This window comes from Heloderma suspectum, chromosome 3 (assembly GCF_057233095.1).
Source record: "Heloderma suspectum isolate Gila_16-S chromosome 3, 16-S_ref, whole genome shotgun sequence".
NCBI lineage: Eukaryota > Metazoa > Chordata > Lepidosauria > Squamata > Helodermatidae > Heloderma > Heloderma suspectum.
Genome location: NC_139460.1, coordinates 39,440,972 through 39,564,822, shown reverse-complemented (window position 1 = coordinate 39,564,822; position 123,851 = coordinate 39,440,972). Strand labels below are relative to the sequence as shown.

The 123,851-nt window shown below is 41.2% G+C and overlaps 1 protein-coding gene across 8 annotated transcripts; it reads right to left on the bottom strand.

The window, feature by feature from the left end:
- Positions 1 to 7,808: 7,808 nt before the first annotated feature.
- On the bottom strand, positions 7,809 to 122,119 carry PDS5B (PDS5 cohesin associated factor B). Of its 8 annotated transcripts, none has more exons than XM_084843002.1 (35): positions 122,031 to 122,119; positions 103,768 to 103,891; positions 100,009 to 100,212; positions 85,028 to 85,114; positions 84,657 to 84,754; positions 82,826 to 82,952; positions 76,327 to 76,407; positions 73,828 to 73,968; positions 72,671 to 72,786; positions 64,708 to 64,802; positions 60,930 to 61,075; positions 58,696 to 58,847; positions 57,241 to 57,354; positions 56,215 to 56,296; positions 47,134 to 47,182; positions 44,901 to 45,040; positions 44,705 to 44,820; positions 43,730 to 43,835; positions 37,896 to 38,056; positions 36,305 to 36,428; positions 35,868 to 36,026; positions 31,423 to 31,491; positions 26,109 to 26,245; positions 25,267 to 25,390; positions 24,883 to 25,087; positions 24,022 to 24,136; positions 23,663 to 23,795; positions 23,284 to 23,403; positions 22,779 to 22,841; positions 17,229 to 17,374; positions 14,416 to 14,518; positions 13,384 to 13,838; positions 13,192 to 13,293; positions 12,287 to 12,425; positions 7,809 to 10,350 (listed from the first exon to the last, which is right to left on the bottom strand). In XM_084843002.1, exons 2-35 carry the CDS (start codon positions 103,873 to 103,875, stop codon positions 10,315 to 10,317), a joined length of 4,353 nt encoding a protein of 1,450 aa, XP_084699128.1. In that variant the 5' UTR covers positions 103,876 to 103,891; positions 122,031 to 122,119; the 3' UTR covers positions 7,809 to 10,314. The 8 variants fall into 8 exon arrangements, with proteins under 8 accessions (XP_084699128.1, XP_084699134.1, XP_084699133.1 ...); XM_084843008.1 differs by having other exon boundaries at positions 12,287 to 12,422; XM_084843007.1 differs by having other exon boundaries at positions 14,416 to 14,515.
- Positions 122,120 to 123,851: the final 1,732 nt, after the last annotated feature.

Below are 123,851 nucleotides of genomic sequence, written 5' to 3'. Positions count from 1 at the left end.
GCAGCTTATGGAACAAGAAAGTTTTGGAGCAAGGTCATCTTTACTGAGGCCAACCAGGGTAGATTTAGTTTTCCCCACCTTTTAGTCAAGTTTAATCTGGGACCAGACTAGGCCAAAGTTAAGATCCTTTAGTTTGGATATGCTCTTGTGGGTCACACCCAAGTATTTCAACAATTTGTAGCTTAGAGCAAAGCCTGTTAGGGCCCTGATTGGTTGCTGAATTCCTGGAAAGATATTAAAGCAAAGTAGTTCCAAAGGAGGGAGCAATCCTGTGTCCCCTAGACGGTATCTGGGAGACGTAGGATATTTTGGATTCCTGGATCCAAGGCCGGAGACAGCGCTCCAACCTCAGAGCCAGGAAACTGATCTCCCTACCCCCTCCTAACTGGTGTGGAGAGAACGGTGCCAGCTGCTTCTACAAGTTCGCAAAGGTGAGCTCGTAGAGGAGTGAAAGGGGTGTGTCATTGAACAGGGAAGAGACTGGGGGGAGGGGATTCGAAGTAACCCCAGCCTCCTTCCCTCCCCCTCTCCAAAGCCTCTACTAGATGGGCGAAAACGACCGTCTAGCTAAAATGCAGAGGAGGCACAATGCACCTCCTGCTCTGCATTGGATACACGTTAGCCTCCTAGTTCAGAGGCTTATGAGTACCCAGGGCGGATCTGATAAGACTGTGCCTTTACTATAATTTTGAATCCTGCCACCTCCCCATACTCTTGTAGGTTTTTTTCTGGACCAATGGAATTGATATAAGGAGAACAGTAAAGAACAGGACAATATCGTCTGCAAACAGATTGAGAAGGTGGCGAGAACTATCCATGCCCATCCCCTTTTTTGAGGGATTGGCTCTTAAGCCTTTGCCAAGGGCTCTAAGGGGATGGCAAATAAAAGTGGAGAGAGGGAACACCCTTGTTTAGTCCCTCAATGAAGTTTTATGGGCAGCGCATCTAGCGCATTGAACCTAATAGTTGCATTAGATGATTGATGTAACACCCATATGGCATTCATAAACCCATCCCCCATTTGCATTTTGCTGAGCAAACCTATTAAGAAAGGCCATTCTAAGCTATCAAAGGCATCGGAGCTGTCAGGACTGCAACCTGTCTCTTGAGTGTTTGCTCAGATGGATGACATTAAGAAACCGTTGGATTGGGTCAGCCTGGCATGAAGCCTGCTTCGTCAGGATTGATATATTGGGTCATGAAGCCATGTATTCTAGATGCTGCTGGGTGCTACAGAATCCAGCCCTGCCCAGCCACCTGCATCGATTCTGATCCGCATATGGCCAGCTCCGCCGCTTCCAGTCCGCAAGCACCCCTTGCTGCTTGCGGAACCATGATTTAGCAGTTCTGGAGGCAAGCCCCCAAACAAGCAGAAATGCTCATTTCTGGAAGGGAGCGAAGGGGCACCAACCTGCCCCTTCCAGAAACGAGTGCTTCTGTTCATTTGGGGGCTTGCCTCTTGAAGTGTTAAATCACAGTTCCATAAGCAGTAGGGGCCACTTGCGGACTGGAAGTGGCTGAGCTGGCCACACATGGACTGGAAGTGGCCAGCTCTGCCAGGGGCTGGGCAGCATTGGATTCTGCCCAAAGTGAGGCACCAGCTCTTGTTTAAATTTGTTATAGAAGTCACCAGTGAAGCCATCTGGGTCCTGAGATGTTATTTTTGAGTCTTGGTATTGCTTGCAGCATTTCCTCCTCAGTCATGCCTTGATTTAATCTATTATGTTGTTCTTCATTTAGTGGCTGAGCCCCCCTTTGTCTAGATATTTTTCAATTTTTTTCCTTCTGTGTATTCTCTGATGTATCAAGTTTTGTAAAATGTAGCAAAATTTTCACAAATCTCTTTGCTGGAATGCACTATGCATCCCTTCTCACTCTGAAGTGCTATGATTTTGTTCCTATTCTTTTCTTTAGGGCATTTGCTAGAAGTTTTGAAGTTTTATTCCCAAATATATATATATATATATATGGAAAGGCAGGAGCTGGGTAACAATCTTACCTACTTCTAATGCCTCCAGCTCTTTCCCATTTCTTAGACGATCCCTGTACACACTAGCTAAGCCCTTTTTAATGAAGCTGTTGTAATTTAGCTACCTCTGCTTCCAATGCCTTATGCTTGGCTTCTTTAGTTCTCTTAAGGGCTGCTGTCTGGCTTATACAGGACCCATGAATTACTGCCTTCATGGCATCGTAGATCGTGGCTTGCGTTAAGATCACCAGGCCTATTCAGTTGGACGTATTGTATATCCTCCTGCACGTTGTCAGTAGCATCTTCCTTCATTAAAATGAGTGGGTTAAGTCTCCATGCGTATGTGGTAGGCCATTGCCCATAGATATTAAGTGTGGTTATGACAGGGCTGTGGTCAGAGACTCTTGAGCTCCCAACCACTAAATCTGTTACGGAGCCACATAGGGCCCTGGAAGGTAGGATATAGTCAATACATGTGTGGGCACAGTGTCGTGGAAAGAAGCATGTATAGTCCCTTTCTCTGTGGTTGCGATCTCTCCAGGAGTCCAGCAATTCATAATCCTGTATTAGATTATCTAAATTCCACTTTGGTGTATTCAGTTGTTTTGTTTCCACACCTGTCCAAATTTGTCCTGATGCAGTTGAAGTCTCTATCCATTATTACCTCACCAACCTTAAAAGGCTCAAGGCATTAAAGGGTAGCCTCCAGGAACGGACGCTGATCTGAGTTCAGAGCATAAATTGTTCCAATTGTGAAAGTGCGGTCACCATAGTTCCCCTTCATAAACAAAGATCTACCCCCTCCCCCAGTCCCTTAGTTCACCTTTGCGCTGAAAGGCCAGCATGTTTGACAGTATGATTGCGACCCCTCTGGACTTAGATGTACCTGGGGCCACAAATTGTTGCTCAAACCACTGATGAGGCAGTAATCTGCCCCCTAATTTTGTTTTGTGACTTTCTTGTTGGAGAGTTATTTCAGGTTTTTCTTTCTGAATGAAATTTGAGACTTGTAGTTTTCCAGGTTGCCCAGCCACTTTTACATTTAGGGTTAGTATTTTAAGCTCCCCCATGGTATACAGCCACTGTAAGGTTTACAAGTCCCACTACCTGGGCTGTCATTGAAAAATGTATCCACATTGTTATACAGCTCAGAACAGTAGACAAAGAACAAAAACAAAAGACAACATGAAGACACCCTGCCAGCATAAGGAAGGGATTCCAGCTAGGTTTCCTCCCACAGCAACTCAAGAGAATTGTCTGCCTGTGGTTGGCATAAAATGAAGCAGTGATGGAACACATAACTAGGTCTCACCAAACTGCTAATATTTAAAAGTGTTACTCTGAGATTTTAAATAGCTGTCACTTTTATAAAGCTGATACACATTTGCACTGATAATACCTCTGTATGTGCATCAGTCTATATAAACTTACCACCACATGTAACTTAGCACATGTAAACATTACTTGAAATCTGTATGTCAGATGGTAGTCTCAGTCCGTACTCACAATCTCACATTCATCTCACCCACTGTTTTCAGCAGTGGTAGGTTGTCAAGGGTCCTCTTGGTGTGATCTCTGTTAGTATCTATCTCTTCCGATTGACTGAGCCTGCCTGAACATAGACATCTTCCACCAGGTAAAAGTCTCCTTTTCCAGATTCCTGGGGTATGTGGTTGTTGAGTGGCTTTCTTGCTTAGTGTTTCAGACTGAGTTGTCTGCTAGGCAGCTCTCTCCTTCTTCCTCATCATCCAAGATGCCCTCATCTGGGGGCCCCTCTAACTGGTAGTGACAAAAACATGGCTTTCGCCTTGCGAATGGTACCAGCCAAGTATGTGGTGCCCTCCCAGCTGACCATTTGGTGAAAGGGGAAGCCCCAGTGATATCTGAGTTTAGCATCCCTGAGTTTAGTTGTAAAGGGTCAGAAAAATCACCCATTCAAAAGGTCTCCACACTCAGGTCTTGAAAAATCGTAACAGCTTTGCTTTTGGATGTGAAAGGTCCAGACTTGCAGAGTGCCTGCATCAGCATCTCTTTGACTGTGAAGCATGCAAAGCAAACTGCAACTTTTCTAGGCTTACAGCCCTCATGAGACATTGGGCCTACTGTGCAACGGGCCCTTTCTATTTCTGCTGCTGAAAATTGTAGGGTTGAGATGATGTCAGACAGCCAGTGCACCAGAGATTCTGCCATATTATTCCCCTCCTCCAACTCTTAAGATTCCACAAATACAAATATTCTGGCGTCTGCTTCTGTTCTCCAAATCCTCAAGTTTCTGACATGTATCTTGGGTGGCCTGCCTGTCTTTGTAATTTGCTCTCATGCTGTATCCCCACTCAGTGTACTTCATCTGCTGTTGCAATATTAGGGAGCTGAGCAATAACATTATAAATATTCCCCTCAAGTGGCTGAAGGGTGGATGCCCACTCCTGTGCCATGTCTGCCCTGTGTTTCTAAAGAATTTCTATAATCTCCATCACTAAATCCACTGCCATCATTTCCCCTCTGTGCTGCTTATCAGAACCAGTGGCCATTTTGTCTCCTTCTTCACAGTTCAAGGCCTCTAAAGGAGTCATGGGATTACAGGACCCAAAGCAGGTTTTAAAGTCAAGTTCTTTAGCTAGGTGACAGCTAAGACATTCCCAATCCCCACCCCCCAGGGGGTTAAAGCTTATGTGGATCGGATCGTTGCTGCCTGTTTTAGCACAGAGCGGCAAGAAGCAAACAGGCTAGGCAGCCATTACCCCACATGCCTCCTGGTGTCCCCCAGTAACTTTGGACCCTTAACTTAATGGTCTTACAGGGGCAACATGGAAATATGTATTGCTTTCCTTACTTCAAAATATGATTAAGTTAGTCCTGCTGTGCTTGGGGGCCCCATCATGCTCATTCTGCTAAGTGTGGCTCCGGACCTCTGTCCTACAATCCTGCCCTGATGGCACCATTGTTCATGGTCCGAAACACTATACCTCTAAATATCATCCTGGGAACAAGGGAAAACAGTTAATAGTGAGGGCCTCCATCACCTTCATGCCCACCTTATAAACATGTGGCTAGCACTGGGCTATATGGCCATGGGCCTGACTGAGCAGGACTCATTTTAGGTTTTTCAGCCACTGATGCACTCAAACAAAAACTGAATAAATAGGCCAAGAACTGAAACCAAAAGTACAAGAGGGAAATGCTGATGATTTACTGCAGCCCAGAGGGAAACCTGCTCTGTGGGGACAGAACAAAAACCACACACTACCATGGCAACCACATAAGGGCAAACGAACAATTTGCAAATTAAAAATTGCTGACAATATTTTAGGCTACAATCCTATATCCACTTACCTAGGAGTAAGCCTCAATGAAATCAATGGGGCTTACATCTAAGTAGATATGCATAGGATTGAGTTCTTAGTGACCCGGTTTGCATGTAATAAGAAGCCACCATGGGTGAATTTCCCCACAGGGCTTGTCACTGTGGCCCTGGCCACCATTTTGAATATTCAAGCCGCAGTGGTGTGTGTGTGTGTGTGTGTGTCTGCACACGCACGCGTGTGCACCATGGCCCGTCGTTACATGTGAACCTAGTGAGGGTGGGTTGCTGGGGTGGTTAAAATTAGGCTGTGCAGGGACCCCCCACTTTGCTCTGGACCTTCTGAAACAGCCCCACTTCACTTTGGACCGATTCAGACCCAACCCGCTTCACTTTGGATCCAAAGCGGAATTCGGATATCTGAATCATTCAGATTTGACGGTTTCCCATTGATTTGCATTGGAAAATAGAAACAGCCATACCCTTTTCAGTTTTCATGATAAATATATGAAATTGGGGGATCTGTCAGCCTCGAGGGAGCAGATTCCACCTGCCAAATTTCAGACAGTTTGGCCCAGTAGTTTTCATGCTAGGCGCAGGTGAAATTTGATTTTTTTCAACAAAAACTCTCAAAGCAAAGACCTGTAACTTTTCACTGTTTCCACAGAAGTGCATGCACTTTGGAGACTCTCAGCCCCAATGGAGGGGATTCCAACTGCCAAATTTCAGACAGTTTGGTCCAGTAGTTCTTGTGCTAGGCACAGATAAAATGTGCTGTTCTCAGAAACGCAAACCAAAGGTCATAAAGGGATAATCAGAGAAGTTAGATGTTTAAGCGGTGATTAGCCAATGAATGAATCATAGAATCATAGAGTTGGAAGGGGCCGACAAAACCATCGATTCCAACCCCCTGCTCAATGCAGGAAGCCTGATTCCCAGGGCTGACCCTGCTTAGCTTCTGAGATCAGACAAGATCAGGCACATCCCTTATTAGGAGGAGGTCACTATCCCTAATCTCCACTGTAGTTTTCTTTGAAGTGCAAATAATCCCTTTGAAGTGCAAATAATGTTTCTCACCAATTAGTATTTAAACCATTGCCAGGATACAATGCTCTATCCTGTCATACTAGATATTATTTCTGTTAACGTCTAATATCAGTGATCAGACATGTGTGGCTACCGGTCAAATCACATATGAAGTATTCATAAATACATTAATTCCAACCTGAAAAAAGCATTTCAATACGTCGATCCTAAATTCTAAGCAGTTTATATGCCAATACAAAAAAATACTTGAAGCCAACAAAAATAAGCAATATTGAATGTACACATTTAGATTATAAGAGCACAGACCCACTGCAGAATGAAAAATGATTTCCCATAATTCTGAAAACTGTAAATCTGGCAAACATGACTTCTTGATGCTTTTTTGAAACAAACCTGCTTCTACAAAGGTGCATTTTTATAAGGTCAGCTCTTTATTTATGATTTTCTCAGGATGGGGAAAAATCAGTAGGGAGCAAACGAGATGCTGGAGAATTGCTTAAGTACTAGACTGAACTGGGAAGGCAAGGTATTGAGAATATGGTTAATTTCCAACCACTAAACATTGAGACAAATTGTGGACATTGTTAGGAAAATACCATCAACTCAGTATATATATAGCCAGTTTCTGGTTCAAGCAATTCCAGGGTTTACTATGGATTTTGGCCATAGTAAAGGGGTGTCTGTGTGTGAGAGACAGAGCTAGACATCTTTAACAGATTCAAAGTTAATGCCAAGCACCATTTTAAAAAAAATTCTGTTGTTCAAGTAGAGAACAAGCTTGAACACCGATTAAACGATTTCCTAATAACTGCTGTTGTATAGCTGCACTGCATTCTTCCAATGCATGGAGCTTTTCACAGACACTAAATAAGACAGAGGAAATCAACATGCTTCTTTTTAGCAGAGGAGAAAAGTTAATCATCCTAGTGTCTTCAAACTGGACATAAATTGTTACAGTTTAACTCTAGTATCTTCCAGGGCCCCAAGATAACTCAAAATGGAAAGCAAGCAAGAGACACTGAGCCCAGAGCTATGAACTTCATAAGGTAAATTCAAACAAACTACTGATCAAGTAACAAACACACATTTTGATAAACCAGGATTAACTTCCCTACTGGATAACTGCTCAGAAGCCCCCATTTAAAGGTGGCAGCATTTCTATTAATAACAAACACTCATAGAAGAACATGTACGTTATTTTTTTCCCTTCTCTGCCATGGATTAAGATTTAGAATATCAGCATTTCTACCATATATGTATCTTTGGAAACTGACCCAAATAAATATATGAGAAAAACAACCAACATTTAGAAGTTAAGTCACTCAAAGGGTTATAGCCAATTTTAAAATAAAATTTCACATTGTAGGTTTCCTGTTGCACTGCAGCAAGAAAATGATATATAAAGTGGATTAGTATGAATGAGTGCAGACTCCAGTAAGACAACTTACTCTGATCTCATAATAATTTCATTCTTGATCTTTTAACAGGGAGTTCAATTTGACTGTTTAATGTTATACAGTACATACTATAAACTGAACATAATTGAAGAGCACGCTAACTGAATGTTACCGTATGTTCTCTTTATACATTATTTTACTGCAGCTACTGTACGCAGATCTCAAAAGTGTTAGTACATAAGATATTCATTACACCTGTATGAGGAGAATAAAACCTAAAAAGGATAAACATCATCCATCTGCACCTGTTTTCCCAATTAAACATTATAATTCAAGAAATAAACATTTAAACTTCCAAACTATAGATTAAATTTAAACATTAACATTTTATGATTAATTGATGTGCAGCAATATTAAGGGAAATATGATCAGACTATACTCATGCAAATACATTTTCAACACTCTGCAAGCAGTTTGAATATCTGTTTCAATACTTTGTATAAAATTGTCTTAGATATATAATCCATACATGTTGTCAGTGCAATTTGTCAGTGAAGAAAATGTGATACTAACTTTCTATTTTTCTTTTCTAGGATATAAAAACTCACATTTGCACTGCTAAACTTGTGAACCATTGAGGTTACTTTGTGCTAGGGAAGTTTCTAGGTGACATCATCTAAGCCACCTTTGGCTAATGTTTTTAGACAGCTGTTACCCAAGGCTATGGGCATAAAAATATAGGGCAGCTGAAGAACAATAATTATAGCTAAAAGAGCTATTAGAAAAAACACTTAAAGCAGAACAGCTTGATCAACACAAACTGTTTGGCTTTGTCTATTGCTGCTGCTGATTAAAAAAACCAATACAAACTATATAATAAAAAAAGCTTAGAAAAAAGTTGAATTTCCTCTGAAAAATATACTTGCAAACATGTTCTGAAACTACCATAATGTCTCACCCTTTCCCCTGTATATATTCCCTTGGAATTATAACTTAAAAAGATGCCTTCATTAACTTATGACAATGTTCCATTATTCCATGAGATAAAATATTAATAATTTAAATTTTAATTCTCTCACATTTACTGCTAGCGAAGCAGGAGGAAAACAGCATGTTAAACTATAAAGTGTGCCTGGCTAAGCATAAATAGTAACCTATACATTTTGGTTCAAAGACAGTTTGCAAAACTGCCTACAGGACAATGCCTTAAGTAGTTCCTCCTAGGTTTTGTAATTTAACCCAAGGAAAAAAGTTCAACCACTTAAAGGTAGGTCATAAAGTTATGCTCCATACATATTTTGAATACCCTGACTGAAATATTCTGCAGCTGATCATTCAAATAAAAACACATTCTTCCTAAGTCCCACCTCCCACTGCCCATACCCACACACACAACAATTAAAAAAAAAAGGTTAACAAAAAAGAAAATACAATAAACTCTTGGTAGAAGGGTCTTCTCATGAGGCAATGTAGCATATCCTACAGCCAGATAAGACTTTAAAAATTACATCGCAATTTCATTACATTTTTTTCATAAACATGCAACTCACTGTGAAATACAAAACACTTGGCTCTGAAGAAAGAACAGCTTTATAAAGACAGACTGCATCAATAAAATTTTCTTTCCGATTAACTTTACATGGTAATAAAACCTGCATTTTCACTAAACCTCAGGTATCAGGTTTCATATTATAATGTAATAATTTGCTCTTTTTGAACATAATGTTTAGGAGGGAATATAAACATTGACATACTAGACTATTAAAAATTCAGTTACAGAATTTTATTGATACAGCAGATTAACAAAAGCTAATAAGGAAAATAAGAGGATAGGCTCTCATTACATTATTTAATAACACATAAAAATTAAAATATTAAATCCTTTTTAAATGCTCAATGCCACAAGAGGTCCAGGACTCTGGTTATCAATACTGAGGTGCGTAAAATTTATCTTCTTTCACCAATCTGCATCTGGCTGTATTATTTTATCCCACATCATTCAAAAGCAATTTGGCATCTCCAAAGACAAATGGGTGCCAAAAGTAAACACTGGATTAGATACATTAAGAAAGAGAGACCATGTCTTTTCTTTTACTTTCTAACAAATAGTGTCAGAAGTGTCACTATTTTGTCAAGCTGATTTTTTCACAGTTAAATGCCAAGAAAAAAAAAATACAGACACTGACAGATATTGCTTGATATCCATTCTAACTTTTTTTTTCCTTTTTTGAAATCAACAAATCTAACAAACAGTTCTGGTACTGTCAGATTTAAAGCCGCGGTAAAAGCTATACAAGCACTTAAGAAGTTGGAAACATTTAAAAAAGGATTATTTACAGGCGTTTTTTTAAAGTTCATGTGTCTATATAGCCAGCGCACATTACACTTCACAAAAAAACACAGTTAATGATATTAACATGTGTGTGGCTTATGTTTGTGACCTAGGAACTCCAAATGTGGGGGCAGGAAATAAAGATTGGTCTAACTTTCTTCAGCAACCCCATTGTGAGCACCAACAGCTTTCTTCAGCCTGAAACTTTTATGTATAGTAAGAGCATTCTTCAAAGACTTCACTTAAAAAGGCTGGTAATATGTCTAGTTCATCGCCTTTCCCTTTTGGACGTCCTCCGGCTTACCTGAGAAAAACACCAAATTAAGAGTTATATGATCCAGGTAAGGGGAACAACACATGTAAACAGCCTTCTCTACACTTATCACCTGGCTCCATCAGGACCTAAAGCCATATATTAGATGCACGTCAAAATGCACTTGAGAGTGTACATTCTGAGGGTTGACGGCATCTACCTGCCTTGCTTTCAACATAATTTGCATTCACATTCTGGCTAATTCAATAAGCGTTAATACTTTTAAAATGTGTGACTAGAAACAGAGGGGGGATCTTCATGACAACAGAATGAGAAGCACATTGAAGTATTACCCAGATTTTTATGTAATCTAAGATAAGCCAAGTGTACCGTATCTTTAAAATCCAGTTTTCAGGGGTCACACAGTGCTTGAAAGGAACGTACTTCCAGGTAGGGGTGGGGGAGTAGAACTGAATGTCATCAACTGGCAGGAACTGCTCAACCAATGGGAGATGCTTGTTTCCCACCCCTGTCCAGGATCCCCCTGCTACTACATTATTATGAATGGAAAGCAACTAATTTTCCCCATATGTGCAGATTTCCCCGAAGAAGCCAAAATCCCCGGAGTGCAGCATCTGAAAGCTCCCCCTGAGAGCTTTCCCCCACTCCAATTTCACCCCATTCCAGGAATCTACTGTGGAGTTATTGCTCCCACCCCATTTTTCCCTATGTGTGCATTTTCTGCCTATTGCTTCCAAGCCCCCTTCTCCCTTTCTCTTTTTACCTGCTTGCAATGAAAAGCTCCCATAAACCCAAAAGATTACTGTGAGAAAGCAGAGAAGGGACTTTACATAACAATGCAAAAATGACTTTATATCAGAGAACCTACAGAACATCAAACAAGCACAACATCCACAATAGCTTTTTAAGAGAGCAAGGGAGAAGGGAAAGAGAGCTTTAGGATGAGTTACTAAAGGTAGATTTTAACCATTTCACTGCAGGGGAGAGAGATTTATTTCTTACATCTGAGTAAACATGCACAGAAGGGGCAATATGTTGAAGATTAAAAGCAGGCTAGCTAAGGTGAATTAGTGTCCCCCCTCCTGCAGTAATGTGAGGGGTCGCTGCTGCGCTTCTGGAGATTTTCTCAATGGGAGAAACTACTTCCACTGGGGAAACAGAAGGGAAAGGGCCGTCCCACCTCCTTGATCACGTCACTGCCAGGTCACAGAGGCACACCCAGGATTTAAGGGGGGACACATGGCACACTGTGGTAAAACTACCAGGGAGCTGCTTTCAGTAAAAGAAGTTGGAGTAAAAGGAGTTTCAGAAAATGCAGCACTTCAAGAGAGAAACGGCTGGTTGGCAGCAGACTGGTGACGTCATCTGTTGCAAAGGAACTCAAACAGCTCTAACTTCGCACTAAATTGCTCGTGAAGACAGCCCCAAAGTGGGATAAATAGAAGTATTATTTACAGGAATACATTCTGTTACCTGAAAAGTCTAAGGGAACAATGCATAAAACCTTGTCTTATTAATTTCAAAGGAGTTTAATGAAGCTGCAATCCTATACACGCTTACCTGGGAGTAAACCTCATTGAACTCAATGGGACTTACTTCTGAATAGACATTTAAAGGCTGGGACTGGATGTAATCCAGAAGATGATGAGCATATTAACGCTTACAAGCAATTTGTCACATAAGCAATAAAGGTGCCTAACTGGATAAAGAACCAGTTCTCACATTAAGCACAAGAAACTCATGTTCCCCTTTTACTCACTTCTGCTACAATGTGAAGAAATGGAACTGGCTGATCTACCTCAAAATGAAATCCATTAGTCTCACTTCCCACAGTAGGTGCAAGGAAAGAAGAAATGAGAGTTCTTTTTCACTGTTTCCTTATAAAGTGTGAGATGGCTCTTTGTTCAAACTTTAAGATATGGAAGGCACAAATATCTGGGTCTGTAATACATAAAAATTTACTCACTCTGACTGTGGAAACTTCCTCTTCTTCCATTGTTTCTTCTTGGGGAATATCCTGAGCAGGAGAACTACCCTGAAATACATCCATCTCTTCATTTGATTCATTTTCTTTACTGGCTGTTTGCTTTGCCCGTCCAGCTCTTCTAAAATGGAAAACCACAAGTGTTTACTATACACATGTAATTGAAGCAAATCATTGGTTAATTAATTAATTAACCCACAATTTGCCACAGCACATGCTGGACACGTACCACCACCATTTTGCATATTCAGTCTCTGATCAGGCCTATCAGAGATTGCTATGGGACAGCCAAACCCAGACACCGAGGGCTGGTTTGCATGATCACCACAGCTTAAACAATCTGCTGTGGCTTGTTTAAGTCACGGTGATCATGTGGACCAGGTCTATAGGTTAACTGTGGGTTCAACAACCTACAGTTAACCTACAATTAGTTGTTAGGTTAATACGGTTGTTTAACCCACAATTAACCGATAGTGTTCAGGTTTGGACATCATGTAGCAACCTCCGATTGGTCCAATCAGAGGTTGAATATGCAACATGGCAGCGGAACATGCCTGGCACATGCCACAACAAATCGTGGGATAATTAACTCATGATTTGCTGCTGTTACATGTGAACAAGCCCATTAAGTTTAAAGCAAGGAGGATGAAATGAAGGGGGGAGGGAAAGAACCTAAGCAGTATTGAATTCTTATATTCCATGAGCCTTACATACCACTTTATTTATTTATTTAAAGTATTTTAACTGTATACCATAGTTGTTCAAAGGTATGTACTAGATAGAAATAATTGTACTGCCCTGCAGTTTATACTTTTGGTTGGATTTTCTGAGGTATGCATTTAAACTATATTTATGCTTCTTATGTTAAGATTCAGATCACATCTCACCCTTTTTTCTGCTGTGAGGGTGGTGTTTTTGGTGGTCTCCCTCGTCTTTTCTGTGGCGTAGACTGGTTGGATTCAGCTGTACTTATTTCAGATGATTCAGACCTGTTTGGAAAGCATATTCTAATTTCATGGCAAATTTAAGATGAATACAAGTTGAAAATTAGACAGCAGTTTACAAAACAAGGTACATACCTCTGTTGTGTTTTTCTTGGTGTCTTGTACTGCCGACCTTTTGGCTTCTGCTCTATGTTTTCCATTTGCCTTTCTTCCTCCTCCTCCTCCTCTTCTTCTTCCTCCTCCTCCTCTACAGGTTTAACGGATGTAGCTTTTTTTCTACCTCTTTTAGAAATCTTTACTGCTGGTTCTTCTTTCTGGGTGCCCCCGGTAGCTGCCTTGGGAGGTCGCCCTCTTCTTCCCTTCTTTGGTGGACTGTTTTGTTCATCTTCACTTTCTAGGACATCTTCCTTTAGTCTCTTTTCATCTGGCCACTGAGGTTCTTCAGGCTCTGAAATAGCTGTTCTCTTTCTCCCTCGCTGGCCACTTCTGACTTTTGGTTCTTGTCCCAATTTACTCAGATCATCCATGCCCAACTTCTCTTCTGGATCTGTAATAATTTTTTTCCTACCTCTGGGCTTTTCCAGCTCTGACTAAGGAAGAAAGAACAGATTACCCCTCCCATCACAAATATATCAAGATCCTATTTACATGAAAGCGATTTGCTATTAAGGAAGTCATCTCCCAAATGGGTTGGAAGTACTTTTTTTTTTACCTTAATAATTGTGTTTTTATTCTCTCTGTGGTTAAGTTATATACTGCCTGACCAGGTTATATACTGATTGACCAAAAGACTAGAATAAAAAATTTGGAGGAAATGGATATTTTAAGGTCAAGTGCAGGACTTTCCTTGCTATGTTGCTCACTTGTGGAAATATAAAGTGACCGTGCAATTCAATATTACAAGAATGACTTGCGTAATTCTGTCATGGCAATGACAAAGCCCTCTAAGACATTCATTTCAGTAGATATACAAAGAAAACACACAAGTCAATGTGAATGTCTACACCATCCTATTGCTAATTTTAAGTAGATGTAAGCTAAATTTTCCAGAAGATCACTGTGACTTGGGGTAAGTAATTAGCCACATCTATGACTTCTTGCTAGAAAATCTTTTCTGTTTATTAAGATTAACTGGAAAAAAATGCAATGCAATTAATTCATGCTTACAATTTCAGAGTCATCTCTTTTGTCATTCTTCTTTCCTGGCAAAGGTGAAGCCATTGTATAGTCTTCATTTTCACTGTGGTCCATTTCAGTACTGTCAAGTCTACTACAACATAAATATTCAGGATCATTAGAAATACAATTAATCCTGCTGTTTCTAAACTGAAAATTGACAACAGCTTCAGGGTAAGACTCAAAGCAACAAAATTAAGTGTTAAACATCCATTTTTTTAAAGTAATGTTTTTATTAGCCTCCTACATAATTTCTGCCTATTACTAAACACTAGTAAAATGGCCATCATTACAGCAGGTAGGCCTGCATAACACACAGAAACAGGCTGTACTACTACACGTCCCTGTTGGCAAAAACTGGGCCACCAAGTGACAGGGGGGTAGGGAGGGCTGCCTTCACTGCAATGTTGTCCTGAAGTACATTCTCCCCACTAGAGTAAATGGCAGCCATTCACTTTTATGAGAAAAGCTAAAGAAAAGTACATTTGTCTGGGACATCTCATATGAGGATAGGCTAAACCCAGGCCAGACGATTTCAGTGTCTGGGGTGAGGAATAAGATGCCCTCTCTTAACTATGTGCCAAATAGCCGCCTATCTATTTTGTCCCAAAGGACCCTGTACACAACTATTTCTACCCAGAATGGAAGTAGTTACATTAGGCTCCTGAACTGTTCTCACTGTTTCTTTCAAGAATCACAGGGGAACAGAGCAGTAGACTATCACTGAGTCTTCCAATAGTAAATTAACATTAAAGTATTATTCAAATGCAAACCACATAGCATGACTGAGCTTGCATGAAGACAACACTGCCTAATCTCCTACCCTTGGTTAGGAATTCATAAGCAGCCTGGGAGCTCAAAGGTATTTCTCCATTTCTTTCACACAAATTAACCCTTCTCTTTTTGGAGATAACCATGGTTAGTGTCCTGTCACCACTGGTGGTTACTAACCAGGTTAGCTCCAAAACTAATGGTTAATAGCAGGTTTAAAACCTATGTTCGGAACTAACCATGCTTAGCAAAAATTTTAGACATGGTGCATTGGTTAGCTCTAAAAAAGAAATGAAGCTTATGAAAGAGAAGGGGGAGTGCAAGTTTATCTCCTAAGTAAGGTTAACAGGTAAGGGGGTGTTACATCCACATCAGGCCAGAGAAACAGAATTTGTAAACTGGCTATTATATATCCATTTCTTTTTCCTTGTATATAGCAAACTTTTGTTAAGCACATTACTATCATAAAGGCAAATTAGACTGAAAAATAGCAGCTTGCTCAACGCCACTCATTAGTTTATGGTGAACCAGGGATTTGAGGGGCTAGGCATCTTATGCCTGTTCCTTCTTCTGATTCTTCCTCCAACCAGATGGCTGCCTTATCAGCTTGACCTTGAGTCTAGCGGTACTGCAGCTAAATGCTGGGTTGGTCCAAACCAAAATAACTTTAATCCATGATTTAATTGTGGATGATAGGGCTGACCCGGTGTGTACTACTAAGACCTAGATGGGGTTTTCCCCCCATCCAGGTCTCAGAAATATACAGTAGTTTGTCTCTCCCAGCTGTACTCTCCTGGGTACTTGGTACAACAGACTGGATGATCAGAGAAGTGGTGGGTGGTCTGTGGTCTATTGGAAATCTATCTCCCTCTGTAGGCACCCTGTTTAATCAAGTGCCAATCTTGAGTGTTTGTACCTTGTATTGTGTACTCGGGACAGAATAGGGATTCTCCTGGTGTACCATCCACCCTGCTGCCCCAGTCTCCCTGCCTAAACTGACGAAGGTGGATTTGGTGTTGAGGACACCTAGGATGATGGTTCTGAGGATCTCAACTTCAATTCTGAGGTTGCCAGATCTGGGGCAGCTCAGAATTCATGGCCACTATGATAACCATAGGGCTGTCCCAACATGTAATCGGCCCAACACAAATAGGAGGACACATGCTAGATTTGTTTTTCTCAACTGGTTAGGAAGATGGTGATCTGAAAGTGGGGGACTTAACTTCTATCCCCTTGGAAGTTAGATCACTTCCGGTTGAGGTTTAGACTTTCTGCGGCCTTTCCCCTCTGCAAGAAGAAGAGGGGGGCATATTAAAATGGTCTGTCCACAGAAGCTAATGAAGTCTACAGGGTTCTGGGGGACTTTCCTGCTGGCATGGCTGGTGCTCCCATTGAAGCCCTGGTCACTGCTGCTGGCTTTTACTTTGGTTTTATATTGTAGTTTTAAACTTTCAAATATTATGTCTTATAATGCTGCTGCATTTTATTGCTTTAACTGTTGTGAACTGTCCAGAGAACTCCAGCTATTAGGTGTTATAATATGAAAAACTTAATATTTAAATAAAAATATTAAAAATAATGTATTATAAACATCATATGATTCTGCAACTTGCTAAGCTGATGTGCATTATTTTTTACACAAACCTGGTGAGCCAAGCTGTATCAGTAACATCATCACTGATTTAGTTATTTAACAGATGCACCAGCCGAAGATCATAGCAGAAAACAAATACACAATATAAAAGCAACAACATGCTAAAATAAATGGAGTAGAGCCAAACACCATAATCAGATTACATCAGAAAGGCAGACATTTAAACCAACTATAGCTATTTCAGGTACCATTACTTACAGCTCTTTTTGCCAGTTTAGCTGTACATTTTGCTGCATCAAATGCAAAGGAAGACGCTGCTCTGGAAGTAACACTAGTATAGCATTAATCTGGAATAATACCAATATGAGGAGGTAATGTTTTATGTAGAGTTTATCTAGTAACTGTTGAACATGACTAATTGTTTTGTTGCATTACCTACCTCCCTTTGATTCTTCCAGGTGAGCTTGGATTTGAATTACTGCTGGCATTGCTCACAGTTTCCATTCGTGAAGATTTGGATTGAGACTGCTTGCCTGCTGATGACAGAGGCTTATTAACTGCTCCAAGAACATTGGCTGCTTTGGGCTGTTAAAAAAAAAGTCCTCCATTGTATATTTAGGATTATGAATACCAGTCTCTCAAGTAACAAACCTAGCTTTAAATGTGCAGTTTCTAAATTCTTTAATCCCAGATTCCTTTGTTCAACACACACAGCCTGAAAAAAATTAGTTTCAAGACACAGTTGAATGTTAGACAAATGATGCATGCACACAGGCACACACTGTGGTACAAGATGTTGGATGTTCTTGATTTTCTCAACCTCAACAGGAGTCAAATCCAATGAACACAGCCACTCTCAACATTCATTCTTCTATTTAAAAGTTTAATTTACGTTCAGATTTTTGGATATTTACAATTACCAACATATAAAACCTATAAATGTAATGGAATATAACTAATGCTTGGTCCCCCAGGGATCAGAAATTACTGATTTACATAAATACAGCTGTGGAACATATATGCAGCAGCAACTTACTTGGCCAACTACAAAGGACCCAATTAGCATGCAGACTTGATGAAGACAGTTGTCAGTATTTTTCTTGTTAGCCAGAAGGCATGCATCAAAATGAAATCTGCACTTTGGACTTGAGCAAAAGACTCTCATAGCATGCAGAACACTGAGCATATCTCATCCTGAGGCTCAATTAAAACATGAGGCGTGGGCGAAACACCCAGTTAAGTAATCCAAATACTTCAGCTCATTTAAGTATACTTATCATGCACACCGGCCCATATACATGCAGCATTAGCACACCGGTCATCAGCCCAGGAAGACTTGGTTGGACTCAAATCAAGCACTATGCATTGTATTCATTTGTCCAGGTGTCATTCCCCCAACTTGTTAAGTTGGGGAAGGCAAGTTCAAATGTTTGCTCGGATCAGTGAGCAAGCCAGGCCTGAAAGCTTTTTGCAGGGATCAGGAAGTACCATATAACCTACTACGTCCTATTGTTGTTATGAGGCTGTCTTGGTGGTTTGGCTAATTTCCTAGGAGTTAGCTCCATATTGGGTAACCACAGCTGGCTGACATTGCACAGGCTGAATTCCTGTCCAGTATTTCTCACATTCCAGGTCTAAGACCTGCTGCAGCCTCAAACTCTTACCATTGGATCCTCAAAGAACCTGTGACAAGGACGTCTGACAACTACCAAAGCTCTAATAATCAGGACATAGAGCCGCCAAGGCTGGTGAGTGCTGTCCTCAGTGTATCCCGAAAATCGATCAGTTCCACAAAACTCTGGTACTGGATAAACGTCCACCATACCAATGAGGGCATAAGGAAGGTAAGGATTTGTGTATCATAACAGTCTTTTGGCAAGCATCTTACGGCAGTGGTAGGGAATGTGCAGCCCTCCAGATGTAGTTCAACTCCCATCATACCCAGCCAGCATTGCCAAAGATTAAGACTGATAGGTTTGAATTACCTCCTCTTCTAGAGGGTTACTGGTTTCCGACCCATTCATATAGGATGGTCTCATAACTACCATGAAAGCCAAGACACCCTCTGCCATCCTTTATGTATTATGACACAACCTTCTAAAACAAGATGTCCTTGTGTTATTCTTACAAAGATCAACTTAGTATGTTTAGCTAGTCAACCCACTGTGCATATGACTGGTCAATAAATTATCAAAATCCCTGGTCTATCCCAAGGGTAGACAATCTGATGCCCTCCAGATATTTTGGACTCCAACTCCCATGAGGCCCAGTCAGCATGCCCAATGGTTAGGGTTTGTGGGAACTGTAGTCCAAAACGTCTGGAGGGCATCAGATTACATAGCTTTGGTCTAACCTCCTTCTAACATGAATGTGCATTTAACGTAGGACAGATTGGATTGAAGATGTTTTCTGTAGACTTAGGTGACCTTACAGTGGGTTTATAATAAAACTAGGATTGATCCAGAACATTCTGATGCACAATGAAGTGGAAGCAATAATGGGGGAGGGATAAATATCCCTTCAAGTTAAGAGGAAATAAATGAAGATGGAGACGATCTCTCTGAGGGTGAGATACAGAGATAATGCTGCAGACACAGCTTCTGAATAGGATTCATTACAGAGCACAGTTACATTTTCTTAGGCACATCATTTGTTTAATCTCTGTGCCATTCTGATTTAAAATATTTAGAATTTGCAAACCTTGATAGGAGATGGTCAACCTGTTCTGATCCCTAAAAATCCCTAAAGGATCAGGAATGCAGTTTGGGGTTGCTGACTGAACCTGCTTCATTGGTGGAGGTCCTAGCACCTTCCATCAGCAAAGACAGAGATGGCCAGGCAACAGTCATCCAAGCCTGTTAACTTCCAGACTTGGTCACTGCAATGCATTTTATGCAGATCACCCTTTGGGTGATCATTAGTTCAGAACAGAGCAGTTAAGTTGCTAACTAGGCTTAGCGAACACATTTTGTCAGTTTTGGACCAGCTTCACTGGCTGCCGATCTGCATCCAAGCACAATTCAAATTGTACCTAGATAACTGAAGGACCATCTTTTCTCACATGCATAACTGAAGGGCCATCTTTTCTCATATGAATTCAGTTTTTTGTTGGGTGCCTGTCTCTAGATATTGTCCACCTTCTTGTTGAAACTCAGTATGCTCTAGAGAAAAAGTGATTTGTTCACCCCTGCTCTAAAGGATTAATGTCTTACTTAGGAAAGTGAAACTAAAAGTAACGTAATGATTTTTTGGTAGTAGTAGCTAGGCCTTCTCTTCCAGTCAGTTATATCAGCAGAAAATTATGCTGTTTCAAATTATGCATATTTGATTTTTTTAAAAAGAGAAAGACAGACAATCTCCAGAGTCCTGATTTCAGAGAAGCAGTTCTAAAACATTTTGGTGCTGAAACCAGAGAAGAACATACTATATAGCCTAAGGTCAGGAAAAGAATAGCTGAGGCTCTGAAAAGAAAAACATAAGTGGGATATGATTGGAAGATTGACAACTAAACTGCAAAGCTGTTACAAAAAAAGAGAATGTGAATTCAATAAACCTTATGCAGATATATCTCTGTTCGAGAGAGATGTTTGAGTCAGTTCAAAGCAAAGGAAGAGATTCTAGATAAGGCACTGAAATTATAACCAAGGTTTCATACAACACACTAACCCACACTCAGTGATTGAGTGTGCATTGTTGTTGAACCATGGGTTAACGTGTTGCTTAAACACAGTGCATTTCCCACAGGGTAGCTTGTTAACTGTGCAGTGTGGCTGCATCCAACAACAAACCATGGGTTCTCAAGGTGGCTAGTTCGCAAAAAATAAGCCATACTGCATGGTTAACAAGACACCCTGCAGAAAATTCACTGCATTCTGACAACACGATAACCCACAGTTCAACAGCAATCCACACTCAACCACTGAGTGTGGGTTAGCATGTTGTGTGAACCCAGTCAATGAAAGAGGTGGAGGCAGTGCAGAATTACGACTGTATCATCACATGGAAGAATTGTGAAGAACCTTTAATTTCACAACAGTTGCAAGTCTTCTTGGAATTAGAATCCACTAGCATAATAAGAGAAACAGAGGGCAAAGCAAGGGGTGAGGAAGCGATGCTATACTCATTTGAAACATCACTGAAATATAAGGAAGGGAGATACAAAGTGAGACTACCATGGAAACCATCCTGATCTGACACACGAGATAACTTCCTAAGAGCCAAGAAAAGTGTTAGTCAACTAGTTGGGAAGTTTAGAATGGATACTCTGCATGATGTCAGTAATGACCCTATATGTGAAAGGGAAAAGGTAATCTACTACCTTCCTCATTATGCAATCGTCAGAGAGGATAAGGTAACAACAAAGTTGACAGTAGTGTTTGATAGTTCATCCCATGATAAGGGCTGTCCTTCAATCAATGATTGCTTATTGACCAGACAAAATCTGAACATAGACTTGTTTAGGATCCTTATCACATTCTGTCAATACACAGTGGTCTTCCCAGTAGACATTGCAAAAGCATTCCTTAAGATACCGACAGCGGAAGAAGATCAAAATGCTGTAAGAATTTTGTAAGGAACCACCGAACTTTAACCAGGAACGAGAATTAAGAATCTCAATAATGACTACAGTACTATTCTCCCAGCACTTTTTTGCTTGCAGTCACTATAAAGTCATAATCTAAAACAGTACAGAATGCTAGATGAATACTGATGATTTTGTATCAGGAACTGACAGTGAGGATGAAGCTTGGTTTCTGCAATGGATACTCATAAGCCTCCGAGTTCAGAGGCTTACATGTACCCAGGGTGTATCCGATAGGACTGTGTCCTAAGTTAAGTATTTTATTATGAGTTAACTGCTTGGACATAGCATTTTGTGCACAACATCCAAACTCCAGTGGGCAAGTGTAAAATTCTATTGACCACTGATAAAATTTTGGATGCTGAAAGATATTGGGTGGGAAGAAGGCAATTAGAAGCCTTCCCATTAGAAGTGAAACAACCGATGTCTCGGATCTCTATAAAGAGAGTCAAACATTAGCTGAGCAGAATGCCTTCCTGAACAACCATGGGCTTATGTGTGTAGGGGTAAGACTACAAAGGGCTTAGTCTGAACCAGCAACATCCATGATACTACCACCAGTGTAGTTCACCGAACAACAGATACAGTGCCAACATGAAAAACCAATACATACTGGGTTATGTGATACCCAGAGGGGTTCTGGATTATAAGAGGATGGTAAAAGCAGTAATTCAGAAATGTGTAATATGCAAATGGCATCAAGCACAATCAGGAAGAGAAGTAGTTGCCCCCTTACTTAAAGACTGATGATAAGTTATTGATGGTGGCGGGAGGCTAAAAACTCTTCCACCCCCCAGCGACCCCAATCAGGATGGCGGTTCTGGGGCTGATATTAGCAGCACCAGAATAGCAATCTTTTGCAAACAGCAATCTGCTGAGCTGGGATACAGGGGAAACTGGGTGGGGTTCCCCAGGACACATGGTGACAGAAAGTTGTATATGGGCCAAAGATTGCCCACACCTGCTCTAAAGAGCTAGGTGAGTGGTGACTGACAAGGACCTTTTCAGTTGTGGCACCACATATTTGAAATGCTTTCCCCATGGAAATTTCTCTGGTGCCAACTCTTGCGCCCCTGCAGTGCTAGGCAAGTCATACTGCCCTTGTCCCCACCCTGGATTTTTAAACACCAGCTCCTCTTCTCTGGATGTGTTTTATCTCTTTTCACCTTGCTATTGCTCTTGATTTGCTGTCTTAATTTTTTGTAATTATAGATTGTGATCATGTATTTTACTAAATGGCAGGGTATTATTTTTTTTAAATAAAATAACTAGGTACAGTGGTCTCCTATTCTACAATCCCATCCTCATTTGTAGTTTAAAAAGTGTGGCAACAGCAATATTTTATTACAGTTAATTAAAATGCATTTGTGTAGTGCAAGTGCTATATAAATCTTTACAAAAGCCCACCTTTCCTGGAGTGAAAAATGATTTCATTTCTGGAGGAAGATAGTTTTTGGTATTACTGAAATTCTGCAAGAAAAAGAAGAAACAACGCCAATTAGAAGGAATGTTTGAGTAGTAGTTTTGGCAGTATGTTTTTAAAACCTAGACCAGAAAAAATATTTTACAATATCCAACAGATTTTTTATGGGCTGTTAAGATTAGGGTAGCACACATATTTAATGAAAGCGATGGATTGCCCTGTGGCACCTTAAATAATACAAGTTCTTTGTCAGATAAGCTTTTGGGGACTACCGGTTATTGTAAGTTAAGGGTTTATTTTATGCCATGCAGAATTGTCAGCCTTTAAGATACTACACGCTTGGTTTTGCTATGACAGTACATAGCTACCCTTTTGAATTTGTTACAAATGTAATGGGTATTTAAAAAAATGTTAGTACCGAAAGTTGCTGCCTTCAGTTCCAACACAATTTAAATGACAAAAACATACAGTTCAGAGGCCAAACTTTACCTTGTCAGGTTGAGTGAAATATCGAGCTGGAAGTACAGGGTCTTTGGGGGATTCCAAACTATATGTTGTGCTCTTTGACATGATGATGTTCATTGCTATATCACACACTGTGTAAAGTTTCTGAAAAAAGGGGAGTGATTCCATGACATCTCAACAGCTCAGCCAATCCTGCCAGTCTTCACAAACACCTTAATGCATTATAATTTAATTAATGTTTCCTATCCTGAACTATTGGAATAGGGCAGGCACTGTGCAGGAGCCCAGAAGTCATACTTGATCTGATTACACATACATCTACCTTGACTGAGCCTAATGCCTGGGATGGAGACACATTAGGTTTATAACGTTTGCGCTGTCCAAATATTTTAATTCAACTTACTTCATTCATTTTGGGGTCTTCAGGTCCTTGAGCATCTTTTGTTTGTTTAATGTTTTCTACCATTTTTCTGATAAATGCATGACTATTATTTTCATTTTTAGCCATCAGTATTTCCAGTATGAACCAAAGACACCTAAAAGAAACATTCCTTATTAAACATATAGCTGTTAGAAAACTTGACAAAATCCTCTGAACAAGCACATTACTTCATAATTCACAGTAGTTAAAAATAATTAACTGGTTTCCCTATTGAGCAGACCAGAAATGGTGTCTTATAAAAACAACTGACTCAGTAGGATTAAATATTTAATACCAATTACAAATTGTACAACATATTTGATCTTTTTAGAATGTCTTACTCCTTAATGTCTTTCAGTTGTTCAATATCTTGGACTTTGACATAATCAGGATCATGCGCCAGAAGATGGATAGTATATGGAACAACATACTCTGGTAGAAGTGACAAAAGTTTCTCTGAAAGTATAAAATTAAGAAAAATAAAAATAGTAACATTTGGATTACTGTTACTATAATAGTAACATTTGGATGTACAATCATAATACTAATCAAAGAGCAGTCAATTTATGCATGAAATGTGCATTAGAATATAAGGTATTTTCAAGCATATGAAGACAGGTCCACACAGGCATATGTGCACCTATTTTTGAAATTACAAGAAACATGATTCTGGTGGATAAATTCAATCACTTCCATACCTCAAACAGAATATACTTCACTTCGCATATTACAGTACGAACACAGTGGCTAACAGACTGAGCTATGGATGAGGAAGACCTTGCCTCTGCCATGAACTCAGTAGGTGGCCTCAGACAAGTACTAAAACCTATTTTCACTATTGCGGCTCAGACCAGGAACAAGTCAGGAAATTCAAAGAACTGTGCCTCTGAGTATGAGTGGAGTGCATGCCCTCATCACTATGTAAATAGAGCCAGGTACCACATATCTGGGATTAGGAGGAATAGGCTCCAGCCAGACCTGACTAGAAACAAATTGTGAGCCAATGCAATCAATACAATATTGGTCAAAAAACCAGACTTGCATCAGTAAACTCAGTACTATGTTTTGCACTACCAAAGCTTCTAGAAACTTCTCAATATACAGCATTTTACAGTAATCTAATCTAGAAATCCAGGGCATGTGTAACTGTGGCAATTACAATACACTTTACATGCTTCTGCTTGTTCTCTTTGATTTCTTACCACTAACAGCTGCATGCTGCTTCAGATATTCCCTCCTCACATTTATGTTTTTCACTAGACATTGTCTTGCATGAGCTCTTCTCTCTTTTACTGGGTCTTTTGCACATAGTGCACAAATGGCCATGTACTCCAGTGGTAACCGTAGCCTTGATAGGCCTTTATGAAGTTTCTGGGCAAATGCTTGTCTAACCTGGTAACACTCATCCTGAAAGGAAGAAAAAACATTTTATACAGCCATGATTTAATACCTGCTCAAGAAAATGTAAAGCCAAATATAATTCACTACACATAATACACTGTTGATTATGTCAAGTTTCATGTTATATATAATTAACATACAGAGATAGTAAATGAACAGTGATGCCCCCCCTTCTGTTTCCTTACGTTAATGGCCAATGCACACAGCTGATACTGTTCTAATGTGATGATTTCATGATAACAGGGTTCCTGTGCCAGCTTCACAACAGCACTAGCGGCAGCTAGCCTCAGACGAGACATATCAGGTTTGCTGAAAAATAAACAGAAGAATATGGGATAATTAGTGTAAAATATTAGACTATTATGGAAGGAATGTCATACTTGGGTTGCACTTGTTTTTTCATCACTCCCACTGCACTTACCTAAAGGTAGGGATGCCAACCTGTCCAGATCAAATAATACCACTGAAAGTCGCTGTGTTGGGAAAATTGTATCTCAGCTTATTAAGCCAAGATAAGCATGAGTTTTTCCTTATGCATGCAAACCCATTACTCCTCCTTTGCCATGATTAAACCACAGAATCTTTAATTAACCATACTTTCCGTTGCATCAGAAAGCTTCAAAACAAGCCAAGTTATTAAGCCAACTTCAAACTGTAGTTTAATATCCGGGCTTGTGCCAGAGCTGGTAACTATAGTTTTGTGAAGGATAAATAACAAGAAATGCCTTAAGAAAAGAAGGAGTAAAAAATAGTATGGCATCTACCATACTACCATACATTTCCAGGGCTTGGCAACCACAACCACATGTGCAACTAAACGGATGGATCACTTGTCAATTTGATGTCAATCATCTCTCTGGAGAAGAATCTAGCCCCCTCCACCACTCACCCACCACATATGGGCAGCAACACACAAGCAGGTTCTATTTTGCATGTATTACTGGATCAGAACTATAACATGCTTTCACTCTGCATCAACTTTTAAGAAATTGCTCAAAGTGTTGTTTTAAAGCCATTATTTATATACCTAATTTTCCCCTGTTCAGTCAGGTCTCCATCGCTGTGTAATATTGTTGTTAACAACCTCAGGGTAGAGGTTCCTGATTTACTATGGTTATTCTTCATTCCTAGCAACCATCGAACCATCATCTTGATGGCCTGAATCTGAAATGTTAACAAATAATAAATGAAAATTAAATGAAACATGATCAATACAAACAACAAAGAGTCTTGTTGCACCTTAAAGACTAACAATTTTATTTATTCTGACGTAAGTTTTTGAGGACACTATCTATTTCATCAGTTGTATGAAGTATCAGTCTCAAATTGGCCAATCTGCAACACAGGTGGGAAGTGGGGTAGTTAACAGTTGTCATTCACAAAACTGCTGAAGGTAGCAGAAAATAGGGGAGGCAACAGCCTACCCTCCAGATGTTTTGGACTTCAACTCCCATCAGCCACAGTCAGTAAGGCCAATGATCAGGAATGCTGGGTTTTGTACCCCAAAACATCGGGAGGCCACCAAGTTGGGGAAGACTGCCATAGAGGAAAGGTGCCTACTTCTTGCCTTGGTGCCATTTCTAAGGCAGCAGGCCTTGTTGCCATCCTTGAAAGCACACCCCATATTTGAAATGGCCCACCAAAACTGACTGTGTGGCAGTGTCCTGTTCGTTACCACGACCACATGTCCAGTTAAACAGATGGGTTACTTGTCATTTTGATCATGTCAGTCACCTCTGGGAAGAGAAGGTGTATGACTGTGAAATAATCAGTGTCTTCCTCTTCCAGCCATAAGCAAACAGCCACCCACCGGGGGGGGGGGGGGGCAGATTGCCATTGTATCAAACATTATACAGAAGGCAACAGGCCTTGAAGACAAGTTAAATGGGTCATAGAGAATGACTGATAGGACTAAGGGGAAAGCACAGTCTGATAAAGTAGTAAAGATGGGATCTGTACTTAAAGTTACTGGAGCATCATGATTGCTGCTTCCCCAGAGTACAGCTCTACATTAAGGTTACCTCTGAAGACAGGATAGAAATATGAAGCAGACCAATGTTGTTGTTAAACCCCATTTTATCAGTGTTCTTCCCTGGAGTGGAGATACTGGCAATGTGTAATATTACTACATCATCTTCTCTTTCCACATCATATACTTAGGTTCTGGTGCATAACCACGTAAGCCAAATTTCGCAACAAGAAGAACTGGATGCTATGACTAGTATAAATTATGCCAATATGTGCTTATTTCCTTACTTTGCATCATTATTCCACTTCTCCTAGCCACAAGGTGGAACGCATAGCTATGCAGGGCACTGAAGCCCTTCTCACTAAGCACTAGAAATACTGCTCACACCCCACTCTTATTTTCAGAGATTTTACCAAGCATTGCCCACACTTTACCAGGTCTGTCACCCTTAGGAATAGAAGCTTCTGACTTCAGACAGTCAAGATTCTGAGGTTGCTCTTCTAACCTAATACCAACTTCTCTGCTTATGGAGAGCAAGCATGAAGCACATACAGCCTTATAAATGCCAACACTACGGTATACATAACCTTAACATTGGGACAAAACAGTGATGCTTATGAACTGTGCTCCAAGGAGTCCTAAAAGAGCACTATATGAATTTAACTCAGAGGATACAGAGGAATTAGTTACTATAATGAGGCTGATACTTAAGAAGAACAAGAAAAACTACCAGGTAGCCAAGCTGACATGCTTAATTGTCAAGAGGGGAAGGCTGTTGCCTTCAAATCCTACTATGGATTTTCCAAACGCATTTGGCTGGCCACTGTTGGAAACAGGATGCTGTACTAGATGGATCATTGGTCATCAGGTGGGGGTGTGCCCTGGAGAGACCACCACAGCCAAATTCTAAGGTCTTGAGGTCCAAATCTGTAAAGAGATTCCCCACCCCTGATCTAGACTGATAGGACAATAATCAATGGAAGACAAATATACATTCCTGAAAGTGACTCATTAGACGGGCACCTATTTTGTTGTTAGAAATACTACTAAGATGTTAGCATATGTATTTAAGAGATGTAAGAGATTTTAGTTTTCACAACATAAGAGCTTCTTACATAAGCATTCTATAGCAAACACAACATTAGAGCTACTGCAGGTTGAGAAACTGTTTATGCAAGAAAGCCTTTTATCTACAGGGTTAGTGAAGGATGTACACCCCCCCCACCCCCACCCCGGCCAAGAAAAGATTGGCTTGTTCATAGCCATACTTATCCCAGAGGATCCTCCCAACCAACTCTTTTCATGGGTGCACTAACCCTGTAGATCAGGTGTGCACAACATGTGGCCCATGGGCTGAGCACAGCCCCTGCTTGCCTGCACTGCTGCTCCCACACTGCTGAAATATGGTGGTGGCAGTAGCAGCAAAGAAAATTCACAGTTTGGGCTGCTACGGAAACTCAAAAGTGCCAAATTTATCTTGTTTTCAGTTGGAAATGGCCCCCGGACAACACAAAATTGGCCACCCCGCTGTAGATTAATGCACAGCAACAAAATAAATGCCCTCCTAGTGGGCCATTTTCAGGAACATGCACGTACAGTCAACGATTTTTCTTTTTGGGTTACAGGAAAGCTGAACACACCCAATGTCAGGTTTTTGCTTCAAGAGGAATATTCTGGATACTTTCAACTCAAAAGTTTCTCTATTGGGTAGTGTAGATAAGTAATAAATAAATAATAGTTTGTCACTCATCATGTCAGATAAAGATAAACAGATAGTGGCCACATTCAGACGTAACGATAACCCATGGTGGCTTAATAAGCTACTCACAGTAGCTTATTGTTTAAAGAGTCCACGATGGCCCGCCACAAGACCGGGCTAAAAAACAACTGTGAGCAGCTTATTAAGATACTGTGTGTAATTTGACTCACACCCCACCCCTGTTCTGCTGCAGTCCTCCTGTCTGAGCAGTGGCGCTGTTTCACCTCTGTGCGACCACTCACCAAGCAGCGAAAATCCCAAGTGCAGCAAAAAGGGGGTGGTGGCTATAAATCCTTGGGGGACTGCAGGATTGGGACCAAGCTTGACACACAGCCTTCCCTACTCAGGAGGCACCCGATCCACTATCAAAACCCTGCACCATTACTCAGAAGGGAGACAAACCTCAGCGCAACAAAAAGGAGTGGCACAAATAAACCCTTGCCCATTCCCCCCCATCCCCAATAGCCATTGCTGAAATACAGAGTTCTTCAAGGTCTATAGATCATTAAAGTGATAAAGCAAAAAGGCGCATTTTCGCCCCAGAGTCATTACTGGAATATAGTCTGGGCTGAGGACTATAGATCGCTAAAGCACTTTAGACCGCCAGATGACACAAAAACCCACAGTGGGTTAAATAAACCCTACTGCAGACTGTGGGTTATCTGCATGGGTTATTTTGAGCAAAAATTCCTGACAGACAACATAATAACCCACAATGGGTTAAATAAACCATCATGGGTTAACCCATTGCGGGTTATCATGTCATCCAAACTCAGTCAGTATCTTTTGCAAGCTGCTTCAGCCATTTCATAGAATTTGGAAGTTTAAGATACTTGAAGCATTTAGTTTTGAAATGTTAGCCAGTAATTGGTTTAAAAATGTTCTATGTTGTCCCAAACACTTGACGTAATGGTGTGTGTGTTTTTATACACAACATAATGGTTTTAACATGGTGGCTATCGTTCTATTTTAACAGTTACTTTTCAAATGTTTTAAGTATTTTAAACAATACTGTATGCAATTGTATTAATATGTCTCTAGCTGACTTATTTTTAATTATTTGTAGCATGTTCAGGAGGAAGGATTTAGTATTCAGGCAGAATTGTAATAAAATCTAGCAGCTGGCATTTTTTAGCAGGGCCAGCCCTACTGTAACGCAGACTGATGCACCCTTCCACGAGGGCCTGTCGATGCCGCACCACCACCTTTGGTGGATGCCACAGCGTGAGAATGGGTGGCGGGGCTCTCTGAGCAGCCATGTGCCCTCCCATCACATACCCCTGCTTCCCCTTACTGCAACCATGGCTGGGCCCTGTGAGGGATCAGCTGAAATCTCAAGAGACCTGCCCCAAACTCTCTCAAGAGCAAGATCTTGTGAGTGTTTGAGCAAGCTCTCTTGGGACATGTCTGGCCTTTCGCGAGAGCCCAACTGCCAGGAAGGGGCATGAGGCAGAGGTGGGAAGGGCATGTGTTCTCAGTTCAGGCACCAAGATAAGTTGGGCCAGCGCTGTTTTTGAGAACAACCTTCTCCTTTTGTATTCTATCTATATATGACAGTCAGAGAATGGACATACTCCATATGTCAACCTGTCAATCATAAACTAGTGAGCAAGAAGTTCAGAAAAATAAGTTGAGAGGGTTTATCACATGTTGTACTCAATGATATCAAGATATGTCATATCTCTATCATCCAGCACAGAGCATTTGTGTACATCACCAGATAGTTAGTCACTACACTGTCAAAGCAGCAAGTTCCATAAAAAATGCTAAACCTGGTTTGAGAAATTAAGCGCACACGCACACACACACACCACAAGATAGGCCAGGAATGCAGAGCCACTGGCTTCCTGATAAACCATCTTCAAAAGCTGAAAATTAGGTCCAAGGAAGGTTTGCAGTATCAATTGCTTCCAGTAATAATGTATTAAACCATATGTGAGTTTTCTAAACTTAACAGATGAACCAGCTTCCTTTGTATAGAACATGAAGTTTTAAAATTTAAGGCAAAGACTACTGAGAATACTCATAGTTAAAGGGCAAGAATTATATTTCTCACAGATCAGAAGCTTTAAAGTCTCAGCAATTTAATGTGCAATCCTATGTATGTTTAAACAGAAAAAAGATCTACAGAGCCCAGCATACCCCAGCCAGCATGGCTAGCTGGTGCATCTGGAAGTTGTAGGCCTTTTTCTGTCTAACTATGCATAGGATTGCACCCTTAACTGTAAAACATGTAATATGTATAACTGGTCTCTGTAACAGAGAGATCTGTCTTACAAAACAGTTGTAAAGATGTAAAAAAAAGAAAAGAAAAAGAAAGGTCAAATGCTACAACAACGTTATAATGAAAATGCACACAAATAACAAATCAACATTTTAGAATGGGTATTGAAATAAATCACACAAAGTTATTATGCACAATGTCCAAAAACAAAACCAAGATGTGTCTACCACGTCATATCTTAACAGTGTGGCTATACGTTACTTTAGGAAAGCTGAAGGATCAGACAGAGCAAGAAACAAATGATTCTGAAAATAAAAGGAGCACTTTAGGCTGGTGGAAATATGCTACAGTCAACATAATTATGCAAATGCAGGATTTAACTGACTCACCTTTACAAGTGTCTCAGGAGAAACTTCTTCATCTGGCACCCAGAGCTTGGTTGTCTTTTTTCCTGGCACCTGAGCAAAATTATATATGTTATTCCTTTAATATCTTACACTTATATATACTTTATTGTTACTTCCTTGACACAACTTCACATTATATCATCCAACACAAACAGCAATCACGGTCTTGTGTTCCAAGCAGAGATTCAGATCTGGGTGACTCTCCATATGGAAATTCAATATAAGGTAAATTAATATTCTTCTTTTACCAACAAAAATCAAGTACTTAGAAAAAATTAAAGGCCTGCTAATTTGAAAACTTTCAACTTTGGCCACCCAACTGAGATGCTATTTACATCCTTTGTGAAAATAAATTGGTATTTGCAACTGGATTTGCAACATGGAATGAATAATGGGCACACATTTGGGACAGATTTAATTTTTTAGAGGCTAATTCTCAGTTCTTCCATCAGGAGAAACAAGCAATGACAGCTGTAAAAAAATTGTTTCATAGATCCTCTTAATAAGAGGACAGTGTGTGTACTGGTACTCAGAGAATGGATTATAGCAGGGGTCCTCAAACATTCTACCCCAAGGGCCTAATTGAGCAAGCTGAAAATTACTGAGGCTCAGCAATCACAAAATGGTGACAGATGGAGGCTTCTCTCTCTTATCCTCTTCCCCTTTTTCCAGTTTTTAAATATTATTATCATTAATTAATTAATTTATATTATTGTTAGCCTTGCTCTCTAATGAATTCCTGCTGCCACACCTGCCTATACAGTATGCACGGTGCAGCCATGGCACAAGGCAGTCAAGCAAAGGCACCGGACAGTCTGCAGCACTGAGAACCGCCTGAAGGTTGGCTGAGACTTACTGGTGAGTCCCGACACACAGTCTGAGAAACCCTGGATTACAGTGACTGGGTTCACATGACATGCTAAGCGATCATGGGTGACTGCCCACACACTGTTCTTATCAGGGTAGGTTGTTTTTTTCCCAAATAACCCATCTTGGTAACCAATGATCTGTAGTATGTCATGTGAACCCAGTCATGCCAACTCATCATGGCTAAAGGTTGTTGGGCAGTGAGCCTCTCAGCAAGAACGGCAGAAACCCCTGCCACTCTTGCTGAGCGGAGCTACGATCACCATTTGTGATCATGGGCAAGCCACTGCCCATGCTCGTCCCCTTGCTAGTGACATCCCCTCTAATAGTAATAGTAACGTGCGTAACAGCGGGAAACTGAAGGATACCAGCTTGCCCCTCCTGGACCCCTGTATGTTGGCAAACATACAGGGGTAGAGGAGAAGATAGCCTGTATCGCTATTCCCCTTTCCCATAAAGATCGCTCAGGCTACGTTGGTTTTGACAGGTGTCAAAACCAAGGCAGTGAGAGGGATCTTTAGGGTAAAGCAGGGACATGCGTCTACTTTCATGGGAAGGAGTGGGGAGGGTGGGAGGGAGTGGGGCGCCAATAGGGGACCCCCTAAATGGGCTAGTCCACCCATAAAAGCATGGGAATCCCTCAGGTAAGTGGGTAATTTTAAATCTTTTTCCCCCCACCCCACATAATGAGGGGGAGGTTTAAAATTACCCACACACCTGAGGGATTCCCATGCTTTTATGAGTGAACAAGAACTTTGGGGTGGTCCCCTACTTGGCAACCCAATCCCCACCCACCCCCACCTGTCCCACTGCTTCATATAAAAGTAGACGTGTGCCCCCAGTTTGGGGGAAAGATCGCTGAAGACGCTTGTGTTTTGGGGACACCAAAATCAGGGGGGGGGCAACCCTCTGCCACAGATTCTATTGCCCCAACAGTCCTTGGCAGGGAGTTGGATCCCCCCCCCCCCCCCGGCCAATTTTCACCACAGGGCACTTTTAAATACCTCTAGGCTTGTATTGGATTTTTAAAGAGCCCTGTGCTGAAAGTGAGGGGGGGTGGAATCCAACCCGCTGCCAAGGACCCTTGGGACTACAGAGTCCATGGCAGGCAGTTGGATTCCCCCCTTGATTCCCCCCCCCCCCAAGGACTGCTGAAGCAGCTTTCATTTTGACAGCTTTAAAAATGCAAGCAGCTTCAGCAAGCTTTCCCTGAAACTGGGGATGCATGCCTACTTTTATATGAAGGAGCAGGGGGGGACTGGGATGCCAAGTGGGCGACCACCCCAAAGTTATAGTCCACCCCGAAAAGCATGGGAATCCCTCAGATATGCAGGCAATTTTAAACATTTTTCCCCCACCCCATGGATGGGGAAAAAAAATTACCCACTTAACTGAGGTATTCCAATGCTTTTATGGGTCAACTAGAACCTTAAGGGGGTCTCCTAATTGTCACCCCACTCCCCCCCCCGCTCCTTCCCATGAAAGTAAATTCAAGTCCCCATTTTACCCTGAAGATCCCACTCGACGCAGCTTGATTTATCTTTATGAGTAATGGCGATACAGGCTACCCCGCCTGCATGCCTGTATGTCTGCCAAGTGCAACGTACAGGGGGACAGAAGGCATAAGCCGGCATACATGTTTCCTGCTATCGCACATGTGTACATCTCCAGAAAACTAATGATTAAAAAAAAAACATTTACGCATATTCCCCGGGCGTAGGGAAGTGTGAAAAAAAATTCCTGGTCTCATTTTGTGCACAAACGGGGCCAGCAAAATTTTTAAAAGAGCCAGCAAGGGGGGCTTGGCAGCACCCAGCATCCCAAGTCTCCTGGGATGCCAGGTGGAAGGACTGAGAAGGAGGTAGGGGGGACAAGGGGGCAAATAGTCTAGCAAGTGCGCTAACCACACACTGTGGGTTGTTCACAAAACAATCCACAGTACAAGATTGGTCAACCATCATAGTCTAGCGTGTTGCGTGAACGCACCCAGTGCATGCTATTGCATATGCAGGTTTATTCTCCTCTCACCTAGACTACTGTAATGCGCTCTATGTGGGGTTACCCTTAAAGACGGTTCAGAAGTTGCAGCTGGTGCAGAATGTGGCAGCCCACCTGATTAAAGGCAGCTGTCGATGAGATCACATCACTCCAGTGCTGAAGGAGTTGCATTGCTTACCAGTTGCTTTCTGGGCCCAATTCAAGGTGTTGGTATTGACCTTATACGGTTCCGGCCCAGTCTATCTTAAGGAGCACCTCCAGCAACGCCAGGGATGCCACTCAACGTGATTGGCCTCAGAAGGCCTTCTGTCTGTCCCATCAGCCAGGACAGCTAGACTGGTGAGGACTAGGGAGAGAGCCTTTTCTGTGGTGGCCCCTACTCTGTGGAATTCCCTCCCTAGCGACCTCCGCCATGCCCCCTCTTTGATGAGCTTCCGCTGGGCTTTGAGAACCTGGCTGTTCAGGTGGGCGTTTGGGGTGGGGTTTGTTTGTTTTTTTAGAGCAATGTTATTTTGTACAGTTGATTATGTTGTATTTTGTTGTTATTCATATTGTCCGCCGCCTGGAGTAACCGGGTAGCTGGCCAGATGGGTGGTTAATAAATCTAATAAATAAATACATAAATAAAATTCACAGAATGAGATTATAACTCACTCCCAAAACAAACAAAACAAATGACCACCAGTAGCACATCCAGTTTATAAATTTTATAGCTTTAAAAATTTAAAGTTGTATAGCTTTAAATTTTATACAGATACACAGATTTTAAAATGTGAAATATTTCAGTATAAAACACCATCACAAATAAGAGTATGCTACAATACCACTTATAAACTGAGCCAGAACCAATCTGAAACAGGCCAAACCTCAAGAGGGAACATGGATTAACAATCAACACTTGTATCCAACAGCCAATCAACCCTCATTAATAAATATCATGGCTTGTTTCATCTCATCCTTTACATTGATACCAGCTTATTTCAGCTTATCAATAAACATTGCCTCTTTAATCTCTCCTGTGGAGGCTCCGTTCAACTGCTAGCACAGAGATCTTCACAAAACCAGCGTGTTTTGCTTTTATATGAAGGCACCAAGGTCTAGCAGGTGTTTCATTAGCTAAAATCCAGAAACCAGATGCACTACTGGTGGTCATTTGTTTTGTTTCTGGAGTGCTGTATCATGCGCAGTGCATCACCTGCATATTGGTTGAAGTGTGCACACTGTAATGCTTAGAGAATTTATTCACCAGATGTATCTGGTTGTATTTTAATTAAAAGTTTAAGGGAGGGGAGGGAGTAGAGAGAGAGCCAAATTATTATTTTTGAAAGGTTTAGCTTTTACAACTTTGTTTTGCCTTATTTGATTTTGAGGAGGTTTAAGTTATTTTGTTATTTATTCAGGGAAGTTTACTTTGACAAAGTCTACTGTACAGCTCCTTTCTCTGTGTAATATGAAGAAAACATGGGTTTAATGTAGAAACATCATTTTTTCTACTACTGTGTTCCTCTCTTTGAATTCTTACTACAAAATATAAAGTTACAATTTTAAAAAAAACTTCTTACCCTGTCACTCATTAATAAGTCTTTAACAATAAAGGTGGCCACCAAAGATTTCAATGGGGCAGCAAACTGATCAGGAGCCAACAAGGCTATGTGGCCAATGGAAACCAGAGGTGTAATCAGATGTTCAAGGTTGCTTGGATCAAGACTCTTATGTAGTGGCTAAAATATAAATACAGATATTGAATATAAATGGAAGTAAATGTTGAGATCAACATGACCTTAACTAGCAGTCTATTGCAATAGTTTTAAAATATTTTCAACTGTTCAAAACAATGAATGGAATCTACTACCGCAATCCAAATGTGCTTTAAGAAGTGCATTTTACACATTTTAACACACCTCGTAACTCAAATATTTTCTGGCAGACTTCACTGAACAGTTACAACAAGGTCCCAGACAAATATAAATGCACTACACATTTAAAACATTTTAATTACCTCAAATATCTGTGCAAATTGTGTTTCTTTGCTGGAAAATATTGCATGGATACAGTGAATAGCATACTTGGCTTGACGAGGCGGTCCTTTTTTAGCTTTATGATGCAAAACTGGAAGCAAAGCTCTAAAAGTAAAAAGTTAATTTTTAAAAAAGTGTAAATGTGTCACATGAATTGTGTCCGTATGGATCAACTGTTAGCAGATTAAATGTCTTAGTCTTCTTGCAAAAGGGGCTGAATGAAGGCTAAATACAAATACATGATTTTCATCTACAGTAGTAATAAAACACAACTCTTCTCTGTATGGAAATGGCAGCCAGGCAAGACAAAGAAAATCTCAAAACACAAGTGATGCCTTCATATTTCTTTGAATACGTTATAGGTATACATAAATATTGTAAGTCTGAAGTTACGCCACAGATCTTCAGAAATGTATCTCCAATTTCTCGGGATAATTACATACACACACACAGGAAACATTTTTATTAAAGTTCATAATCTGCCTTTCCAAAAGGCTTTGTATTCTAAGCAGTTTGCATGTGAAGAGCATTTCCCTCACCACTAAAGACTATGGGAAACCCATCATTGCAAGCCTCAAGACTGCAGGCAGCTAAAAATAAAAGTTGAAGAAGTTAAAATGAGATATGTTATCTCTAGCTGTGCCTAAGTTCAGCTTATTTCTTTATTTTTACACGCACACACACAAGTATGTGAGAAGCAAAGAAACAATGGATGATTCAGATGACCCCTCCAGCCACCATATTGTGAAAGTTATAGAAATCTCACAGGCCCAGTCTGGATAGTACTTCTCTCTGTTTTTAGCCAATGCCTGGTGATGAAGCAAGGTCTCGTCTGCCGCCTGCCAGTCCTGTTGGACATTCACATATGCGCACAGTGTTTAAATAGGGTGTACATGCTTAAGATCCAATTTGTTTAGGCCTCAACAGCATAGTCTTGGAATTTATCACTGGGCCTAAGTACGTTGGATACATCTATTCAAATATATCCACATGTTGCTATCCAGCTGATATCCCTGAGATGGGACAAATTCACCAGCTGGGCAAGGAAGAAAGACACATTTTTGTTTCCCTACCACACATAGGACAAAGACCGGAGAAAGGTATTGTCCAAATTGGCCCACAGGAGAGTAAATCCACAAAACTGAAGTATATATATTTCATTGTCTGAGTCTATGAATGTTGCGCTCTAAGTACATAGGTCCTTTTCAAATGTTAAATTGAATGCACAATAAGCAAGCAAGCAAGCACAAGGCAGGTGGATGTGATTCTACTCTTGTACAGTCTGAATGCCTACACTTGACTATACACACCATCACTCCACTGTAAGGGAAAATAGTCGTGCTGCTCAGCCTTGGCTAGAGAAGCAAGAAAAGTTCCTTACCTCTTTTTAAAAGTATATGCGTAACTGTACACTTCTCTACAATTGTAATTTAGTAAATGCAATAGGTGCAACCCAGCCCCATAAAAATCAACGATCATTTCATTATTGACTACAGAAAGAGATAAATTCTGCCCAATATTTCTAAAATGTCATTTAATAAAGAATGCCTGACAGCACAATATTTAACTCACGATCGGATGTGTGGGAAGTCCTCTTCAATTTTGCTTCCTGTGTTCTTGAAAATTTGCAATGCAGCTTCAGCTACCTTTTCATCATCCATTTTCAGACAAGCCAGAAGGGATTCAAAAGTTTCAGCTGAATGGAATGAGATAGGGTGTGTAAACGAAAGCACCTGCAAGAATAAGTAACAAGGCTCTTTTAAAGTTTAATCCTCACATTTATTTGTACCCCGTATTTCTACCAAAAAATGGCACTCAAGGCAGATTACCACATACAGACAGATTACACTGCTGTATTTGCTCAGCTCAATTCTGAAGTCATTTCAAAGGTACCAAGATAAACAAGAGAAATCTCCAGTAAAAAAAAGAAAAACCCACTGTATGCCAACTTGTATCCAATGGCAGCAATCCAAATTATAACAAAAGCTGTTAACTGTATAATTAAAATGCACACAGAATATATGACAAGATGGACTGGAACACAGAACTTATGCTCTTCACTTATCAAGAATATGTTATAGTTATGAAGTAGCTGCAGCCTACACATGTTCCCTGAACTAATTAATATTGTTAAGTTTGTTTCTCGCTTTAGACCAAGCCAATCAAAACAGCATAGCTTCCATTTTTCAGTCACTGTATCAGGTTTACAGCAGACCAACCCAACTATGGTTTTACTGATCACAGAATTATAGTCCTGCTTCACATGTAACAACAGCCCGTGGGTTAAACAACCCACAGGCTGTCAGGGATGAGAGGGAGACTGCCTTTTGTGCACCTGCCATTTCAGCTTTTACTCAACAACCTACGACTGGCCTGTTCATAGGTCATTGAGAGTGATGTGTGAACCCTGAGTGCTGAGTCATTTAGGGGATAAATAACCCAGTGGTTAACCCATAGACAGCATGCCTGCTCTCTCCAGCTCATGCATAATAGCCCAAGAGACAACAAATTAAAAGGTATCCAAAGAAAACTGACACCTGGTTTTTTTGGAAGCAAAATCAATCCAGTTGTCAAGCCCTAGTGACAACTGGATTGATTTTGCATCCAAGCAGCCAAGTTGGAATGGATGAAAGTGATTTTATCTATAAAGTGCTCAACAAATTCATCACAACAGAAATCCAAGAGTTCTATTCTATAACCCCACTGGCCAGATTCTACAAGACTTCTTTCTCATCGCTAGTCAACACTGAGAAAACATGATATTGTTGGTGAAGTAAGATTTCATTGCCACAGAGTTGGTTCTTATATGTGCTCTTTCTTGCATTTGGTCATATTTGGCCCCAATAATTTGTGTTCTAGCTATCCTTTGTGTTCTAGCCAGAAAATCCTTGACACACATCAGGAAAACAACTGAGGCCTCTTGTGCATTCCAGATGTTTTGGACTGCTGCTCACATCAGCCCCAACCAGCACAGCCAATGCTCAGAGATTATGGGAGCTGTAGCGAAAAGCAAGGGAGAAAGGGGAAGATATATCCAACTGAATGCAGAGTTCCAGAGAATAGCAAGGACAGACAAGAAGGCCTTCTTAAATGAACAACGCAAAGAAATCGAGGAAAACAACAGAATGGGAAAGACTAGAGATCTCTTCAAGAAAATCGGAGATCTCAAGGGAACGTTTTGTGCAAAGACGGGCATGATAAAGGACAAAGAAGGCAGGGACCTAACAGAAGCAGATGAGATTAAGAAGAGGTGGAAAGAATACACAGAAGAACTATACAGGAAAGATCTGAATGTCCCTGATAGCCATGAGAGTGCGGTCACTGAACTTGAGCCGGACATCCTCGAGAGTGAAGTCAAATGGACCTTAGGAAGCATTACTAACAACAAAGCTAGCAGAGATGACAGTATTCCAGCTGAGCTATTTAAAATCCTAAAAGATGATGCTGTTAAAGTGCTGCACTCAATATGCCAACAAATTTGGAACACTCAACAGTGGCCGCAAGACTGGAAAAGGTCAGTTTACATTCCAATTCCAAAGAAGGGCAATGCCAAAGAGTGTTCAAACTACCGCACAATTGCGCTCATTTCACATGCCAGCAAGGTGATGCTCAAAATCCTACAAGCTAGGCTTCAGCAGTATGCGAACCGAGAACTACCGGAAGTACAAGCTGGGTTTCGAAGAGGCAGAGGAACTAGAGATCAAATCGCCAACATTCGCTGCATCAAGCAAGAGAATTCCAGAAAAATGTCTATTTCTGCTTCATTGACTACTCTAAAGCCTTTGTGTGGATCACAACAAACTGTGGCAAATTCTGCAAGAGATGGGAGTACCAGACCACCTTACCTGTCTCCTGAGAAACCTGTACGAGGGTCAAGAAGCAACAGTAAGAACCAGAGATGGAACAACCGATTGGTTCAAAATTGGGAAAGGAGTACGACAAGGCTGCATATTGTCACCCTGCTTATTTAACTTATATGCAGAGTACATCATGAGAAATGCCGGGTTGGATGAATCAGAGGTCGGAATTAAGATTGCCGGGAGAATTATCAACAACCTCCGATATGCAGACGATACCACCCTAATGGCAGAAAGCGAAGAGGATCTCAAGAGCCTCTTGTTGAGGGTGAAAGAGGAGAGTGCAAAAGCTGGTCTGAAACTCAACATTAAAAAAACGAAGATCATGGCATCTGGCCCCATCACTTCCTGGCATATAGAAGGGGAAGAAATGGAAGCAGTGACAGATTTTACTTTCTTGGGCTCCAAGATCACCGCAGACGGTGACTGTAGCCATGAAATTAAAAGACGCTTGCTCCTTGGGAGGAAAGCTATGGCAAACCTAGACAGCATAGTCAGAAGCAGAGACATCACCTTGCCGACAAAGGTTTGTATAATCAAAGCTATGGTTTTCCCAGTAGTAATGTATGGCTGTGAGAGCTGGACTATAAGGAAGGCTGAGCGCCGAAGAATTGATGCTTTCGAACTGTGGTGCTGGAGAAGACTCTTACGAGTCCCCTGGACTGCAAGGAGGTCAAATCAGTCCATCCTAAAGGAAATCAACCCTGAGTGCTCATTGGAAGGACAGATACTGAAGCTGAAGCTCCAATATTTTGGCCACCTAATGCGAAGAGAAAACTCCCTGGAAAAGACCCTGATGCTGGGAAAGACTGAAGGCAAAAGGAGAAGGGGACGGCAGAGGATGAGATGGCTAGATAGCATCACGGATGCAATGAATATGAACTTGAGCACGCTCCGGGAGAGAGCGCAGGACAGGAAGGCCTGGCGTGCTATGGTCCATGGGGTCACGAAGAGTCGGACACGACTGAATGACTGAACAACTGCTTCTGCTGTTCATTCCACGTCTTATATAGAAAGAAAGATTAGTGAATAATTCAACTGATTTCTTATTACATTTTTTTATCCCACCCTTCTTCCAAGGAGCACTGGGTAGCACACATTGTCCTCTCTGCCATTTTATCTTCATTTCAGGCCTGTGAGGCTGGCATGAGGCCGCTCCTTCAGCCTCATGACTGAGCAGGATATTGAATTTCACTCTCCCTGGTCTGAGTTCAGCATGGGCTGCTGCACTTAGCATGTGTACGCTTCCATAGTCAGTGGAGGTGAACATGGAAAGAGGATGCCTGAAGCAAACGTTACCGCAAAGATTACACTCCATCTTCAGTGGGTTTTCCCTTTTCATAATCAGCTTTTATTTTAATATTTCCATTAAACATCTCTTCTGGTTTCTTGTTTCTGTGCCATTTTTAAATGTTATGTGTTCCTTTAGGGTTTTTTTTGTTTTTGTTTATCCTACTTGATCCCAAAGGTTTCAGTTAAGTTACAGTATATAAACATGTCTTGTTCAAATAAATGAAATAGGTAGTGCATGACAAATACATACCCCTGACTAAAGTGCTGCTAGAAAAAGTGGGTGTGGTGGGGAGGTATTATAGGGGCTCCAAAAGAGGCTTTGGTGCGGTCTTTTGAGAGCTTCCAGGTTAAGGACATTTCACAGTTGTGGAGCAGTCCTTTTCATGCATTTGAGGGAGGGCCAGCCCAAGACATTTGCTGCCTGAAGCAAAGGGCAAGATGGCAGCTCCCAGTCCATGTCCAGAAGCTGACTAGACTGGCAGCTGAATCTCACATCAACATTGGCAATGGAACAATGTCTTCCACCACACCTGAGGGCAGAAGGCTAGCTTACAGGGCGCAGGGCAGGCTGAGTGGCACACAAACCCTGTCCTCCCGCAACTCGCCACCATTCCCTGGCCCTTAGCATCTTCTGCCTAATGGTAGGGCTGGTGCTGCTTTGATGCCATAACTTGCTGGAAAGATGGTATTATTAATGTGCTCCCAGCTGGTGTAGGCGATCTCTAATAAGCTGGACTCTTAACTATACTAGGTGTAAGGTATTAAGGGGTATGAATGTGACATGGAGCAGCAGCAGAGTACAGGAACTTTATATGGCTTGCCCTAGGTTCCCTCTGCTCACATTCCATTCTGCTGGCAGCCAGCCTGGATTACTGAGGCTACAAGCAAAAGTGACTTTGCCATCCTTGCTGCTGTTATTTGTGGTACAGTTCTAGTGTAATGGGATAGTGCAAGTGTCTACCCCTTTCATAGACACAGATCTGGGACCTATTGTGGATATACCGCTCGCAGATCTGTTCTTGGTACATCCATATTGCAAATCTCAACCCATCTCACAAAGCCATCACACACATATATGACGGTATGAACTCACCCCAAGTAAAGACTCTTTACGAGTCCCCTGGACTGCAAGGAGGTCAAATCAGTCCATCCTAAAGGAAATCAACCCTGACTGCTCATTGGAAGAACAGATACTGAAGCTGAAGCTCAAATATTTTGGCCACCTAATGCGAAGAGAAAACTCTCTGGAAAAGACCCTGATGCTGGGAAAGACTGAAGGCAAAAGGAGAAGGGGACGGCAGAGGATGAGATGGCTAGATAGCATCACCGATGCAATGAGTATGAACTTGAGCACGCTCCGGGAGAGAGCGCAGGACAGGAAGGCCTGGCGTGCTATGGTCCATGGGGTCACGAAGAGTCGGACACAACTGAACGACTGAACAACAAGTCCAGAACACTTGCAGGGCACCAGGTTGCCTCCCCCTGCTCTAGGAGACCATTCTAATAGGTTCCACTCCCCGTGAAGAGGCTAGAGCCTGCTGCAAATCTAAATCTAACCAGATAATGATCTGACTATGACAAGGGAACCACTTCAGGTTTCCCCCTTCAGAAGTCACCCTCTTAATCATCACCTAAGCTGAAGTTATTTACTATAATGCTTAGCTAACAGAGTTATGTAAAAATGGTTTATGATTTTTGTGCTATAGGACTTTTGTGACTGTATGTAATTCAGACAATTTGTATGATCACTGCTGGACAATACAGTATGTGAGTGTAAGTGTTTATATAATATTGACTGTTGTACACGTTTGGTGTTACCTGCAATCTTTTGTGCCGAGTCCTATTGGCTACTTTTGTCTTGATAGCCTTTTCTCACTGAAGACTTCAAAACAGAGATACCAACCTGCACTTTGACTACAGTTACAGTACTTTGTATATTGGATATTACAAGTCACAGCACTTTATATATTGGATATGTATATGTCCATTTTTGCAACACATATGTATGTTCTGTTGTACTTGTGTACTTTTTAAATACACGTTATGGAGTAATTGGATTTTTCTGTTGTAGTTTGAACTGGGGAGTGCTTTTTTTGTTTGGCATTCTGTGGTCATGCACTTTCCCTTTCCATTGCTTTGGTAGCTAACAGGGTCCACAGGATGGTTCATCTAAATATATTTTTAAATCTCTTAAAATTTACATCATAAAACTATTATCACAATAGTGCTTCTCACTAAATGGAAGAGGGTCTTCACCTTAAGCAATTCAAGACCTGCCCTGATTGCCTGATCAGTAGGTACACCTTCATCTTCATCATCTGCTGTTCCATCTATAGATTTGTTCACTTGTTTAATCAGGGCACTAACAAAGAAAAGATATCAAAATTAATCATTTATAAGTTGTAACTAGTAGTGCTCACATGGCTAGTCACCAGCACATAATTTTTGCTTCTTGGTTTGCTTAAGATGTAAATTTCCCCGCCTTCTTAATAAGTAAATAAATCTACACTACTAAAAACAGCCCTGCTTGAATCTGAATTAACAGTACTGAGTGTTATTACGCTATTATGAAGAATATTTTCTCTTGCTTTTTAACATTTTTTTACAGACACACATCTAAGCAAACATCCCAAATGGAAAACCAGGATACTACACTATTCGCAAGTGTCTTTAATCATAAAAAATAAATGTAAGGTAGTATTTTACATTATTTCATGCTATAAGCAAATATCACTGAAATAAGATTAAGATCTTTCTCACGTTTGGATTTTTAAAAATTCGTTGTAACAAGCATTTGTTACAAACAAGCATTCTCCCCTCCCCACATCAAATGCTCCTGGAACAATGCTATGCACACAATATGTATCTTCATTCCTGGGGAATTTGGGGTGCGGAAATGAATGCCGCCGGCTCTCCAGAACAGCTTCTCTCTCACTGCTACCAGTAGCAGTGGTGGAAACAAAACCTCTTCTCACCTTCACTCTGGACAAGAAAATTAGAAGCTGCCACTGCCAGCATCACAATCACCCCATCTCCAATGAAACACTGTGAATGTTTGGCCTCCAAAATTGCCTGAATTCATATCTCCCTCTAAAGAAAACTGGCAAAGATTTAAATATGGCAATTTTCATCTCAGTCCTAGATATAAGCAGCTAAAATATAAGCATCAGGAGCAAGAACTAAAACTTCTCAGTGATATTAAACCTTTTATACAAACATGAAAATATATACCTGATAGATTCTGTATCAATGTGTACAGGGGCTATCCTCTCCAGAAGGAACTTTATCATTTCCAGGAATGGGTTTGTAGGCTGCTTGGGATTGCCCAACTTCTTTGTAATTTCTCGCTGCAATATTCATTGTAAATATATTAACAAACAGACAATTCGATAACCAACATCAGTTGTATTTTAAAATCTGTTCTTACCACACATCCTTCAGCTTGTTTACATGAACAAATTGGGCTAACAAGCGTTTCTAGCTGGTGCCTTATTTTGTCATCATCTTCCAGAACCTGAGTGAATTTCTTCATGAAATCCTGTGCTTTGCCAGGATCTGGCAAGTTTCCTTCAAAGAAGTAAAATAAGGTTATGTTCAATGTAGCTTTGATACTTAAAAAAAAAAGGAGGGGGGGAGCTAATCCTTTCAAAAAGCACAGTCAGCTTCCACCATGGATGGCTTTCTTCACTGATGGGTCCCAGCACATCCTGATCCAACAACAGTCTGCTGGAGACATACCCAGGCACAAATCTTTAGGTAAGTTCACCTTCATAAGCCCAAGAATAATTCCCTGAGCTGAAAGTAATGGCAAACTACCACTACCAGCTATGGAATATGACAGAGCTGCCATGACCTTTCAGAGCTTCATCCACATAAGAATCAAAGAGTTTTATGAATTGATGAAAAAGTATTAGGAAAACTAACCTTAAAGGCTATAACTCAAAAATATAAGATATATACTGTTAGATATGCATTTTAACTATGGATGAGAGAATTTCACCCATTTCACTTCATTACTGCTTTGTGGAATAGCTATGCTCTGCATTCTGCTCTACTTGCCTTCCATTTTAACTGAGGGTTTCTAAAATTAAATTCTAAAATTAATTTTGTAACTGGTATATAATTAGCTTGCCACAGTTTTCAGATTCTTCGGTTTCTCCTGCTCACCCTGCCTCCCCACCCATTTCCAGTGCACCATCACATCATGATTCTTTTTTGTACTGTTTTGTCAACATTCATTTGATCTGTGAATCAACAGGGAGGATGAAAAGAGGACATAAAGAGAAGAACCTGAAAGCTGCAGCAAACAGTGCATGGTGCACAGCAATCTATACAGAGTCCAGTCAGCCACAGAAGAATGGTGAATAGGAAATACATCAGTACCAGTCTACAAACAAGACTAGGTAATTCAGGGGGAAAAACCAACTCCAGGGAGAAATCCAGGGAGAACCTCAGAAGCATCCCTATTTATTAAAAGTTTAAGTCAGAGGTGGGCAACTTATGGTTTTCCAAGTGTTTGGCCTACAACTCGCATTAGCCCTAGCCAGCATAGCCAATGGTGAGGGCTGATAGGAGTTGTAGGCCTAAACATCTGGAGGGCCACTAGTTGCCCACCTCAGTCTAGGGGGTATAATGAAGACATGGATGAAACAAAAAGGGAACTTGCCAAAGGGTGTTTCCCTACCCCTTCTCATGCAGCTCACTGTGCCCCTGGAAAGTTGGGGAGAACCTTCTAAAGAAGAGTATGGGCTTTGGTACAAGGGGCTGGTGGTGGAGAAGCAGATTCCTGTAAGGTGCCTCCACTCAATTTTGGGCAATTCCCCTTTCGTGCTATAGTCCTCTGTGCAACCTCCCATACTGATCAGAAGGTCCTGCAACCCTCCGGTGAGGCTGCAGTGGGGAGAAGAGATGGGTAAGCCTTCTTCCATGAGCTTACTTCTGCTCATAGTACTCAGGATCTAACCCCAAGTAATAAATATTAAAACAGAGCTGGATATTCAGCACAATTCTTCCCCATAATTTGAAAAATAACTTATAGGACAACTTAGGGCAAGAAATGTTTGATACCAGTAGACTGCATGAATTGTGTGAGATATTTTATTTAGATTTTTAAATCACTGCAGAGGCTCTTGGCAGGTGGTAGCATATGAATTAGCCACCATAAAAGTAATAAAAGTACTAAATGTTACAGCCTGAGCCCTCACCAACACTTACTCCCGTAACCAAATGGTAACTGATAGAATGAATTCCCTGCTTCTATTAACCAATGGACTCTATCAGGGGAATGTGTATATAACAGGTTATCATATCAGAAGAAGCACCATTCTGAAAACCCATGTATGGAACACAATACTGGATGAAATCTTTTATAGATTTCATACAATGTAGCTAATACATAAGGACACAGATTCTGGAAAAGGATTTATCCTACCTTCCAGGTCAGCTTTCAAACCAATCAACTGTAACTATATTAGTGCTTAGGCTCTGGCCCAGAACAATATTTTTTCATGCAACTTGTTCTAGTTCATTTCAAAATTCACTACCATGACACTCCTTCAGAGTTAGGAAGTGCTTGAATCAACAGTTCAGTGCTAAAAAGTTAACAAGGAAGCAGTATTTTCTCAAGTATTAAACTTTAAAACTATTTTAAAAAAACTTACTTGTTATTACCATCACTTTTGAAAATATAGCTTTACTACTGGCATCTGTCTGGAAATTAAGAGAAAAAAAACATTTCAGTGTCAAGTCTTTACAATATAATATATAATGCTACACAATACACCATTATTTCAGCAATAGGTAAGATCATTCCAATTAATTTACATATAACACTTATACAGATGAGAATTTCATGCAGTCCATATTTTCAAGGAACCAACCTGATTTGCACTTCCCAGACTCCTACATGAATCAAAACAGTTATCCTTTAGGTTTAACACTTTAACACTAAAATTTTAAGATACAGTTCTCAGTTCACAAAACATATCAAATGTGTACTAAAATCTATATTTTAAGTTAAAGTTAAAATGAGTACAAAAGTGTGTATTTTAGGATATAATGTGAACAAAAACATATTTTATGATACAATGTGAACAGAAATACATATTTCAGGATACGGAGTATCCCTGGGTTGTTGAGCTCCACCCAGTTGCAGAAGGAACAATTAAGCAGTGAGAATCAGCACGCTCACTCATTCTTGTTTGATTCACAGCAAAGCACTGTTTAACAAACCATGGGTTGTTGTGACGTGCGATCCGAGTCAGAGTTCTCTCACATGAACGGCATTTTGGTATTGCGGCCATCATCAAAACCAAACATTAAAAAAACGATTAAGAGATCAAGGTTTAACTAATTAATTGCAAAAAATATTTTTTATTAAAACTTGTAATAGATTTCACAAGAGTAACAAGATTGTGCAAATCTACCAAATACCCCCAAACATTGGTATTAGTGTTTATGAGATACAGAGGTATCTAGTGCTTAGTAGGCAGCTAATAGGAACCATAATAGCCACCCTTAATCTTTACTAGAGCTCACTTGATTTCAGCCAACAGTACTGTTGGTTCACTTACTGCTGGAAGTTGTTCCCTTTAAAAATATATGTATTCATAATATAAAAAATAACAGTAGCAAACGTATTGTATTCTAAATATGAAAAATCAACTACAGGAAAGAAAAAAGAATAATTCAAAAATAAATACTAAGGACCAGCCCTCTTTGAGTAACTTAGGGCCGGCAGCCTCCAAATTCGTAGGCAACTGACTATCCAATGCAGGGCAGGCATTTGCGGCTTGATGGCCAATTGGCCTGGAGCGGGGGGGGGGGGGGCAGACAGCACATAGGAAGTGTCATACCAGCGTGTCTGCTGCCCCCGCCCCCAGGAACACCTCCTTTTCCTCCACTCTATGCTGCTCCTCTGAGCACAGAGCCAGGGATGAAACGTACCTCCTACAAGGTGGCAGGGGAGGAAGCAGTTTTCTGGGAACTAACCTCAAGCACTGGCTCCAAAGTCGGTTCCTGAAAACCGAAAAACCCTATGGCCATCTGGCCGCTGTCTAGCTGCCATAGGATTGCACCCTTAATTCCATACACATTTTGAATTTTCATCTCAAAAAATAAGCTAATTTACAGAAACATTACTTGACTATGCCATTTGATAGTGTCATTTCAGTACACAACACAGTTACCATCTTCATAATAATACATTGGCTGTTCTCATTCTTCCCACAGATATACAAAATGACATGACTTTATGTCCATTTTCTCTTATCTAAATGCAGGAACAGGCCATCAATACCAGCTCTCCATGCTAATTACATCAAAATTTGCCTACAATCAGAGAAAATATTAATAGCATGTCAGGAACGGGTACATTAGTCAAGGTTGAGGCCTCGTTGATATAGTGGGGGTATTGGAACGACTATTTTAAAAAGTCAACAAGTAGAAATAAATATAAATTTTAGCTTATGTGATTGATACCAGAAATTTGCCAGGAATTATTTCTTTTACCATCCCTTCGTCCAGCAATACATATAAATTTTCTCCAAGTTACCAATTTTAAAACTGCCAGTGATATATTCTACTGCTTACAGTTTTCAGCCAACTGCAAGAGGAGGAGAGATAATATTTCTAATGCAATTGTTAAAAGTACTGGAACACAGTTGAGCCCGCAAAACAGCTCTACTAATTCAAACTTATCATTAAGAGGGAATGAAATCCAACACTGCTCTTGGAGTCTGTTAGGTTTTTTCCACAAAGTCTTCCAGAGGATTAAACACAAATGAGGCAATTTCTTGGAATTAAGCTCTATTTCTTATCAGAAAAGCCATGCAACATAAGGCACTGATTACCTGTCAGAATTCTGCATAATCTGCTTTAAAAGCCCTTTCACAGATCACTTATTTAGATATACAACTCTATGATCACATGTTCCTTCTGAGTTGCCATTACAACTGCAATTCTGCTACCTTAATACGGTGATGGGCATCAAACATTCCTGACATTTCTAAAAAGCTCTGATAGTTCCCCATATCAGAGAAACTATGGAAAAACAAGGGGAAATTATTCTACATAATGCCTTTTGTTGGTCTCAGAATCAAGGAAAATGTCTTAGGTTGAGACAAAGCAATAATGAAACTATAGCAACTCTCTTAAATTTGAGGCAAAGAACGTATAAACTGCACATAACACCCATCCACCTACCTAACATTTAAGCATCCAAATTTATATAAATATCTATATATTTTCCCATGTACTAAAGTGCTAAACCCTTGCCATCATCTTGGGTGTTTTGAACTAAGGACTGGTTCACATGAGATCCACTTAGGTGCAAAGAAAGCTAATGGCAGGCCAATTGTTCCCTCAGGAATGCCTGAACTCATGCTATCACTTCACCCAAGAATGAAATATAATAATAAAGGTTATGTTGATAGTACCCCAGTAGCTGCTTCAATAGCTAACATTATCAAAAGGACTTGAGAAAAAAGTTCTCATTTTATCTTACTGTGAGCCCTTTACTCAACACACAGATCTGATTAGCATGTAAAGGTAATTCATGGGTTGTTCAACCCACAAATAGCCAGAATACAGCAAGAGCGAGCGAGTGCACTGCCTCCTGCATGCTCATCTGTTCCACATTACGTCCAGCTTTGTAAACAACCCAGGAACACCCAAGGAAATCCATCATTCTGGGTTGTTTAGCATTAAACAACCCAGAGTTTTAATCCAACAACAAACCATGGGTGATTGCGGAGTTAAAACTCTGGGTTGTTTAACCCTACACAACCCGGAGTGCCAGGTTCTTACATCATTACAACAATCCACAAATGGGGCATTCCTGGGTTGTTTATAAAGCCAGATGTAAAGCAGAAGCAATGAGCATATGGGAGGCAGTGTGCTAGCTCACTCCAGCGTAGCCATGACTAATTATGGGTTGTTTAACCCACAGGTAGCCATGATGTCTAAACCAGGTCATAGTTAAATATTCTTCAGACAAAACTTCTCCCACATAAAAGCAGCCTGACTGGTTCAGACCAAAAGTCCATTGAATCCACCTGTTTCCAATAGTAGCCACTTAGATACATCAACAAACCTAGAAACAGGGCATGATGGCAATAGACTTCTGCTGTCCCCCCCACCCCCTTACTTCAATAGTATGCTTACTGCCTTAACCTGGAGGTTCCATATAGCTATCATGGCTAATTGCACTAGTAGACTAATATATGAATTTGTCTAACCCCTTTTAAGAGTCTATAGGAGTTACAACTCCCTCTCCAGGCATCCTGTCTGTTTGGGTATCAATCTAGAACAGTACTTGGTGATTTTTGTAAACCGCCCAGACAGCTTCGGCTGGTGGGTGGTACAGAAATGAAATAAAGAAAAAAATAATGAAATAAATAAGTAAATAAAAATAACTAGGACAGATTGGGAATTCTGCTAGGGTACTGCCAGCCTACAAGCGTGCAGTCTCCCTGCCTTTGCTGACAGAGGTGGTCTCTGAGTTAGCACTGGAAACTTCCAGGATGATTCTCCTGGGGAAATTTAAACAGCTATGCAGAAGATACTTTGTCTGGGGTGGCCCAAAATGGCATAGCCACCATGATAACCACTGAGCTGACATCACTCCAGCACATATATCAGGATGTATTCTGGAATTGATATTCTCAGCCTAGCAGAAGGATGGTGATCTGATAGTGAGGGATTTTATTTTATAAATAATACCATTTATAAAATAAGAAAATCATGGTCAATTACTTTCTGTTGAGATTTATGCTTTCAGTGGCTTTTCCACTCTTCAAGGATGGGGAACCTATATTTTAATAGACCATTTTAGGTCTGCTCCCAGGGGATAATGGATTCCAACAGATTCATGAGGGCTTTGGGGGATTTTTCAGCTGGTATCCTGTCAAAGTCCTAGTTACTCTCTGGAATGGAGGGATGACTTGAGCAGTTGCCATGATTGCACCCAGCACCTTCTCCTGCTGAGCAAAACCTCATTGGCATATACCTGAGCTGAGGGCAATGAAGCAGGTAGATGGCTGGAAAGGAGGTGGAGAAAAACTCATGACAAGTGCGACCAAACGTAAGTTAGAATCCACTATTGAGCCTACTCTGCGGTGGTGAAGGTGGCAAATAAGTGTTTTTTTCCCCACTTTCACTGCATCCTCTTAGTGTCATCCAATGGTGCTTTTCCAGGTTGTTTAATCTGGCCAAATGTGAGATTTGCAATCTGGCCAAGTGTGAGATTTGGTGGGAATTCTCCATAGCTTGGTGTGTCATATTTGCAAGATATTTCAAGGATAAGATTGCTAGCATCTGCCACTACTTGGTATTAACTCCAGCAGGTTTTAGATGCAACTGGTTATTTAGATCTGTTCCAATCTGGCTTCCAGCCTTGTTATGGGATGGAAACAGTCTTGGCTGTACTCATGAGTGACTTTCACCTGGGTATGGATAAGGGGAGTGTAACCTTATTGGTTCTCCTGGACTTTTCAGCAGCCTTTGATACTACTGACCATGGTATTCTTCTGGCTAGTCTTGCTGGGGTGGGCTTGGGCCCATGTGTCATCATCAGTAGGCAGATGACACACAGCTCTACCTCTCACTTCCACTTACTATTTACAAGAAAGCTGTGTAACTCCTGAACTCCTCTCAATAGTTTTAGATACCATCGACCATTGTATCCTTCATGACAAGACGTCCAAATCAAGTGTTTGGCAGTGGTTCTGCTTTTATTTGGATGGTTCATTCCTCCAGAGGGTGCTGCTAGGGGAGCACTGCCAAATCCCATAGCTGCTTTGCTTTGAGGTTTATTCTCCATTCGATGATGTTTAACCTCTACATGAAAGTGCTGGGAGCGGTTTTCCAGAGATTTGGAATATGCAGATTACATCGAGTTTCCTCTCACTTTTTATCTAATTCAAGTTAGGATGTGGGTGACCTAAATCACTGGGCGTGTAATGGACTGGATGAGGTCTAGGAGCTGCTCCCGCCAAGTGAAGTGAGGTAGGTGGCTAAAAGGGACAGGGCCTTCCAGGTGGTGATACCCTGGTTGTGGAATTCATTCCCCTGGTGCCTGGCACCTCCTTTATGGTCATTTCAGCACCAGGTAAAGATTTATTTTTCTCCCAGTATTTAAACAATCCATGATTTTAGCATTCTGTGTTGTGCATTCCTGAATTACTTGCTTTTATTCTTCTCTGTTGGGAATGTTTATGCTGCCAATTGTTATTTTATTATTTTGTACTTTCAGTTGTATTTCTAAATGTATACTGTAAGCCACCAGAGAACAATGTTATTGGGTGGCCTTACATAAATATAGTAAATAAAATAAAGTAATGTAGAACAGTGGCTATCACCACATCTTGTGACACCAAATCACATTAATTATATGTTGTGTAAAATTTATTTATTTATTTAAAATATTTGTATCCTGCCCTGTATCTCAGGGTGGCATACAGATAAAATCAATTTAAACAGTGTAAAACAATACATTATTTAAATAGCTAAAAACATATTAAATCATTAAGCTAGCTAATACCAATTTAAAATCAAAAACAGTTAAATCAGTGTACAAACTCAGGGAATCCAATTAGCCTTCAAAGGCTTTGGTAAAAAGCCATGTTTTAACTTGGCGCTGAAATGAAACCAGTGTCTGTGTCAATTGGGCCTCCAAGGGGAGGTCATTCCACAACTGGGGTGCCACAGAAAAAAAAAGCTCTATCCCACATCCCACTGTAGTGTATGTCTTGCCCTGGTGGAACGCAGAGGAGGGCTCCTCCAACAGATCTCAATCCTTGGGCAGGCATATATAGGGGTATATATCTGTCCTAAATCTACTGTGTATCAATTTCATTGGGTGACCCCACATTTTAGTGTTGGGAGAAAGAGGAAATTTTATATGTTTCTATTGTTCCCACTCTTCCCCTTATTCCCTAAGTTTCTTTGGACTTCTTGGATTTTTAAAACTTATCTATAGACATTAAACTCTTTGCATGTGAGGCAAGATCTGGACCTGCGCAGAGAAATTTTTATGAAGAAAAAAATCAATACTTTAAGAACCACCAGCAGCTAGCTCACCTGTCCATAAAAGTGACAACGAAAAAACCTAGGAAGCATTACAGAACTACTATCCCCACCAGGAGGTGCAGATTTGTAGCCATAATGATAAAACTAAAGCCTTTTATAAGTGATATTCCTATCGCTGAAGGCATCAGAATAAAAAATTAAAAGCTTGGGCCTGAGAAAGAAAGAAACCAAGCAAAGACATTACTTAGGAAGAGCTAAGAGGGAACCACAGATCCAACACAATATTTGGGTTATTAAGGAGTGTTGAAAGGACCTGAAATTGAACTTTTTGCCTTTCTGGGTGTTAAAGGCATCTTTATTAAAGTTAGGCAGGAAAACCAAAAAGCCTCAGAACCACAAGAGGGAGCTTTTTCAATAAAAAGGGTTCAGAACTTCGGAAAGGATGCATATTTCTTTAACATACAAGACGGACTTGTAGGATATGTGTGTACCCACTCAGGAGCCAGCTACCACGTAAGCAAATTCTGTTAAAATTTTCAATTGAAGCCTACCTCAGCATCCCCTAATGTATCAAACGTGTATCAGTCTTCCTCAACCAGATGTGTTGGATTGCAGCTCCATCATTCCTAGACAATATGGCCAGTCGAACACATTGCAGTCGAACACATCTGGTGGGCAACAGGTTGGGTAAGACTGCTGTGTATAAGAATGAAAATGTGTTCCTTCTATTTAAATTCCTTGCTTTTAAAACTCTACTGATTTGTAAGAAGCCTTTACAATAGGCGATCATTTCTTAATTTCATATTTATTTACTCCCTCCATTTTTATATTGCCCTTCCTCCAAGGAACACAGGGTTCTTCCCCCCTCCCACCCACACACATTTTATCCTCACAACTATCGTGTGAGGTAATTTCAGTTGAGCAACAGTAACTTGTCCAAGTTCACTTAGGGTGCAATCCTATGGCCGCCAGTCAGTGGCTAGACAGCCATAGGACAGGCTGTCTAGCCAGTGAAGACAATGATGGTGGAAGCGGCGGTGTTTGCGCGGCAGCGTCAGGGGGGACCCAAGGCAGGGTTCGACATCCGAATCCTGCTTCAGGTTTGGGGCCGAGTCAGGTCGGGGGGGGGGGGGGGAGGCAAATCTGCCTGAGTCGAATTGGGTCTGCCTTAGAAGCCACAAACCGAGTCGGATTGGGGGATTGGGGGAGGGGGGTCCTTGCACAGCTCTAATAAATAGCAAGGTGGAAGGTGGGGGTTTTGGCAGGAAACTTGCTTATTCTAATTATGCATTCATGACCTGGAACTCCCAAGTGAATGCAATAGTCACATTAACCATGTGTTGCAAAGCACTGACTTTGTGATATGGATGGGGGATAATTTTGTCTGGTCTGCATTTTTAAGCAAACTGACCTAATTTGCATATCCCAGACAAATATGCAGATCAGAACACAGTTCTTCCTTTGGACTGTGTACTTCTCTGGATTTTGCAATGCAAGTCTCAGATCAAAAATTAATTGATTTGATAATATTGATTCGATAACTGATAATTAAATCAGTTCCCGGGAACTGATCTCGGAGCCTGCGCTCCAAGGTTGGTTCCCTGAGAACCAACCTCCACCCTGTCCCGTGCTGCCTCGTAGGCAGTGCAGAATAGTCCCACACTTGGAAAAGAAGTGCGGAGAGGCAGAAACGGGAAGTTCATGGGGGCATGTCAGGGCAGGGAAGTCGGAAATGCCAGTACAACACATCCTATGTGTCATCTAGCTCCTGCTTCCTGCACTCCGAGGTCCCACGGCTACACAGCAGAAATTGGCTGTCTAGCCATAAAAGCAGGGTGGCTGAAGCGCGGAGGGGACAATCCCCTCCATGCTTCTCCTGCCCTGCATTGGATAGGCGGCCGCCTCTGAGTTCGGAGGTGGCCACCTACCCCGATAGGATTGCGCCTTTAGTAAGCTTCATGGATGAATCAGGATTTGAATCTGGATCTCCCTGGTCCTAGTCTAACTGGAACTGCTACACAAATCTGAGTTTCATATAATAAGTGTATGGTTATTTTGTCTCATGTTAAATGGGGGTGTCTTTTACTGAAAGGTTTTAGGATCAATTCATTAATTTAAACTATCTCTGTACCTCTCTTGCTCCTACTAATTTGCTAAAACGTTACCAAACACATATTTGTGAAATTTAATATAAAAACGTTCAAATGTTAAGATATACCATAAAGTATAAAATGGCTGCCAACAGTCAATTTTATTTGCTTTTTACAAATTTCATGGCTGCTCCAGAATAATTCTATATTTTCTAATTCTAATTCTATCTTTATTATTCTACTGCCATACTCATACCTTCATCATTACTTTTCTTGTGTTACTATTCCCTCATTTGTTTACAGGCCTGTTCATTTTTTTAATCTTTTCCTTTCATTATCGTTACTCTTATGAAAAGCAATAAAATGTGTTTTTTTAATTGCCTGTTATTTCCTAGAATACCCTAATCTCTTATGGTAACCATTTTGTCAGGATAATGTAATATTTATTAACATTTGGAAAGCACAATTGTTAAATGGTCTAATTTAGATTTTTCTTTATCTACTTTTTCTTTTCTTTCTTTTTACAGTTTTTAAACAGGATGCCAGTTTTAGACAGTAGTTTAATACTGGGCTTTCCACAAGAATTAAATATATTTGCTATGTATATTGAGGAAATAAACTTACTTTCGGTTGCTTGATTAAGTCAACCAAATCCTTTACCTGGTGCCGCAAAAGATTTTGACATTTCCACATTTCGTTCAATGCCCTGATAGTTAAAAAATAAAGTAAGAAATCACTGATATAGCAATTGTCATTGCAACATGCTAAATTGTATCCCAGACTCCCAAGAAATAACTCAGCCAGCCAGGAGCCTCCAAGACCTAATTAACCAGAGATCTTCTGCTGAAAAACTTACACAAAACTTTAAATAGTTATGATAGCAAACTCAGCTTTATAATAAAAGTAAAATTACAACGTTATACAGTCAGTGTAAAGGACCTACAGACCCGCTGTTCTAGATTACCAATCAAATACATCCATGTTAATAAATTTATCCTGATTTCAGCATAATATTTCATGACGTTCTCCATATTTAGGGTAGCAAACTAGTTAAATGAGGCGAGATAATAATACGATCATAAGGATTTGTAAGAGTAGTACATGTGAAAAGGATCTTAGGAGTGCAATCATAGGCAGACCATGAATCAGTAATTCATTCACTTCATTTATTACAATTCTATACCATCCAATAGCCAAAGCTCTTGAAATACAGCTGTAAAAAAGGCTAATGCAACTGTAGGCTGCATTAATAAAACCATAGTTTCCAATTATCTTCAAGCAGAAGCTGGACAGCTATCTAGCTCTGGAGTTCCTGCATTGAAGAGATGGTTGGAATAGATGGCCTGAAATGTTGCCTCTAACGCTGATTCTTTGAAATTAGCAATTCCTATTTCAAAGTCACAACAGTCTGGTGCAGATGTAACAATGGCTACCTGCAAAGGTGATTTCACAAAGTTAAACCAACTTTGGCAAAATTTACTAGAATTGATATCTGTACAGAATTCTAATAGACATCTTATCAAAATTCAAGCATAAATTCTCCTTCACTATTATCGACTATACTATTATAGTATTATTATTATTCGACTATTATTCACTATTACCATGGCAGAAATTACATTAGATCCACGTTTGTCGTATGAAACGTACTTAACAGCATTTGAATCCAGGGTTGCATAAAGATAGTACAAGCATTTCATTCTTTCATTTGTTTCCAAATTGTGAGGAACCATATACTGAGCAAAGATGCGTTCCACCAGCAGTCTAAGAAAGAGATAATCAATAATAAGCTAGTTTATAAAACAGCAAGATTAAAAGGTAAATTTCTCAAAATCAGCTCATAATTCATTACATAAAACAGATTTACAATAAACTGATATAAATAAGTCAAATACATTTATAAAATGTTAAAATCAATGAAAGGCTACAGAATTTTATTATTTATTTATTTATTTTATTTATTAGCCGCCCATCTGGCTGGCTACCTGGCCACTCTAGGTGGCATACAATACTAATAACAAATGTACATAATCAACTGAACAACAACAAAAACGTAACAAAACAACACTGCTTTAAAAAACCCTAACCCACCCCAAATGCCCGCTTGAACAGCCAAGTTTTTAAACCCCAGCAGAAACTCATCAAAGAAGATTATGTATATCCTACCAAATTTATACTTACATATGGACAGAAAGGTTTGAATTAGTTTGAATTTACTCATATTTTATTATAAAGGTTTATAAGATCTATGTATAGTAACAGAAGAGGCCCAGAGGCATTTATGAAAAATAAGACAGTAGGAGCTGGAGACTGTTGCTTCACTTTGAAGTGATCCCAGCCACTTGGAAGACATTGAAAAACACATTTTAAAAACAATCAGAAGTCGGGTGCCTTGGCAGGTATCCAGGGGTGTACTACTGCCCATGGGAACCATGTTTCTGATCCCAGGTATAAACAAACCACAGATCTCCAAGTTCAGACATAAATGGGAAACTGATCAGTTTAAAATCAAAAGCAACAGTGGAAACTTTTGATCTCCTCCTCTGGCATAGGAAAGAGGGGAGAGCACAAGCTCAAGGCTTAGGCAAAGTAGCTCATGCAGCTTTCCAACTTGTGGGCTTCCAGATGTTTTGGCCTTCAACTCCCATCAGCCAATGGGGAGGGGATGATGGGAGTTGCAGGTCAAAACATCTCGAGGGCCACACACTGCCCACCCCAATGTAGCTAAAAATGATAAAAATCCAATGGCCTAGTTCAGATGCAAGTATCAACTTGATCAAACATACTGTGTTGGTTTGGAATAGGAACAGTACAGCTATTCCTATGAATATTACAAGCCAGAGAGCTACTTCAGTTATGGCCAGGGATATGAATACACCTAGTTTCCAGTGTTCAAAAAGCAGGTAAATATGCAGCTTTTGTGATTGCTGCTTCAACCCACCTCCCAACTCCACACATAAGTCCAATGGCCTCCTAGACAATTTAACTAGTTGTGCACATTTCTGGTAGGCAGTCCAAGCTTTTTCTTTTTCATAGTTAATGGTAAGTAGGTAAACTCACAGCATCAAAAGGAAGATAAATACTTAAAAAGTCATGTTAACTTACCGATCATCAATACTGTTTTGATAATATATGTGCAACAGCTTGTCCTTTATCCAAGCAATCTGTTTTGCAGCTTCTTTTCCAGCTTCTGACTGCAAAGAATATTTCTTGTATATCTGTGCAAGTCCCATCATAGCTTCTTTTCTCACTCTCCACTAAAATAATAACTCATCTTAAGCCTCAAAAGGTACATTTATTTATAAATATCCCACTATAAACATTTCAAAATACCCTATAGTTTGGTATTATTATTAATGGGTAAAATGGATTTGCAGTGGGATTTATTGGAAGACTTATTGTAGCAAACCAAAACAATGACTGCAACACTACGCCAACAGGTTCCCCCCCCCCCCAACTCTATAAATACTTTTCCAAAACCGAGCCAAAATTGATAAGATGGTATCCAGGGTTTATGTTTATGTTTCATCTAGCACTTAAAGACTATCACATTAATATAACCCATAAAGCTTGGAAGGAAATGGTACTGAGTTGCTTCTGGAATATTATTTAAAATAAACAGTATATATCGATGGTGCCTACTACCTTAGAACGTTTTTAACTTCCAAATATCTAGAGTTAAAGGGCATAGTAACCAAGCTATACAAACTATTGATTAAATTATTTTGTAGGTCATCTAAAGCATTAAAAGCATGCTGGTAACTGGATATAGGGATGCCAATAGCCAATTTTCTTTGGGACAAGTGTTTTATTTTTGGCTCAGTAATGACAGTAAGCGCAAGGGAAAGGGAATTTACTTTCAAAATACTTTCTTGGTGGCACTTTACCCCTATCAAGGCACAAAAGAGCTTCAAATAAATGTTGGAGGAGGTGTCAGAGGACTGGTACACTTGTCCACAAGTAGTAGTAATGTCCTCTGGTAGAGACATTTTGGGACAAGCTCTTCACACAAATTAGCAGTATGGTCAAACAAAACATCAACAAGACTCCAGAATTTACAATTGTGAGTATTGTTCTAAAATGATTCAGTCTGCACTGCATAAAGACTTTATTTTACATTCTTCAGCCTTAAGAGCAACGATTGCAATTGGGTGGAAAAGTTCAGCAGACTTTTGTATCAGGTTTGGTTTCAGAGGCTTTGGGATCACCTATTAGTGGAGAAGTCTATGCACCATTTGAAGGTTGTTAAAGGTCATGCAAAACCTCAACATTGTATGCAACATGATACCCATTTCGTGCTGCTCTTGCTACATTTGAGTATATCTCCTACAGCCGTCAAAGTCATATAAATGCTTATTTATATATAAGCATCTTTATGTATAAGCATTTATATATAAGCATGGAAGTGTTAAATCCTTTTCCCCCCCTTTGTTATTTTTTCTTCTCCTTTTTCCTATATCAAGGGAGATATTAATGATTACTGTGTATTGATATCTTTTATGAGTTGTTTTCCCTTTTTTGCTTTGTTATTATTGTGTTGCAAATAAAAATTACAAATTTTACATTACAAAAACAAACATGGTATCCATTTTTGTGGGATGGTGTTAATATATCCCAGACCCAAGCCCCTCCAGATCACTGTAAGATTTTGCTGACCTACTAAGAGAAAAATAATTTCAGCTTTAAGGTTTTGTAATCATGTACTCTATTTATCCTAACTAAATTGGTTGGTTGATTGTTTTTCTTTATGTTTTTCAGGCTACATTTAGCCCATGCTCACTGGGCTGAAAAAAAGTGATATAAAAATAAAGATTTTATTTTTTAAAAAAGATTAGGTAAAGAGTTAACATGTTTTATAAAATGTGCTACAGACATAATTTTAGAACTTGTTCAGATGTCAATGAAAATAATTTCCTGTACCCTAAAACACTCATATTGGGTTGCTTAAAATTATGGATAAAGCAGAATATACTGTAAATGTTAGGACAGCTTCACACATTCCAAAATTCCTACATCGAAGGCCTTTCTGTGTAAACTTTCAAGGAAATCCTTCTTTTGATCATAATATGGCAACGATCACATTCAGGTCTTTCACTGTATTCAGAAGATGTTTATAGCTTTCATGATTATGCAATTCCAGTTTAGGAAATGCAAATATGTGCTAGTAAAGTAGACAATCACACGTATGTAAATATGTGTGATTGTCCGTTCTTGTCCGTGTCTGTTCTATCAGACCATTCTTGAAAGAGAACTTAACAGTGAAAACATTGTTAACATGACGAATAAATTGCCTAGTCATGGACTAATAGTCCAAGTGATTGACCTACACAATGACTTACCCGTTTGTCAAGTGTTCGCTCCCTCACGAAGTTAAGTAGATGATCATTGACAAGCAAGAGATCTTTCTTAGCAGCAGTAACTATCGATACAATAACATCATGCCTAATGGCTTCTTCAGGGTCATGAGACCTCACTTTAAGATATTCTGTACAGAAAAGACACCTTAATTAAAATTTCATACCATTATGTTGAATACCTGTAATTTAAACTGATGTAGATTGCTGTTGGCACACTGGTCCTAGAGAATAAAATATAGAAGCTTGTGTAAGAAAACACACTATAGCCATTTCATATTTCCTCTTAATAAACTCAGTTATTAACATATTTGTTATGAAGTTACTTTCAACATGAAAACAGCTTATTTAAATCACTTTGGATTTTCTTGGCCAATAACAGCTGAGGGGCCAGACACCCACTATAGGGATTATCTGTTCTACATTGTGCTCCCTAGCAAACAGAAAAGAAATAGAGTAAAGCAAAATATCATAGCTTCCTCTCTCCTGCCTCCCAATAGATCTTTAGGTTTATAGCTTGTGACAAGTGGCTACTTGCTCATACATGCTATGAACTAACAAGATGTAGGAGAAAAATACATCTCCACTGTTCATACAAATTCTATGCATGATGGGAAACATCGTGAAAAGGAAACAACACTACACACATTCATCTAGGCCCATAGGTTTTGTGCCCATCCAGATTTGTTTCTTAATCAATATGGATAAACTTATGACAAATGAAGTCAGTCACAATCTGGTTTCCAACAGTTAAGATATCATTCCTCCTGTTTACTATTGTTTAAAAGAGAACACAGAAAAAAAGTCAGTCATACTATAAAATAACAGCGCTTTAAAACCCTACCATGGATTCCAATTCTTTTAATCCTCCACAAACAGCTGCTGGGTGTGGATGCCAGCAGCTATTTGAAACATTTACAAAGCTGAACCACTTCATATTTCATGCTCCTCAACAATTATGGGATCTCCATTCCCACATTCAATAAAAATGTTTATCTTACTAAGCTATCTGGGTCTAATTTACCTCTACTGAAATTAATAGGAAATTGAAACTGCCAAATGCCTAAGTCAGGCTTTCCCAACCGGGTGCCCTCCAGATATTTTGGACTACAACTCCAATCAGCCCCAGCCATCATGGTCAATGGTCAGGGAAGATGAGACTTGTAGCCAACCACATCTGGAAGGCACTAGGTGGGGGAAAGTTGGCCTATGCTAATGGGGGGTCCATTCCATTCCCTGCAAGTTCTCAAAATACTGTAGAGAAAATAACATCACATTTTGCCAGTATCATGAATTCCATTTTTTGGGTTATACTACTTCAAGACCACTGGAGTAATTTTTGTCTTGTTTATATATATATATATATATATATATATATACACACACACACACATACACACACACACACACGAACACAAAGGTTTTACATGATGTTTTTTCCTATGTGTACAAAAAAAGCATCACATTTGGCCACAGGAATAAATTTTGTCTGGGGGTTAATTCTGCTCCAAGTTGGCTTTGTCTTGACATAGGAATTAACACTCTTATAGTGCAAACTTGCAATACCAATTTCCTATTTGTAATGTTCTTGGAGCGGCAGGAACTATAGAGCTAATAGACCCCCTTTCATTATGTACTATGAGCCAAATATTTCACCTAGGCTTTTGTTTGTTTCAGGTTCATTTCCCTTCTGTTTTCTACTCCAAGAGTTCTGGATAGCCCAGTGAGGTTTGCCTAATTTGTGGGTTGGCAAATTGCATCTCTTTTCTAGTCACATGTCACAGGTTAATTTGCCCCTAGCAAATCAAATAGATATGAATGGTTCTCTGTACATGCTTTAGGGAGCAAACCTATCGGGGTAGCCATAAGCCTTCGAAAGCACAGGCTTATGGCCATCCAGTGCAGAGTGGGAGGAGTGGCAGAGGTGATCTTCGCCCTGTGCTCCTCCCATTATGTATTTTGGCTAGATGGATTTTTTCGCGCATCTGGCTTGGGCTCTGTGGAGTGGGAGGGAAGAAGGCTGGGAAGGCCTGGGGATATATTGTAAGCTAGCCTCCCCAGTCCCCTCCCCTCCACACCCACCAGCATGCCCCCTTTCCCTCCATCTGAGGTCGCTTTTACAAGCTCAGAGAGGAAGGCAGCGTGGATGTCACCGTGGCAGTTGCAAGGGGGAGGGGAGCTCAGATTCCTGGCTCCAACATTGCAGCGCTGACTCTGACGTTGAATCCAGGAATCCAAACTATCATATGGCCCCCAGACTCTGTCTAGGAACCATATGATTGCTCCCTTAGTTTACAAATTTAACTTAACGTTATGGGATCCAATGTACCTCAGTAGTTTTTGCATCAGACTACATTTTTGGAATACAATACCAACAAAATTTTATTTTTCTGTTAAGTTGGAATAACTTTGAAATCTAATCGTATCTTTATTGCCAGCTACAACTTTAAAGAGGTCTATTGGATCCCAACAGCAGATCGATACTGTCAAAATAAATGCTATGGGAGGATTAAGCTAGGAGTAAGCAGGAAGTTGCATCTTGATTGATGCTCAAGAATCAACAAAACATAGCCTGGTGATTAAGTTCAAATCAAACAGTAATATTAAGTTGCCAAATAAGAGTGCTAAATAAAGAAATGATCAAACTTGCACAAGGAAATCTGAAAACTGAAGTCTTATTTTTTCACAACAATAACTTAGCTTGAATATTATTTTCTCAGTTTTGCCCAGTACTCGATCAAGTAACATCAGTGACAAATTATCCAGAAACATTTTTAATTATAGATGTAAACTTGTAAATATCTGGGATATCAGAGAAAGATAAAATTACTGTGCTTCCTCTTCTAAGAGTGCAACCAACTGAAATGAAAACAAGAAACATTCAACAAACTACAGTTCTAAGGAAGAATTTTCCTTAACAAAGACAAAATATTCACTAGAATAATATATCTAACTGTGCCATCCTATTACTCATTTTTTAAAAAATGCTTCCTTTAAACCCAATTTGGATGATACTCTCCTCCAATCTCCTACATATGAATAAGGTATATGACATAAATTCCAGCAGGAATAAGTCGAAAGAGAACAACAGATATCCCAGGGTAACACACACTTACCTGGTTCGCACAATCACTGCAGCCCACCATGGCTTATTTAACCCATAATGAGCTACAGCACCTGTGGGGCACCACGTTGGCTATTTTAAGCCCTGGCTGCAGGTTGTCCTGTTGTCTGAACCCAGGTGGCAGGGGTTGATCAAGAGTTAAGCAACCCTCAAATAACCCATGGTCTGTTGCAGGGTTATTTGAGGGTTGTTTAACCCTCAAACAACCCCTGCAGGCAAGGTTCAGACAACACAACAAACCATGGCAACCCCCCCCCCCGGGGTAGAATATTCAACCCACACGCCACCCACACACACCGCAACCCACCACAGCTCAAATAAGGCATGGTGGGCTGCAGTGATCGTGTGAACCAGCCCATGGATCTTACATACATAATCCTATTCAAACATTACACCCAAGCATGGATGACTGAAGGAAGAGCCTGGTGGGTTGGAAGGGAATGTTTGCTGTCCCACCACATGGAGGAGAAAAATTAGTCTTATCATCCAAACCAGCCGTTTGTCAATATACTAGTGTAACCACTGAAAACATTTTGTAACTTTTAAAAACCACGGAACAGAATCTGATTTTGCTACACAACTAAAAACAGAAGAAATGTGAAGGGTTACTCTTTTTACTCAGACCATATTTACTGATACCTGTTAAATCCTTTGCTAGATCTGGATGGTTCATAAGGCAGTGACTGGCAAATTTCACACATTCAAGACGGATAGGTACATGGATATCATTAAACCTGTTTTTAAAAACAAACAAAACCAGAATGTTTACAATAGCCATGTTATCCCTCATTTCACTTTTCACCAAGATGTCAGACCTATTTCTTTAAAGAACTAAAAGACTGATAGTATCATAAACACCGGGTTAAATCCAGGGATCAGAGCGAGCAAACAGGGAGAGCAACAGGAGTTGGCCAGGGGAGTTTGGCAGGGAAGGTCGGGGGGTGGGGGGCTAACATTTTTTTTAAAAAAATATTTTTCTTGTAACACACATTTCCATACCAGTGGGACTCTGTTGTTAACCTCCAGTGAATAGAGGACAAAGCATAGCCTATTCCAGTACAATCAGAAAGCTAGAAACATAAAAGGAATAGAGACTATGGAAGGAAAAGACTCTCCAGTGGTGGTGACCTGCAAAGTCTGTGCAATGTTTGTTTTCTTGCCTGAGATCAACATGGCCTACATGTGCAACAAATGCAAGTTGATCACGCTGCTGGAAGGAAAAGTAAGAGGACCGAAGCGGCGAGTGTTGACCCTACAGGGAATAAGAGAACATGAACAGTTCTTGGTCAGAACAGTGGAACTGCAGCAGCAATGTGAAGAATGGAAGCTAGAAGAGCAACAGCAAGCTGAGGCAGAAGAGGAAATTGCTGAAGTGAGGAAAAATGAAGTAGAGGATACTCCTTGGAAAAGGGTGACAGTTAGGAGCAGAAGAACGAGAAGCCACTCTGCACCAGTGGAACCAGTGGAGCTATGGAACCATTTCGAGGTACTTGAGGATGAGACTGGAGGACAGCCTGCAGAGGAAGAATTACAGGGAAACCGGCATGAGAGAGAGCAAGAGGGTGAAGGTCAGTTAAGCAGAGGCAATGAAACCAAGGCCTACAACAAGAATAGTAGTAGTAGTGGGAGACTCCTTGTTGTGTGGGATTGAAACCCAAGTATGTCGCAAAGACCCATGGATTCGCCATATATGCTGTCTCCCAGGAGAACAGATTAGAGACATGACTGAAGGGTTGCCTACACTCATAAAGTCCACTGACAGGTATCCCTTTCTTCTCATCCACGTGGAAACAAATGATACCACCAAGCGGAGCTACGAAGAAATCACGTCAGACTTTGAAGCTTTGGAAGGAAACTCAAGAACTTTGGGGACCAGATAGTTTTCTCATCCATCCTTCCAGTAGTTAGAAGAGGGATAGAAAGGGAAAGAAAAATAGTCCTGGTGAATGACTGGCTACGAAGGTGGTGCCAGAGTGAGAGATTTGGATCCTGGGACCATGGGCTCTGCCTCTTGGAAGATGGACTGTTGGCAAGGGATGGGTTGCACCTCACAAAGGTTGGGAAGAATGTGTTTGGCCACAGCATGAAGAACTTCATCAGGAGGGCTTTAAACTGAATCCTACTCACTGGATCGTCACCGTGCTGTGGTGAGTGGACTTGTGTGTTCCAATGAACCCTGTGAGTGAAGCCCTCAGGAGTTATGTACTCCCAGCATGGTCACCCATGGTGGCAAGGTCAAGGGGGAGGAACCAGACAAAGAACGATCCAAGAAAGTCCTCAACGGCAGAACAGGCGGAAGATAACAAGGTGTATGTTACAACAGCTGAGAAGGTGGATGAAGGCTGCAGCAGATAAAGGACCACCAACTGTCATGATATTCATGCCATTGGATTAGAGCCTTTTCTGCGAAGACTGTGTGTTGATCATTGTGCACTGATCTCCACACATAAAACAAATTCATGCACAGGCGTCTTCCAATCTAAACCCAACCAACCAAAAGTCCCATGGCAATCGGCGAATGGCAACGGGGGCAGGACTGTGAAATCCGGAAGCCCCTAGTCATGGACCGGCGCATGGGCGGTGGATACAGTCGTCCTGACTCAAGGACCGAGGCAGTTGAGTAGTTCAGCAGCTGTATCCACGACTGAGCAGTCCTATTCAGGATCCACTCTGCTCACCCCGTATGGGGAGGGGACTAGAAAAGGTGCCCTAAACATAGTCTGCCTCATCTTCTCCCTGACTGGGGTCACCATTTAGCGGTCGCAAAAGACAAATGAACTTTGGAACATGGAATATACGGACACTGCTGGACAATACAGATAGTGAACGCCCTGAATGCAGGACATTGCAAGACATTGCTGAGATGTTTTAACACTGACATAGCAGCACTCCAAGAAACACGAAGAGCAGGAAAGGGACAACTGAAGGAAGAAAAAGGAAGTTACACCTTCTTCTGGAAAGGACTGCCTGAACAAGAACGATGAATACATGGCTTTGCTATTAAAAATGATCTTATGAAGCTCTTGTCAGAAGTTCCTACTGGCATTAACAAACAACTCTCAACCCTCCAAATAAAACTCGCCGAGAAGTGCCTATGCACCAACATTAGATGCTGATGAAGACATCAAAGAAAATTTTTACTCCCAACTGGACACCATCTTATCAGAGATACCTAAGGAGGATAAAATCATCCTCCTGGGCAATTTCAATGCAAGAGTTGGGCGTGATTTTGATTTGTGGCCAGGGACCATTGGGAAAGAAGGAGTCGGTAATAGTAACCAGAATGGAATTCTACTTCTGACTAAATGTGCAGAGCATAATCTTGTCATTACCAACACACTTTTTTGTCAGAAAAATAAATTTAAAACATCATGGAAGCACCCTTGGTCAAAGCACTGGCATCTTCTAGATTATGTAATTGTCCGTGCCAGAGATCGCTGCGATGTACTCCTCACTAGAGCCATGACGAGTGCTGATGACAGCTGGACAGACCACCAATTAATTCGTTCCATGATGGCCATTAAGATTGTCCCTCAACGTAGGCTCCAAGGAAGAAAACCAAGGCGTAAAATGAACACCCAAGCCCTTCAAGACCCTGTTAAGCGAGTCTGCTTTCAAACAACCCTCAAGGAACATCTGCCTATGGAAACCCATGAAATGAGGAACACTAGAATAAACTGAAGACTTCCATTATCGCAGCCTGTGAACAAACTACCAGATACCAAACTACGAAACATCAGGACTGGTTTGATGACAATGATAGGGAGATTGAACATATTATTGATAAGAAAAGGAAAGCTTTCCAAATATGGCAAAAAGACATCAACTGTGCCACTAAGAAAAAAAATCTACGCCAGTGCAAAGGCTGAGGTCCAAAGAAGAACTAGAGAATTTAAGAACACCTGGTGGATAAAGAAAGCTCAAGAAATCCAGCATTTTGCAGATGCCCATAACGCACGGGGCTTTTTTAATGCCACAAAGGCCACGTTCGGACCAACAAACCATGGTACAAACCTCTTACGCTTAGTAGATGGTGCTGAACTTCTAAAGAACAAAGAGTCTATTGCACTGCATTGGAAAGACCATTACCACAACCTCCTTAACTGTAACTCTATTGTGGCTGATGAGGTTTTCTCGCAAATCCCACAAAAACAAACCAGAGATGAGCCTGCAGTAACCCCTAGTTTGGAGGAAGTCAGTAAAGCCATTAACCAAGTGAAAAATAATAACCCGATGGGATCCCTGCTGAAGTCTTTAAAGAAGGTGGGCCTGAAGCTACACAACAGCTTCACAAGCTCATCGAAAAAATCTGGATGAAGGAGGAGATCTCAGCAGACTTCAGGGATGCCATAATTATTACTCTCTTTTAAAAGGGTGATAGAACAGATTGTGGAAACTATCGAGGCATCTCCCTTCTAGCTACGGCAGGCAAAATCCTCACAAGCATCCTTGCAAACCGACTTCTACCTATCTCAGAAGACATCCTCCCTGAATCCCAGAATGGCTTCCGATCTTCCAGGGGGACAGTGGATATGATCTTCACTGCACGACAGCTCCAAGAAAAACGCAGGGAGCAAAACCAACCCCTGTACATGGCGTTTATTGATCTGACTAAGGCCTTCGACACGGTAAATCGTACTGCTCTCTGGACCATCCTTCTGAAAATTTTTATTTTATTTATTTTTTATTTCATTTCATTTCTATACCACCCAATAGCCGAAGCTCTCTGGGCGGTTCACAAAAATTAAAACCAAACAACACATAATAAAACAATTTAAAATATACAGAACATTAAAACCACAATATAGCAATACAACCACAATAAAACCTAGCAGAGGTGCAGGAGTTTAAAATACAGATTTAAAACAGCAAAGATAAAAATTTAGAAAGCTAAAATGCTAAAATGCCTGGGAAAATAAAAAGGTCTTCACCTGGCACCGAAAGGAATACAATGTAGGCACCAGGCGAACCTCACTAGGGAGCTCATTCCAGAGCCGGGGTCCCTCCTCCTAGTAGCCACCCGCCTCACTTCCTTTGGCAGGGGCTCACGGAGAAGGGCCGCTGATGATGATCTTAAGGTCCAGGCAGGCACATATGGGAGGAGGCGATCCTTCAGGTAACCGTGCCCCAAGCCGTTAAGGGCTTTGAATGTTAACACCAGCACTTTGAATCGGGCCCGGAAATGGACTGGCAGCCAGCGCAGCTGGAAAAGTACTGGCGTAATATGAGCTCGCAGGCCAGGCCCAGTCCCTGGCCCCAAGCCGTTAAGGGCTTTGAATGTTAATACCAGCACTTTGAATCGGGCCCGGAAATGGACTGGCAGCCAGTGCAGCTGGAAAAGTACCGGCGTAATATGAGCTCGCAGGCCAGTCCCTGTTAACAATCTTGCTGCCCTATTTTGGACCAGCTGAAGTTTCCAGACCGTTTTCAAAGGCAGCCCCACGTATAACGCATTGCAGTAATCCAGACGAGAAGTTATCAGAGCATGGATAACTGTAGCTAGGCTATCTCTGTCCAGATAAGGGCGTAGTTGGTATACCAGCCTAAGCTGATAAAAAGTCCTCCGTGCCACTGAGTTCACCTGTGCCTCAAGTGACAGTTCTGGATCCAAGAGCACCCCCAAACTACGAACCTGATCCTTTAGGGGGAGTGCAACCCCCTCCAGAACAGGTTGAATATCACCTAGCCGGGCAGACGAACCACTCACTAACAGTACCTCCGTCTTGTCTGGATTGAGTTTCACTTTATTAGCCCTCATCCAGTCCATTACCGTGCCCAGGCCCTGATTCAGAACAGCCACTGCCTCACCTGGTTTTGATGAGAAAGAGAGGTAGAGCTGGGTGTCATCTGCATATTGATGGCACCTCAGCCCACCCCTCCGGATAACCTCCCCCAGAGGTTTCATGTAGATGTTAAACAGCGTGGGGGATAAAATAGAGCCCTGTGGAACCCCATGGCACAATTGCCATGGCACAGAGCAATAATCCCCCAGCACCACCTTCTGGAATCGGCCATCCAAGTAGGAGCGGAACCACTGTAGTGCAGTGCCTCCAACTCCTAACCCAGACAACCTATCCAGAAGGTTACCATGGTCGATGGTATCGAAAGCCGCTGAGAGGTCCAGGAGAATCAACAGGGTCGCACTCCCCCTGTCCCTCTCCCGGCAGAGGTCATCCCACAGGGCGACCAAGGCAGTTTCCGTTCCAAAACCAGGCCTGAAGCCCGACTAAAATGGATCTAGATAATCTGTTTCATTCAAGAGTACCTGGAGCTGTCCTACAACCACCCGCTCAAGCACCTTGCCTAGGAAGGGGATGTTGGCCACTGGCCTATAATTGTTAACATCCTCTGGGTCCAGGTTAGGCTTTTAAAGGAGTGGTCTAATTACTGCCTCTTTTAAAGCGGCAGGCACCACTCCCTCTCTCAAGGAGGAATTTACAACCTCCTGGACCCAGCCGGACAACCCCTTCTTGTTTGATTTAATAAGCCATGAAGGGCAAGGGTCAAGCACACAAGTGGTCATTCAGACTTGGCCAAGCACCTTGTCCGCATCCGCAGGCCTCAGTAACTGAAACTCATCCAATAAAACTGGACCAGACGGTGCTCTGAACGCCTCTACCAATGGAATTGCATTAAGGGTGGTGTCCAATTCATGACGAATCTGAGCGACTTTATCCTCAAAGTGCCGTGCAAACTTGTCACAGCGTGCTACCGAGGGTTCCACCGTCTCTCTCCCTGGCCCAGAATGTAACAGGCCGCGAACCACTCGGAAAAGCTCCGCTGGACGACACTGAGAAGATGCAATGCTGGTGGAAAAGAACTGTCTCTTTGCCACCCTCACCGCCACAGAGTAGGCTCGATAGTAGGCTCTTACCTGTGTTCGGTCAGACTCAGCACGAGTTCTCCTCCACCTGCGTTCTAGCCGTATCCCCTCTTGCTTCATTGCCCTCAGCTCAGGTGTATACCAAGGAGCTGGCCGGGCTCTGCTCAGAGGGAGAGGGCGCTTGGGCGTGATCGTGTCAACCGCCCGAGTCATCTCTGCATTCCACAGAACGACCTGGGCTTTGACAGGAGCACCAGCCATACCAGCAGGAAAATCCCCCAGAGCCCTCTGGAATCCGTTGAAATCCATTAATCTCCGGGGGCGGACCATTTAATAGGTCCCCCACCCTTGCAGAGGGGAAAGGCCGCCAGGAGTCTAAACCTCAGCAGGAAGTGATCTGACCATGACAAAGGGACAGATGTTAAGTCCTCCACTTTCAGATCACCATCCTCCTGCCCAGTCGAGAAAACCAGATCAAGCGTGTGTCCTTTTATATGCGTTGGGCCGATGACATGTTGGGACAGCCCCATGGTTGTCATGGCGGCCATGAAGTCCTGAGCCACCCCGGATATAGCGGCCTTGGCATGGAAGTTGAGATCCCCCAGGACCATCATCCTGGGGGTCCTCAACACCAAGTCCGAGACCACCTCCGTCAGCTCAGGCAGGGAGTCTGATGGGCAGCAGGGTGGGCGGTACACCAACAGAATCCCTAATCTGTCCCGGGTACCCAACACAAGGTACAAACACTCAAGATCTGCACTCGAATGAGCAGGAAGCCTAGAGAGGGAGATTGAATTCCTATAGACCACAGCAACTCCCCCTCCCCGACCCTCAAGTCGGTGTTGGTGCTGCACCGAGTACCCAGGAGGGCACAGCTGAGAGTGACCCCTCCCAGTTCCCCCACCCAGGTCTCAGTAATAAATGCCAGGTCAGCCCCCTCATCCACAATCAAATCATGGATGAGGGAGATTTTATTTTGGGCCGACCTGGCATTCAGCAGCAGCACCACCAGACCTGAGGGCAGACTGGTAAGGCTGCCAGGAACCATCAGGTTGGGGGAAGAACCAGAAGAGGGGACAGCTGTAAGGTGTCTAGCCCCTCTTCTCCTCAGCTGGCCTGTTAATCCCCCAATGCCATACCTCCCCCTGCCCGTGACCACAGTTATGGTGGCACCTCCCCCCACCCCCTGAGTTGCCCAATAGTCCTCCCAGGCACATATTAAAATGTTAGGATATAAAATGCACAACAGTTTAAAAGAATATAAAATATATTAAAAAGAAAAAGATTTATAAAAGAAAACCGGATGCCCTAATAAATTTGTGAACATCTTGCGGCTCCTCCATGACGGCAACAATCTTGGATAACAATGGCTCTCAAAGTGATCCATTCAAAGTGGGATCAGGCGTTAAACAGGGATGCGTCATTGCTCCAACCTTATTCGCTATCTTCATTGCTATGATTCTACACCTTGTTGAAGGGAAACTTCCCACTGGTGTAGAAATCATTTATCGAACAGATAGAAAACTTTTTAATCTCAGTAGGCTGAAAGCAAAAAGTAAGGTAATTACATCCTCTGTCATATAACTTCAATATGCTGATGATAACGTAATCTGCGCACATTCAGAGGAAAATCTCCAAACTATCCTTAACATCTTCGCAGAAGCATATGAAAAGCTCGGGATTCTTGCTTATAGAAAAAAAGAAATTATTTAAAATGTTGAATAATTAAAATTCCATCAATGTTTAATCCTTAAGGAAAAAAACTAAAACAATATATACCTCCCCAAGTAGCACTGCCAAAGTGGTTTGTTTTGGGATGCCAATTCTGAATCCTTTGCCCCAAACATTTTTGCTAGTAGTTTTACAACCTGCAGGCGTTCTTCGTTGTCATTGCTCTGGAAAATAAATACATTTTTATATTATATTATACACACACACAGCAAAAACAAGCTTTCGAACAAAACAATTTCTTTTTTTTAAAAAAAGCTGATGTTTTCCCCAAAGTTAACATGTATATTAATCTAGAATACTATGGAGCAAGCAAATAACAGTCACTGAGATAAACCAACAAATCAACCAAGTTAGTTGATAATGAATGCAATGAAACTGTCCTACAATATCAATCTTATAAATGAATTGGGCATATTATATCAGGGATGAATAACTTTTTTTTCTGTTGAGGGCTGCATCACCTCATGAGTAATCTATTGGGGGCCACATATCGGTGGTAAATGGGACCAAAACCAGTAGTGGGCAGGGGCAGAATCAACAGAGGGTGGATCATCCCTTCTTTTTTTTACCACCCTCTTTTCTCTCTTTCTGGCATCTCCTTTTCTCTCCTGTCCTCTTTCTGCCCAAGCAACAGCCTTCCAAGGAAGGGACAGGGATCTAATGTCAGAGCTCTGAACTAATCGCATTCAGAAGTCCACATGAAACTACACCAAGGACCACATGAAATTAGTCCAAGGGCTGTATGAAATTAGTCCAAGGGCCGCATATGGCCCTAGGAACACAGGTTGTCCAAGGGCCACAAATTGCCCACTCCTGCATTAGATGCTCAGAGTGTCATTCTGGGCCCTCTACCTATAAGCAATCTTGTTTGTGATGGAGTGTGTCCCAGCCTATTGTTAAAAAGAAAGACTAGTGAATATAACACACACACACACACACACACAGTCCTTAAAAAATACAGCAGACTGGGGCACTGGCTGCTCTTTGCACAGATGTTGCCCTTTGTATGGATGGGTTGAAAACAGAGGAGCACTGGAGTGTACATCTATGGGTAACTGGAATGCAGAAAATGTAGTGATGGGTGTTCATCAGGAAAAGTAGTTGGGACACTAATGTTCACTGAGGTAGAGTGAACATTACTGAAAAATAGTACATTTCCACATGCAATGAATCTTACATTCTGACACACCTGATGTAACACTTACCTTAAGCTTGAATTCAAGCTGTGGTAAAACTGAGAGTAAAAGATGGCTATCAATATTATATAGCTCCAAAATTAAGTCAAAAACGTGCTCCGAGAGATCACTTATAGACGTTTTTCCTAACATAAGCACTTGATTAAAGAACTGTAAGACAAACAAGATATATCAATAGCAGAATACAAACAGGTTCTCAATCTCTCTTAGAAATTGTATTATATTGTATTTTGTATTTTACAAAATACAATACAAAATTGTATTTTGGGGAAATACAGAATACCAGGACACAGTGCATAAAAAAAGTCCAGAGAATAACGCTTAAAAAAAAAACCCTGTGACCCTCAAGCTGCAAGAATAATTCTTGTGGCCACTGTAAGTAAGTATGACTGAAGTATTTGAGGAACCCAAATGAACAAATTGTTTCTTTCAAATTCCAGCACTTTAGGTTAGCTCTCCATATTTTTAAAATTACATCATTTCAAAACTAACTCTCAGTGGAATCGTGCCAACTCGTCCCATAGGAAGGTCCACTAATGCAGAATTCTTCAAGAACTTCTACTGCATTTGGTGATTCAACTAGATTAACTGCAGGAAACATTAACACAACACTAAAGATATGTACTTGGAAGATTCCCTCTGGTTTCACTTGGACTTTCTTCCAAGTATGTGTTTAAGCCCTTTTATGTATAGGGGCAGCTTTCAAACATCTAGAAATAATATCATATTCAGTTTCTTTATGGAAACATTTAAACTGATAATGCTTTTCAAGCCTTATTTGCACAGGATAAACTGTTAATGGGTACAATTCAAAATAAAATGTAATAAAATCCTGTATTAATAACAAAGCAAGAACACTAATGTCAGTTATTTTCAGCTAAACACTGGTTCACATAATACTTTTTGTGAATCAATCTTTAAACAGGAAACAAGTGGTGATGTTATTAAAGTACTTTCCTGGTTTGGAATATAAATCTTAGTTACTTATATTGACTGCTATGGTAAAAATTAGGACCCAGGAGTTGTTCTCCAGCTCAAATTGTTACCTGAGCAAGAGAATAACTCCTCCCCTACCCACCCACTTACTAGGACAATGCTCCAGTGAGATAGCATGGAAAGAGGTCTCTCTTGCTCCCTTTCTTTCTGGCAGCTGCTGGTATACTGCAGTATCCAGGCAGTATCCTGGACATCAGGCATTCTGGAAACTACACAATATAGGGCACCCTGTAGCTTACCTTACAGACTCCCTGATGCCTGGGATGCTGCTGAAGCAGCATTCCAGCAAGTCACAGGGAGGGAAGTCTCCAGTCCTCACACCGCTGCTACCAGATCAGTAAGTGGGGAAGTGGGCAATGAGGGTTACAGTCCCAAGAATGTCATCAGGAGCACAAAAGGCCGCAAATTACAAAGGGGTTGGGGAGAGAGTATCCTGCTCATCATGAGAAGTAACTCAACATGTTTGCATTGATCATCTCCACATATACTTTTGCATGGACAAACATAACATGGGAGACACTCCTATCCCTAATCTGTGCAATCCAATCCAATGCATGTTTACTTGAACATGTGCCACTTAGTTCAATGGAATTTACTCCAAAGTAAGTATGCATAGTATTTCAAGCCTATGAGTTGGATCCAGACTTAGTCATGCTTAGAGTGGACCAGAAGTAGGCAGCTTTTGGGGGCCTATGGGTACATTTGCAATTTGAGAAACTGTTGTGGACGCCACTACAAAATGACTCCCAAGGAAGGCAAAGGACAAATAATCTGCCCAAAAGACTGAGTGCGAGGCATAGGTGAGATCTAAGCCGCAACACACTAAGCAACTCCTTTGAGCCCACGGTTCAAAGTTCCTTTTTCTTGCTTCCCTTCTATTTCTTGGTTGCCAGGTATGCTGCGAAGGAAAGCATTGGCCTGCAGCCATCCACCATCTTCCATCTTCAGTAGGAGGGGAAGGGGCACAATGGTCCCCATGAACACCATATTTCCTATCCCTGGAGTAGACCAATTAAAATCAATGGGACATGTTTGTAATGAGTAACTTGTTCCATAGATTTCAAGATGTCCACTTCAAGCATAATAGTCTGGATCCAACTGTATGTTCATAAACTGAAGTACACCTCCCTACGGAGGAGCTGCGTCACTGGAAGAAGGATGGACAGCGAAGTTGATGCCTCACTCAAACAAGCAATGTGGCAAGTCACCCAATACATCCACCAATTAATGCAATTAGCAGCTGTTTCCTTGGTTAATGGATAATGCTCTGGCTACATAAGAGTGCAGACAACTGTGTGCAGGGATTTTTTATTTAATGTGAGGGGAACATTCAAATATTCAATCTGAAATATAAAGCTATCAGTTATCATAAAGCATTCTACCACCCCACCAATGTTTAGTCATCATTAAGTTATACATCTTAGCACACGTGGCTGGCTGGGGAATGCTGGGATTTGTAGGACCTTTTCTGTCTAAACGTGCATAGGATTGCACCCTTACATTCTCACTTACATTAGTAATGTATGGCTCAATAGCTTGGGCTGTCCTCTTCAATAAAGCCTTTGCCAAGTCGTATGCTTGCTTGTTTAAGTTCTGAAAGATATATTTAAGACAAAAATGCTGTAAAAGAAAGCTTCAAAATTTATCTCTAGTACTAATAAGTAAATCAAAGTAATTGGCTTTTTTCAAATCCTCAAAACCCCAGGATTGATAAATAGCGGTTAAAATTAAAAAACTAGAAATATTGCAAAAATATTACATTACAATACAGAAAAACAACTATACACACTGTCAATATTGTGTCCAACTTTCAAAACTCAATAAAAGGACATTATTCAAGTTGCAGTCTCATATACGTCATACCTGGGCGTAGCTCCACTGAACGCAGTGGGACTTACTTCTGAGAAGTATGACTTAGCTGTCATAAGACTGAGCTGTCAGTCAGTCATGAAGCTTGGTTTCTGTTGTCTTTTTCATCTCTCAGTCTAATGATTTCACTTAGGGCACAATCCTATGGCCGCTAGACAGCAGCTAGACAGCCATAGGATTGGTCGATTCCCGGAGAACTGCCCTCCACCCCCTTCCCAGCCACCTCGTATGCAGTGTGGATTGGCTCTGCACTCCATGCTTAGAAGAGCAGCATGGACCAAGGGAAACAGGGTGTTCCTGGGTGCGGGGAGTTTGGAAGTGCCAGTATAACACTTCCTACGTGACGGCCGGTGTCCCCACCCCATGCTCTGAGGTCCTGTGGCTAGACAGCCGAAATCAGCTATGTAGTTGCAAATTCAGGGAGGATGAAGTGAGAAGGAGACGCGCTCCTCCCGCCCTGCACTGGATAGGCGGTCACCTCTGAGTTCAGAAGCGGCCATCTCTCTCCAAAGGATTGCTCTCTCCATTCAGTTAATTTTTAGATTGCTATTCTATACATACTGTTAGAATTATAATGTAGACATATTTGGTGCCTCCAATGTTAGTAGATCTACTCTAAGTAGGACTAACACTGGATACAACCCAATGTAATTTTATTTATAAATATATATACATAAACAGACACACACACACGTGTAAACTAAAAAAAAGTGTTTTTAAAAGTTCAATCATAGTAAGCATCTCTTTTTAAAAGTATGAAATCTGAATTTAATAAAAATGACTTTGTTAAAGTCAATACTTATAGGGTTGTATAAGGCAATGGTGGCTTTGCTTTAGTGGAAAGTGTTTCCATACATTAGAGCACCTAATTTTTTGCAAATTCCTTCAACCCACTTAAGGCTCGTTTCTCCTGAAAAGCTGCTTCTGAGCACTGGCGGTACAGGATATGGCAAACAAGGCTGCAGTAGGTAGGAGGGATCAGTGAAAATTGGGTGCACTAACTTAAACGAGTAAAAGTACTTTCTGCTAAGGCAAAGCCACCACTGGATATAAGTCGTAACCTTTACAAATGAACTGTAACCATCTATTAAGGAGATTGCAGTTAAAGGCTGCTTTTATGTTTCTGTTTTTTAAATAGGGTAAAAAAAAAACCCTGACTTCTGAGGTTAAAACATCATAAATGACAAAACAGGTTATGTATTGTATTTATTATTGTAGGCATCCTGTTGGATCCAGGGACTTTGTACAAGCACCAGGGCCTAGGAGATCCACGATTATCTATAGATCCCTTATGAGCAATCTTGTACTCCTATTTTATCCTTTCCAGCTATCTAAATTCTGCATAGTGTTCAACTGAGAATTTAATTCTCAAACTAAGGATATTTATTTACTTACCATCTCACTGAGAAATGCCATTTTGCACAATAACAACTAGCCCTTGCTTATGGAAAAGTTCTGGATACTTAAAGCCCAGTCCAGTGCATCTTTACTTGGAAGTAAGAACTACTTTCTCCAATGGAACCTACATCCAAATAAATGTGCATGATGCTAGGCTTAGCTTTCAATTAAGTGTGCTTGCACAGTATCCATACATATATACAGGGAGAGCCTAACAGAAATTTCTCGTCTCTGAACACCTATAATTCTGCAGCATATGTGGGCTAGATGCCCAAAGGTTTTGGATTATGTTTCTAGGTTGCATCGAGGCTTTATTTAGTTTGCAAGCCAATATTTAGTTGTTATGGCAACAAGTTAGTATGTGTTCTTGTGCATGAAACATACAAATACGAAAATGTGAAACTTGATTTAAATTGGACTTTTTTCTTGGTGATTTAGATCATGAATTAACTCATCCCATTTTATGAAAAGTCAGGTCAGGTTAAATTCAGTCTCAAAATACTGTTGTACAATAGCTAGATCAACTTCATCTACTCAATTAATAGTGCCAAATAGAAAGTATTCTCACACAAATCGGAAGATTTAATGGGTTGGATCCAGGATCTGCTTTCCATTGATAGAAAGGCTGTATTTACAAAAGATTTCTACAGCAGATTTTCAGGGATCCCCCCTCCCTACAACTCACCCCATTCAGCAAGACTATTTGACCTTCTGTGAATCATTTTGAGGGGGCTAGAGGGGCTGCTGTGGGGGGGGGGGTGATGAGAAGGGAAAGTCCACTTCCACCAGCTCAGTTCCATGTGCCTAAATCTGGATCCAACCCAAGGTTTCCAAATAAAAACTAATGTAAAATATCAATGTTATCATTATTAAAAATTATATACCACTTTCTACAGAGGTATCAAAGCCATGAACATAAAATATATGATCAAAACAAGTATAACAATAAAACAACACAATAAACATGTTTATCAGCTATAAAACTGCATACTCTACTGTGCGCTACAGACCATAACTGGCTGGGTCACACTTCAGGGAAGGCCTGTGTTAGGAGATGGGTCTTGAGAAGACATCTAAACATCGAACTGTGGGGGCCTGTCTAATGACAAGTGCTAAATTGTTCCACAGGGTGGGTGCTGCAACGGTTAAGGTTCTGCTCCAAGTGCTTCTGAGGCAAACCTCAGGAGCATGTGGTACCCTCAGAAGTGCTCCCTCAGATGACCACAGAGCTCAGGCAGGGACATACGGGGTGAGGCGATCCCTAAAGTAACCTGGTCCCAAGTGGTTAAGGGTTCTATATGTTAACAGCAACACCTTAAACTTGGCCAAGTAGCTTATTGGCAGCCAATGCTCTTTTAACAAGGGTGTGACATGCTGTTAAAAAGAAGCCCCAGTTAGCAGCCACACTGGAGTATTCTGCACCACCTACAGCTTCCAAACCAAGCCCAAGGCTAGCTCTACATAGAGCGCATTACAATAATCGGGTCTTGAGATTAACAGTGCCTGAATCAGTTGTGTCTCTAGTGTCTTCCAAATTGTACTAGTTCCTTGCATCCAGAACATCTGAAGGAGATAATTATACATCTGCAACTTCAGAAAACTAACATGAAATAGTATATAAGTAGCCAAGATAGATAGTCATGAAGAACACATCACAAATATAGGAAGAAGAGAAGATGGCCTTTGGCTTGCAAATAAGTGACAGTAATAAAACCTATACAAAATTACAAAATGTATAACAGGAATAAAACACTAGAGGAATTAAACAAACAATAACAAAAACAGCTCAGTGAATCTGAACTAAAATACATCTATGCCTTTACACCAAAGAATCATATTTACAATTAAGTGTGGCAATTAGGGCTTTAGCACAAAATTTTGGCAATATAGGAGCTCAAGTAATGAAACTGCAAACACACATGCCCTATTCAGGTGTTATGTTTGACTAAGGTACAAGCAACAGGCATAAGAGGGATGGGATTAACATGCCAACCCTAGCCCCAACGTCCTCATATGCAGGCCATGCCCTCAAAGTCTCCCTCTCCCCATGTTGAACAGGAAAGTCAACAATGGGTTTCTATGTGAGTTCTTCTGGATACAAGTAGAATCCTTTGTGTGATTGGGAACCGAAATACAGTAGATTCCTGGTCGAGTGGAGGTTTTTACTCATGTTCAAGCAAGCACGAGAAGAAGCCCCCTGTAGATTTTGCTGCTCTACATGAACATAAGAACATAAGAAGAGCCATGCTGAATCAGACCAAGGGTCCATTTAGTCCAGCATTCTGTTCATACAGTGGCTAACCAGCTGTCAACCAGGTTTCCACAAGCAGGGCATGAGCCCAACAGCACCCTCCCACCCATGTTCCCCATTAACTGGTGTACATAGGCTCACTGCCTCTGGTACTGGAGGTAGCACACTAATAGCCACTGATAGCCTTTTCCTCCAGGAATTCTTCCAACCCCCTTTGAAAGCCATCCAAATTGCTGGCCATCACTACATCTTGTGGTATCGAATTCCATAGTTAACCATGCCCTATGTGAAGAAGGATTTCATTTTATCTGTCCTCAATCTCCCACTAATCAGCTTCATATGATGATCCCAGGTTCTAGTAGTTTGAGAGAGAGAGAAAAATGTCTCCCTATCCCCATTCTCCACACCATGCATAATTTTGTAGACCTCTATCATGTCTCCCCTTACCCTACTTTTTTCCAAGCTAAACAATCCCAGCTGTCGTGACCTTCTCTTGTAAGGGAGATGTTCCAGCCCCTTGATCGTTTTAGTTGCCTTTTCTGCACTTTTTCCAGCTCTACAATATCCCTTTTTAGATGCGGCGACCAGAACTGGGCACAGTATTCCAAGTGTGGCAGCACCATAGATTTGTATGGGGGCAGTACAATATTGGCAGTTTTATTTTCGATTCCTTTTCTAATTATGCCTAACACGGAGTTTGCCTTTTTTACAGCGGCCGCACACTGGGTTGATATCTTCACTGAACTGTCCACCACAACACCAAGATCTCTTTCCTGGTCTATCACCGCTAGCTCAGATCCCATCAGGCTATACTTGGTTGGGATTTTTTGCCCCAACGTGCATCACTTTACACTTGCTTACACTGAACCGCATTTGCCACTTAGATGCCCATTCTCACAGCTTGCAGAGATCCTTTTGGCGCTCTTCACAAGCCCATTTTGTTTAAACTACCCTAAATAATTGGTGTCATCCTCAAACTTGGCCAGTTCACTGCTCACTCCTAATTCCAGATCATTTATGAACAGGTTGAAAAGTATTGGTCTTAATACAAGATTCCTGTGGGACTCCACTATTTACATCCCTCCATTGGGAGAATTTACCATTTATTCCTCCTCTTTGCTTTCTGTTCTTTAACCAGTTACTGATCCATGAGAGGACCTGTCCTCTTATTCCATGACCGCTAGGTTTGCTCAGGAGTCTTTGGTGAGGGACTCTGTCAAAAGCCTTTTGGAAGTCCAAGTAAACAATGTCTACTGGATCACCCCCGTCTGCATGGCTGTTGACCCTCTCAAAGAACTCTAAAAGTTTAACAGGACTTGCCTTTGTGGAAGCCATGTTCTTTTTCAGCAGGGCTTGTCCTTCTATATGTTTACTAATTTTATCTTTAATAATGCCTTCAACCAATTTACCCAGAACAGACGTTAAGCTAACCGGCCTGTAATTTCCCAGATCCCCCCGGATCCCTTTTTGAAAACTGGTGTTACATTGGCCATCTTCCAGTCCTCTGGTATAGAGGCTGATCTTAGGGACATGTTGCATATTTTGGTTAGAAGATCAGCAATTTCTTATTTGAGTTCTTTGAGAACTCTTGGATAGATACCATCTGAGCCCTGTGATTTATTTGCTTTCAATTTATCAATAAGGCTGAGAACTTCATCTTTTGTCACCACTATTGGTGGTGACACCAAGCCTCAGTTCCTCAGTTCCTAGATGGGGAGATCAGGGACAGTTCTGGCACGCACACCCCATCCCTCTTATGCCTGTTGCTTGTACTGTATTAAGGCATACTGCCTGAATAGGTCTAGTTTTATACTCTTGATCAATCAAGGGAGTGGGGGGAGGGACAGTATACCTTACATTTTTCAGTAAACTTAAGACTTCAACTTATGGGGTCCCCAAAGCAAAACTATGAGTTTCCCTATGTTTTATAGAGATGGAGAATCAGCAGTTTATTGTCACCAACATAATTACTCTTTCCTGGATCAGCTTCAGAAAAAGGGCAAATACTTGTTGATTTTACTAAGTAATTTCCACATGGTATTTTCAAAGTTGTGGGATAAAGTTAGCTTTACAAATCATTATTTTGAAGGTTACCTACCCGCCTACTCTGCATAGTTGCTTTTCTGCCTTCTCCTCTCTCAACCACTGCCATGGCATTGACCACAGCTGTTTTTCCATCTATTAGAACTGAAGGGCTACTATTAGCGCAGAAGAGGAACACGAATATAGCTTGCCCAATAGTGTCCTGTGTTAAATTCAGGAAAACACTGAGCTGAAAGCCCATACAGTTCCTCTGCTTCTCACCTTAGAGAGCTGCTACTTCTCTGAGAAGTGAGGGTATTGGATCTTAGCTAACTTCACAGCTTTAATTGAGCAGTCTAGCCCTGGGTTATAAAATCCTGAATAAAAGGTAGCTTCAATATAACTTTGCCATATACATTAACATCATCAGCAAGGATAATGCTAGTAAGTTCAGAAAATATTAATGCTTACCTTATGTGCAGGTACCAGGTTAACTAAAACTGTATCCAAAAGCTCCTGAGACACTGTATCACCTTCACAAATGATAGAGCTCATCAAATCCACCATATGCATATGAACCTTTTGGTTATGACCATTGCTGAAATTAGAGGAACAGCTTTCAGCTCAGCAACACAATTTAATTTATGTCTCCTCTCAAAAATAATTTTAATAATGTAGCATTTGCTTTACTTTCTATACACACACTTACTTTCCTTAAAAAGTCATTTATCTTTTCATAATACTCATTTATTTTATTGAGATCATCATCGGAGGCCTTGTTCTGAGGGCCCTAGTATGCTGAGGTACACCGGGTGGCTACTTGGGAGAGGGCCTTTTCAGTAGCAGTCTCCCAGTTATGGAATATCCCCTCCAGAGAGGTCCACATGGTGCCTACTTTGTGATAGTTTGGGCACCAGGCTAAGGCATTTTTAATCTCTTGGATCTTTTAACCATTTTAATCAATACAACAATACTGTACTGTTTAAAACAATACAATAAAACAATCTAAAAATGAGGAGGCATAAAACTATTTCAACCAGCTAAAAAGATACAAATTTAAATCTCTAAATCTTTTCATTTTAAAACAAGATCTATTTGTTTGAAGTTTTTCAACCAGTGCCAAAAAGAATATAGTGTTGGCGCCAGGCAGATCGCCCATGGGAGTTCATCTTATGCCTTTTTCTAGCCTCTGCTGCTTTTAATTGATTGTTTATTGTGCTGTTTTGGTTTTTAGCATGGCTTTCATTGTCACTGTTATGGTATGTTGCCCTGAGAGCATTTAGGGAAAGGGTGGCTAAGAAAACTTTAGAAATACATAAAAATTATGTATGTATTTGGAGGATTATGACTCAGATCATTTACCACTGTCATCCTATAATGCTAAAAGTCTCAATGCAAAATCAGTAACACCATAATTTTTATTTTTCACAATTCTGGAATTAGATCAAAGGCTTGAATATGTGACATTAAATAGAGGGGGTAGCGCAATGGGAAGCGGCAGAGGTGTAGCCAAGGAAATGAAGACTAGCAATGTAAGTTTGGAGAATTGTCTTGGCTGATATTTAGTATGATTGTTCATGAACAACATAACACAATCAACTGTGATGTAAAGGTTTCTATGCTTGTGCTGCTGCATGCATACAGAGACTATAAGAACCATTTAAAACGGAACATTTAGTCAATCACTTTCACAAACTAAATAACTGCATGAATGGCTGAAAAAGTTGTAGGTATCTTAGGGTGCAATCCTATGCAGATAGTCATCAGCCTCTGAACTCGGAGCCTGATGACTATTTAATGCAGGGTGGCCAGAGTTTTTGGCTAGACAGGCAATTTCGCCAGTCTAGTTGGGGACCTTTGAAGCGGGGGGGGGGGGGGGAGGCTGCGCAGCACATAGGAAGCTGCATAATATGGCTTCTGCGGTCTCCTCCCCTCCCCTGGGACCACCCGCCTTTTGCCGTCTCCACGCTCCATTTCCTAGCGCAGAGATGTAGCTGGCCCAGAGAGAACCACACTGGCTACGAGGGGGTGGGGACCTTGGTTCCTAGAAACCGAAAAATCCTATGGTCCTCTAGACAGTGTTTAGTGGCCATAGAATTGCTCCCTTAGACTGCAATCCTATGCAGACTTACCTGGGAGTAAGTCCTATTGAACACAATGGGACTTCCCTCTCAGTAAATATGTACAGGATTGCACTGTTAGTCAGCTGGGCACCTTAAAGAGATGCTGATTCCTAACAATCCGAAATGTTTTTTGAACCCCATATTCATCAAAACTTTATTTTCAAAGATAATATACTTACTTGATTACAGAAAACAATGTTCTGTACAGTTGTGTGAAAATTTCATTGCTATCTTCTAATTCAAAGCATATGTTGTAAGATTTAACCCACGCAATATTCTGTATAGGAGGAAAAGTCAATTAGAGTCATAGAATAGTCATAGAATGGTAGAATTGGAGGGGGCCTATAAGGCCATCGAGTCCAACCCCCCAATTAAAGATACAGTAATTGCAATTTAACAAAAAAACAATAAAATAAAGACTGAATAACAGTTCCAGGTGAACAGAACAATGTTTCTGACTATCATAAAATGCTATTGGCATTTTACAAAAAGTAATCCCTTTGATCGTTTAAATCAAGATAAATACTAATTGTAAATAATTTAAACTCACCTCCAGTAAATAAAAATATCTGTTGAACTGTGGGCTTTTTGTATCTTCTAATCCTTTCAACTGTCTTGTTATGAACATAAATATATCCTACAAAGGAAACAGTAATTTATTTCACATGACATGACAATATATATTAACGGTATAATCATTCACTTCAACTGAAAAAAAACCATTTCTCTATGAATTAGTGAACTCATAACATGTTTTAACTAACCTCTTGCTCTCACAATCAAAGTCTGAAGCACATAAAAAGACAGAAAATATTAAGACTATTAAGCAGATTTTTGCAGCACTGATTTTTACTTTATTTTATTTTGAACAATAGCAGGTTCTAAATTTTCTGAATCTGTTACAGATGGTTATCAGTAGAAGGAACTCCTGATCATTTCTGAAAGAGGTAATACTTGTTCTTTCCTCCTTCTAGCTCTAAATCCACATCCTTAAAGAAAAACCAGGTTACTTCATACATTATGTTTTTAGTGTGACCCCCACCCATGTTGAATATGGGAAAAATGCAACAAATGGCATTTCTAAAACCCGTGTGAAACATGGTCATCCATCAAGAGAGCTAAACGCTGGCCAGCAGTATGTATCCAATACTGGAAAAGGTTATTTTTATTTATTTATTTATTAAATTTATTAATCGCCCATCTGACTGGTCACCCAGCCACTCTGGGCGATGTACAACCCACCATAAAACAATTTAAAACAATAAAATTTTACCATAAACATTTTTTTAAAAATACCCTAACCCACCCCAAATGCCTGCCTGAACAACCACGTTTTTAATGCACGACGGAAGCTCATTAAAGAGGGGGCATGACGGAGTTCCCTAGGGAGGGAGTTCCACAGAGTGGGGGCCACCACAGAAAATTTATTTTATTGATCTAAACTTTTTAGGCACCTATTTTTCCAGAAGTAAACATATTGCACTTCCAAACAAGTCAATAACTGGAACTCCAGATAAGGCAGAAAGCCAAAAATATTTAGCACATGCACAGAAACATTTTTAATTACGCCACCCCAGTTTAGAAGTCTAGGAAATCATCCAGTTTCCTTAACAGACCATTATCTAACAAAGACTAGTCACAATTATTCCTAAACAAGAAATTACACAAAATATAAACAAAGCAAGAGGTACCCTAACAAAATCAAAGGCAGTGATGCCTGACACCCACCTATTCAACTTAATTTAGTTCTGTAAATTTAACTGAATAGTTGCAAGCTAGCAGTAGCCACCCTCACTTAATACATTTCTAATATGCTCTTTGATTGGCAGCTGTCCAACAATAATAAAAACTTATCAGGAGGTTTGCTACTGAGCGAGAAATTAACAGAAGTCTGTTGCTGTTGTACCTTCAAATACCATCATGTTCCTCAAAATATCAAGTGTCAGCTAATTGTATTAATAATTATTGGCCACCAAAGCAGTCCTGGCAGTTTCTGGGTATGTATTCATCTTCCATCTTCTAGAAGTTCCAGGAAGGTGTGGTCTAATGTCAATGCTTATTAACTAACCTAGGAGTAATAAGTTCATCTTGTATTCTCTTTTTGTAAGTTGCTCGTAAAGTTTATTTAGCTGAAAAGGTGACTAAAACATTTTTAATACTGGACAAGCATTGAAGTAACAATTCCTAAGATGGCAATAAGATGCTATGGAGGTCATGGGTATCACTGATGAACCCATCCATGATTGCTCATTTCATACATATTTTTGAGAACTTTAGCACCTACTTTAGCTTGTGAGGATAAAAATGCATCATCTTTTCTAGCCTATAGAAAACCAAATGATCACATTATCACAATTCTGTAAGTAATGCACACAGTCTCAGCAGAAAACAAAAAAAGACTGCTTAAATAAACATTTCCCACATACAGCCACCAGGAGGCTTTCTTTCAGCAACAAAATTTCTCCACCCCTGTGTATTCAAGTGTGCAAAGCAGACCAATACAGTGTAAGTCACTCAAAAGAAAAAGCAAGTAGAAGGCACTATTTCCACAAGAGAGGGTGGTCAGGGAGGAATACCGGGTTAGCCATGGGTTAAAGAAAGGAGTAAGAAAGGATAGAATAATACATGGATTGAGGTAGTTAAGGTCACTGTCAATGAAGGAGTTGCAGACTAATATGTCTGCAAATCTGTTAGTCAGAATCATAAGGCACAGGGGAGCAGGAGGTTTTAGAGTTTCATGTTGCAGAATCATTTCAAAGACATCTATTGCCCCTTAAGTCCCCCCCCAGACACACACACACCCTTCAAGCAAAATACAAAATCCATATACTTTTGTCTTGGCATGACAATATAGAACCTGGGTTTCCGGAAGGATCCCAATTCCACATCTCCACAATGCCTGCAGAAAGATGTTCCCTATTTTAGTTCTTGTGCCTCACATGTCTCCTAGTGTCAACATGAGAACTGTGTCATCCAGAGCACTGGCACTTGAGAGGTTTTGGTGAGACTGTCTTGCATTATATTAGAAAAGTGAAAATAACTGATGAACTATAGGAAGAGGGAACAGGAGCTCCAACTGCTGGGAAGAAGCATTTCAAAACTATTTGTATGAAAATAATCAGACTAAAATCAAAATACTGTAATGTCCATGTTGCTACAAATGCTTTTGAAAAGCCCACATTTACGAAAAATATAGATACAATGAAGATAGTAAATGTGGATAATCTAATAAAAAGGGTCTGCAAAGGAAGGTGTGATTTCTTTTAACTCTGACGTATAAAAATGAACACTGAACACTTTCAGAATACATTACACACAAATTAACCAAATATATCCTAACTAGAGAACAAACCTGGCTTTGCAAGGGTTGGAATAGCCCTTAGTTTAATACAGCAAAGCCTTCAAGCAAATGTACACATCTGTCAGAGTTGGATACCATGTGGCCGCCTCATCTGAGTGAAGCCATGCACGCTGGCATCCCTAGGCACACCCCCTGACATAGTTAAGCTCTGCAGGAAGGGGGATCAAGGGCCATCTAAGAAGGGCCACAGGTGCTTTAGAGATAAGGGTTCCAGCCCACCAGTTAAAGATCAATGGGCTAGAGAGAAAACTACTTTTTTTTAAGAGAGTTGGAGAGCATCTGAAAATGGGATTGTTGCTTATAATGCTGCATTCATATATGGTGCTAAACCAAGAGAATGTTTTTTAATCCTCTCTGTAAGATTCCCAGCATAGTTATTTGTTTCATTCCTTATCAAAATTATCGATCTAAAGTATGTTTTATTGATAGACATTTATGCTCAGTTTCCCAGCATGTGAACAGAGTCACCACTGTGCATTCTTTACAGTTTGGGTTTTTTTCTAGAGTCCTGTGCTTCTGGGCTTGTTCTGGTTAGATGCTGTAGCCATCAATTCATGTAGTTCTAATTGAAAGCCCACATATGAAAAATACACTGTAGGTTATCTAGCTACTGTAACCAGATGTGACAGAACAGCATGTGGGTTATTCCACCTGTTTCTTTTTTTTTTAAATTAACGTTGAGACTTGGGTCTATAGAACTCACTGCCACAGTTTTTAATGAAGTTCGTAATTAGACCTCACCGCTAGGAAATGCTGCCTTAGCTATAAAACTTTTTAACTGCTGTCACTAGAATAAACCCTCTCTACCAAAAAGAGACTGCCTGGTTCGTTTGGCACAGGCATGGGATTCACACTACCACTAGAGACAACTTTTTAAAATGAACAAAAGATAAGATGTTCAATAACAGAAATTATTTACTAAAGTGAATAAAATGTCACTCTTCAAATAATAGGTTGTGATTGCTAAAAGGTTCTTAAATTAAATATGATTGCTTACCATCCCTAAGCTGAGTCTTTCCTGGCTAAATAAAATATCAATCGCTTTTCCTTCAGATCAGATTTCCCTAAGCTGGTTAGATACTCTATCCAACAATCAGCCAGTTTTGAGTGTCTGTGCCTAGTGTTGGGCATCTGAGACAGGACAGGCATTTTCTTGGTGTACTGCCCACCCTGTTGCCCAACCGTCTCCCTGCCTGAGGTGGTCTCGAGCATGAAGTTGAGGACTCCAAAGCTTATGATCTTGGGGGACTTTAATATTCATGCCGAGGCTACTCTGTCAGGAGCGGCTCAGGATTTCATGGCCACCATGTCAACCATGGGCCTGTCTCAAATAATATTTTGCCCAACACATGTGGCAGGACACACTTTGAACCTGGTTTTCTGTGCTGGATTGGGAGAAAATGACCTGCGGGTGGGGGAGCCAGTAATGACTCCTTTGGCATGGATGATCACTATCTGATCAGTTTTCACTTTCAGGCCACCTGTAACCTCTGCAGGGGCGGGAGACCAAATTTGATGGTCCGCCCCCAGAGACTGATGAATCCGCTCCACCCTACAGATTTAGAAATTTCCTTAACATCTTTACAAATAGGAACAGATGCTGTACACCAGTCTTCCTCTGCATTTTCTGGCTTCTAGGATGATTCAGATGTTTCAAGGGCTGCTTGCTGATGTTCCCTCTGGTCAGACATTAAATAGGAACCTAAAATGTGTTATGTATATCTTGGTTCACTCAATAAAATTATCACATTTGGTATATTAAATTCAAAAGTATAGTTTAAATAATTACAAATTTACCAACTGAGTTTACTTTTAGAAGTTTTAAAATATAATGATAATTTTATGAGCAAACCAAGTTACAAATAAAACAACTTTAGGAACAAAAAAGCTACTTTATGTTCCTAAAGCAGCCTTTCCCAACCTGGTGCCTGCTAGATATTTTGGACTGCAGTGCCCAGCATTCCGGACCACTGGCCATGCTGCTTGTGAGTGAGAGAATTCTAAGGTGTTTTAAAAGAAGAGAGCTGACAGTTTAACAGATAGGGTTGACGGATTCAGTGAAGATACATCTAGTGAGTGGGGGTTTAGGTGAAGGGTTCAGAAGGGGTGGGTAGGTAGATAGGTTAGGACTAAGTATTTGTTGTTGTTGTTGATTCGTTCAGTTGCCTCCGACTCTTCGTGACTTCATGGACCAGCCCACGCCAGAGCTTCCTGTTGGCCGTCGCCACCCCCAGCTCACCCAAGGTCGAATCCGTCACCTCCAGAATATCATCCATCCATCTTGCCCTTGGTCGGCCCCTCTTCCTTTTGCCTTCCACTTTCCCTAGCATCAGCATCTTCTCCAGGGTATCCTGTCTTCTCATGATGTGGCCAAAGTACTTCAGTTTTGCCTTTAATATCCTTCCCTCAAGTGAGCAGTCTGGCTTTATTTCCTGGAGGATGGACTGGTTTGATCTTCTTGCAGTCCAAGGTACTCTCAGAATTTTCCTCCAGCACCACAGTTCAAAAGCATCTATCTTCCTTCGCTCAGCCTTCCTTATGGTCCAACTCTCGCAGCCATAGGTTACTACGGGGAATACCATTGCTTGAACGATGCGGACCTTTGTTGTCAGTGTGATGCCTCTGCTCTTCACTATTTTATCAAGATTTGTCATTGCTCTCCTCCCAAGAAGTCAACGTCTTCTGATTTCCTAGCTGCAGTCAGCGTCTGCAGTAATCTTTGCGCCTAGAAAGACAAAGTCTGTCACTGCCTCCACATTTTCTCCCTCTATTTGCCAGTTATCAATCAAGCTGGTTGCCATAATCTTGGTTTTTTTGAGGTTGAACTGCAACCCAGCTTTTGCACTTTCTTCTTTCACCTTTGTCATGAGGTTCCTCAGCTCCTCCTCGCTTTCAGCCATCAAAGTGGTATCATCTGCATATCTGAGATTGTTAATGTTTCTTCCAGCGATTTTAACTCCACCCTTGGCTTCATCAAGCCCAGCACGTCGCATGATGTGTTCTGCGTACAGGTTGAATAGGTAGGGTGAGAGTATACAACCCTGCCATACTCCTTTCCCAATCTTAAACCAGTCCGTTGTTCCATGGTCTGTTCTTACCGTTGCTACTTGGTCATTATACAGATTCCTCAGGAGGCAGACAAGATGACTTGGTATCCCTATACCACCAAGAACTTGCCACAATTTGTTATGATCCACACAGTCAAAGGCTTTAGAATAGTCAATAAAACAGAAATAGATGTTTTTTCTGAAACTCCCTGGATTTCTCCATTATGCAGCGGATATTGGCAATTTGGTCTCTAGTTCCTCTGCCTTTTCTAAACCCAGCTTGTACATCAGGCAATTCTTGTTCTATGAATTGCTGGAGTCTACCCTGAAAGATCTTGAGCATTACCTTACTGGCATGTGAAAGAAGTGCCACTGTTCGATAGCTTGAACATTCTTTGGTGCTTCCCTTTTTTGGTATGGGGATATAAGTTGATTTTTTCCAATCTGTTGGCCATTCTTGTGTTTTCCAAATTTGCTGGCATATGGCATGCATCACCTTGACAGCATCATCTTGCAAGATTTTAAACAGTTCAACTGGGATACCGTCATCTCCTGCTGCCTTGTTATTAGCAATGCTTCTTAAGGCCCATTCAACCTCACTCTTCAGGATGCCTGGCTCTAGCTCACTGACCACACTGTCAAATCTATCCCCGATATTATCCTTCCTATACGGATCTTCCGTATATTCTTGCCACCTTTTCTTGATCTCTTCTGCTTCTATTAGGTCCTTGCCATCTTTGTTTTTGATCATACCCATTTTTGCCTGGAATTTACCTCCGATATGTCTAATTTTCTGGAAGGGGTCTCTTGTCCTTCCTATTCTATTATCTTCTTCCACTTCCGCACATTGCTTGTTTAAAAATAATTCCTTATCTCTTCTGGATAACCTCTGGAATTTTGCATTTAATTGGGCATATCTCCCCCTATCGCTGTTGCCTTTTGCTTTCCTTCTTTCTTGGGCTGCTTCCAGTGTCTCAGCAGACAGCCATCTTGCCTCCTTGGTTTTCTTTTTCTTTGGGACGTTTTTTGTTGCCGCCTCCTGAACAATGTTGCAAACTTCTGTCCATAGTTCTTCTGGGACCCTATCTACTAAATCTAGTCCCTTAAATCTATTCTTCACCTCCACTGCATATTCATGAGGAATATTGGTGAGCTCATATCTAACTGATCTGTGGGTCTTCCCTATTCTCTTGAGTCTGATTCTAAATTGTGCAATAAGAAGTTCATGATCTGAACTACAATCAGCTCCAGGTCTTGTTTTTACTGACTGCATAGATGTTCGCCACCATTGGCTACAAAGGATGTAGTCAATCTGATTTCGGTGTCGACCGTCTGGTGAAGTCCATGTATAAAGTCGTCTCTTAGGTTGTTGGAAGAGAGTGTTTGTTATGCACAGTGAGTTGTCTTGGCAAAATTCTATCAGCCTATGTCCTGCTTCATTTTGTTCTCCCAGATCATGCTTGCCTGTAATTCCAGGTGTCGTTTGACTACCCACCTTAGCATTCCAGTCTCCTGTAATGAAAACAACATCTTTTTTTGGCGTACTATCCAGTAGGTGCTGCAGATCCTCATAGAACTGATCTTCTTCTTCAGCATCTGTGGTTGGGGCGTATATTTGGATCACTGTGATGTTAAATGGCTTACCCTGAATTCAAATTGAGATCATTCTATCATTTTTTGGATTGTATCCAAGCACTGCTTTCGCCACTTTATTATTAATTATGAAGGCTATTCCATTTCTTCTGTGGTCCTCTTGTCCACAGTAGTAGATCTGGTGGTCATTTGATGTGAAGTGGCCCATTCCAGTCCATTTCAGTCCACTGACACCCAAAATGTCTATATTTAATCTTGACATCTCCCCAATAACCACATCCAATTTGCCTTGGCTCATAGATCTTACATTCCAGGTTCCTATGGTGTGTTGATCTTTATAACATCGGATTCGTCGTTCACCACCAGCACCATCGGCCGCTAGCTGTCCTTTCGGCTTTGAGCTAGCTGCGTCATCACATCTGGTGCTAGTTGAACTTATCCTCTGCTCCTCCCCAGTAGCATTTTGACCATCTTCCGACCTGGGAGTCCCATCTTTCGATGATATACTGACATATCTCTGGTTGTACTGATCCATTTAGTTTTCATGGCAAGAATACTGGGGTGGGTTGCCGTTTCCTTCCCCTGGGATCGTATTTAGTCTGACCTCTCTGCCATGACCTTCCCGTCTTGGGTGTCCCTTCATGGTTTAGCTCATGACGTCATTGAGGTGCTCCAGCGCCATGACAAGGTAACGATCTCCTTTGCTGAAGAGGATTAAGTATAGGATGATTAAATAGTTATATGTTGTGTTTAATAAAATTTTATTTGTTTTATTATACACACACACACCACGTGTCAGTTTTATTTATTAATGCTACCAAATAGGAAGGTCTATTTTTCCTGTTACTACTCCTGTATTGGTTAAAGGAAACCAGTTAACCTATTAGCTGTCTCCTTGACACAAAGTAAAAGGGCTGAAGCTTTGGGATTCAGTGAGGACAACTGGCCAAAGCTGAGGCAGACGTCCAGGATTTTTTCAGTTTTGTGGAAAGAATCCTTTAACTCACCCTGGCGGTGTTATGTGTACCCTAGAATGGCAACGCAGCTATAAGAGTGCCGTCGACAACTGCATAAGGTGTTCAATGGATACTCGTGCTCGTGTTTAATGTGAACCAGAGTTGCTTGATGTTTGTATGCTAGCCCACCTTGTTCTGGCAGCACAGTCTGTGAGTAGCAAATTAGAACCTGTCAGCAGCATCTCTGAGAATTATTAGGAAGAATGGGTTCCTCCCCAGGCTGCGGGCTGACAACACTGTACTTCGTACAGTAACTGAGTCGCAGTAGCTGGCAAGCTTTCACCCTGTCCAGGGAAGGAACATTCAGCCCCTTTCCAGATAACAGACTGTGTGAATGCCTCCAAGTAATGCGGCTACCAGAGCATGGCTAGAGTACTTCCCTATATGTGACGTGTTTCACTGTATAAAAGCCTGCCGCAATGAACATTCGGGGCTCTCTGCCACTTTGCTGACAGAATGCCTGTGAGCCTCACAATAAACAGCTGTTTTGATCCAGAAGTCTTACCCATGTCTAGTGTGATCCATTGTCCAGCTAGACAATGAACATGTGAGCATGTTCTGCTCCTATAACAGTTTCAACAGGTGGAAACTGGAGGGAGAATAACCCAGAGCAGGAACATCACGGTCTACAAAGTGGGGGAAGGGAATACAGCTCTAGGACTGTATTTTGATTGTTGTTCAGTCATTAAGTAGTGTCCGACTCTTCGTGACCCCATAGACCATAGCACGCCAGGCCTTCTTGTCCTCCGCTCTCTCCCGGAGTGTGCTCAAGTCCATATTCATTGCATCGGTGATGCTATCTAGCCATCTCATCCTCTGCCGCTCCCTTCTTTTGCCTTCAGTCTTTCCCAGCATCAGGGTCTTTTCCAGGGAGTTTTCTCTTCGCATTAGGTGGCCAAAATATTTGAGCTTCAGCTTCAGGATCTGTCCTTCCAATGAGCACTCAGGGTTGATTTCCTTTAGGATGGACTGATTTGACCTATTGCAGTCCAGGGGACTCGTAAGAGTCTTCTCCAGCACCACAGTTCGAAAGCATCAATTCTTCGGCGCTCAGCCTTCCTTATAGTCCAGCTCTCACAGCCATACATTACTACTGGGAAAACCATAGCTTTGATTAGACGGACCTTTACCAGCAAGGTGATGTCTCTGCTTCTTAATATGCTGTCTAGGTTTGCCATAGCTTTCCCCCAAGGAGCAAGCGTCTTTTAATTTCATGGCTACAGTCACAGTCTGCGGTAATCTTGGAGCCCAAGAAAATAAAATCTGTCACTGCTTCCATTTCTTCCCCTTCTATATGCCAGGAAGTGATGGGGCCAGATGCCATGATCTTCGTTTTTTTAATGTTGAGTTTCAGACCAGCTTTTGCACTCTCCACTTTCACCCTCAACAAGAGGCTCTTGAGATCCTCTTCGCTTTCTGCCATTAGGGTGGTATCGTCTGCATATCTGAGGTTGTTGATAATTCTCCCGGCAATCTTAATTCCGACCCGTGATTCATCCAACTCGGCGTTTCTCATGATGTACTCTGCATATAAGTTAAATAAGCAGGGCGACAATATGCAGCCTTGTCGTACTCCTTTCCCAATTTGGAACCAATCGGTTGTTCCATGTCTGGTTCTTACTGTTGATTCTTGATCCTCATACAGGTTTCTCAGGAGACAGGTAAGGTGGTCTGGTACTCCCATCTCTTGCAGAATTTGCCACAGTTTGTTGTGATCCACACAATCAAAGGCTTTAGCGTAGTCAATGAAGCAGCAATAGACGTTTTTCTGGAATTCTCTTGCTTTCTCCATGATCCAGCGAATGTTGGTGATTTGATCTCTAGTTCCTCTGCCTCTTCGGAACCCAGCTTGTACTTCCGGTAGTTCTCGGTTCACGTACTGCTGGAGCCTAGCTTGTAGGATTTTGAGCATCACCTTGCTGGCATGTGAAATGAGCGCAATTGTACGGTAGTTTGAACACTCTTTGGCATTCCCCTTCTTTGGAATTGGAATGTAAACTGACCTTTTCCAGTCTTGTGGCCACTGTTGAGTGTTCCAAATTTGTTGGCATATTGAGTGCAGCACTTTAACAGCATCATCTTTTAGGATTTTAAATAGCTCAGCTGGAATACTGTCATCTCCACTAGCTTTGTTGTTAGTCATGCTTCCTAAGGCCCACTTGACTTCACTCTCTAGGATGTCTGGCTCAAGTTCAGTGACCGCACTATCATGGCTATCAGGGACATTATGATCTTTCCTGTATAGTTCTTCTGTGTATTCTTTCCACCTCCTCTGAATCTCATCAGCTTCTGTTAGGTCCCTGCCTTCTTTGTCCTTTATCATGCCCGTCTTGGCACAGAACGTTCCCTTGAGATCTCCGATTTTCTTGAAAAGATCTCTAGTCTTTCCCATTCTGTTGTTTTCCTCGATTTCTTTGCATTGTTCATTTAAGAAGGCCTTCTTGTCTGTCCTTGCTATTCTCTGGAACTCTGCATTCAGTTGGATATATCTTCCCCTTTCTCCCTTGCTTTTCACTTCCCTTCTTTCCTCAGCGACTTGTAAAGCCTCCTCAGACAGCCACTAGGCTTTCTTGCATTTCTTTCTCTTTGGGATGGATTGAGTTGCTGCCTCCTGAACAATGTTAAGGACCTCCGTCCATAGTTCCCTAGGCACTCTGTCTATCAGGTCTAATCCCTTAAATCTATTCCTCACTTCCACTGTATATTCATAAGGGATATGATTTAGGTCATACTTGAATGCTTAAGTGGTTTTCCCTACGTTCTTCAATGTAAGCCGAAATTTTGCAACAAGAAGCTCTGAGCCACAGTCAGCTCCAGGTCTTGTTTTTACTGACTGTATAGAGCTTCTCCATCTTTGGCTGCAAAGGACATAATCAATCTGATTTCGATATTGATGTCCATGTGTAGAGTCACCTCTTGTGCTGTTGGAAAAGAGTGTTTGCTATGAGCAGCGTGTTCTCTTGGCAAAACTCTATTAGCCTTTGTCCTGCTTCATTTTGTACACCAAGACCATGCTTGCCTGTTATCCTGTGATTTCTTGACTTCCTACTTTAGCACTCCAATCCCCTATGATGAAGAGGACATCTTTTTTTGATGTTAGTTCTAGAAGGTGTTGTAGGTCTTCATAGAACCAATCAACCTCAGCTTCTTCGGCCTCAGTGGTTGGGGCACAGACTTGAATTACTGTGATGTTGAATGGTTTGCCTTGGATTTGTACTGAGATCATTCTATCGTTTTTGAGATTCTACTCCAGTACTGCTTTTTCCACCCTTTTGTTGACTATGAGTGCTACTCCATTTCTTCTAAGGGATTCTTGCCACAGTGGTAGATATGATGGTCACCTGAATTAAATTCACCCATTCCCAAGATGTCGATGTTCAATCTTGCCATCTCACGTTTGACCACCTCCAGCTTACCTTGATTCATGGATCTTACATTCCAGGTTCCTAAATAATATCGTTCTTTACAGCATCGGATTTTCTTTTCACCACCAGATACATCCACAGCTGAGTGTCCTTTCGGCTTTGGCCCAGCTGCTTCACTCTTTCTGGAGCTACTTGGAAATACCCTCTGCTCTTCCCCAGTAGTATATTGGTCACCTTCCGACCTGAGGGGCTCATCTTCTGGCGTCATATCTTTTAGTATTGTGATATGTTCCACAGGGTTTTCTTGGCAAGAATACTGGAGTGGGTTGCCATTTCCTTCTCCAGTGGACCACATTTTGTCAGAACTCTCTACCATGACCTGTCCGTCTTGGGTGGCCCTGCACGGCATAGCTTATGGCTTCACTGAGTTATGCAAGCTCCTTCGCCACAACAAGGCAGTGATCCATGAAGGGGATATTTTGCTCAGGAGCAAGCAAAATTAAGATCTTTGAGGAGAACATTCACTTTTCCAGTCTTGTTTCTGTAGCAGGCCAACGGTAAGAGAAGTGTTAATGCCTTCCCAGTCCTTAGGTATGGCAAAAGTCTTTCACATAGCAGAGTATTCACAGAGACAGGTGGACAACAAACCAACATTAGGTAAAACAGCAAAATTTGTTTGAACATCTGTGAGCTGGATCCTGACTTTTCAACCAACTATGGTTAGTGTTTTATTCAAACTGAGCCATACAATACTATTCACTACTCCCCCAAATTCATCCACATGTGAAAATACAACAATTGGATTTCACATGTGCCAGAAATAGAGAATTGTTTATTTTTCAGAAATGCGGAGCAATCAAAATCTGAGTATCTAACTTACTGCATTTAAATTGTCCAATTATGGTCCCAGGGCAACATCTTTTCTGACTGCAGGCCTCAATGAGCCAGAAACCTATAGTCAGACTTGGTGAATAGAAAAAAGATTTTTTCTAAAGACACTTTCCTTTATAGAAAGAATATAGGGCAATGCAGCTTCAAAATCCAATTTGCCCATAATGTAAAAGAGCTTAAGGAAATCAATCTAAACTTCAGCTCAGTAGCAGATTGAAACTATATATTAACAGGGAAGAAAGACATAACCTATACCTAAACAGAAATGCCTATAACCCGTTTTTAAAATGTTAATCCTTTAATTATATGAGTTATAGTTGATTAGTCTATTGGTGAAATTTGCCTATATTTGCATGAAGGGAAAAGTAGTATTTCAGAAGCAAAAAGCATACTCTGTTTTTAAAGGCAGGCATTATCTTAGAAGAGGCATTTCTTCATGTGAGAGAGAGGGGGGAAAGCTCTTTCAATATGGTGCTTGCCTTCTGCTTTCCAATTAATAGGGAAACACTTTTTTGTTTCATTAAAAGGTTTTGATTTTTTTTAATGCAGTCCTAATTACAATTAATATAATATATAATGGTTTCGGAGAGACTGGAATCACTGAAGGCAGCAAAAGAAGCACTGAAGCTGTGGATAGAATAGCTGAGAAAGATAGACTTCACCATAGACAACAGGAGCCAGATATTCTACAGGGGCTGAAGTGAACAACCAGAGTCATGATACATAAAGTACAGACTTCTCTGCACTCAGGTACTATTTCTACTATAAGGAGGCACAGCTGATCACCTTCTTGGAATTATTGCTTTAGGTGCTTATGCAGAAAGAAGCCCTACTGAAAAAAGAAATCCTATTGCAACTGGTTGAATCCATAATATGTTTGGCATATACAGTACTCCCAGCTATATCAAGGCTTTTCATCATAAAGCTAACTATGAGCATGACCTAGAATGACCAAAAAAGAAGCAACACTGTGCAGTTCTGCCTTGCAACTGACCAGAAAATGACATTCATTTTCACTCACTACTGTTTAACAAGGTCTACTGAGGCGATTATTATTATTATGGCAATACAATATTATTATTATTATTATGGCAATACAAGTGAACAATTAAGTTCCATACCATATTTTTTATTTTGAACATGCACCACAAGTCTCCAAATTATCAACAAGATGAGCAAGATGATGGTGCTAAAAGCTGTAGATGTAAATGCTACTTCCTATCATTAGAACGTTTCATAATAGAGAAACACGTGGCTATTTGAAATTCAACCACGGGCCAAACTATTTTCAATTTCATGCAGCCTAAAAAAAAAGCTAATGAATTAAAAAATGACTTGCTTTTAAAAAGATATCACTATTCAAACAAACAGCACATTACTGCTCTCATCACACATAAAGGTAAGAAATTATACAGAATGTGAACTCTTATTCACTGTTTTTTGTAGTTTTGCCTGTTTGACCAGTTTAAAAAAGGCTACACACCTAGTGAACTTTGGCATTACTGTCAATAGCCCACACAATTAAGCAGAGGTTTTGCATGCTATTCTAATTCCAATGACTTAAGTTCTCATCTTAGGGTCAATCATCACAGAGCACTTGTGCCTTACACTGAAATAATTTTTAAATGCAATCTGGAAATGAGGAGAAGGTCCCTCATTAGCCTTTTCAGTTTTTGTTTTTAAGACTAACCCATCTACCATTTGAGATGAATATTAGGAATGTGGTACTCCAAGCCTCAACATAAGGCACAGAAGTAATACCAAATTATCAGGACTTCATCCCAAGCAGCACTTATAGCACTGGGCTACAATTACAACTACTAGTCATACTATAACAATTCAAGAAAACAACAACCACAAGTAACTTGAAAATGGAGCCTGTGCTTTTGAAAATATTGTTTTATTAATATGTGTTATAGTATACAGCAGCCTTCTCAATCAAAGCTTAATAAAAGGGTTACAGCCTAGTGCACCCTTCCCCAACCTGACACCCTCCACATGTTTTAGATTTCAACTCCCATCAGTTCCAGCCAATGTGGCCAATGTTCAGGAATGCTGGGAGTTGTAGTCCAAAACACACACGGACGTAAACTGTAAAACCTACAGCTAACAAACTTGAACCAACTCGTGTTCAAATGTGGATGAAGACCTTGAACCACTCAGGTTAGTTTTTTGTTTTTAGTGGTTTAGAAGTAAACATAAAATAGCATTATCACTCATCCAGATTCAAAAAAGACAACAAAGTCACTCAATCTTACCTTAAGTTTATCTGGTGAAGTGTATGGTGCTTCAGGAGCATATATTCTAAAAATATCAGCAAGACAACATGCGACAAGTAAGCGTACATCTTTATCAGGATGCTTAAGAAAAAAATCAGAGGCAAGATGTAAAGCAAGATTTAGATACAGCTCCTTTTCTTCTTCAGAATCCTGGTCCATATCCATGAAGGTTTTTACAACCATCTGCCAAAATAAAATTCCACCTTAAGCAACATTCTCTAGATAAGGCAGTCTATATTAAACACACAGAGAGAAAGAAATGCTGTTTCTCCTTTTTAATTATTGGTGCACATTTATTATTTTCCTGAAGTAGGAAAATTCAGTTAACATCAAAAATAGCTTATATATCAATATTTATATTACATATTCAGTTATATATCAATTACTATTTGAACTGTATTTTTGCCAAATGCACATATTAACATGCAACTAAACTAGGAACGCACAACAAAAATTGTTTCTGCCCTCAGGAATTTACAGTCAAAATAAATCTGCATCTGATGAAGTAGACTCTTGCCTATAAAGGTTATGCTTGTTAATGTTTAAAGTGCCACAAGATGTGTTTTTACTGACAAAGCCCAACATTGCTACTATCTACAATCAAAAAGAAAATCCAATAAGAAATATTATTCAATATGTGCTGGATTTATGAGGACGTTTGGAGAATACAATTTGCCTTTCAGTATATATATATATATATATATATATATATATATATACTTGTTGCATTTCTGTCATCCCTTCTTCAAAGGAGTTAAGAACAGTTTAAATGGAGTTGGGGAGTATCCCATTTTAGCCTGACAACAATCCTGTGTGGTAGTGGCCCAAGATCAACCAATGGCTTTCAGAGCTGAGCAAGGATTTAAACCCAAACGTTCACAGTCCAAATCAAATGCTATTTCCACTGCATCATATATACTGGTCTGATTATTCAGAATATCATTTAAATATCTATTTCACTGAGGATCTTAGGGATATTAGTCTTTATTTTTTTTAAAAAAACAACTAATTATTCAGCTTCTCAGGGAGTTGTTTGCTTAAAATACCCAGCACACATTTTTGTTGTCCACTTACAAGGCAACAAACATCAGGTAAAGGCAACGTGAAAAATGCTATGATTTCCCAGCAACACATTTCATGTATTATTTTTATAGATTGCAAAAGAAAAGCTACACATTGAACCAGCAACCATCTTATTCATACCTGACTTCAAATATTAAAACATCTGAGTAATTTTAAGTCAGGCCTAATTTTAAAGAGAAGATTACAACCGTATTTAAGACAGCAGGTATCACTAGAAATAGTTCTCCTTTGCAAACCCAGAAGGCATCACGTCTCTACTGTATTCCATCAAATCTTCATTTTAAAATTTTAAGATTATGATTTATTGACTATATGTGTACTGATGGCAATTTGTGCTTTATGCAAGTTGTAAACCAGAATAATTAAAAGTAGTTTATTTAGATTTGACATTAACACATTTTATTTGGCCCTATAAATTGTATCTTGCCTTTGAATACAGTGGCAAAAGACCAGTACATTTTTAGGAATACTGGTGTTTTTAAACATCTAGAAATCATAGAATAGTAGCGTTGGAAGAGGCCTTTAAGACCATCGAGTCCAACCCAATGTAATAATTATAAATAATTATAAATGTAATAATTGATGTACTATTCAACATTCTAAGACCAAAAAAAATATTTTTACTAGGGAGGCATATCAAGGCATCTAGATGGTTAGGCAGAAAATTCCAGAAGACTACACGTGCAGTCCTATTCATGTTTAGACATAAATAAGTCCCACATGGCTGGCTGGGGGATGCTGGGAGTTGTAGGACTTATTTCTGTATAAACATATATAGGATTGCACCCGAAGAAACTCAGCTTCCTTTTCTATGCCCTCTAGTGATGCTGACCTCAACCGATTTAGCTAACTGCAAATGGGAATCTAACATAATACCAGCTGTGTACTGAACTTTTTTCGGCATACAGAGAACGATACGAGAGGCATATTGTGGAGGCTGCCTAAAACTTAAGTAGGGTATACATATTTTAAAATAAAATACACAATACTAGCATTATCTTTCTGTTTTACCTTGATGTACTTCAACAAGACACAGTTCCTGGATAACTTAAATGAGATTTATGCCAAATTCTATGTTGAGTTTCAGGAACTTCACCATTATACTTTAATGCAAATCTATAAAAAGCTAACCAATTCATAACATGAACTTCTCTGCCAAAAGGTTTAGCCACAGATTCACATAAAAAACAAATGCTTTGTAATGAAATCCAAAAAGCTGGTTTTCATTAGAAATGCATTTTGGTGAAAACAAATAGGACCAGAAATCTTGCTGTGTAACATGCCTCTGTTTAGATTGACCCTCCCCAGTTTTTCATTCCAGCATTCCATGCCCACTGAGCATGTTCAGTTGTCAATAGGCTGTTTGGGGGGTCTCTCCCCTCCTTAGGGTTTTTCCTCCCACCCCTACTTCTGCAATACTTGGGGTTCCCCCTAAGCCTGTCAATACCTCCTTTTTGTGAGTGGATAGTGCCATTTTGGTTACATAAGGACCTGAACTCAGCAAATTGAGTTCACTATTAGTATATATGAAATTTTCAACGAACCTGTCAACTATAGGACAAACTACACTATTCTCTGAGATAACACTATATAATTTCTCCAGTACTGTTGAGGAGTCAAAGGGTTCAGTTAACTAATGGAGGTTTTCTTTATTTAAAGGAGATAGGCTATTCCTCCAAGTCACACACCTAACTCTGAAGACAGCAGCTTGTATTCAAAGACTGTACCTAATTTGGGTTGTATCCAGATTTTGGCACATGTAACTAGGATGGAAGAAGCAGGCTTCCTTCCTCCCAACAGCCGGCCCTCCAGCTGCCTGAAAACGCTACACAGAGGGTCAAGACACCCTGCTGAGTGAGCTGTGATACAGGATCCCTGAAAATCTGTCTGAGGCACCTTTCGTCACCAGAAAACAGATCTGAGATTCAAAACTTATTATTTTTGTGAGAACTATTAATTCAGTGGGATATTTCATTAGTATTTTTGATATTACTTAAGAAGACATACATGTTGCTGTTTCATTCTTAGTTCATTTCAGAAGAATTCCAATATCCAGCTAAACTCTCCAGCTCCTATATCTGCCGATTTTAGTCCGAACAAAATCCCTCCAATAATTTTCAGATTAAGATTTGCTAACAGCATAACACAACAAATACTGCTAAGATTGATATCACAATGCTCTCACTGAACTAGCTAGATTGCACATACTTCTCTTCCATCCCTCCACTCTTCTATCCCTCCTTTCTTGAAAATATCAAGAAATCACATTTTCCTAGAATTACTGTGACAAAATCTTATCACCGTAACAAACATGAGCACAGGGAGGAACCAACAGGGGCGCTTGTTTAAAAACCCACAAAGCTAAGTCATAAGACATGCTCTCCCCTTTTTTGCAGCAAACTGGCCAGAGTTCACGGTGACATCTTTACATCATTCAACAGAAAAACAGGGGCAATGGGCAAAGTTATGTTCACTGATGTAGCCTTGCCACCTCTGTGTGACACAACTGAAACTCTCAACAACCCCTGACCACCTGCAGCCCCCACCTCATAGTACTATTTTTATTTGCAGATAGCAAGTAGGCTAAACAAAAAATACATAATTTCGAGCTGCCCAAAATGAGCTTACAAATATAAAAACAAGGTGGTCACTCACTTTCAATCGCCGGACCATCTCTTCTTTAGAAATTTTATCAGATATTTCTTTAACTCCTGGGGGATATGTAATTTTTCCATCATTGGCTCTTGTCTTTGAATGAGCCATGATGCTGTTTTAAAACCTAGGAAAGAAAAAACACTGAATTAGTTATACATATCTTATCTATCATGCAATGAATATGAACTTAAGCATGCTCCGGGAGAGAGCGGAGGACAGGAAGGCCTGGCGTGCTATGGTCCATGGGGTCACGAAGTGTCGGACACAACTTAAGGACTGTACAACAACAACAACAACAAATCTTATCTATCAGACAAGTTATCTATCTTGCATTTTTTGTTGCCTTTAATACCAAAGGCAAAACATTTAACACACAAAGGGACAGTTTTATAGAGGGATATGTAAGGCACAAATTCAACAGTTATATGCTAATTATTCTACCCGAACTATGTTGCCCCCTTACACATCCAAGATGCAATTGTACCACATCTACTAGTAATCAGATGGCTTTTCATTCAACAAGTAAACCTGCTCACTAGGAAGGTTATATTAGAACAAATCCAAACAAAGGTTTACCATCTCATTGAGAAATAGGCCATAGGTGTTTTCTTTCTCCCTACTTGCAACCATCTTGAAATACCCTAACACCCAAAGACAGCATAAAAATATATGAGAGTCTTTATCAATCTTTGAACATTAATCTTAGTTATGTGACTATGCTGTTTGAAGGCACCTATTTGAAACTAATAGTACATAGTTAGCCAAACACTGGCTTCTAGAAACTCTAAAAAGATTTAGTAAGAATGCAATTTTGATAGGATTCTTTTATAAGAATCATATCAAGAAAGAAAGGAAAGCAGGAGACAGCAATAACTGCATGTTTTAAACTAGAATTAGGTCAAATAGAAATTTTAGAATTCAATAATTACTTGAGGATATAATATGCTTCAACAATGATTATAGTCTCTCTTCAACAAAAGCCTTCTTAAGAGTTACCCTCTATCCACCTTATTAGATGTAGTTAGAAATATAAATTTAAAAATGTCAAATGAGTATATGCCAAATCACAATTCTGTTAACAATGGAAATTCTTAATTCTTGGAAGCACCATTACTCCAAGAAACTTGTAACACAATACATCCCCAGGAACAAACGTGCTTGAATGAATGAATGAACCAGCATAAGCCTCTTCCCTCCCTCCAAGGCCAACACTAGCAACATTATTTATAAAGACGTTTTGCACGCCAAGACATTTTGGAGAGAGGAATGGCTATACGGGCACACGGGAAGCAAGCACCAGCCTCCTGTTGCAAGTATGACTGGCACATACTGGTGTACGTGCAGTACAGACGGTGAGGGAGGAGCTTCATTGAATCATCTCCCAATCTACTCCCATAGGAGCAGTGACATCCACGGATGGTGCACATCTTTCATTACCAGAGACAACATATGCTCATACCAGAAAGGTTGTCAAATGTTTTATAAAAAACTAATACTACACCTGCTATTTCATACAAAACTATTTATAAGGTAAATGGAGCTATGAAAAAGGGACAGTTCTAAGTTAGATATCATCTGTCCATCTATGGGCCAGTTCACATGACACAACAGCAGACTGTAGGTTATTTAACCCATGCTGAGGTGCTTGCAGCCACCATTTTGCATATCCAACCCCTGCTCAGGGATTGGTGTGCGATGAGAACCTGGGAAGTGTAGGTTATGCAAGGGCTAGAAAAGACTATGGGTTATGCGAGGATTGTTTAACACATAACCCACACTTGCCATATCTATCAAATGAAATTATACTTATAATAAATCTAACAATAAGCAGCATGTAAAAATTCTTGGCTATTATAGCTGAAACTCTTTTTTTAAAAAATGCATGTGAAATACTACAAAGTACATATTGAATTATATGGTTTTGGAATACCACATACTGAAAGAGAATAGGACAAAACAGAATATGTATTAGAATACATCCTAGCTGCATTTCCATGCACCAGAAAAAGAATGCTAGAAAATAAAGGTAGAGAAAATTTGGTAACAGTAAACTTAACACATGGGGAAAGCAGACTAAAGATGTTGATTTTAATGGGATTTTAATACAATTAAATGCTTAAAAACCTCCATCCTATTCCTTAAGGAACTTCTGAGTTCAACAGGACTATGCTCAAGCACTATTGTGCATGCACAGGGTCACTAGTTATCTCCTTGCACCAGCACAGCCGACGGCTCCTGCTGTTGGCTCCATGCAGCTGCATCAATTCATTATGGATGTACTTCACATTGTTGTTGTTGTTCAGTCGTGTCCGACTCTTCGTGACCCCATGGACCATAGCACGCCAGGCCTTCCTGTCCTGCGCTCTCTCCCGGAGCGTGCTCAAGTTCATATTCATTGCATCCATGATGCTATCTAGCCATCTCATCCTCTGCCGTCCCCTTCTCCTTTGGCCTTCAGTCTTTCCCAGCATCAGGGTCTTTTCCAGGGAGTTTTCTCTTCGCATTAGGTGGCCAAAATATTGGAGCTTCAGCTTCAGTATCTGTCCTTCCAATGAGCACTCAGGGTTGATTTCCTTTAGGATGGACTGATTTGACCTCCTTGCAGTCCAGGGGACTCGTAAGAGTCTTCTCCAGCACCACAGTTCGAAAGCATCAATTCTTCGGCGCTCAGCCTTCCTTATAGTCCAGCTCTCACAGCCATACATTACTACTGGGAAAACCATAGCTTTGATTAGACGGACCTTTGTCGGCAAGGTGATGTCTCTGCTTCTTACTATGCTGTCTAGGTTTGCCATAGCTTTCCTCCCAAGGAGCAAGCGTCTTTTAATTTCAGGGCTACAGTCACCATCTGCGGTGATCTTGGAGCCCAAGAAAGTAAAATCTGTCACTGCTTCCATTTCTTCCCCTTCTATATGCCAGGAAGTGATGGGGCCAGATGCCATGATCTTCGTTTTTTTAATGTTGAGTTTCAAACCAGCTTTTGCACTCTCCTCTTTCACCCTCAACAAGAGGCTCTTGAGATCCTCTTCGCTTTCTGCCATTAGGGTGGTATCGTCTGCATATCTGAGGTTGTTGATAATTCTCCCGGCAATCTTAATTCCGACCTCTGATTCATCCAACCCGGCATTTCTCATGATGTACTCTGCATATAAGTTAAATAAGCAGGGTGACAATATGCAGCCTTGTCGTACTCCTTTCCCAATTTTGAACCACTCGGTTGTTCCATGTCTGGTTCTTACTGTTGCTTCTTGACCCTCGTACAGGTTTCTCAGCAGACAGGTAAGGTGGTCTGGTACTCCCATCACTTTAAGAATTTGCCACAGTTTGTTGTGATCCACACAATCAAAGGCTTTAGCGTAGTCAATGAAGCAGAAATAGACATTTTTCTGGAATTCTCTTGCTTTCTCCATGATGCAGCGAATGTTGGCGATTTGATCTCTAGTTCCTCTGCCTCTTCGAAACCCAGCTTGTACTTCCGGTAGTTCTCGGTTTGCATACTGCTGAAGCCTAGCTTGTAGGATTTTGAGCATCACCTTGCTGGCATGTGAAATGAGCGCAATTGTGCGGTAGTTTGAACACTCTTTGGCGTTGCCCTTCTTTGGAATTGGAATGTAAACTGACCTTTTCCAGTCTTGTGGCCACTGTTGAGTGTTCCAGATTTGTTGGCATATTGAATGCAGCACTTTAACAGCATCATCTTTTAGGATTTTAAATAGCTCGGCTGGAATACTGTCATCTCCGCTAGCTTTGTTGTTACTAATGCTTCCTAAGGCCCACTTGACTTCACTCTCTAGGATGTCCGGCTCAAGTTCAGTGACCGCACTATCATGGCTATCAGGGACATTCAGATCTTTCCTGTATAGTTCTTCTGTGTATTCTTGCCACCTCTTCTTAATCTCATCTGCTTCTGCTAGGTCCCTGCCTTCTTTGTCCTTTATCATGCCCGTCTTTGCACAAAACGTTCCCTTGAGATCTCCAATTTTCTTGAAGAGATCTCTAGTCTTTCCCATTCTGTTGTTTTCCTCGATTTCTTTGCATTGTTCATTTAAGAAGGTCTTTTTGTCTCTCCTTGCTATTCTCTGGAACTCTGCATTCAGTTGGGTATATCTTCCCCTTTCTCCCTTGCTTTTCGCTTCCCTTCTTCCCTCAGCTACTTGTAAAGCCTCCTCAGACAGCCACTTGGCTTTCTTGCATTTCTTTTTCTTTGGGATGGATTTCGTTGCTGCCTCCTGAACAATGTTACGGACCTCCGTCCATAGTTCCTCAGGCACTCTGTCTATCAGGTCTAATCCCTGAAATCTATTCCTCACCTCCACTGTATATTCATCAGGGATATGATTTAGGTCATACCTGAACGGTTTAGTGGTTTTCCCGACGTTCTTCAATTTAAGCCGAAATTTTGCAAGAAGCAGCTCATGATCTGAGCCACAGTCAGCTCCAGGTCTTGTTTTTGCTGACTGTATGGAGCTTCTCCATCTTTGGCTGCAAAGGACATAATCAATCTGATTTCGATATTGACCATCTGGTGACGTCCATGTGTAGAGTCGCCTCTTATGCTGTTGGAAAAGAGTGTTTGCTATGATCAGCGTGTTCTCTTGGCAAAACTCTATTAGCTTTTGTCCTGCTTCATTTTGTACACCAAGCCATGCCTGCCTGTTATCCCGGTGATTTCTTGACTTCCTACTTTAGCATTCCAATCCCCTATGATGAAGAGGACATCTTTTTTTGGTGTTAGTTCTAGAAGGTGTTGTAGGTCTTCATAGAACCGATCAACCTCAGCTTCTTTGGCATCAGTGGTTGGGGCATAGACTTGAATTACTGTGATGTTGAATGGTTTGCCTTGGATTCGTACTGAGATCATTCTATCATTTTTAAGATTGTACCCCAGTACTGCTTTTCCCACCCTTTTGTTGACTATGAGTGCTACTCCATTTCTTCTAAGGGATTCTTGCCCACAATAGTAGATATGATGGTCACCTGAATTAAATTCGCCCATGCCTGTCCATTTTAGTTCGCTGATTCCCAAGATGTCGATGTTCAATCTTGCCATCTCATGTTTGACCACCTCCAGCTTACCTTGATTCATTGATCTGACATTCCAGGTTCCTAAACAATATTGTTCTTTGCAGCATCGGATTTTCTTTTCACCACCAGACACATCCACAGCTGAGTGTCCTTTCGGGTTTGGCCCAGCCGCTTCACTCTTTCTGGCGCTACTTGGAAATACCCTCTGCTCTTCCCCAGTAGCATATTGGACACCTTCCGACCTGAGGGGCTCATCTTCCGGCGTCATCTCTTTTAGCCTTGTGATACGTTCCATGGGGTTTTCTTGGCAAGAATACTGGAGTGGGTTGCCATTTCCTTGCACAAAACACAAGTGGCTGGAGAAGTGACATGGCATGGGAAATACATTATTCACCATGCTATCTATGACACCAAAGTCAAGATCCACGAGATCCTACACAACATTCAGGTCTCATATTATATAACATAGGGAGAATCAATACAGAGTACTGTAAAGCAGACAGGAAAAACAAGGCGAAAACTCCAATGTGCGTGTATGTGTGCATGCGCGCACACACACACAAAACTCCTTCAGCTTTCCTCAGAGTTGTCTTGTAAAACACATATTTTAAAAAGCATTTTCAAATTATTAAGTCTGGTAAGATTTAACGTATTACACTCCAGCAACAAGCTTTAACGAAATCTAAATTCAATAGCTATTTTTCATCTAGGGTACTTACAATTACAGAAACTGTAAGTACCTTAGATGAAAAAACAACTATCGAGGGATCCCAACAGAAGCCATGTGCCAAATCAAAGAATTAGATTATTCTCAGACTTCTTTATTATTGAAATAAAATATATCTGCAGTCTGAATATTCTAGAACATGAAGATCATTTTTTCCTTTTATCATATATCATCTATTTTATGAGAGTGAGAGAGAGAGAAATTAAAACACTCACAAGGGTATGCAAATAGTTTCAGTACTTCAATACAAAGAAAATAAATTTGGTACACACACAGTTGAAGTCACCCCAATTTCGAGAAAAACTGGAAATAGGATTCTAACATGTAATGGTTGAAATGCATAGTGCTAAGTCTTCCTCATAATAGCAGCTATCACTCCAGCAGACAACAAGACAAACCACAGTTATGACAGGTTGCAAAGACTCTCATTTCCTCAAACTGGGAAGGGGGAATACAAGACAGTAAAGAATGTGAATATACAATGTATTTATTAATATACTGTGTACATGCAATATATATTTATTACATTTTTAAACCCTCCAATGGGCCGCTTTGCATGACATTGTTAACCACCCCCACGCAAGCCGGTTGCATGCTGCCTGATTTACCTAATTACTGTTGCCTGGTGTGGTTTGTCATGATGTCTGAACGCAGTGAGGGTGGGTGGCTGCACTAGCTAATAAACCACCCAGCAACCCTAGAACAGGCGATGGGTTCTGGGTGGTTTATTAACCACCCCAGTCAGCCACCCTCACATGGTTCAAATGTCACAACAAGCCACACAATTAGGTATTAGGCACGATGCACCCGGCATGTGCAGAGGTGGTTAACAAGCTGCCGTGGCTTATTAACCACCCTCATCTCATGTGAATCCAGTTAATAATTAGAGTTATCTGGCAGGTACGCATGAAAAACATTAAAATACAAAATAACAATAAAGTCAAAGAAAAACAGCAACAGTACATGATAAACTGAAAAGTAAAACCAGCAAGAGGAATACAACAGATATACTTCTAAAAGCACTATTATGCTAGAGCTCCAATTTCAACAACACACAAATCATGGATTCCAGTTTCACTGTGGTTTTTCATGAAATCACAATTGACAAACCAAAGTTTGAGAGTGCCCAGCAAACCAGAACGTGAAACCATAAGGTTGAAGTGGGTTTGATCCTGTTATGGCATAGACTTTGGAGTCCAGAGAGGATGGAAGAGAAAATAAATGCAGACTCTACAGGTGAAAACAATGGGAGTGGTTATCAGTTGGTAGTAAGTTCAGCATTGATAGCCTTGTGGAAATTTGAGGCTTGAGAGAGTTTAGTTGAAGAACAAGGCTGTGAGGGTAAAGGCCACGGGAATCGTTTAGGCATTGCTTCTAATACCTTAGTCCCATGTACAGCAGACTCTACTGGAAGCTGCTTCTTAGCATTTTTTTGCTTAGGCAGCAGTACTGGTCTTTATCCCTATCATGGCACATGGGTGGGGAGGTTTACCTCTCTCCCTCAAAGCTCAAGACCTGAATTCCAACTCAGAAAGCAGCTACCTTTACAGTACTCAGGAAGACACCACACAAATGGGAGCTGATATTGGACTGCAAGAATTCCCCTTTCACACACTTGAAGGGCATGTTTAGCCTTGAGAAGACTGAGGGAAGTACTCTTCAAGTACTTGAAAGGTTGTCCCAGAGAGGAAGGCCAGCATCTCTTCTTGATCATCCCAAAGTGCAGGGCATGGAATAATGGGCTCAAGTTACAGGAAGCCAGATTCCGGCTGAACATCAGGAAAAACTTCCTGACTGTTAGAGCAATACGACAATGGAACCAATTACCTAGGGAGGTGGTGGGCTCTCCCACACTGGAGGTGTTCAAAATGAGGCTGGACAGCCATCTGTCAGGGATGCTCTGACTTGGATTCCTGCATTGAGCAGGGGGTTGGACTCGATGGCCTTGTAGGCCCCTTCCAATCCTACTGTTCTATGATTCTATGACCCAGGGAGGAGTGATTTACAACATCCATGAGCATATCTATACTTGAAGTAAAAAAACCTATATTCACTAGTATGTACAAACACACACAACGTCTGGGATGTTGTGAGTGTAGGGAACTGGCAAAAATTGGCGGCCGGGGGGGGAAGAACCTGCAAAACTTAAGTGGAGGCAACTTGTGCAAGCAGATTCTACCCAATTTTTGCCAATTCCCCCTCGCCCTTCATGGGGGTTTCCTGACCACCAAGAGAGATTTTTGGGGTACTCAGGGAGTTGCAGTGGGTCGGAGGAGCAAGAAGGCATGAGTTACCTTCTACTTGTGCAAAGTCCCCTGACAGTCAGGAGAACCTTTCAGGGTGCAGTAGGAAGGAGGGGCAGGAACCCCCTTGTGTAAGCTGCCTTCTGCTCACACAGAAATTGGATCCAACCATATATAAATCTTACAACATCCCTGTAAGATGAGTCAGTATTCTTATCCCCATATTGCAGGTGCATGGCTGAGAGAGTGGCTTAACTAAGGCCACCTTCACAGCGGATTAAAATCAATGATTTTTGAAAAAACAAAATCATTTAAAACAAATCAATGAACATACTTGATACAAACGTTATTTAAACTTTACAACCAGGAGCTATGAATAGTGGGAACGTCTAAGGCTTCCTTATGTTACCTGCCTGCATCTGCCGAGTGCAGGAGAAGCCTCTGTTGTATGTAGTCTGGGAGTCATTGTACCACAGTGCCTTTACGTGCCCCTTGGATAACACGAGACTCTCCAAGCCAGAAGGACCCACACTGTAGTTTAACTGCTGTAAAGCCCTCCAGCATTGGTGCCCTGGGCCACCATATCACCAAATTCCCTTCCACAGTGATCGCGATATAAATCATTCTTTCCTTGCTAGAAAGAGCAATCAGTATCAGGATCACTAGGGGTGTGTGCTCCCCAGAATCACATGCACTTCTTGGGGCCAAAAGCGTGCACTCCTGCTTTAAAGGCTATTAATTTATTGATAATGCACCTCTTTGCACTTCTGTGCACATGCATTATGAGTAGAATTTGCCCGTGGGTGAATAACTGATGAATCAGAGCTCCTGATTTGCAGCACATACCCCAGCATGAGTCTACCCTTTAAAATATATTTTAATGTATTGGACTGGTTCTCTCAAACTAGAATGTTTACAACAGAAGTCTCCAGCGTTGTTTTGCAGAATTCTGCTGTTTGTATCATTTTTGTGTGTATACAGCTCAAGACTAAATAAATTTAGATAATCATTCAGAGGCACTTGGTTGTCCTCTGTGGGTATGGTCTTAATTTTGAAGGAATTCTTTTTTTCCCCTTCTGCTGAATGTTTTCATGCCCTAAGGCTGTCATAGGGGAAAGTGTGAAGTGAACTCTAATAAGTAGTTTGTATTTGTGGCAAAGGTTGCAGCTGCCTTAAGACAAAATAACCTAGACACTGCGTTAGCATGTGTATTTCAGACTTATGCAAGACCACTTATTGTTAAAAGGCCCTTTAACAAGCAAAGTCAAACAGGCATCCACGCTTTTCCCTTTGCCATGCTCTCCATATTAAGTGTTTCATCACTCTCTAGGACGGGTGATGAGAGGAGCCTCAGCTTTGCTCTCTAGCTTGGAGCTAGGGAGCAGGCATGATCATCTCCGCAGTTGTGCTGAGCTTCAGAGGGCTCAGCACACCAATGACAAAGTTCCCTAGCCCCCTCTCCAGCTCTAAGCTAGAAAGGAAGTTTGGGATGGACATTTTCACAGCAGGTATCCAAGGCACTCAGAGCACCTTGGCAGTACAACACCAAAACAAGCTCCTGTTCCAACAGTTGAGGATGCTTATTTTGAAGGATGCCTAAGTGCACCTAGCCCAGACAGCAGCAACACAAAACAGCCCCTGCTCCCCCCTACCAGCTCCAAGGATTAAGAACTACAATTGTCCCCAACCTCTCATAGAAGCACAGTGTGATGCCAGGGGCTATGGCTGCAATCCTACACACCCTCACCTGGAAGCCCCACTGAACACAATGGAACTAACTTCTGAGTAAACATACACAGCATTGCAATGAAATGAAATGAAGGAGCAGGGTCTTGGCAATCACACATTTTATCTTGGGTACCAGGCCCAGCCACAATTTGTGTATGCCTGACTTTTACTAATGCTCAGAGATTATCCATTACTTCATACATTCTTGAGCTGAGCCCTGTCAAACCTGGTGAAGTTTTAGCAAATGGTTCAAGTTAAAGATGGACAAGAGACATGGCTATTTCGACATGGCAGAATGGCAAACCCCAGCATCTGGTACTCCAAGCTATATGGCTTCTGAAATTAGAGCATCCACTAAACTATCATGACCAACAGTCACTGGCTGCATTCGCACAGAATAAGCCAGGATTTTGGAGAATGAGCTGCATGTTGTACACGTAGCCTGCTCATTCCCATTTATCTTCTCACTGCTAATTTAACTGCTAAACAAACCAGGAAGGTTTGTTTAGCACAGGTTTCCCCAAACTGGTGTACTCCAGATGCGTTGGACTACAACTCCCATTATCCCCAACCACACCATCCGCAGGAAGGCTGCGCTAAATAACTTCCTAATTTGTTTAGTAGTCACAGTAGAATGGGAGAGAAAAGAGGGTGCAAACAGACAGACGAGTGTACCAGCATACAGCTTGTTCATGATAAGCCAGGATTCACCAGAAACCTGATCATTCTGTGTGAATATAGCCACTGACAGACCTTTCCTTTATCAACTACTGACCACTAGCCATGCTGACTAGAACTGATGGAAGCTGAAGTCCAAAATATCTGGAGGCCACAGGTTGGGAAGGCTGCCTTTTGTTAACCTATTATTGAAAAGGCTGTCAGATGTTCTTTTTTTAAAGGACTAACGCCACCTTAAGTGAGTGACCATTGTCACATTTAATGGCAATGCATTTCGTGTTTTAACTATGTATCTCTTATCTATCCTGGACCTACTAACTTCATCAGTGATACCAGGTTTTAGTAATATGAGATAAATGTATTCCATTAATTCTCTCCATCCCTGAAGAACTTTGAAAACCTACAATGTTATTTCTTAGTCAACTTTTTTTCTAAAGTAAGAAGCCCCATATCCTTTAGCCCCCCTTTGTAGGCTAGGTGTTCCATCTCCAATTGTTTACGTTGCCATTTGCTGTACCTTTTCCAGTTTTACAATAACATCTTTGAGATGGGGTGACCAGAACTATGCATGTTCTTCTGCATATGGCTATATCAATGATGGATATAATTACTCTCACTCTCTTCTCAATAGAAGCAGCAGCATATGTGAAATTAGGATTTTATTTTATTGTGCCAGTGTGCATTACTTGGCATGCTTACATTCAATCGCATCTGCCATTTTGTTGTCCAGCTACCCCATTTGAGAGAAATCCTTTTGGAGCTCTTCACAATCTGCTTGCAATTGCACCATTCTGAATAGTCCTGTGTCATCCACAAACATGCTTTAATTAAAAGATCATTAGGTTTGATCTTTGATCTCTTTTAAGAACTATAACATAAAACACCATCTGACCCTGATGACTAGTTTCTTTTAATTTCTCAATTAGTTCTACAACTTTATCTTGTCTTACCGCTAGTTGACACAGTTCTGAAAAATTCCCTTTCCAAAAACAATGGTTCAGGTATGGATATCTCTCAAAGATCTTTGCAACTAAACACTGGTGCAAAGAACTAGTTTAACTTCACTGCAATTACCCTGCCTTCCTTCAGTACTTTCTTTTATAGCTCTGACATCTAATAGCCTCTTTGGCAAGTTTCTTGCTTCCAGTGTATTCATTATTTTATCTTTAGCAATTTGTTCCTCAAATACATTATTGGCTTGCCTTACTGTCAACTTCTTTTTGCCAGAGTTTCTGCTCTTTTTATCTTCCTCATTTGGGCAACACTTCATTTAAACAGTTTTTAAAACAAGTCATATTACCTTCTATAGCCTCCTTGATTCTACTATTTAATATCATTTTAAAGAAATTGTCCCTTCTAAATATAAACACAACTGTTGTTGGACTTCCTTGGCAATTTCCCACTCAGTTAAATGCTTGGTGGCCGCTGTTTCCAAGCAGTCTGATAACATTTTTCACATTAAATCCTGGATACCACTCAGGATTGCATCATGACTCTTGTCAATTCCATGTCAGTTCTAATCTGCACTTATTTATTTTATCTGCAGACCTTCTGTGTCTATCATGAGACAAATTTACATTTCTTGGTCACTGTCAAGAAATCGGCCATTATTATTTTCTACTTGGGCTAACTCCATGATTTCTTTTTTGCACCATCAAAGTTTTAGTCAATGAGCCAACAGTATAAGTACTTTAGTACTTTCTTGGTAGGGAATTTCTACCCATAGCAATTCTGTGTATAAGTTTGTTTTCTTTACTACTTCTAATTTCTTGGGTTGTCTTTTTTGGCATCCAAACCAGCATCACTACCAATACAAATCTACTCTGAACTTTCTATATTATTTATTTATTGTTTATTAATAATTTTTATAGACCACTTAATATTTAAAACATCTCCAAGCAGTTCACATACAATATTAAAATCACATTTAAATACAATGTCAAAATCCTATTAAAAACAATATCAACTAAAACAAAAAATATATAACACTATTAAAAACAGTTTAAAGACTATAATAACAATACAAAACAATACAAAAAGCAGTAAGATGGAGCAGGATATGATCAATTACAGTTAAGCCAAAGAAAGCCTAGGGGGAACAAATGCATTTTCAGGAGGTGTTTGAAACATACCAAATTCTCTGCCTCCCAAACTGAACAAGGGAGGGTTTTCCAGAGAGCAGGTGCCACCACTGAGAAGGCCCGTCTTTGAAATATTACATGGCAATGTTCTGTTGGTCACAGAATGACCAGCAAAGCCTCCTCTGAAGTTCTTAACTGTCAGCTGGGTAGAGAGAGGCAGTCTGCAACTTATCTTGGTCCCAAATTGTTTTAGGCTTTGTATATCAACAACATAACCTTGACCACGGCTGAGTAGCTAACAGGCAGCCAGAACAGTTCTTTTAACACAGCTCTTATGTGAACATAGCTGGGTATCCCAGTGAATACCCTAGCTGTTGCATTTTGCACTAGCTGCAGCTTCTGAACCAGGTACAAGGGCAGCCCCACATAGAGAGCATGATGGTAGTCTCATCACATGGATCACTGTGGCTAGGCTGTCCCTATCCAGGAACAGGCATAGTCAATATACCAATAATGGGCACTTCAGGCCCTCAAGGTCACCTGGGCCTCAAGAGCACCTCCAAACTATGTATGTATTGGGCAAACAGCCCAGTTCCTGGACCTGGGAAACACACCCATCCATAGGATCTCTGCCTTATCAGGATTCAGATTAAATTTATTAGTCTTCATCCGAGCCACAATTGCATCCAGGCACCGGTTCAGAACATCTATGGCCTCTTCTGATTCAAATGTCACAGAGAAATAGAGCTAGGTGTCATCAGCATACTGGTGACATCTTGCCCCAAATCTTCTAATGACTGCTCCCAACAGCTTCATATAGCTATTAAATTAAATTGGACAAGATAGCGCCCTCTGGCACCTCACAGTTCAACTGCCAAGGTGCCAAGGCACAGTCTATGTTATGTTATTCTATGGAACCAACCCTCCAAGTAAGAGCTGAACCACTGTAAGACAGTGCCTCCACCTCCCAACTCACGGAGAAGGTCCAGGAGGATACTGCAGTCAATGGCATCTAAAGCCACTGAGAGACCAAGAAGTAGTAACAGGGCTGCACTCCCCTGTCCCTCTCCCAAAGGTGGTTATTTATCAGGGTGAAAAAGGCAAATTCTGTCCCCAGATCAGGCCTGAACCCAGACTGGAATGGATCCAGATAATCTGTTTAATCCAAGAGCACCTGCAGAGGAGACACCACCACCACTCTCTTGAGCACCTTACTCAGGAACAGGGTGTTTGTGACCAGATGGTAGGTGACATAGATCTCTGGGTCAAGGGAAGTTTTTTTTCAGGAATGGTCACATCACTGCCTTCTTCAACGCAGTAGGGGCCATACATCACACAGTGATGCATTCACCACTCCCCTGATCCATCTGGTCAGTCCCCCATGGCTAGTTTGAAGAATCTATGAAAGGCAAGGGTCAAGAGATCATGTAGTGGGTCATACAGATTCCAGTGCCTTGTCCAAAACCTCAAGCTCCAGAAACTGAATTCAGACAATGCATTGGACACCCCAACAGACACTAAATCAATAATGGCATTCAAGTCAGCATGAAGGTGACCGATTTTATCTTCAGTGTCTTGCAAACTCATCACATACGGCCTCTGAGGGCTCCAATATTGAATTCACTGGGGTAGATGCACTAAACCTTTAACAACTCAGGATATTCTCACCATGTATATAATTTTCATTTCAGGTGATACAACTCATCCATAAAGGCTTCCTTTTAAGCATCAGAATACAGACACTTGTATTCTCTTCAAAAGTATTTTGTCTAATGTTACTTTTAGGCTGCAATCTTATACACACTTACCAGGGAATAAGTCTCACTAAGCTCAGCGGGGCTTATTTCTGAGTAGACATGTATAGAATTGTAGCGTCAAGTGTTCTCTTGGTCTTTCGGACTTTCTCACAGTTTCCAGGACCTGATTCCAACTTCTATCCATCTGTGCTTTGAGGAAATAAAGCGCAGTATCCTATATGATTGCTGTGCCTCTGCTATTTCTGTTGCACCAGCAGAAAATACTACTAGCGCAACAGAACTAGCAGTTGTTGAAATAACTCTGGAATTGAGCAAAAATGTTCATTTCCAGAACATGACATGTCTGTGATCTTCCTTCTATGAACTCCACTGACCTGCCGTGTTGTGGAAACCAGCATTGTTGCTCATTTCTGATTTTTCTAGCAATCACTAGTTCCTGTTGCACTAGTGGTCTGTTCTGCTAGTGCACCGACAGTGAACATGGGTTTTCCTCCGAAGCTGGACATTCTTCAGCTCTGATTACCTTCCTCTAAGTTAGGTTAAAAGTTGCTTTATGACTTTAAAAAAAGCACCAACAAGCTAGTTATATTACCTACATATGTGGTTCTTGCCTCCCATCCAAATGTCCCTTTTGCTTAATAAATCTAAATCCTTCGTTCTGTCAATACCATCTCATCCATACATTGAGAATTTGCAACTTCGCCTCTTAACAGATGCATTTCCTGCATATGAAACAGACAACTTTTCCAAAACTGCTTCCTTTGAGAACCTGGACATTAACCTCCTACGTTTTACTTCCCAGACCTCTCAACTAAACGTGTGTGTGTGTGTGTGTGTGTGTGTATATACTGCTTCAGTGTAGTGTAGCCCCTACACTATCATAAGAACATAAGAAGAGCTATGCTGGATCAGACCAAGGGTCCATCTAGTCCAGCATTCTGTTCACACAGTGGCTAACCAGCTGCCAATGGGAAACCCACAAGCAGTACATGAGTGCAACAGCACCCTCTCATGCATGTTCCCCAGCAACAAGTGTACATAGGCATACTGCCTCTGATACTGGAGACAGCATATAGCTATCAGAATTAGCTGCCACTGATAGCTTTATCCTCCATGAAATTGTCTAACCCCCTTTTATAGCCAGACAAATTGGTAGCTATCACTATGTCTTGTGAATCCCACAGTTTAACTATGCACTGTGTGAAGTACTTCCTTTTATCTGTCCTGAATTTCCCACCACTGGCTCTTCCTCAGCCCTCTCTAACAGCCCATCTAGCCATCTCATGATACCCACAACCTTCAGACCAGACAGGAAGGTCATCTCATGCAATCAAGCTACCCATCACAAATCCAGCTATGCCTCTAATGTCACGACACGGATCCTCCACTTTCTACTTTGGGAGAGATGGAGCTATAAGCCATTACAAGAACTCATTTATCACCTTCAGAAAAACAGTGAGGTGCCAGCAATCACAACAAGGAACACTAAATTGTCCACCTCCAACGGGAGGTTTTTCTCCAATGGAATAAATGGGAAAGTACTCTTAAAAGTGCTTCATTCCAATACATTAAGCATTGTCTTTGTCTTGTATATTTAGATTATGCTATATGTTTGAACTGCATTATATATTCATTTGTAGGGATACAACAATGAAGCACAAGATTGTACTCAGAGAATATAAGAAGTGCCAGACAATAGAAGACAAAACTCTATTAAGCGAACAGCAGCCTACAGAGAGTACAATGAAAACATATGAGAACAGTAAGAGATAGTTCAATACTCGAGATAGCAAAATATGAATAGCCTTTTCAGGAAATACTTTTGAGCTCATTGTTAGGAGTTTCAGAAAAACTGGAATTTTATTGACCCTGTGTGCATGCCACAGCCAATTACTGGGATTGGCAAAACCCAGGAATTGGCAAGGCACACAGGGGTGAGCAAGCGCACTGCTTCCCATCTGGTCGCCATTTCCACTTTCAATTGTCAACCAAGGAATGCCTCAGGTCTGGGCTATTTTGTGACGTGCAAACCTAGAAACTCTGGATCATTTAGGGGTTAAACAACCCTGAGTTAACCCAACAAAAACCAATGGGGTTACTGTATCGTAAATATGGAATCTCATATTTTATCTTAAATTTGTTTAATAGAACACATTTCTCAATATAGGGCAAGAATATTCATTTTCTACATGCACCCTTTTCACGCTTGTAGGTTTTAGAGTACTGCTGTAACTGTGACTGCTACAAGCGTAAAGACATTTTCAACAGCTATCACTATCCTAAGAAATCTTTACATTCTTCATCTCAAAGCATCAAAATGCAGGGATGATTCCATTCTTACTTGACAATGACAGGAAAAGGTACCCTCTGAAAAGAAACCCACCCCTGATCTCCATGTATAAATTGTGCCTTGAGCACAAAGCCTACATGTGCACAAAATCCAGGTCTGAGATCACATGTACAGAGCCTATGCATGTACATCTTGCAAGCACATAAACTCTGCACAAGACACAATCTACACATGGAGGGAAGAGGTGGGGCCTAACCCCACAATCCCACCTCCTGCATTCAGGGTACCCTGTTTGCAGTCATCTACAAGGGCTAATGTTATCCTACATAATGCAACAGTAAACACAACTATCCACCTATGGTTTCACAAATTATGGGAAGGAATTAAACACAAAGAGAAAAGCAGACTCTTCCCTAAATTTATATTAAATCCAAGTTAATGGGCAACATGAGTATGTGATATACTTCACACCACAGTTATGGTTCCCTGTAGGAAATTATTATAAAACCCAAATCCTTCACATCTGCCAATTACATTAGTTCTAACAGCAGACTTGTTCAACCCTGCAGGAGCAGCACTAGTAATGTCCTTTTCTTTTCTTTGAGGCTTTGCAAACCTCCAATTCGCTTTTCCTCCACTAACGAACGAGAAGGGTTGGGAGAAAGACTATCTTACGTGAATACAGGGTGAAATCCCATACTTGGGATCCTCGGATCACAGAAGCTCTCTTTCAAAATAAAGCCCATCTGAAAGGAAGCCCTTAGAAATAAACGCGTCTGGCACGCACAAAAACCCGCGCGAGGCCTTGTTTTAATATTTAAGGGAAGCAAGACCAGCGGCCCCGCTAAAACCAACGCGAGGCGTGGGTCTGTTATGCTGGAGGAAATCAGCACCCAGCTTCTCCCTCCCACCCCACTTCCTCCGCGAGTGGAGAGAGCCGCCTCCAGTGCCTGGCAAGTTAAGGGAGCATAAAACGGGAGGGAGCGAGGGGGTGGACTGAGCCTGGAGTCCCTGCCCCCCCCTCCACCCTCAGCCCCAGCAGGCCCCAGGCAGCAGGAAGGGGCTGAGCTGGGACAGGGTGCCTCTGCGCGAGAGAGAGAGAGAGAGAGAGAGGGGGGGGGAGGGAGGGAGGGAGGTGGGGGGACTAGGCCAACTAGGAAAGGCAAGGAGGCTCCAGGGGCTTTCTGAACCTTGGAAGAAAAAAGCGGCTCCAGGGGCGGGTAGGTGGGGCGGCAAGAAGGAAGCCCGTTCGCAGCAGCGCTACATGTGAGGGAAGCCTTTGCTAGCTGCTGCCTCCTCTCTCTCGCTGCAGGAGAGGAGAGGAGGGTTGGGAAGCGCAGTCAGGCAGGGCTGCACTTCGGGGGGAGCGGAAATATATATATATATATATTTGATATTAACATATATTTTTTAAAAAATGGGAAAATGCGCCTCAGACAAGGTCACCCCCGCTCCCTCTCTGTCTTCCACCACCCCACACAGAAATAAATACCCGCAGCCGCACCGCTGAGGAAAAGGCGGCAAGTTCAACATGCGGAGAACGGCTGAGGCGACGGGAGGGACGGCGGCGTGCGGGGGAAATGAAGCGGCGGGGAAGCTCCCGGGGTCGGGGTCCGCTTCGTCGTCCGCCTGCCCGAGCAACCGGGAAGGGCGGCGGCGCGAAGCGGGCGCCTTGCCCGCTCCTCCTCGCCCGCGGAGAGAGAGAGAGAGAGGGCGCGGGCTCCTTTCTCTTACCTTCCCCTGGCCGGCCGGCGGCGGCGGCTGCGGCGGCTGCTCTCGTGAGCGGATCCGACCAGGCGCAGCGAGCCCGCCCGCTCGTCTCCGGCCCGCCGCGCTAGGCTCGGGCGGCCGCCGCCGTCGCCCGCCGCCGCAGCCAATCGCCGCCAACCCCCCTCCCTCCCCCCCTTCCGCAGCTCGCCGCGGTCCCCCTCCCTCCTTTCCCTCCTTCCTCGTCGGCGTCAAAATGGCGCCAACGAGTCTCTGGGTGCTGCTCTTCTCCGCGAGACCCCGCCGCCGAGCGGTGGGGGGAGAGAGAGGCCAGTGCCAAAGTGAGGCAGCAGCGACCCCTGCAGGAAACGAGCGGGAATGAAAGGGGGGGGAGACAAGAGGACGCCCCCTCCCTGACGTTAAGCGGCCGCCATAAGACGTTGGGGCAGGGCGCGTTTCTCCTTCTCCCGCCCCTCCGCCCCGAGACGAGTTGGTCTTGCAACGACGCCAGGCTTGTACGAGGACCTCAAGGTCTGCGGCGATTGCACCGCAAAACGGTGTGAGGATTTTACGGGAAGTGGGCAGAAAGGAAGCCGCAGAGGCATTACATTTCTGGTATCTTCTGCAGCATCTTGCAGTCCTAAACGCGTTGATCTAGAAGCCCGTCCTACCGTGTCCAAAACTGCATCCTACGTAAGTTTCTTCAGAGGTAGCTTCAGTCACCCCATTATGCAGTCAGTGTCTTTCTCTTGGGCGAGTGCATACCATTGCAGCCTTACCGTGCAGCCCTATGCATGTCTGTTCCGAAGTCCCACCGTGTTGTTCATTGGAGTTTACTCGTAAGTTAAGTGTGGGCTCGCAGCTTTGGAAAGTTAACTCGAGGGTTCTCTGCGCAGAAATGGACAAGCTAATGGAAAACCTGTTATTCCTATTTAGCTTCGCCTGAAAAATGCATCCTATATCAATGGAAGGATGCAGGCAAATTATTGTAAAGATCTGTGGAAGTCAACACACCTAGTTCGACTTGCATGACACCCAGCTAGCCCAAGTACAAAAGGCTGCAGTCTTATGTCTTACTAGAACACACATGACTCTAGACATAGCTAAGCTGAAAACTCAGCTCATGTGAAAGATACTGAAATATACTAACGATAACACTTTTGTCAAATTAGTTCCGGTGTTCAGTGACCTGATGCATATTGGTTAGAAATTTATAAGAAAATGAACTGTATTCTTATTTCCCCACCTCCCTATACAACTACAAACAAAGCCCTGCAATCAAGTGTTGCAGTATGGAGTACTGCTGTCCAGGGATCAAGCCATTCCACCTCCCTATTCATTCCCCTCCCCATCTGCCATCTAGCATTTTTTGCCCACTGAGCATGTTCAGTCCTCATTGGGCTGTGTTTGGGGGGGGGGGGCGGCTCCATTTTGGGAATGAGATGCACACACCTGTGCCATATCTGAACTATAATATTAAAATATTTTATTTCTCTGTTAAAAAAATCCAGCTCTCGCTTCCGTCCCCAGGGACATTTAAAAGTAGCTTCTCAATGTAAACCAGGAAGCGACCTGTCCAGATAATGAGCTGGTTCTCACAACAAGAGTGTCATTAATAAGCCATCGTGTCTTGTTAACCACCCCTGTACATGCCAGCTGACTTTCTTAATTACCCTCATGGGTGCAGGTTATCATGATGTCTGAACCTAGCAAGGGTGGGTAGGGTGGTTAACCACCCAGCAATCCTAAAACAGACTCTGGGTTCTGGGTGGTTTGCTAACGACCCCAGCCACGCACCCTTGCTGGGTTTGGACATCATGACAACCTGCACCTGGTGATTAGGGAAAT

Bases quoted from the DNA above. Each gene is read 5' to 3' on its own strand.
- PDS5B (XM_084843002.1), bottom strand. From the start codon at position 103,875: ATGGCTCATTCAAAGACAAGAGCCAATGATGGAAAAATTACATATCCC. The intron at 72,787-73,827 runs GTAAGTGTTACA...TTTATTTTCCAG, and splicing joins AGCTTGAATTCAAGCTTAAG to AGCAATGACAACGAAGAACG. The intron at 64,803-72,670 runs GTATATATTGTT...TTTTAAAAACAG, and splicing joins TGGCAGTGCTACTTGGGGAG to GTTTAATGATATCCATGTAC.